The sequence below is a fragment of the Rhopilema esculentum genome, chromosome 5 (assembly GCF_057945365.1).
Source record: "Rhopilema esculentum isolate cy_ngs chromosome 5, ASM5794536v1, whole genome shotgun sequence".
NCBI classification, from domain to species: domain Eukaryota; kingdom Metazoa; phylum Cnidaria; class Scyphozoa; order Rhizostomeae; family Rhizostomatidae; genus Rhopilema; species Rhopilema esculentum.
Genome location: NC_142819.1, coordinates 6,600,699 through 6,743,920, shown reverse-complemented (window position 1 = coordinate 6,743,920; position 143,222 = coordinate 6,600,699). Strand labels below are relative to the sequence as shown.

The following is a 143,222-nucleotide window of genomic DNA, read 5'->3' as shown; positions in this document are numbered from 1 at the left end:
TTCAGTATGATATCTGCTTCCGCTTTTTCGTGCCATCTTCAAATTTTGTGGTGTGTCACCAGAAACTTATATGCCGCTGCCGTTGAACAATATTGTTTTTGTATTTTTTTCTGGCCCTCGGCTGCTATGCGATTGGGTTGTAGGTTCCATCGATTTTATTGAAAAAGATATGTCAAGCAGGTGGCCTAACCTTTATGTCACTGTCGCTGTGCTAGAAAAGCATTTTTCAAATTGTTCTATGTTGTTTTGAGCGATTTTTTCCAGATATATGAACTACTGAAACCTCCATTGTGTACATGTTAATTCATTTATAAAGTTGCTTAGAAAAAATTATCTTTTAAAAAAAAATTATTTTGATGATTTTCAACCACAAATTAATCTGTTGTTTAACATGGTTGCTGTACACCCTAAATATAAGAATTATTCGTCAACTTTTATGATTGGAGTATTTGTGATGTTGCAATTCGTGCTTATAAATGTGGCCTTTTGTCGAAGTCTCGGTTGTGATAAGGCTCTCGCGTTGCGTATGCGCCAAATAAACTGATTTAATCATAATCGATCTAGTGTGATTAACTATGATAAACCATATCAACTATGATTTAATCGAGGTGTGATTTTTTGCTAGGCCAGAACCTTAGTCAGGGGCAAACATCAGCATACCCGATTGCGCTTAATGGTGGCACCACGAGGGGACTGGGGGATTGGACACGCCCCCCGTTTCTCGTCAAGAGCGATGTTGCATTTCGTCTTGATTAGATAAGGATTGGCTAATTAAGGAAATTTTTGAGGAGGGTTAATATTTTGGGAAAGCATTTTCAGTGTCGTGGTTCTATAATTTTGAAACTTCCTTTACATAACCAAATTTTAACCTTTAGCATTCGCAGTTGGTAGAATTAGCGTACCCTATGGGTAAACGGGCGTTTTCTAAGAATGAGAAGAGCGTGGTCTAGATTTTTTGAATTTTGCCTCCATCCCGTAAAGCCTGTGCTTGTGGAAGAAGATGGGAATAACAGCTCGTTTCGAATGTGTACGTGACGTGTTTGTATAAAACACAGATCACTAATCTAGAAAAGAGACTTTTTTGAAACACAGATCAGTCTTTTTTCTAGATCAGTGTTTGAAATCGGGACCGCGCTGCCCCAGACCGCCTTTGGGAAACTGCGGTGGAGTTTTGTCACTAGCAGCAGCCATGGCAACAAGGACTCAAAATCACAGCCGCTCACACCGAAAAGAAGTGCGAGAAGGTAGTAAGAAGGAACAAGATGGAAGCAAGAAACGACCTCAATCGACTAGGATTGTTCAGCGAGCTTGGCTACATATCTATTGGTGACCCATATGTACCTCCTAATAGTAGTAAGTGTCTTGATTTTGGTTTGTTATAGCGGAACTGCTGTGTATGTACGTATTTCATCATTTGTTTACAAAGCAAGGGGCCTAAAAGTTAAACACACCAAAAGAAAAGGCCCCATATTGGAGATTTACAGCTCATTCCACGAAAGGAGTTTAAACACCATATGCAACTTTGAGACAAAAATAAATCAATAAACGGTTTCTTAGTCTCAGAAATAAACAAACTTTCATCAACATCATGTCAGACTCATTGAGCAGCTTGCAAACCTTGCTATTTTTCTAAGATTTAGCCTACAAAGCCAGAGATTCTCAATCAACACCGATGCAATAGGAATGATTCATTTTTCTAGTTCGTTGTTCTTATTAATATTTATTGCATTATATTATATGTTATGGCCCCAAGGGGCTGTTCTTGTTTATGAAAAGAATAAAAAAGAAAAACCATATTCTATAGATAATAAATATATGTAATTTGCAAGAATTTTATGTTACATGTGTACCTTTTTTCTGTAATAAATATCATTCATTTGGTTAATTGTGAAATTCTTCAATCTTCAGTAGGCTATACATAAAAGAAAATTGATATTTGGAAGTATGTCTTGTTGTTAATTAGATGTTATTTTATGACAGAGGCAACATTTTAGCATCTTGATGACAATTTATGTGTTATTTTACTATTTTTATAGAGCCATTCAATATCAATGCTTCAAAGGGAAAGCAAATTCTCCCAGGCGGAGCAAAATCTAAAAGTGCCCTCCAGAGTGGCTACTTTGATAAATCATTTGATAGAATCATGCAAGGAGAGGCATATACGGATCCTGTTAAAAGAAGAAGGCAAGAAAGAATAAGTCAGTCAAAAAAGAACTTAGGGAAACCTTTTGTGCCAAGTCATTCAGGGAAAAAACCGTAAGTTATCAGATATTACTGCATTTAGCTAAGTTTATATTGAAATCAATGGCATCATTTACAACAAAGAAATTTAGTCTTGATTTACAATTTAATGTCTAATCTAGTGCATCTGGAGCTGGTTTACAAAAGGGGCTTAAATTTTAGGTATTTATATATTATAATTAAAATAAGAGAAGAAGAATGTTTCTCATACAGAGGTTTTTCATGAGTTATTGAAGTTGTCTGTAATTTGGGATGAAATCAAAATTCACAAGTATGGTAATTGTTTCAAAAACTGGAAAATATAATTTTTATCATCATTTCGGGACCAAACATTGACATTTAGTTTCAGTCCAATACACTTAACTTTACCATGCTTTTCTGGTAAGAATCTTTGAAAGAATCAATTTCCCATGCTTTGAAGGGTTGTTTCTAATAGTTTGGTGCTATACCAGCTGTTTTGATACTCTTTAAAAACTTAAATACCAATCTTGCTTATGTACTATGCTTTGTTTTGATTTTGCATAAGAAACAAATATATTATAAGCTGTTTTTTCTAGTTCTGGAGCTAATAGTCACTATGGGACATTCTCTGGTCCAGTCAATGCTTTTAGTCCATTAGGAAAAGGAAAAAAGTCATATGCATCACCTGGAAGAAACTTCATCACAAACCCATTAAGAAAAGGGACTGGTTATGGTTATGTAAATGTTTTAATTGGTAAACCACAAACATACTCAACTGAACCATATGACAGAGGAAGAGAATTAGTAAAGGTAAGAACCTTTCACATTGAGTTTTTCTCTAATAGTTATGCAACAATGGTTGTGTTTATAAAGCCACATGTGGAGTGCAGGACATTTTTCAATGAATTTCTAATATCGCAGCGTATTGCCAATTTGCAAAGCTCTTTATATCTAAATTTTTGATATCTCATTTCAGAATGAAGAAAGTGTTTGAAATAGTTACTCAACTTCAGTTCAGTGTGTTGTTGCTTTTGCTGAAAATGTGGCCTAGCCATCTTTTATTTGCTGACAATGCACCTCTATTTGTCAAAAAACCCTAATTTCTACAAAACTCTCTTAGCCTGAATGTTGCTTACTTTGAAAAGAAAGAATTGGTCCAGGCTGATTCAACTTCTGTTGAGTCTTCTGAAATTTTTAATCAAGGCCGTTTTGAATATACTTATGCTTGATTCAAAGCCTGTCAAAGTGTCTATGCTGTAACATTACCTAAATGATTTATTGACACAACCCTTGCATAATTGTGTTATAATAGAAAGGTCAAGAAGACAGTAAAGGCAAAATGAAAGGAGGAGCATTCAAGCTAAATCTCTGTCCTAAGCAGTACTTTGATGTGAATCCCTACAAGGCTGACAGACGTGAGTTTTTACTGATATGTTTCCTTTGTGCAGTAGTTGAAAAACCCTAAAGGTGTAAAGCCCTAAAGCTATGAGTCATTAATAGCTATTAAGGATCAACATAATGTGACTTACAGTTAGTTGCCGCCCTTTATTGAGATTCTATCACATGATTTTTTCTTGAGCAAACATTTTGCTTTTAAATATGAAGTCATGTAGTTAAGAACTTTGTAACCAACCAGTGCTGATAACATTATTAATGAACTGGTACTTTTTTGAAAAGAAATGAAAGAAAATTCTTAACAGGTTTTACAGATTTTCAAGTGATCTTTGCATAGATTTAATGCATATATTTATAAGGAAATGTAAAATTTCGTGCCTGAAGACATGCATTGGATCATTGTATTGAGTGGCTTTCTACAAAGAAATGACAATCTAAAGGACACTCATGTGTTAAACAAGTAGAGTGAAAGATGAGAGAGACTATCTTGCAGATTTATGAAATACCTTATATACACAATGGAATGAGCTGTTTTTCCTAAGTTAAAAAAGATAGAAATTGGGACATTTATAATAGTCCTTCAATTTAAAAATGTCATTAATGGCTCTTTAGCTTTTGTTTTTTATGACAAAGAAAGAAATTTGATGATTTTATGACAAAAAACTGCCCTCAATAAAAACTCAAGTTTAGTTTAATCTCCTCTCCTAGCCTTCCATATTATATTTAGCGTTGGTAATTTAAATTAGTTGGTTTTAATTAGCTTGTATGCATAGCTAGAAATTGTACCAACTTTAAATAAAGAAAGAAAAGAAAAATGCTTCCAACATGTTTTTCAAGACTGCGTTATAGCAAAACAATGATGTAAATAAGCACAATTCATCAGATGGCTCCAATTACCTTCCCACTCCGCAGTAGCTGGCACCTCCACTGGCTATAGAAACTAGATAAAAATTCCATATCCTTCCATATTCTCTCATACTTCTTAACTTTCTACCCAATCTCCTTCTTATTATTTCTATGCTTTTTAGCATTGCCACCGCTAAGAGAACCAAAGACAGATACAAGAGAGGTGAAGCCTTTCAAACAGAGTTCTCCTGGCAAAGAGGTTAGATTTCTGAATTGAACATTAGCAAAGAAATTTAACATTATTTAACTCTACCATCTTGTGATATACTAATTTGTTTTGAGAAGCTAAGTTTGTGATTAGCACTCAGCTTTTTGTTTATTTCAATGCTACAAGTTTTTGAGTTTCTTTTTAGAAACATAATGACATGAAATAACATGAAATAAGACACCTAATTCGTTACAGCACAAGAACTGCTTTTTGCTCTTCACTGATTTCAATTTTATAAAAACTAGGTGCTTTATCATCATAAAGCATAATTTCTACCCTATCTTTAAAAGAAAGTTTTGCGAGAAATTTTTTTAAGGTTGCATGTGATCATTGAGTCATCTTCAATAATCTTTAATTTAACTGTTTGATCTCTTATATGATGAAAAGCAGAGTCATTTTGATCAAGAATGGCTTATATCCAGAGGCTTTGCATTCCTTGAAGGCTTGAAGTCTTTAAAAGGAATTGTTTTCAAGTTGGGTTTTCTTGGCCTCCATTTGGTTTCACGACAATCTGTAGCTTTGGCGGGGTTTATTATAACATGCACTGATAACTAATTTGTGCGGTGATGAATCGTAATTGTGCAGTAATAAACTTAAATTTTGTGCAGTGATAAAACTAAAATGAAGAGATTTGGTATTGAAAAAGTAAAATTGCACCAACTACTATTACAAATAGACACACAAGTTTATAAAATAGCATAAAAGTAATAAAAATGAAAACATAACAGTAACAATGATCATATTTTACGAAATCTCTCTAAAATTTGATCGAATTCAGTCTCTAGTTTGTTTCGTTCATCATCTTCTCCTTTGAGATCTTTATTCTCAAAATCATGTTTAAATCCAGACTGCTTCTCCTCGTCGAAATCTCTTGTAAAGCTTTGATGAGAGCTGGCGTGATTCGAAAGTTTTACTACATACAGTTAGTTTGATAGGTGTGGTCATGAAAATTTTTGAAAGGCAACAACCAAATCTTCAAAAATTGGAATATGTGCAGAGATAAAAAATCTTTAAAATACACCCTGAGCTTTGGTCTGTGCTCCGTGTCTCTCACGCACTTGACAAAGTTTACCTCTTCCATTTTGGAATCTTGCAGCTCAGTTCTTTCCTCTTTCTTATCAACTCATGATGGACTTGCTGTCATCTATTCCTACAGATTGGCGGCTCAAAAGCAGGCTGCTTCAATGGCTACCCATCTCATTCCAATGATCCTTACGTTGTGCATAAAAACTCATTTAGAAGTTTTAACGATGGTGGAGAAAAGAAGATATTTAGACCATCTCAGGGACCCAAGTCATGCCCTACAAAGTCTGTCATATCCCAAAATGTTCAAAGGTGAGTTTGAAGATTATTCGCTGCCTCATTGTACGTTTTTATTGCCTAACACTAACCAAGTTTAGAAGCTCGTATTTAACTCTCCTCGTTTTCCTTTGGTTGCGAATCATTGTTGGTTTGTGAAGTGTCACACGGAATTATATTATGTAAACTATCTGAACATAATTTTTTGAGAAAAGGTAAAGCTGAAGTGTTATCATCATTAACAAAGTGAAAAACTATTAAAACAAGGCTCCCACCCTACCAAAAAGGACGTAAGAAATCAGAGAAATTATCATTGATAAATCCAGTAGACGATTTTTGCTGATTGTTGATTGAGCTTGTTTCGTTCAATTTCATTTCACTGTCTACAAGATGCATTATGGCTCACTATTGAGAATTATCGTAATCTAATTTCGAGGCATTTTTCGTTGTAGGCGAATAAATCGTTTGACATATAAACAGCCAGTTACAGTATCAATTTGAGATGAATTATACACAAGAGTGCTAGAAAGAAATGGATGAAATCTTCTAGGAAAATTTGTGGAAGGAACAAGATTTTTGATCGAATGATTTTGTTAATAGACTACTGTAGTGTCCTAATGTATGTAGATATGTTTTTAAGGTTTTTATGGAAAAATTATCAAGAAGGCCAGGTCTCTTCAAATTTTGTTTCCTGGAGATCCTCAAATTTTGCTTTTTTCAATAGCTTTGCAAAATTACAGATAACGAAATTTCAGATGCTGTTAATGGGTTTGAGTACTGTCAATTGAGGTATTGCTGTCCTACAGTGACAATTTTGTTGACAAGGTATTCTATGTAGGTTTTTCCTTATATTGATTATAATTTCAAGACGCTGTTAAGACTCATTCTATTTTCTCATTGAGCAAGCAGTCTTCGTAAAGTCAATTATACAAACATTCCATCAGCATTTGATAGACCACGTTATATTCGCCCTCGAATTAGCTCGTTGCTTCAATTCTTGTATCAACTGACCCCTATACGTCAGGTGATATCTGTGTATTGCAGGCTAACAGAGAAGGCTGATAAATACATTAGGGAGAGATAAGTTGCAATTGTACCTATAATACCTCGTTTAATACCTATTTAATAACTTATTCTGCTATTAGACCTATATGGCAAAAAGGTTGGTTTGAAAGTTGCTGAATTTGTCAATACCAATCTCACATTAATTTCCTCTCTTGACGCAGACCCTTGAGTCTAGTAACAGACAGCAATTTTTCTCGCTGTCTCTCCTCATTCATTGAAGCATTTTTCGGCGCTCTTTCTTTCCAACATTCATCCTTCACTTATCTGGCTGCGTAAAACAGATCGTAGAAAAAGACGCTAGATTACTGCAGAACTCCAAAAAGCTGGCTACAATTTTCATCCAAACTATAAGCAACATACGATATGATACAGGAAATTCTATTCATTATCCTGCCTTTAAAAGTTGGGATATCTTTGTCCCTTGCATACTTTGCTGTTTGATTTTGCAAAGATAGAGGTTATCTTGCAAAGCTTAATTACCAAGAATAATAGAAGGAAAGGTTTTTCTCTAAAACTTAAAGCTACGCCAGAAAACGGCCGCCAAAGAGACCGATCTTGGGTAGAATTCTGGCTGTTTTGTTGCAGTTATTTTTATACAGATAAATTGCGAGTTCCGCATTTCTTGATTGTCCATTTAGAGCATAACTGTCAATTTAAGATACCAAGGAAACTTTTCAAACTGCAATCTGTTTCAAAAGCTAGTACCTTTGCTTCTACGTTATACTGCCGTTAAGCGGAACCTCCAAGGGACCTGAAAGATTGATTCTGCTTAACAAAAGACCCACTTATTCAGGGTGCCATTTGTCGAAAGTATACTGTACTTTGCAACCTACGGTCTAAACCAATGAACTATTCAGGGAAAATTTCTTGTATTCGAAACCCGAAGAATCCGTTGCGTTGTAGAGAGCTTGCCTATATGACTTCTATCGCAAAGCCTATATAACTTTGAACCTTAGGAAAAATCGACTTCGTTTTCTAAAGTTGCCCATTTTCGAAGGTGTTTGATTTTGTCATTTATTTAGGGTTTGTTGTGATTTACTTGTGTCCGTTTTGGGATTTCCTTGATTGGGAAGTGTCCGTTATTTGGGCGTGTCCTTGATTGGGAGTTCTCCGTCATAAGGAGGTGTTTATTGAGAATAAACTTCCACAGAAAAAAAAACAAGCTTTTTGAAATTACACGTCTATGCATTTTCAGGAGAACTTAAAGATTGCGATATTTATTTTGCGGTCAAGAAAAGGCAAAAATATTTGAAAATTTTGCAAGCGATATAGTTTCTGTTTGCCTTTTTTCTTAAAACGATTAGTTCTAAAAATTCTATCTAAAAAATATATACGTTTTAAAGTATTCAATTACTTGCTGTAACATCTAATTGCTTACAGTATGCCCCAAGGACCATAAGCCATAATGCTCCAAAAGGCTTCAATTCTCATGGGAGTTCTCCAACGACTTTCTGCATTTCGATTAACTGCCTTTGTACTGTTGTCTTTGTTTGGCCTGTAATCAATACCCATGCTGCAGATTACACTGCAAGGGACAGGTTTTCTGGACTTCTTGAAGCATTTGTTAAGCAACGTGTAATGCTGCAAAGGAAACTCGAATGGCCTAGCTTTTGCAAACTTGTCGAAAAGCAACTATAAGAAGAATTACTGACGAAAAGATGGTTTGAAGAGCCGTGAAGTATTGGTAAGCACTTTCTAATCCACTCTCGTCTTGTCGCTGGTGTACACTATTCAAGAAACCAAAGATAAATAGATTTGTCTTCAGAAGCTTGTCGCAAATTTGTCTGTTAATCTACAAACGCTTGTTAACATGTTTCAAGATATCGTGAAAAGATAACATTGAAGTAAATATGCAAATTTCATTACAATACAGACTGTTTGGAATGCTAAAAAAGTGAATGCTGGATCTGCTAGAGGAGCCTTGTTATTTATTGGTCGTGCTTTCGCAAATTAATGCTTTAATCAATTTCAGTGAAATTTCGCGTGAGAGCTGGGTTACTTAGGGTTTTACCTCTGAAAAAGATATAAAGCCATCCGACAGAATCATTGTAAAGGTTAACGTAAAACCGGAATGGTTTTGAAGAAGTATCCAGTTCACCTGGATATGATGAACATAAGTCAAGAAATATCTGTCCTAAATTTCTCAGATAAACACCCTAACTCCCTTTGTTTTCTTAAGGATTGCTACGCTTTTCGAGACATTCATTTATAGGAACGTTTAGAAAAAGGGCGCTATCTGCAAAGTTTTGTATCCTTACCATTTTCTTTTGTCAACCTGTTTTAACGGCTCTTATTTAATATCGATTTTATTCTCGTAAAAGTAGTTCAAAATAAACAAAACTATTATTTTCTATCATTTCCGTTACAAAAGGTAGTAATTTTCATAGTTTCATATAAAACAAACCCCCTGTATGTGCCGTAATGTGCCAAGAGCTGTAACACCTTCGTTCAAAACAGTATATCAATCTATAATGCCTGCCTAATGTTCTTATAATGCCATGAAGACAAAATGTTTTTTAAACTATTACAGTTTCTAATAGAAAACTTCAAGATATGGATGCTATTGACAAAAGAGTACCGAAGTGTGACGTCACCAAAAATCTATTTTTAGAATTTCTTGAGTTTAGCCACATAATCCTAAAGAACAGCATAAAATACCTCTCAATATGCAAAATTAGTTAGATATGTTCCAAATTGGGCGAGATATGACCGATGAAAGATTTCAAGCTTGCTAACGGATTACTGTTATTCTGGCCTGGTTCATAAAATTATGAACCAAGACCAAATTACAGAGGTTTGACGGGGCAAGAGCTTGTCCTTATGTGGCCATCTCTAAGCCAATTCGTAATGCCTTTAACTGAATTTGCAAATTTAGAGGTATTTCACTATACTCCTTAGGTTCTGGGATCAAAATTAAAAAATTCTAAAAGTATATTTTCATGACCTCATCACTTCGGTACTCTATTTACAATAATATCAGAGGTGTCTAGAGTAAAAACTTTGAAAGAGAAATGAATAAAGGTAGCATGCAGGAGTATTTATTTTTTGACCACACCCTTAAAGAGTGAGATACACCCTTTTTTGTCGGCAAAAATCGCCTCTTCGCCGCTCCAAAAATTTTCTTGGCTCTGCCCCTGAATAATAGACAAAAAACTTTGACGGGAGATGTAACTTTACATTACAATATAGTACTGGTACCCTTCACGGTCAACAAAATCTGATGGAAATTCCTTATGATGACCAGAATTTATTTCACACACCATTGTCCCTTCCAACATCTTCTTGCTTATGTTGAAAGATTCACAGTGGCAACCAGCTCTTTGTTCAATGCATAGGCGACATTGGTTGAAGCATTCTTCAACTGTTTTCACATGAATAACTTTATCTACATGACGCTTCAGTGCTTTATCAGCAAATAGAATGTTCGTGTGAAAGCTTGTAGGGTCGTCTTCAACTATCAGGCATTCTATAAATAAGAAAATCATAGCTTAGAAGAAAACCACAAGCTTTTTGTATGACAGTGATTGGGCAACCTCAACAGTCACGTGCTTGCAATTCTCATTGGTCTACTTTACTTTAATCCGCAACTAGTTTTATATATACATATATATTTATTTCTTAGCTTAGAGTTTCCGATATATGTTTTTAAGTTTTGTACTCTGAAGAGTGTCAGACAAAAAGTTTGAGCATAATTCAAAATGTTTGCTTTTTTCAAAGCCATTTTTAAATTTTGTACCACAATGCTTGTACCTACGATTTTGCTAATGCAATAATATTGAAAGTAATTTCAAGACCTTTTCTTTGGTTTTCAAGAGAACATCTTCATGCATTTATATATGCATCCGTACACTTTGAGCTAAGAAAATTACAAGGCTGCATTATTGTAAAATTATTGTAATAATCCCTCTTCTTGATAATAAATATGGCCGTTTTATAGCTTATATTTCTTTTTCATTTGCATAGATATTAAAAAAATCATCTCTTTCCAATACTAATATCAGAAGAAATGGATCAAACTTACTGTGTCAAGTAGATTCTACGAATTATATCGAGAATAAGATCACAAAGTGCAGGTAAGTAATACAATTCTATCGTTGCTGTTCGAATCATTTACGACAAATCTATTGTCATTTTTAGCAGGAAATGCTTCGACGATGGGGCTAGCCACTACCACAGGAACAGAGAAGAGTATTGACAAAAGAGTACCTAAGTGTTAGCGTCACCTCAGGCGACACCCTTTTCTGGACTCCAGTCAAATCTCAGTATTGCACGCTTTTTTGACAGAGGCTCTGTTGAATATCAACTTCCTTTTTCGTAAGTGCAAAGCAAGAAGAGAGAATTTTGGTACAGATAACTTCGCGTAGACCAAATTTACATAATTTACAGCCTATGTCAAAGTGAAATATATACCTACCCGTGTATATGACATATAGTGAACTCACTTGTGCGTATCAAACGACGCCTTATATGAAGACATAATGGCTGTTTCATAATGGCTGATTCATAATGGCTGATTCAATCTGTGTTCTATGTTCTATGTACTTAAATCCTTACCGTTGTTTGTATTTTTCTGGACAATATTACTGAAAACACCACTCCCTTTCCTCGTCCTTGCTGCTACTTTAAACTCATACAATGTGCCTTTTTTCAGCCTCTCCAATACGAAAAATCTGTTTTGAATACCATATATGATGTTAGATTTCCAGTCAGTTAGCCCTGAATCTTTAGCTCTATGTCGTAACTCGTACCCACGGCCAACACCATTCATCAAAGAGGAGTCAGCGATTGGGCTCCAGGTCAGCTTAATCGAGGTCGGAGACTCTGTGGTAGCAGTTACCTTCGCAGGGGCAGAGTCTGGAACTGAATTGTAAAATCTGATAAAATGTCAGAACTTCTTTTTACTGGTACCTGCATACTTTTTACTAAAAGTGGCGATTTACTATCTAGATAGTGTTTGAGGCTATGCAAAATGGCTTGCAATGTACCCCATTACTTTCCTATATGTAAATGAAAAGCGCTATGAAAAGTGTCCTACCGAAGGTTAGCTAGCTACTATTAACTTTTTTGAATCGGCTTGGTTTGATATCAAGAACCAAGCGTAACATGCGGGACGGCCTGCCCGGTAGCAGAATGATAATATTTGGAAAATATAAATGAACATATTCTCAGGTTTAGTTTATTTCAGGTTTAGCTATGTAGCACCATACTGTTTTTATCAACTGATCCAGAGCAGTTTATTTCGGCAGAATTTTTTCAAAACTCGTAACACCTAAATGCAACTGCTTATTTTTTGCTATCCCCTTTGTCTGCTTCCCGAACCCTCTCATGTTTATGGACTACAGGGTTTGTTTAAGGTCTGAGTTATGTAGAATTGGTAAAAACAATCATTGTTATTTTTCCAGTCTCAAATGTAAGCTCTTTTGCTTTCGGAAAGTATTTATACCTGGTAAATTCCGTTGTCGATCTGTAATCTCCTTACAGTATGAAATGTCTAGCACTTTATGCTCTAAAAAAGATACGAAAGTCAAAGAGCAGCTTACCATCTTCATCTGTTCTTTTGTATCTTATTCTTGACACAATATTTTGATCTTTCTCGTTGATTTTTCCAAAAAAATGAGCATAAAATCCGTAGATTGTATTCTTATGTAGTCCTGCTACCAGAACACGATGTCCCAAGGTTATATTAACTTTATGTTCTTCATTTCTGTAGTCATATTGGAAGTAGTGTATTTCATGTTTCGGCATAGAAGTCCAATTATCTTTCTTTGGTAGCCTTGGCTGTGAAGGCAGTTCTACAGCAACTGACGTGGAGCTTATGGTCCACATCAACAGATCTGGCATGTTCTTTTGTGATTCAGCTATGAGTCAAATTTTGAAGCATTAGGCCGAAAGAAAATGGGGTGACATGAGAGGAACCCGTTTTGAATTTTGGCATAAATACCTTTACAGAGGAATAATACAAATTTTCAGTAGAAGCGTGGACATATCAGGCCCGTCGGAACCAGGGGAGGGGGGCTTGGGGGCTGGAGCCCCCCCTAATAATTGTCAAACTGGAGTATATTTCCTTCATAACTGAGTGTAAAATGAGTGTAATGAGTGTAATTCCGAGCGAATTTCCGGGGCCTGCAGCAAACATATTTTGTTCCTTTGATTACGTCAAAACTGTAACTGCGATCGATGTTAGGGATTTTAATATAACTTGTTGGGACCCTCTCAGCTCAGGCCCTGGGCAATCTGCCCCCAGTTCTCCTCTCGGTGGGCCTGGTTTCTCAGTATGGAAAGGATTTGGTGTAAAAATTGCCGGGGGGGGGGAGACATCTCTTACCCATCTCTACTCAGTGCCAGCTTGAGCAACTATCTGGTTTTCTTCTTTGTATTCATGGCACCTGTTGCAATGTAAGGTGGAGTTGCAAATGCATGTGAATCCCTTTGTGTCAGATCAACTATTTTTAGAAAAATAAAAGTTTCAGGAGATATCAAGAGCTAAACTAATCTCATCACGCGATATTCTGTGACCATGCATTTTGTTGGTTAATGACACTCAATCGCAAGCTGTTTTTCTAAATTTCACATTCAAAAATCGGATTTGCATATCAGAAATCCATTAGCTGTCTTTTGTTACTATGAATTTTTTAATAACAATTTTCATCATTGCTTTAATGTTCAATGCTCATCAGTTAAAAGTAATTGTACCTTCTTTTAGGTTATAAAGCATTTTTTCCCACGAATTTGAGAACTCTTCAGTACTTTTACTGTTTTTGTGCAATATTTTCATCTCCCGCGACAGTTCCCCCGGCTGGTAAAATAACTTTATTGGGTACATTTTATTAGGCTGCAGCGTCCCAGCATTTACCACTGTCTCAGGTTGGCTCGTTGTGCTAAAAGATTAATTAAGGATTATATTCCAAGCTTTATTTTTGCACACAAGAAGATCAGTAATGTTTTGTTGACAGCTGAAAAGATGTAGAAACCTATTTGTGAAAATATATGAAGATACAGTGTTGCGTTTCCTGAACATATCTAAAATTCCAAAGTTAGTTAACCTAGTTTGAAGTAAATAAATACAAATACAATTAGAAATATAATTATGATATAAAGAAATAAGAGACGAAATGGGGAGATCTGAATTTATTTTCAATGTGTTTTCAGCATATCGTTTAAAGGATGCCAGCAAAAGAACTTGCTGCTATTTGAAGTTTGATAATAGTATTGTTTCAAGAAGGGATTACCAGAACTTTTTCTTGTTGAATGATTCTATATTGTCATGAGTTACTTCATAGTCAAATGAAAATAAATAGTTATTCAAAAGCCATCAACACTTACTGTAAACTTATTCCGATACGTTTTTCAATTTCGTCTTTTGTTATGAAGATTTCACACACTTTGTTGCACGTCATTTTAAACTGGTAGCTTGCACTTTCAGGCACTTTCAAATAGCCGACGAACTTCCAGTTGAGGTAACTCGAATTTTCAAAGTTTTCAATATACAGTCTATCGTTACATGAAAACGAGGACAGGCTGTTTTGGTTCTGTATGGTCTCTTCGACTTTCTCCGCTGTCACTTGAGTGCTGTCAGTTTTGGAAATTGATGGTTGGTATCTTTCGACAAGCAAGCCCGTTAATTTGTAGTATTCTGAAAGGTATTGTCGAGAATTTTGGCGTTAATATGTGTAAGAGAGGTACCAAAAATCCCTGGAAGAGCCCCCCCCCCCCTCCCTTCGAATGAGTGCCCCTCAATTGATGGATTCTGGATGGGTTAATGAAAGGCTGGAAGTTGAAACTTCTTTCTGAGTAGGGATTTTTAGATCCTGAAGCCTCAGTTTATGGTGACCACACTCTTTTTTATAAGAACAATTTTATAAGAACACGAGCCTCAAAACTGGTCAAAAGTTAAAAACAAATTAAGAACAATCTGAGGCTGAGCTTCTACAAAATGCAATTTTTAACAACGTTTTTTCTCAAAATCATGGATTTTTAGCGATGTGTGGGTGCTTTTTCGGTGAATATTCAAATTTTTCAGCAAATTAAGGCTGTCTCATTTACTTTGTTGGCAAATGAGGTCTGAACACCTCCTTAGAGCGAAAAAGCTAGCAATCTCACTGCTTACACCCTCTTAATTCAAGAACAAATTAAGAACAATCCAGCCTCAGATTTTCGAAAAAATTAAGAACAGTCAGCCTGAACTTAAATTTACTGGTTCTTATAAAAGAAAGAGTGTACACGATAAATGTATCTAATTTGAATTAACTCAATGAAACGAAAAGTCTTTTTTTGTTTACTGTAAATTATCATCATTTTTCTCATTAAAAATCTTCCAACCACCTTTTCGAAGAATTTGCAAAAAACTTTATCCATTTGATTGGTATTACTTTACTTTATTAAAAATTCATTAAAAGCTCCAAATTTGCTCCGGTTTCGCTGATCACCTATCACACTCACTGTTTAACATCTTTGAACCCGAAATCAAATTTCCAATGTGGCAACAAACAATACCGGTTTTCTCATAAAAGTGAGATGGGGTTTAATAGAAAATCAAAATTACCTTAGATCTTAGAGGGGATGCTTTAGAAAAGCTAAGCACAGTCATTTGATTTGCCAAGGAGCTTTGCTAGGAATTGAACGCTGACTGCACGTCATGTAAACCAATGACTTTTAAATAACCAGATGAAAACTGAATTTGGTCGTAAAAGTTTTTCTGTGGCTGCTGCGCATGTTTACAACAACATTCCTATTTCAGCAAGAAAATTAGACTCTAGGGTTTTATTCAGAACACAAGTACATGATTTTATTTAATTATATGAATTTTTAGCTAGCTTAATTTAATCCTTTTAGTTTGTACCTTACGCACAGGACCCTAATGATAACAGTATGCTTGTCATACTGATAGGTTATTCCTGTATAAACATTCGTGTTTTATTATTATTATTATTATTCTATAGGATGAAAAATCTAGCTGTACATAACAGTGTTTTACTTAATGGCTGAAGTTAATATCAGGGACCGTAGAAGCGGGGGAGACTTTCCCAATGATTTCCCAAATGCACTGAAAACCATACAAAAAATTGCCCTGTTGTTGATTTTTAACATGTTTAGCAATCCCCCCTTCCCAAAGACGTTTAAGCCCCTTAAATACGTATTATATTCTCCGCTTTCATTAGTTAAATTTTACGTACCCATTGACCGATGTAAAAAATTCTTTGCCTATTGGAATCAATTCTGTTGAATTTGGAAATTGCACGCCAAGCTGAAAGAAACCTGGGTGTGTCTCGTTTCCATAGTGATAGACTGTAATTTGGTATCGGAATCCCTGTAGCAGATCGACGAGTAATTTGGAGTGACTAAAATGGTAGCAGTTAAAGAAATTGAAAGAAATTTTGGGTATGAGGTTATATCTAATTATTTTGCATTGCACAATAAAATCGAAAGCAAAAACTTTGGTCTTACTTTTTTTAATATCATAAAATAAGTCGTATACTTGTATGTACGAGCTACTTTTCAATGCAAAGGTAGCCCTTTGTGAATTTCTAACCACCAAAATTGGCCAACCAATAATTGCGATACCTCTCACTCGTTTATTGATTGCACAATTTCGATTGACAGATTGCTGTAACAATCCAATTTCTAGAGATAAGTGCCTAGATGTTGGGGATGTTCAATTTGAGTAGGTTTTGCATATGTGCGTAGGTTGCGTCAATACGTAATGCAACCGAGTCTAGCCTAGTTCACTCAGAAAACAAATGCGATAGCAAAAGTGTTCATTTTCTGCTAATCAGTTTTTTGTAGCGGATGAGTTAGGGGATTATTAGCTGGACCACACAGCTGTGTTAATCGGGATGGCTTTTTTCTTGTTGCTGTATGAGATCCAAATGAAATGGTCTTTTGCCACCGGAAAATCCTGGTATTACAGTATTAGGAGTCCAAATGATATCTAGATCGAAATCTGGATAGAATTAAAATATCAAAGCCATAGCTTGCATTGTCATAGAAGAACTCCGTAAGTTTCTTAACTAACTTACCTAGTCAAAGCAGTCCTTGCCTTGCTAGTGATATCCAATATTTTCACTGGAGTTGGCAGGTTTGTGTCAATGAACACCCGACATTTCATTTTGCATGTAGCAAAAAACCTGTGCTTACCACTTTGTGTAGAGGCAAATATGGCTTGGTATAGCCCATATTGATGCCTTTTTACAATATTTTGTTGACTGTATTCAAAGTTGTTTATGTTTTCGATATTGTTTGGGCAGTTTGGAAATTTCCTAATACCTGTGAAGTTGCCGATATCGTAGTATTTGGCAGAGTTCCATGTCTTTACTATGACACCAGGTCCAGGTTGATAGAAAGCTAAAGAAATATGTTATTTTAATAAAATTGATATGCCATGTGGCTATATAATTAGAAATATTAATTAAAGACTCGATACTTGTTTGTAACCTAATTGCTATGTACACAGATGAAAATGAAATCACTTCTTCCAAAACCCAAAAGCTATAATCTTCGAAAAATTGATACCCTATCTGTTCCAAAGGTTAACACTACAAGTTATGTTATAAAATCTATTAGCTTTTTGTTCAAAGATTTGGAATTATCTTCCAAATGAAATGAAATCATCTAAAAATGCAAGTCAATTGAAAGTTCTTATAAAAGATTGGTATTTCGAAAACCAATGCGCCTCCAAACGCTTGCATTCAATGACTTCCATAATGCAATCTCTTAAACCGCTTCATGTTAGTGTTTATTAGTGTTGTGTTAGTGTATTATTGACACTATTGTCAAACAAATAGTGAAAAAGGTATTATTATTATTATTATTATTACTTAGAATGTTTTTTATTACCCCTAAGATATGGAAAGACACATCATTGTCATGTTTTATAATGGATGGTTGCAACAAGTTGCAGGGGCACAGAAGTAGAAATGCTATAATGCAGCACGCAGGAGAAACGACAAATAATACCCAATTAGGTGAGCCCCTGTTTTTAAGCTAACCTAATTTCTTAAGCCTATTATTTCGACAAATATCTTCTTTAGGTAGTCCTTCCAAAAAGGGGCTAGACAGGAAGTTTGTCTTACACCGGTTGATTATCGAATTGCACTTGCAGAATTTCGCTTACAGCAATTGCTAATTAGAGGGTTTTGATTGGACAGTTGGTAAATACAGGTCGCACGTACCTGAACGGTTTGAAATAGCGTTTAGAACAAAAACGAATACCGATCACGCCAATTATATTAAAGCTAGAAAATAACCAGGAGGATCCTTTCTGTCAATCACAAACATCTAGAATTCTAAATCATTCAATGCAATCAAATGTTACTGTAAGCAGTCTGAATGGATTTTGACCTCTTCCGTATGGGCAAAGCTAAAAATTAATGTGGGGGGGGGGGGTGACTGTCCTGTGACAGTATTCAAGGCCAGATCTGCCAAGTAAAAAGCAAACCAATGGCTCTTTGGATGTCGCACATTTCCCCACATTCTGTAGAGCCACCTATGAAAACCAGCTCAAAAATTATCAAACGGCTTCCCTTTATATATGCCAATGATAAATTTAGAAATATGAACATGACATCTTGTTAGATTTTCATCCAGTCGGAAAGCAACATCAGTTTTTATTGGTACAAGAAATTACGTGGAATTTTATTTGAAACACAGTTAGTCATGAGAAGACGAAGACTTAATCATACTGAAGAGTGGGAATAGAACTATGTGTAATTTGCAACGCAGTTTGTGGACGATGCTGGCTTTGACGAGACCTATTTTTATCAATCCTTTTTTACCCTAGAATCCCAAAAAATTTTGTGGGCCTTTCCCTCCAGGGGGTAATTGAAGTTTTTATATACAGGGGGCTCCATCTGATAAGAATATATAAGATATTTTCCTTGTGATCTGATACTATTGGGTACCTGATTTAAAAATTTACCTTTTTAATACTTATAGGTTCAACTATTATATAACAATATCAAAAACAGGAATAATGGAATTGATGTGTTTAAACTGATTATTTTAGTAAACAGTCTAAATTATTATGACTAGTGGCCTTTTATGTGCTCAAGAAGATGTGCAGAATATGTGCAATTTGTTTTTGATTCTGTAAGGTGAATTTTGATAACTGCGGATTGACTACCCCGTATGTAGAAAGTCTATGTAACACCCCTTAGAGGCCTTTCCATTAGTGATTGTAAATTGTGCTCTCACTGACATCTGATAGGATACCTTGTACATAGGCAAAACCAGAAATACTGGCTGAATAGCTTAACAAATTTAACATGCCCTTAAAAGCTTGGGCATTGACCCAGAAATAGTCTTGTAAAAGACTTTCCACTTACCTGAAGGTAACGTTTCATCGCTGGAAGCTTCAAGGGACGCAACATAGATAGCAGCATACCAGATGTAAAGTATTTTATGCATTTTGCATCAAAGGCTCTTCAAGTCTGACAGAAAAGTTGAAAATTTTTGAATGCTCGAATCTGTTATATACCTTGCTTAAAACTATGACGACACCTCAAGTTTCCTTAAACAATGGATTGACTTACTAAGTGTACCTTGCCAAGACTCATGGCTAGAAGCAATGAAACTTAGCATCGATTTCATGTTTCTATCCAAACGTACACGGCAACAGAAAACTTTCAATTTGCATATCTTAATGTGTAATGAGATGCAAAATGTATCTAGATGGTCCGATGACATATATGCAAATTTCTTCCTCAACAAAGCGCAAATCTTAAAATAACCAACTCCTGCAGATAAACTTTCAAATGTAGCGGGGAAGAATGACACATAACTGTAGTCTCATTAATTCCAAAGTTCAGGTTGAGTTATAACAATAATATGTAACTCCCCACAATTTTAGAGGCCTGGAGTATTTTACATACCCAATTAGTGCTTGTTCTGTTGTGATTGTGCTCAACTTCCAAAACCAAGTTTTGTATTGCAAATGTAGATCTTATCAAAGATGAAACAACTTTAATTCGACATAAATTCTAGCCGAGAGTTATATAAAAAAAGACGATACATTCGTAAGAAAATGACTTTTCTAAAAATGCATTGTTACCTCAAGAACGTCCTATTTCCTTCAAAGATCCATATGATTTATCTTTAAAAATTTCCAACATTTATACAAATGCTATATTTACATTTACTCCAAAATATTATGATTTGAAATCTTTACAAACAGTTCTTGTAGCTGAAGAAATTCACTGAAATTTCAGCTTCTCTCAGCAAGAATTAGCGTCATTGTTCACTTCAATCCAAAAAATTGGAATTGAAATAATTTTTCTTAATTACCTGTGAATTTCAAACTAGTTAGAATATTCATGTTTCAGATCTGATTGAATCTTTAGATCTCATGTTTCCACCTTTTTCCTACCTTAAATTGTCAGTATTTGTACAACAAAGCTTCAAAGTCTATGCTTTTTGAGCTTTTATTTTGTCTTTTGTTTCATAAACATATCTTTGCACACGTTGTTATGGTTTCTATATTCTACTGCTATGGTCTGATTCTGAATATAGTAGCGAAGTGTGACGGCACCAAAAATCTATTTTTAGAATTTCTAAAATTTGGCCGCATAATCTGAAAGATTGGCATAAAATACCTCTTATTGTGCAAAATCAGTTAGATATGTTCCAAATTTGGCGAGATATGGCCAATGGGAGGTTCAAAGTTTGCAAACAGATCACTGTTATTCTGGCCTGGTTCATAAAGTTATGAACCAAGACCAAATTACAGAGGTTTGATGGGGCAAGAGCCTGTCCTTATGTGGCCATATCTAAGCCAATTCGTAATGCCTTTAACTGAATTTGCAAATTTAGAGGTATTTCACTATACTCCTTAGGTTCTGGGATCAAAATTCAGAAATTCTAAAAGTAGATTTTAATGACGTCATCACTTTGGTATTCTATAGTCAAGATTAAGATTGATGTTTGTCGAGTAGAGGTTGTAGCCACCCATTTCCTAATAATTTACAAAGATTGAAACCTTTTCTATAATCTTTGTTTCTGGTGATATGAACATGATTTAATAAGGCGATTTCCTGATTATCTCAACGTATTGAAGTTGGGTGATTTGTTAAAAATTTTGAAAAAATTTAGGCTATCTGTCAAGCACCGTAGATTCACGTCGGTTTGGTCAGTTGAAACTTTTTATCCAGCTTCGTTTAAGTTAGGTAGCAAGAGAAATTAAAGAAGGAAAGTTTGGCAAAGTAAACACTACCCTGGGTACCAGAGCCGCGCAAAAATTTAACGGCAGCAATTTCCCTCTTCCCTCTCCTTCACCTCCGCAGCTCTCATTATTTTTTTGCTGCCGTTAATTTTTTTGCGCGGCTCTGGTACCCAGGATAAGGAAACACCGAGCTGCATCTGCTTGAAGGAGAAACAGCAGGCCTCTCTTAGTCAAGGACGTCTGCGCCAAGAGGGCAGCGAGACCAGTGGCTCCCCTTGCCTTCGCAAAATTAAGCATTTTCTTCGTTTTACAATTGTTTTGCCCTTTTTCTTGGTGCTTTGCCCCGTTATCCTCTTCGAAAACAAGCTTTCTTTATCTAAGTTTCCTTTCTGTTGTTAGAAAGAGGGGGGATGCTAGTAGGCTTGGCTCAGCCGGCCTTTAAAGCTAGAAGGTGCAAAATTTCCATTGTTGTGGGCATGGCAGCGCAAGATTGCCACGGTAAAGTTAGGGATAGCATAATTGATAACATGGACGCAGTGGATGTTAGAAGTTTAGGGAGGCCTAGTATGCATTTCGCCTCGATATCATTGCTTTATTGAGATGGAACTTTCCAAATTGAGCCTGAAATTTGAAACATTTTCCCTGATTAGGGAGGCTGCACCTCTTCCAGCCCCTTTGTCCCGCACGCCTATAATAGCAAAGAATTTTTAAACAATATAGAAAAGAATGAAGAATTTTCTTGCGTTCATTATGAGCATCTTTTACTAGTTTTTTAAATTTTAAAATCAATATTGAGTGCGAGAGTAAGATGGTTGCAATGTTTCATTGAAAAACAAGCATTGCTACTGCTAGAGAGGGTAACGTTTTACCAGGAGAGTTTCGTAAGATTATTTCAACCTTCGTCTGGGCGGAAAATGTCTGACAATGTTCTAGTTGCTGATGGGTTTTTCTACTGTCATGCTTATTGAACTTAAACCTTGTGGTAGTTATACAGCAACAAAGGTTGCACTGAAGGTACTGAACAAAACTTCGAAACCTTATTTGTTGAATTATTTTGACTAGGCCGTTCATGTTGCTTTTGTCTGCTATACTTGTGAAAAATATAGCTATGGAAATTTCCAAACGAGACCTGGTATCTTGGTGGATCCTAATTCACATGGATCCGCTTATGGCACAATAAATGCAGAAATCCATTTGCAGGAGACTCGGCGAGCCTCCTCGTGGCTTCGAGGTCGCTGTTCAGTGTGCTCTGCACAGCGAACCTCGAAGCGAAGAGGAGATGATGAAGAAGTAAACATTGGCTGCATTCATAACTATATCTGAACTGAAATCAACTGCGATAAAGTCAACCACACGGATCTTGTCTTAAGAATCCCTTAACTCCAATCACCAAATGTCGGCCAATTCATTAGAAATGTACTAATAAACTTTTTAAACGTTCCAAATACGACTTTAGCAGATTGTCTTGCCTCCAATATGTTCTTTTTTATGCTAAATCTCTAGTTAAATTTGATAAAACGATGTCTCAGTTTGTTTACCTTTTCTGGTTCTTTCTATTCAGCCTCTTATCCCAAATTTACAGATAAAGTAATTTGAATTTAAGAAAATTGTCACTCTCCTTTCCCCAACCATGTTATGCTCTTACTTGTTAAAATGCATGGATGCAACCTTTCAATCAATAAGATGGGAAGAAATTGAGAATGGTCTGTATTTCATAGGTAGCAATAAGTGGAAAAATATTTTGCTTGGTTAGCTTTAAAGACTGTTTTTTAACAACAGCTGTGATAATTCAAACAAATGCGAGAAGCAAAAGAAAATTTCTCAGAGGTCAATCTACCATATTCGATGTTATGTCTAATCAATGTTTACTTGTGAAAAAACAAATGGAAAAGGACCAAGTTTCCTGTTTTCTTCCTCCTACTCTTTTAGACAGTGTCATACTCTATCACCCCATTTTTTATTCAAATATTAACTGTAAGAATGTTTTGAGAACAAGATTACAAGAATTGATGCAAGGAGATGACCAAGGGCCTCAAGCTCTATTGCAGCGCCTAGTTAGCTACTGCATCAAATGCAGGGCCGTTTATGTCCTCATTCGTTCTCATAACAACATGTTATTCCCCTGTTCGGAGTTGTCAGCATTGGATCTGAGTTGTCAGTTCTACATACTCTTATATTCCCCTAGGGCGCCGCCAAAGTGGTATATAGAGATGCCCCAAACACTTCATCGGCATATGAACAATTTTTGCCGGGCAAATGTTATTCTCAACCTGTAATAGTAACAATTGTAACGTATTTAAATTTCTGCAGCAGTTAAACTTTCAAAGTATGATACTGAAGTATTAATTTTGAAATAGAAACGCACAACAGCAGCATACAAGTTATTCTAACATATAATCACACCCTTAAAGAATAAGACACGCCCTTTTTGTCGGCAGAAATCATTTCTGTACCTCTTCGAAAAAAGTTTTAGGTTTCGCCCCTTTTATTTCCTATATCACAAGCCCGCCATTTAGCAAGAACCCTTGTCTACTTTGTTCAAAATGGATGAAATTTCAGACAACTGACCCTATGTTCTGAATGTTATTTTCCATTGTAACAGTGACAATGATATTCCTTATAATAGTCTTATTTGCTAGGTTGATTTTGTTTTCGATCAAATTTACTTGTTTCCCCATATATCATTACCTTCACACGGATAATTCACTGTAGATATGAACGTGATAAGGGTGATACTAAAAACCACCTAGTGTCCATAATTCTACATGTCACGAGGCAATGGAGGATATTGCTCCTTCACAGCTGTCTATCATTGGGTACTTTAGGTATCTGTGCGCCGGACTTTTGTGTATTATCCACCCCTAATCTTTTGTCCTTTGCTGAGTAAGTCGTTGTTAAGAAAGGCAAATCCAAATCATAGGCTTCTTAGAATCCTTAACAGTATTGAATTAATTTGTTAATCTCGCTGAATGTACGCATCTCTAATAAACTTAGGTCATGAAAAATCTTCATTTCAACATCTGCTTCGAATAGTGTTATTTTCTCATTTTTATGTTTCACAGAACTCAAGGCATCTCGATAAGTAAGCCCTGTGCTTCAACGAGGTGTTTTTATGATTCGTCGGCAAGGCCTTGACAATTTTACTGACTCAGCGGAAAATCAACGCAACATTAGTTTGTTAGGCCAATTTGCAGCAGAGCGTTCGAGGTAAGGTATCTTTCTTTATCGATGCAAGTTTAACTTTTTTGCTATATAAAAATACCATTTCATGCCTGAGTGCTGCAATACGAAAATTGCTCGTAGAATCGCTCGTAGACTTTAACGAAGAGATTGCTTCAGCATATTTCACCCAGTCGCAATTAAACCAAAATCAAGTTTAGGGTAACATATTGTCGAAACTCCACCCTTAGGGGAAAGCATTAGTTTGATACCTAACAGCTAAACGTTTCTCAGATAGGATCACAAGCTTTTCTTTGTTGGATTTAAAGACATTTCTAAGTCTTTGTAAATTTGAGCAAACGGTAAAAGGGCAGAGTTTTTTAAACTAAAAACATTCAAAAATCATATGGTTGAACACCGTTTTTAACTTTTTACTTTTATCTTGAACAGGAAAATCTGTAGTTTGTCAAATGGCTGTTGTACCCCCATTTAAATCTTGCAGCAAAACAATTAGGGCTTGATATCTCGTTAGGTTTTATTTCACATATTATTCTTTGACGGATAAAAGAGAAAATTAAAAATTCCTTGTTTACAAGATTTTAGTCGTTCTTCCCTTTATTCAGTAATTCTGTTACAACACTATGTTACCTTTATTCATTAATGCTTTACTTATTCTGTCATTTATCTATTAATTTCCATTATTCAATATGATATTCTATAGTGATACATACACCAATTTCCCTTTCATTATGATTTGTCCATACATTTTTATATCGATTATCTTAACACTTATATAGTGAAAAGCAAGCAAAAAAGACTCACATCACAGTTGAAGCCACTGTTGAAATGAACTTTTCACGTTTTCCCTCCCCTGCTTTCTCCTATTTCTCTCTCTTATTCCTTTCTTAGTTGTTACTTGAACAAGCCTTGCAGTTGAAGTGGATTTCAATCCACTTTTAATCTCCTAAGATTTGTATAGTTACAAATTGTTCCTTTTACTTTTACAGATCCTTGTTGATTAAACTGTAGAGGTTAATCTCATCAAGATATTATTTGAGGTAAGAATACGACAACAATAAAAACTCTAAATGTTTTCTAGCTTATTTCATGTTCTGCTTAAATGACGCTAGCATCTGAACACATTTTTGGATAACTTTCAATAATTCTTTTATAGTTGACAATATAAGCTTTATTGGCCTTCTTTACATTCGTTACAGCAAAGGAGCATTGTAACTATACACAAAATGTTTGAGGCATCCAATCCTAACTTGCTATAATTGCTAAAAAACATCTTGAGAATAGTTTATAATCCTGATCTTGAAAGCATAAAAAACTAGAAGCTGTATCTTGCTTGCTTTAGAAACTATGAAAGCTTGAGCAGACGAAGGCAAATGCATTTGTGTAAATTAGACACATAAGTTCCGTAGAAACAACCATAATCGTCATGGTTTTACAATTAAGGAAGTTGCATCTTTTTATTGATTTGTATGTAGCCAGGACATGGTAATTAACCCAAGTTATTTCATTCAAAGACACGTTGTATGATTGTATTGAAATATCTGGCGATTCGTCCATCATTAGCTTTTATGAATCAACAATTTCTCCTGTTATGGTATTTTTTTCTTTTAGTTCTGTATTGGTTTTACAGTGATGGACTGCATTATGTAAAAAAGTAAGTATATTCTTATCACTAAAAGCAAGAAATTTAATTCTAAAAAGTATTATAGATTGAGACTTGATAATAAAATTTATAATAAGTACCAAGTGAAAAAAAGACATAATATGAACCCATTCGACAACTCCATATTACAATTTAATCGGATTTTGTATTGCAACAAGGAGTTGTCAAATGGATTCACATTATCTTTTTTTGTTGTGGTACTTATTATAGACAAGTATCATGTTAGAAACGGAATCTGGAAAAATCAGTTGGAGAAAGCTTGTCAAACGAGGTTTTCAAAAATGATGCCCTAAGTATTGATGGATAGAAAGGCACAAAAAAAGGCATAGATTATCGTTAGATGGACGCAAAAAGTTTTAGTGGACTAAATTGCCAAATGTTGAAAATAGAAGCTTATCGAAACTAAATCAAAGATAATAATAAAGAAGATTCATCTAAAAAAAGTACCATGTTTTACTGGACGAAAAATTGATGTTTCCATTAGGTTTTGTGATATAGTGAACATGTGATTTAATCACGTGTCTGGAAATACGTAGTAGAGAGACCTGGAACTGTGAGATTTGTAGAGCACGGGAACAATTATATGACAGCGATTATAGATTTCTATCGTTCTTTTTCTTTTCTGGTTATATATAAAATAGTTAGAAATAGCATAGCTTTGTGGACAATAATTTTAACTGCGATCAGAATCTCTTTATACGACGTTTCTTGAATATTCCCTTCATGGGCATGAAGAAGCCCTCCTGGCCTTGAAAAGCAGTACGTTGGATGAGGTGTAAGCTATCCAACTCTTTTTGCATCGCAAGTTTCCTTCTCAGCACTCTACCAACAGGAATAAACAAAAAGCAGCTACTTTCTCTAATTCTGATGGGTAACCAAATCTTAGTTTCGGCAGCGATTTCCTGTTATTCGTGCTTCATGCAGTTTAGCATAGTTAGGCTGCATTTAATCTTTGCTTGTGGAATATTTGTGGATCAGCCTTTGAATAATCTAAATGAATGACGCAGCTGATTCACCGCCCGAGGGAGACTTGAATTTGCTGCACGAGATATAGTAAGAATTCTTGCTTTTAAATTGCTTCAACATATTGAATCATCTTGGTGCTTAAAACAACTTTTATAAAGAACAATGTGATCGCAGATAGACACTGAGAAATCACACTGAAGCTAAGCCTTGTTGCGATAACAATTGCTTGATGGGAATATGTCGATCCTAACTCCTTGAATGCACACATTTTTCCTTTTCTCGCAGGTGACATAAAGCTTTACTCAAACCTTGCTTTGCATATGTTATCATCCATATATCTGATGCATTTTTAGTTCGCAATACTCATCGAACGATAAGAATGGCCTGAAAGATTTAATCTCTGACTGAATCTTATCGCAACTTCTTGACTTCATGTCATAATGTGTGAATGCAACACTTTTTTCCATCTTCGGAAGTGAGAAACAGCATCGAGTAAAACTTGTTTTGTTGTCATGCCTATTTTGTCGTCCATATGTATTATGTATTTTGAGTTCAAATTAATTCGAGCTTGTCTTTTTCAACTACAATGACAAATTGCCATTTCGCCAAATTGCTAAGTCGCCATTTCATTTCCTACTAACCTCTCCTTGTGAGTGGTTACTGTGTAATATATACCCGAAAGGTTATAAAAGGCGGGAAGTCGGGGGCTACAGTTACCCCATCCTCACAGCAAAGAAGTGCCAAGCAGTCTTTTTTCCATTTGTCGCACAAATATCAAATATCAATAACACAAAATTGAATCCCTGAGGTAGTACCTTAACGAAGCGTTACTAATCTCCTTGGTAATATGACAAAGGTCATTCCTTAAGATGCCTTTGTATCGACGGTGTGTATCAACGTCTTATTTACAATTTCGGAGTTTGTATTGACGTGTTATTGCATCTTGTCAAGAAGACATACTGTCCTTCTGTAGGCAGAGGACTTGGGTATTAACAGCATCTGAAAACGTGAATAAGTTCCTAATAATTTCGAAATAAAATTCAACGCAAATCTTTAGCAAGACCTAAATGCATGTAAATGGGAACTTCTTCCAATTGATTTCATTTTTGCAACTTTAAATCATATGTTATATCAAAACCATAATCATGATAGGCTACATAGAAGATGTCTAAGATTACATGGCATACCCTGATAATGTTGCACGCTAGCCAGATAAATGGTATTATTCGAAAGCAGTTTGAATACTAAATGTAACTAACGCCATGATGAAAATATCTTTCAAGATCCTTTTGTACAAAGTTTTGTGTGTCAAGTTGTAAGCTGTCGCCTTGCACATTGCCATCAATTTAAAATGGAGGCATAGGGGTGGATAAGCAAGCGATCTCAGACTGCTTTTAAGATGGGAAATCCTTCTCTGCATTTTTTGCTACCTGTTCCTCCTAATTCGCGGATTAATCTGGAATTATGGCAGAAATCCTGCTTCAAAGTCAGAGCAAATACAAAGCCGATGATCTGTCTTGTCTTGGCAAGCTACATGGTGGACCTTATATATCTGACAGTGATTAAATTCGTGATGTATGTCGACTCCAGAAACACTGAGCACGTTGCTAATCCATCGGTATACGATAATTCTGGATAGAAGGTTTGCAGTCATAGTTCTCGCACTACTCCGGGATGTAAGCTCTCTTACCTTAGATACAATGCTATTCAAATGTATGAAGTTTGTGACCGTGATTTGATGTCTCAGCATCGATCATGCTCTTCTTTCAATAATGCTACGAAGTGACATGACATGCCTTTTTGAGACAGTTTCACTTGTTGTATGCACAACATTTAGTATTGCTATGATTTTTCAAGAGAAAGGGATGTTTAGTTGATCATAGAAGGAAAAAAGATCAAGTAAACGTTTTTAAAAATCAAATTCATATTTTGTTTAGGTCAATTATTCGTTATCTCTCGAGTTTTTTTCTATCATGACAAATGCCTTTAAACTTGTCATAAAACATTTTTTCACCTATTGCAATTTTATTTAGAGTAACTCCATTAGAATATGAACCATTTCGCTGTAACAATAACGCTAGTTCTGAATTCTCCTTTGGTGCCAAGCAATTAAATTATTATTATCAGAGTTATTGAACGCAGTGAATTGTATGTGTAAGGTTCAAGACAACTTATGCAGTAATTTACCCCCGCCATTAATCTGGTTTGACTCCGGTTTATAATCCTGGACCTTTTGTCATGAATATATTTTTATCAAATGGCTATTCATCGCTCAAATTGACATATGATTTACGCGTTGTTTTAATTAATGCTTCAAAAGTATCATTTCTGAAAGAAAACTTTATTCTGAATAGTCTTGAACCCTCCGGGGGGGGGGGCATATGTCTGAAAAATGTGACCCATAATTCCTCAAACATGATGAAAACTATACCCATAATTCCGCAAAGCAAATAATACTTTTAAAATACAACAGAATCATCAAAAAAATTTGTATATCTTTTGCCCTAAAATCTCAATATATCACATATATTTCATACTTTCATTTCTAACAGGTCATTCATTTTGTTAATGCTTAACCTCCCACCTAATGATTTTGCAATATTTTCCCAAAATGGTACCCATAGCTCCGCACATATTTCAAAAAACTAATACCGATAATTCCGCACTTTTCAGAGAAATGTTCCCCCGAAATAATGGCACGTTCCCGTACCTTCAAACTTGTTAAGGTCCCCCCCCCCTCCCACGAACTATATCGCGAGCGCTTGATTCTGAAATGATTCTGTCAGGTTCCATTCCATTTATGGAGCAAATCAAGCAATTTCTTGAACTTAAAGAAACTGATAGAAGGTTTAGGTTTATGGCATATGTTCATTTTGCTTCTGTAAATATTAGCTTTGATTGAAGACTAACAAATTAGAGGTATTTTGCTAGCGTTACTGGGAACCTTGCCGCCCCTCTTCCCCCCGTCCCGCACACTTGATGACTTGATGTTAAAGTTTATTCCCCCGTCTCAATTTCCTGCTGATGTTACCTTTCCATAGTTTGAAATAATTGATGCATTTAATTTTAGTCACCTAGCTAACAATAGCTGGATGAAGTGACAAAGATTCTTTGCACCAAGAGAACAGTTTTCGCTGTTTCGGACAATGAGCAGCAAGCGAAACGGAGGTATCGAGTTGAAATCTGCTTTCACTATGGGGTTCGGACGTAAAAAGGAGGTGTCTTTTGCGAGATCGCGTTCAGCGACTGAAGAAGAACTAGAGGAAAAGATTCTGCGTCCTTCCAGTCCTCACATGCGTCGAAAATCGATGATTCCGCATAGTGTGCCCGGTTACGTCAAATACAGACAGAAGGGAAATCAGCGCGCTAGACGCTTGCGGGCGGATTTATTTCATTTTCTAGAAGGCTGCAGGACTTTCTATAGTGCACTTTATCATGTTTTTGTGTGAGTACCATTAATCTAACTTTTGACAAACTTATTTTTAACGAACTCGATAAAGTAGATAGTTTAGATTTATTTCAAGTTTGATGACCGACCCAGACTAGCTGTAGGAAGGAAAAACCGAATGATATTATAAATACTATTTTAAATTTTAGTAAAAATGCTATTATTATATTAAACATTACATTAAACATAATTGCTTCAAATTAGAGTTACATTTAATGTGGCAAATTAAATGTTACAGATTACTAATAACAAAAACATTTACAATTTGGATGTTAAAACAAAAACAAAGACAAACTACATTGTCAAAAACAAAATAAGAATAATGAAAGAAAAATTACATAGGAGAGAATTTCTTGCAATTTCATGGAGAGGGGAGATTTTTTGTAACAATGAAGTGTAACCGTGCCTCAAATTCTATTAAATAACCCCCAAAAGTATTTTGCCCCATTTTATTCTCTTTTAAATATTGCTCAAGATTACTGAAGGTAATTTATTCTTTCATATTGAATTGAATAGCCCCATGATAAAGAATGGCCATAGGTTTGACACAGTCTAAGAATCATAAATCTAGGCCTGTTAGTTCTGAAGATAGATCTTTTTTCAGGTTTCTTATTATACTGGCAAGCTTAGCGATGGCAATTATGTTATCAATGAATGAATTCAAAGACTCAGCAAAATATCAGTTCGTCATGTTGAAGATTGTAAGTATTTTGCTTATCCAGATTGTTTCAGATCATTCTTCTTTTTTTATTGTCGATATAGGGCCCACACTACGAATTTGAAAGTGGGGAGATCAAGGCTAGCAAAGAAAGGGGGCCAAGGCTTCTTTCTCCTTTCACTGCAGCTTTAAAACTATTTGCTTCGTAAAAAAATGGGGGGCGTGGCCAACCCACCGTCCCCCCTTCCCTGTGGCGTGGCCCTGAGATATCTCAATGAGAAACTATTCTAATATTTTTTCAAACAATGCCATGAATTTCTTGGCTGCTTGGTAAGAATAAAAATTCCTATTCTTATATTGCTTCTAATGTCATTATTTGACGCTCAATGATTTGTTTCAAAATGTTCAAGGATACAGAGAAACAATTAATCTGGGCTTTGTGATCTAATGTAAATGCCTTTGAATTTTTGAATTTGGTACAGCGCATAATTATTGTTTTATCTTGATGATTTAACCAACACGAATCTTTAATCTATTCGCATGTTTTTTATGTTCTTTTTGACAGGAATACGTTCTTCTTGGAATCTTCTTCGTTGAATATTTGCTACGACTGTGGTCTTCTAGTGCCCACGGACACTATAGCAATTTTTTAGGGAAAGTTAGATACATACTAACTCCACATATGATTCTAGGTAAGTCTGGCTTACCGTCCTTTGTTAGCTAGAGCCCAATTTCTGTTATAAATACTATCACAGTAACACTGACGTCAGTTTTGAAGGTCGAATTCAGCGATCCTCCTTCTCCCGTTTGAAAAAGCAAAATTTACCTTAAAGTGACTAACATGTTAAGAAATATGTTTTTCAGATGACTTGTGTATCTATGAAAGCATTGTTAATGTTCTAGGAGGAAGGAGAAAGGGACAAGAGGGGTGAATTTTCTGATCTCCTTGTACGACAGAGATTTCTTTTTCAAATTTTCAGTCAAAAAATCAATCGTGAGATAAATTCTTCCCCCAAATTATGACACTCTATCGTGAAGTTGAAGTAAAACCATATTTTTAGCTTGAAGTAAAACGAGTAGTGTCAAAATAGTTAAAGCGCAAAAGTTGTTTGTCTCTTTCCCTAGACCCATTAAAGCACCACTTTCGTGTATCGTGTTCCGAAATTTACCAAATGATATGAGAAGTTTATCTATTGCTTTCAGATCTATTAATCATGGTTTGCTCAGTCGGCTTGATTTATGGAAAACATTTGGATCTAGACCCCAAAACAGAGAAGTAGGTAGCTCGGCTGTTTTATGACTTTTGGGTTATATGTACCTAGAGTAACTTCATCGACATGTTTTTTCTTCTAATGTAGATAATAGCCTTTCTTTGCCTGTTGTTTCAATCTTTAATCATACTCCGTACATCTTGTATTTGTATTTACTACTACCTAGCTTCTAGGTGTAATTTTAAGACTCCGAGAAGCTGTACCTATCGAGCAGTGTCCTGGGTCCTTCCTACACCTGGAATGACAGAGACCTGGCGACTCTCCACACACTAAGTGAAAGTTTGGTCATTGCTGCAAATCACACCCATAATATTGCTTAGAAATTTTGCTGAGTTTCGGGACATCAATTTTTTTCTACTTTTCGGTATCTGTTTTTCATATTCTAGAGCTAACATTGTATTTATATCATATTTTAATAATTATCACGTTCTCGTTGCAAATTAAATCAGCCTTCTTACTTAATGGATATTAAAATCAGTTTTTTAAAATGAAATTAAACTGAATGATTTTATTTCATTTCTAGATTAATGCACATGCTGCTTTTATTGCGGATATTACGAGTCGATAGACAAAATAGATCATTTGCAATGTTCAAGAAAGTATTCCTGAAGCATAGAAAGGTACGATCATATAATTACGAGACGAATATATAGCACTTTTTAATTGAATAAGCAACCCCCGTCATTGCAGTCAAAACGTATGCACATTGAATTCAGCTACTTTTGGATGCCTCATTACCACCTCCTGCTGGTTTATAGAACATTATACAAACTCCCTGCTCTAATTAGGACCCCCGTCAATTCATCATTATCCATTTTATACTATCAGCTGAAATATATATGCAATAGAATTAGCGGAATAGCCAAACAGTTTCTTAAAGGCTCCTGCGCAACTGGCATGCTTTGCGAGTACATTTTCAAAACCAGCCTTCACACAATAAAATTCTCAAGATGCCGGTTGCGCAAAGCATGCCGGTTGCGCAAGAGCCGTTAAAAGCATTATTCCCCATCACTCAACCGTTCACAGTTAATAATAGACTTAGCAGCACTTTTATGATTGAGAAAACACATTGAAAATTAGCTCTACGCTGCCGATTGGACACGCAACTATAGGTCTATTGTGTAGCACAACCAATGGGAAATTCAAATGGCCAGCGAAATGCGCCAGGACATTGTGCCTTAAAAACAAATATTATTTCATGGGGGGCGACTATGGGTTAGCTTTGATATTCGACCCCCCCTGGGGTTTTTCGAGATGGAGTTCAGTCGCCCCTGGCAGATTTTAGATAAAGCCCAAAAGTGATGTATTTTCTGCTAGTAGAAGCGCAAAATAAAGATGAAGCTTCAAGTAGTCATTTTCTATCTAAATAACCTTGCGATCAAATTGCATAATTTACATTTTGGAGAAAATATCTTTTGATTAACAATTTTCACCATTAAAATCTTCAGCAACACCTGAGAAAATCAAAATTAGGTTTTGGTCATTTTACTGCCGACTGCAGCAAATTATCTGGCTTTCGATAGTTCGTTGATTTGCTAGACTAAATTTATCACAAAAAGTTGACTAGACACTCAAATGTACTGTAGCTCGTTCTCTTTGGCTGTGTAGACTGGGTTAGTTCATTGCGTTTAAGACTCACTTCGTCTCCCAGGACATTCGCCATGTTTTGTTGTGCTGTTTACAAACGACAACAACAACATTGTAATTGTAATTTCGATGTTTTCGGCTAATCATTTTAATTTGATGATTTAAATGTTAAGAGTTATTATTCTCGATATATTTTCAAGGATTACGGTACAATAGGATGAGACTATTGGATTTGTTAAAATTAATAGTATTAACGATGTGTAATTCTCTTTAATATAAGATAATTCGCATTACATAGTGCTGTGGCAAAGACTAGTCACACAAAAGAGACTTGAAATGAACTGGGTGCGTTCGTTCAAGGCATGCCATTCGAAACTTCGGCATCGTTTGGTGTGGCGGTCCTGTAATAGGGTGGGTTACAGGGATAAATGGCTTGCAGCACGTTCAAAGGGATATGGCGCCAGAAAAGATATTTAATGGAGACTCAGTCTCTCAAACAACGTGTGATCGGCTCACTGACTTACCCATTGCTGGTTCACGTGTCCCCTTCTACGCTTAGCCCCTCTTAACTGCAAAATAACTCTCCATCTAACTTCCATCTATTAACCTCCAAATTTCTATATAGGGGCTTTATTTGGGATCATTTAAAGATCTGGCTACAGCGTTGATGCAGTGTAGTTGCCAGTTCTCCTTTTAAAGTTACATAATAACACGCACAATTTCAAATTTACATGATAAATAGCACTGTTCTTTGTGCTTGTAACATTCTATTGATCTGACCTAGCACATTTACATCAACTGACATGGCATAGAAATGTGTGGCCATGTTGCTATTTCACCTTGTTATATGATTCCTAAAGAGCACCGTACTGAGAATGTATTTAAATGTTATACATATTCTGTGTACACTGTGAATGGCTCATACCATTCTCTCGACCCAGTCACGGAAAGGTTTTTACATTCATGTGCGCCGCTTAAAGTTATTTCAATCTTTATCGTTTTAAGCCATTCCTCTTATCTGATGTCAAACCTATTATTTACTTTATCTTTTCATATCATCATAAACTGTTTCAGCTATATCCCAATTTTATTATTCGGTCCATTGGTTCAAATTTTTCTAGTTGTGAAATCGATTCGTGTGAAATCAAAATCAAACAAATAATAAGAGTTTCCTCGTATTCTTAAGCCTATGTTAATTAGACCAGGCTGTGGCTAGACAAGTACCACGTTAGCCCGGAGAAATTGCGATAGGTTTTTTCAGTTGGCTATAAGACCTGGGTGTTTAGAATCGCGATGGTAGACGAGAATCTGCTGGTGATAGTGTTGGGAATGATGCTAATAGTAATAATAATGATAATTAAAACAAATTAGGAATCGCTCCCTATCGATATATTCTTATGTCATATAGTCCTCTCGTGCATATAGAGTACCGAAGTGTGACGTCATCAAAAATATATTTTTAGAATTTCTTAAATTTGGCCACATAATCTGAAAGAACGGCATAAAATACCTCTCAATATGCAAAATTAGTTAGATATGTTCCAAATTGGGCGAGATATGGCCAATGAAAGATTTCAAGTTTGCTAACGGATTATTGTTATTCTGGCCTGGTTCATAAAGTTATGAACCAAGACCAAATTACAGAGGTTTGATGGGGCAAGAGCCTGTCCTTATGTGGCCATATCTAAGCCAATTCGTAATGCCTTTAACTGAATTTGCATATTTACAGGTATTTCACGATGCTCTTTCAGGTTCTGGGATCAAAATTGATAAATTCTAAAAGTAGATTTTAATGACGTCATCACTTTTGTATTCTCTTTCTTGCGGTAAGAAGGGTGTTTTGCTCATAAATATTGTGCCCTAGCCCAAGTTTCTTAAGCCACAGCAGATTTTTAATTCTTCTAGCTATCGATTCATATTTTCTCTATATTCTTTTTCTTAAATTTAACTGCATCTATAAGGTACCAATATGTAAAAATAGATCCAGAATATAAATCATAAACATATAATTCGTCTTTGCTAAAGTAAACTCACCCTTTTTGTCTAATCGATACATATTTTGCAGGTACCTTGATACCGTGGCCTACATTCCTCTTTCCATTGATACATTCTGTTTTGATAGGAAGCAACCAAAATCAAGGTTACACTTTTTACTTTGCAGGAGTTGTTGACTTGTTGGTATATGAGTTTTATCATGATAATGTTTGTGGCAATTTTGGTTTACGCGCTGGAGACAGACCCGAAAGATGTCACTGTAAATAACCTTTTCAATGGATTTTACTGGGGAGTTGTAAGTATATTTAGATATCTCCTTTAGATTGTTACAGGGGAGAGCTTATGTTGTGCAAGTTGGAAACATAGAAAAGCTATTGAGAACTCTTATAACATCCTAGAGTAGATGAATTGATTTCGTTAGGGCCCAAAGAACTTATAAAGCTTGTAATGCATTACGGGATAATTTTTATCAATTATTGACCTAAAGCGTAAGTTTGATAAACACTAATGAAGCATTGTGCTTGAATTTGAAATGAAATAGAGGCTTTGTATCTTGTAGATTTCACTTGCCTCGATCGGATACGGAGACATAAGTCCAAACACAGCTATTGCAAAGATTCTAATATGCGTAATTGCTGTGTTCGGAACAGCTTTCTTTGCCATGCCTGCTGTAAGTTTTAATTTTGTCCTTTGATTTTTCTTTCTGCAATCTAGTAGAATTTCAGATTCTCAGTAATGATAAACAGAACATGGTTTTAAGAACTGGTAAAGGAAAGTGTGTTTGCTTAGCCAGTTATTGTGGGCCTTGTGTTAAAGGCAATCAATAGATACTAATGTAATCCAAGCCTTCAGGCCACCTGTCGTTCAAGAATTGGCAAATTGCCTTTATAGACATTCTTGTTACAATCAGTCTTCCAGTTGTGACTGGCCTGCTTTTGCATCGCTGTGATTCAAGGCTTTTCAAACATATTATCTAGGAGGGAAACGAAGTGCTCAGTTGCTTTTCTGCCCTTGTGACATTCCTTTGCTTTAGTCCTTAGACAATCATCTATGCATGTAAGTGAAAGACTTGGTAGCTTCACGATTTCTTACAGTGCAGAGCTGGCATTAGATATTACTTAAAGATTTAAAAACTGGTGAATTTAGAAATTTTTTATTTTTTAAAATTTTTATAGATTTTTTATATTGATCAATTTAGGAAGATTGATCAAGAAATCTATTTTAGGGTATAATTGGTTCTGGTTTCGCTTTGCAAGTTGCAGAGCATCAAAAAGAGAAGCATATCAACAGAAAAAGACGTCCTGCCGCAGTTCTGATTCAGGTGAAAAGCCTTCTGCATTTTACCGAATAGGAAAGGGACAGATATCTTGTCCAAAGGACTTTGCAAATATAAGGAGACTCTAGAGCATGCATTATGGTAGGCAAGGATATAGGATCTGTGAATACAGTGAAAGGGGAGAGATTGCCCTAGCTGCCTAAATACCGAAGTGATGACGTCATAATAATATATTTTTAGAATTTTTCAATTTTGACCATCTAACCTAAAAAGCAATATAAGATAACTTTGAATGCGCAAATTTAAGTTGAATGTGTTAGGGAATGGCTGAGATATGGCCACATCAGCACAGGCTTTTTCCCGTCAAATCAATGTAATTCGGTTTTGGTTGATAACAGTAATTCGTTTCCACCCTGAAATTTTATGCCGTTCGTTCAGATTTTGAGGGTAAAAATCAGTAACCCCAGCACCCTTTGCTACTCTGCCACCGTTCTTTGTCATATACTTTGTCAAACACTTTACCAACTGGATTTACATTAGGCCCTTGCTAAACTTCCCTCCACATAGAAAGTGGTGCATCTCTTGCACTTACCCCTTTTTTTCTCGAAGCCTAGTTTTCCTTTCACGACTCTTCCTTAATTATCTTGTATTTATACACGACTACTTTGTTCAAAGAAGCTTTTTTTGCTTAATTTTCTTCCTTCTTTTTTAAATGACATTGTATTTGTTTTGGTGACCTCTTCTTTAAAATTAACTCGCTCTCTTGATATAATAAACCTCCTGTGAAGGGAGTTTTGCTTCCCATTTACAGTATATAAGTTACTTTTTACATCGATTCTTTCTGTTATAATCTAATTCGCTTCGTAAAAATCCTTTTTTTTTAACAGGAACCTTTTTCCTTTTGCGTATAATTTTGTTCTCGTTTTACTACCAATGACCATTTGGAATCAACCTACTTTCTTTTGAATGATTTCAAAACATCTTAAAGATTGGTATGATATTAACTACATTTGCATATTTTCAATTTTTTTACAGAGTTTTTGGAGACGCTACGCAGGAGACCATGATCTTCATGCAACTTGGTTGAGACATATGGTCGATAGGGAGTCTCGAAGGATCACAAAGCAGCGTATAATCAAGTCACAAGATGTGCTACAAGGACATATCCCGTTATCAGCAGTAACAGGTAAGTTAAATTGCCTTATCATTATTTGTTTATACAAATTATGTTCTTCCATATCAAGTGTTGTTCCAGCCAATGTTCACGATGATCTACGGCCTGCTAGGAAGATTGGCTTGCATCTATTTGCTGACATAAAACGTAAAATACGCAAATAAGATGGCTTTGAGGCATTTTGAACTGTTGTTAGAAAAGCTCAAACGATATTTTTTAGCTATGGCTCTGGTAGGACAATGTCTAGTGAGGCAGGACAGCCTAGCAGGGGCGGATCCAGATATTCTCACCATTCTCTCTTGAGAACGTCATTTCTCTCGAAAGATGAAATTGCAAAAATAAAGGTTCAAATATTCAATTTTAGTCCCAAGACAACTATTCAAAAATTAAAAAGTTTGAAAAACTGAATTCTTAATTCTTAATTATGATTTCAGTGCAGAATTCTGTGAAAAATTAAAGAATTTTCAGTGCTGAAAAATTACAAAATTTCTTGTGTTAAAAAATGTAGTTGATATAAACCACTTTTTGAAAAGGATGTTTCTCAGACATTTGTAAGGGCGTGGTAATTTTTTTATAAACGGGCTACGCCCATGCCGCCCCTTCTTTCTTGGTGAGAACATTATTTTTCTTCTGGATCCGCCTCTGCCTAGAGATCTGAACATGGCTATGAAATAATTCTTCGATTTCGTTTATCCGTCAAACGTCAAACGAAAGTATCAAACTGGCTCTCGTTCAATGTAAGAACAATAGAAACAGATAAATTTGATTTTGAGACCCCATGTCACGATTTTAAGCGTTTTTCCTGGATATTTTGTGACTTGTAGAGATTGAACACGATTACTGTACTCAATCAGATATCCAGCTATTAAGCTATTACGTAGAACGAAGGCTATTTATAATCTTGCCAATGAAGAAGGGCGAATTTGTCGTGCAATTTGTCTTTAAGTTTATTTCAAGGATTCAACGGAACTTGTAGACACCTGCGATGATTCCAAAGTATCAAATTTTGCCCCGTTTAGCCCAATAACCTTCAATGGATTCAATCACTAAAGATCAGGCTGATAATTATTGTACTCTGGTCAACCTTTAATGCCATTCTGAAAATATTGCTCGTTAGTATTCTTGTAAGCCTGACGAGCAACAAAACTCCAGTTAGCTTTGTTTCCCTCGTAGTAGATTAGAATTTATTTTGAGTGATTTCTATCTCCTTACCACCGCCTTTTTGACCACATTTGTTGCAAATCCATTTTGAGCTTCGTTTTCAAGCTGAGATTCGTCTAATCTTGACAGATCCACGTAATGGATTGAGATTGCCAGAGCTTTTCTACGTTTTTGCAAATTAAATTATAAGCTTGCATCACGTGTGACTTTTGATGTTACCTGAGGTGACATTCATCCTTGAAATTAGAAGATCATCTTTGCTACAAAGCGTTTAGTTTTGATCAATTTATAGCCAGAACAACGTCAATAAAGAGAACAAACGTAAAAGCTGATCGCCTTTATTGTCAGCATATGACGAGAGGGTAGAATTCGCATGATAGCTTAGGCTACACACTCCCGGGTCACGTTTTTAAATTTTCTAGAGAAAAATGCCAAAAGCTATTTGTTGCTTGCAGTCAAAAAAAGTACCAACTGTGAATTTAGTTAATTACAGTCTCTTGTCCCTTTTTTTTTCTCCTCTGCGTATGCACCAATAGAATTATGGAGAAACGCAATTCTCGTTTGAAAAAAGATGTTATCTTGCTTAGAAGCAAGAGTAAAAATGGCAAGTCATGAAAATTGCTCTTCAGAGAACCTGCCCAGGGATGATATGATCCCTTTTTTCGTTTTGAAGTGTGCTCAGCGTTTATCATTAACCGTTTTAGGAAGCAACATGAGTGAGCTTCTGAGCGAGCTTCGAAATCCCTCTTTTCTCGGTTAGAAGTGCTCCTTATATCCTGACATCTTTTAAGCCACCTTTGCATCTAATCAAACATCTTAAAAGAGAGTTATTTTCTGTTTTCATTGTTTTTTGAAAGCTTCAAGCAAGCCCACATCTGTGAATGGCAGTCGATCTCAGCCAGTTCAGCTGCAAAAGTAAGTAAGGTAGCATTTTCTGAACATCCTCTTTATGTACGGTGGCAGCGTACTCTACACAGTACTAAAAAGCATGCAGCAAAGGATACCAACGCAGCTGGTGATAAAGGGCTGCATGATGCTAGCAGTCAGCCACTATCACGTGATTGGAAAAACTATCAGAGTATATATGTGTGGTGATAAAAGCCGTATTTTGTACTTTACCTGCACAGCCGGTGTGTTTGTGCAGCCCAATAGCACAATGTTCCTTGTTCTTTGTTCAAAGATAGATGCTTGTAAACATCCCAATAACCCACAACGAATCACAACCATAGCGTGCTATTTTCTACATTGAGGTGAAGTCAATCAGGGCTGTCGCTAGCTGTTGTGCTAAAGGGGAGGGGGTTACTTAGATCCAATTTTCCGACAAAGTGGATGAGCTGTCTTTAATTGTCCGACAAGTCTGAAAATTTGACGACAAAGCACCATTACATTGCAAAAAGCTCCTTGTTTTATACAATGAATTTTTTCCAATGGGAAGTCCCATCCCCCACGTCCCAACGTAGTGACGACCCTAGAATTACCCTCTTTACCTTCTTTTTTCTTCTCAGACTCTCAAATCCTGTCTTCTTTCAAAGCTAAAATCGACAGACTTGATTTACCCCCATATATTATTCTTAGCCCCTCGCTTTCTCCCCTAGTAAGGGCTTTGCTTTAGGCCTCCGGGCCCTACCTAACATTACTGACTAAATAGGATCTTCTGTTTATTTCATACCAATGAAGATGCAAAAGCTTTTAATTTTTTCTGTCATTGCTTTCATAGACTGACTCTGTCTGAGAAAAATGCCCTGCGATTCATTAGAAGATTAAAGATCAGAGCTGCATTGAAATTATTTCGGGTGAGTGTTTTATGAATATTGTGCATAAATGACAGTTCATCTTTCCAAAGAAAACAAAACTCTACGTTCATGATTATCCTAACTAGTTCCTTTTTACGCTGTCATATGTCTGGAATGCTTAAGTAAAATAGCAACTAAACTTAAGCTTGTTTTCAACAAAACTTTAATCTAAAAAATATCGAGATTAGCTGTAAATTATATTTTACACCCATAATCTGCATAGCATAAGCTGCAGTTGTGCTTATTTGCGTAAGATAATCTGCAGTTGCGTAAGATAATCTGAATGGTCTTTGAGAATTTTTAAAAAGTGTCTTGCATATGCAAATATTCTCTGAGTTTTAATTCTTTTGAAAAAGATGCCCCAGGTTAAGTGGTAAAAAGATAATATTGATAGAGAGAAGGCAGTCTATCTTACTGATAAAAAATACTGATAAAGAAGCTGGTAGTTTTAATAGATTTGGACCGGACTGTATCGAGCAGAATTCAACAGTTCTGAGCAAGGAACTCAGAGAATTCAACAGTTCATATTAGGGGTAAAGCTAACGGAACTCAACAAATTACAAAATTACTGAATGCCTGAGTATAGGGAGGTGATAACTGGCTTTTCTTGCAATTCCTTAAGTTAATTACAGGCATTTTGGGGGTTCACCTTAAATTTGATAGAACCGAAGTACCAATTGGTCCTGGTTTACAACTTTCATTGCTTATTCTTAAGTAATAGGTTTGTACTCTACCACGTTAGAAAACTCAGGGTCAAAAGAGCTTTCTGAAAATCTTTCGCTTGAGGCCTTTTTTTGCCCTTTGCCCCACCCTTGCTTTCCAACTTACGTCAGAGCCCTTGTTATATATTTTTCAAGTTTGATAAATGTTCATTTTGTTTTGTGCTGCATAACGACTGTTTTCTGTATTTTACACCACAACATTAATTTTAGCAAGCGCGGCGACCATACGATGAAAGGGATATTCTTGATCAATTTGCCGCTGGTCAGGTCGAGATGTTTGCAAAATTGAGGATGATGGGTTCAAGGTAATTCTATCAAAGAATTGATTTAGAAATAAAAAAACCAACATAAGTCTATTTGATTGCTATATTTAAAAGAAGTTTCATAAGCAATGTGTTCAAAAAGGAAATTGTAGTAAGCATGCTATCTATCTAGCATTTATAAGCCATGGGAGTTATTTCACTTGCAAAGTTGTATCTATCCACTCAATACGTCATTTCATGAAAATTTCTGCACTAGAATTCAGAACAAAATCTGAATCAACACTGTTGTCCGTGAACTCTTTTCAACAACAGAATTTAAAGCTGTACCAGGAAATGTTCTAGTAAGATATATTGAAAAATGTGTAGGAAGCATCTAATTAATTTTAGACAGGCTTTGGTCCATTGTCTTTGTTTGAGTTTTTCTTACACTTAATTAATGTGATATTTGACGCAAATGATCGAAGCCTTCCACACGACAATTCATTCCTTTTTAAACTTATCAAGTACAGAGTTTCGATGAAAAGCTTAGGCGTAGCGTAACACCAGAGTTTCAGTCACTTCTGGAATAACATTTCAAAATATTGTTACTAATTTTTGTAATTTCAATTATATCTTCAGGGTTGAGAGGATATCTTTGACAGTCGGTAAGTGAAAGGCGCTTTGCTTTAAAGTGAAAATATTTCTAATACATGGAAAGTATCATTGAGAACTAATATACTTATCATAAGTTAAAGAACTAAAGTTCTCTTACACTTAATTAATGTGATGTTTGACAAAAATAGTCGAAGCCTTCCACGCGACACTCCATTCCTTTTTAAATTTATCAAATACACAGTTTCGATGAAAAACTTAGGCGTAGCGTAACAACAAACAACGGTTTCAGACCGTGCTCACTCGATGGCAAAACCGATACTGCCTTCAGGAGACCGAAAATATAAAAAAGACAGTAGCTACCCGTACCCTTATATGATGAGCTATCCCTACCCTAGTATTCATAAATTTCTCGCACAATGTAAATAGATGACACATCTACTCTATTCCTGAACAAGGTCAATAAAATGAAGCTAATAAGCATAATGCCTCTTTTTGGCCTTATCCATGCCACTACTTTGTGCGAGGATGGCTCAGTTGTTAAAGGCACTGACTACGAAAAGTATTCAAGTATGCTATGTTTCTGCTATTTCGTACCATCTTCAAATTTTGAGATACCAAAAACTTACATGGAGTTTCTCCGTCTTAGTCTTGTTTGCCTTCACAAAAGAACAAAGTACTTTTTACGCCCGATGTCATTTCTCTTCACAAGATGCTGATATTTTCACTCATATTGATTTGAAAAAGGCTTTCCATAGGTTTTAGGAAAAGGATAAATAATAAAAGTCCCCATAGATAGCTTTGAATTGACATGGGCTATCCTATGATGAAGAATAGCTCCTATGTAGTGATGCAACCATTAAACGTGTGCAGTTTGAAGGATTTCTATTGTATAACATCCTCTCCTATCTTTGTATCCAAAGAGCAACATGAAACATGCTACATAGCACATCAAAAGCAATTTGTTTGACTTCAAACTGCCGCATCATCTGAACCCTCATGGCAAAAATTTGCTTAATGTATTCAATGTTTATTTATTAAACTGACGATTGCAGACAATCACATAACTAACAACAACAAAGAAAGATATTGAAAATAAAAGATTGTCAAGTACCACAGTGCTCCCTAGCTCCCTTCAAAGAAGGTATTGAAAGCGCTATTCTTTAGTCAGAGAAAAGACAACCGATTTTGTTGATTCTAGGCAACAGTCATAATTTTTATAAAAAATCATTATGACTTTTAAGATATTGATGTGATCGAATATTTGTTTGCATTCTCATTCGAATATTTTTTGCTCATTATTCGTTGCTTAACAGTTAAGTTTTTATCTAACTTATAAAAACATGGTGACTTTTCCCCTTTCTAGATCGACAAACAAAGATAGTCGGTGAATCCACTGGCAGAGTTAGTCAGCTAGAAGAGGAAGTGAGTTATATTTTTAACACACGTGACCATTCTTGAACATTTGGGTCGATGTAGAGACGGACTGTACTGTTCTATTGTGGAGGGGATGGCTGCTAGCAAGCGGCAGGGTGCTCGTTGAACCTACTTTCAATTATACTGTTTTGGCATTATCTTTTTCTGATATATTTATTAGTACTAGTACAAAAAATGAGCTACAGCTTCTGCTCAGACACTAGCAGTTTTCAGCCTTCCAAACTCCAAACCAAACCAAACGGAGTATCCCAAAATAATGGCAGGCGGATCCAACACCGTTTACCAAATGTCATTAGAGTGAAAACCTGCATGAAAGAACCTGTGATTTTCTGTACCAGGCTGAAGTGGCTCGTTTACTTTGCAAAGTGGTTTTATCTTTAAGATGCTTAGCTGGCAAAAACAACCGCGAAGCTCTTAGTCTTCAGTAACCTTTTTGGGGTTTTCTAGACACATCCATTATCACGTTTCTTCTTTCGTGTTTACACCAAGAATAACCTTTACGAAAATGCTCACAAGAACTTCAACAGATGCCTTAGATCTTAGAATGCCTAATGCTAGACAACTCGCACAGCACAAGTGTACTAATATAACTGTTACATAATGCTTTATACTCATTAATTCTAGCCTCATTCTTAGGTTGATTTTGTTGCTTTTGAATATCAATGCTTAAAGGCCCACATAGAAGAAATTCAGTATCAATTCTCTTTGTTGCAATCTGAGCGAAATAGGATAAAGCAACACTTTTACCTATTTAATTACCAAGAGCTTGCTGGCATAGGTATACTTTTAACAACAATTGTTCTAACTGTTCTCAATTTCAGGTGACAAATTTGCGGGACATTGTTGTAGATACGAAGGACCTGCTAGAAAAACTGTACACTGTTCTTGCCCCGCCGAATATTCAGAATCAAAATACCGTTCCGGAAAACTGTTTTTTACAGAAGAAAACTGGAAAGAATGAGCTAGCTGCTGAAGAGAAAAAGCTTCCTGTTTTGAAGAAATCGTTAACTGATGATGATTTATTGACTTCCACTGATGAAGAAATTTTCGTAGAAGAACCAGATGAAGAATCGTTGTCAGATGCGGAAATGATTGTTGATCTACCTGGGGGTGCTGTAAACCAGCCCCCAAAAAGGAGGTTTAGTGCTGATAAGTTGCGAATCATGGCAGATATGCACAATACACGGCTGCTGAGCATCGACTCTGCAAAGTCAACAATACCATCTGATTGTGAAAGCATCGATTCAGCCCTGTAAGAATGTTCCACAGTTCTTCACAGGGTTGTTTGAAGGTTATGATAAGGTGCCTTTTAGTCAAGGTTGTTGTCTACCCGGCTTGAAAGTATGAAAAAGAAAAGCTGTCCTTTGGCATACTTGTGTCAATTTGATGAAATCTCGAGAGCCGATTCAAAGAAACATCTTACGATAGAATACAGGGTATTTGAAACGGCACTTTCCCATCAGTGATCTGTGAAGTTTGGTCTCATACAGACAGAAATATAATATTCTAAGAGACTTATTGTCCCGCGTGATGTTTGAAGGAATCATAATGTTAGACAAACTGCAAGATGAGTGATGGGGAGAATTAATCTGATATATATATCAAGTAGTTTTGCTCTTAATACCTAGATCATTGCAGGTCTCTTCAGTTATGAAAACCTACGCAGGCTTGACCAATCACATCAGAGCAGTAGCAAAGACGTGACATGTTCCACATGTGTCTCTGGTGCTACATGAAGCGCATTCACCTCTTCCACAGAGAGCGGAATAGGTAGTGCCAAGCTAATGTCTCAAAGTTCAAGTTTCTTGGCTTAATAAATTATAGATGCGCTAATATTCCTGGTGTTATTTTGGGATAGAAATTCCAAAGGTATATCAAAATAGTTTTGTCTGCATTTCCAAGAAAGGAAAAGTGGTGTAATCTAAGCTTTGCTCGTCCTTTGCCGTCTGGATAAAATAGCATTGATGCTTTGAGATTCGGAACAGTTCGGTTATTTAGTGATACGTGACTTGAAACATTAGGAAATTGCCGTAAGAAATGTATAGGTCATTCACCTTTAATTTATGTCGGCCTGACATATCTCATAGTTTATCACGATGGATAGTCTAGTTATTCTCTATAAGCGCCACTAAGTAATTTAACTAGATATTGCACTTTACTGGATTAGGGTAGCTGAGAGCAGCAGATTTCTTCTATGGCATTTACATCTTCAAGAAAGGTATGTGACAGAAAATTTATCTTTTCTAGAATGTATTTTTTCTAGTCACGGTAAATTAGTTGTTTTTTACATATTTGAATCTTAAAATGATTGATGTATGCAAGACCTTTAAGGAACTGATACCAAACGTCTATTAACACATAACAAACCAACGGAAAACCTGAGAAATGCTATGTCTTCTTGAAGTTGAACCTGAGTAGTAGATTGATCGATAAACAGACCTAGGGTTTTCTTAATAAACTTCCTCCATCAATGAATCAAATAAACGAATGAAATAGCAACCTTTTTCGGTTGAACTGTAACGTGCAATCTTTTAGCTTTGATAATTTTTATTTAGCCACACGAATGCTGCAGGAGGAGTAAACAGCATCAATCTTTTCACAGTATATTGCATCCAAAAGAACAAACTTGATCCATTAATTTGAAAAGCTGCATTCGCCTGTGGCAGTTACACCAGAGTGGGAGGGAAATGGGTGTGACCTATGATACCACGCCCTCTTTGGTTCAATTTAGTGCCTTATATCAGGTTAAATTTTCCTTGGACAAATCTTGATTATTGTGATCTGCACCTACCCAGTACATTTTTATTAACTGTAGGAAGATTTATGCAGACCATGGATCGATAAAAGTAATTTTCCCCATACCACCCCTTGGGGCCGCCACTATGTCCTGTATCATTTTTAAAAGCATTAGTTCAGTGGCAAGACAAATCAAATTTTATGCCTTAAAAGATTCTACTGAATTTTAACAAATGTGACATCGAATGTGAACCAGACGTGCCGTAAACCTTTGCAGGACCCAGAATTTTCCTAGCCAATGCAGGATTCATTGTATGGATTTCTCAACTCTTAGATTTCTTGGTAAATCAAGTGTGAATTTGTAAATACGAGGTTTGTTTTTTCTTAATTGATGTTAAGACAAAATTTGTGATAATTATTTTAGCTATGATTCATTATTACTTTATATGTAAAAAGAAATAAGAGATCATCGTGATAACCTCAGCCATCATCAATATTATGAACGTCGTTCTTATTATGATCAGCATGGGATGCCTAAGAAATAAAAAATAATGTTAGATTTTAAGTTAGTAGAGGAAAGGGAACAAACTGTTTATAGAAAACCTTATGATTTTATGCGATTTCTTCTTCACATTCAATAGCCAAGATATCGGGTGGCTTTCGATTTCTAGGTGAAAACATTCGTCTGTTTTTAGAGCTGAAGTTATCAAACTGTATTTAAAGGTTTCTTGTTATTGTGTGCGGTATTCTAACCTCTTCTATTTGGTAGAAATGTGCTTATGTAATGATTCCGTTGTGGCCTGTAAAAACTCTTACTGACAACGTGCATAGCGAATGGTCAAACAAATCTTGATATGTCTTGATTTCCTTTCTTACTTTCTCGATACGTGGATTTCGTCAACAACAGCAGAAATAAGACCTTCAATGGTGTTTTATTATTGTTGATATGTTTACAATGAGATGACTAAAGTTTCAGAAATATAATCTGAAAAACGCAATCGCGAAACTCTTTGAAAAGATCTCCAGTTTTCTAATAACTCCTTGGGTGTCTGGGTTTCAAAATTCCAACCTCAGGTCTGCCTTTTATTGTGCATATGAAAAAAGACTCTGGTTTGAAGATACCAGCCTCGTTCTGATCTAAGGGGCGCATCCCAAATCATTGCGCATCCCGAATCCTCGCCACTGCATCAGTTTTTAACCTGCATCACTGTTATTTTAGAGGATCTGATACTCAGTGGATCTCAATAACAGATACACTCAGAAAAGGAAGCTTCTTTAGGTGGTTCCATTAACAATTTTGGAATATTTTTGCTGCTAGTCTACTGAAACACTTATTCTCAAAGAAACTATGAATTAGGAGTATCAGAAGTATTATCAAGGTAGGAAAGAAGTTTGGGAACAATTTCTCTTTTCAAATTGTTATTGCGAGTTTCCTAGCCATTGATTGTCTGTGACGCAGGCCAAGTTTCCAAGCATGGAAACTCTTTATGAAGAATACTTCTGATATTTCTGATGCATAATTTCTGAGCAAAATGTCTCATATAAACGAATGTAGTAAGAAAACGTTCCTAGGATTCGTAACCAAATTGCCGGGAGATTGTTTTTGACAGTTGTTATGAAATTTGTTTCGACACCATAAGCCAGGAACACCTCAGCAGAGGCGCAAATAGATGGCTGCTGCTCAAAAAGCGTCAAATGCTTTTAGTAATAAATATCTGGTGCAATTGGCGTTATAGCGACCATTTTGCTTAAGGCTTTTCCGTAGCAACAAAAGTTAAACTTATTTATTTTGACTCGAGGAAAAGCTCAATCTAGACTCCTTAATATTGCACGCCTACATCCTGGATGAGAGGAAAACAAACTTAACATCGGGAACAAAAAGCAAGTTCTTGGAGTTTAAATGTCTGGCTCCCATGGTTGCAGAACAAAGCAAAAGATATCAAGGGCGGTGCCAAGCAATTCAAAGTGGAGGGGGGCTCGAGATGAAAGCATAATTTGAATAAAACCAAATTTCGAAAAATTTGGTTTACGATATTTTATGGCTATGACTGTAAAGGGCAATCGTTATGCTAGCGGTACATTGAAAGAGGCCGGCGAAAGGTTGTAGGAGGCTCTAGGTATATCGAAAAGAAGAAGCTGCCCTGTGAGCGATGCAAGCAGAAATTTTTGCGATCACGTACTTTAGATAAGCTTAAAAATATTTCAGGAACGTTTGCTATTTTTAAGGCATGCTTTAAGTACGTTTGATTAATTCCAGGATTTGAATGGAAGTCATCACTTTATGAGGCCCCTAGATCTTGGCTTATTCCTTGGAAATTAAGCAATAAATAATTTGTAGCAACTTTCTTATTCTTTCTAGTCTTTTAAAAACATTTCTTTGTATTTTTTTGAAGCCTCCCAGCCCCCTCTGGCGCCGCCCATGGGCTCGCCCATGGGTATGTTGGTAAAAGAACCTTCAGCAAAGGAAGAGAAGCTTTGACTTTACTAGGCTGGGAATACAGAAGTTTTCAGAAATAGGAGGGGCTTGGCTACGGCTCCTGTCCCTTTATTCGTTTAGAAAGTACATGGAATAATAGAGCCAGTGGCGTAACCATGGCCCCCTGGAATTTTCCAGATCGGAGCCCCCCTACCCTCAGAGCCAATCAACAGAAATTCCATTGATTTAGATCGCTTAAACTCGTTGAATATGCTCCAAATACCAGCTTTAAAGAAAATTGCAAAGAAAATTTTTTGCTAGGTGCCCCTAAAGGTTGGGTCCTTTAGTCTGTTACACTTTTGAATAGTGCAACGCTCAAATGCTCTAAACATTACAGTGGAAAAAGTAGAACACAATTATGAGTGTTTAGTGTTCATCGGAACGTCGATCGATGATTGACTAAAAAACGTGCCGTTTCCAAATTTCATTAAGAGTTATACAAAGGAAAGGATGTGCTTGATGGCTAACAATAATGTAATGGAAATTAGGTTGAAAATGAAATGTAATTAGCATATAGAGTGAATAATATAGAATTAAATGGGTATGCAGAAAAAGCAATGCTGGATTGTAAAAAATGGCCTAAACTGACTCACTACAAGTGTCTAAGACAGGTTCAGCTGAAAAAGCACTAACTGTTGCAGGTTTTGAATGTAATATTTACAGTACATCAAGATAAGGTTGGCAATAATGTGGCTATGCTGAAATTAAGTTTTTACAACGCATCTCCGTATTCTTAGCAGCCATTGGTGTGCATATTGTAGGAAAAATTATAAATGACTTTGAACAGGTATATTCTATTCATTCGATTCAAAAATTGGCATAGCTTCTTGTTGCACAGAAGAAACAAAACAAGCTATAAACTGTGAACATATATATCACCGAAGGAAAAAGGAGCCGTTTATAGGGACTGCGGGTTCCTGTTAGAATTTTCTTAGGGCCCCGGCTGCCATAGGTGCGGGGCCAGGGGCCGTGCCCCCTTGACCCCCCCAGAACCGCAACTACTGAGTATGAACACAGAATAGAAAATATTGTTCAAATGCTGGCTGACCTGACAGGCAGTCTTTTTTAAATATGAATTCGAAAAAAGATGTCAAAGAAGACGGAAAAGATGAAGATTTTATTTCACTGAAATTTTACACTTAACTTGAGGCTTTCACCTTGCAATTTGCAAAGTTTCCGTTGAGTCCCTCACTATTTTGGCATTGAAGGGTTGACTCGGTAAGGGAAATAGTGTTTTAATTAAAATGGTACTCGTATTCGTGTACAATAAATTTTTAAAATCTATTTAAATTTGTCTGTTCTAGTTTGTTTGGAGATGATTCTTTGTGAAAAGTTAGGAAGCGACCCCCGTCGTAATCAGCCGAAGAAGGCGTTACTGAAGCATGAGATCGCCTATTGTTACCGTATTATATCCGTTTGACTTTGTTAAAAGGAATTAATTTGTCTTTAGTAAAAGAAAACAAACAAAATGGAGCCTGAAATCGAACACTTCTGTTAAGTTAACCAGATGCGAAATTTGCATCAATGTCTGTGTCAGTATTAGGCTGTTATTCTTAAATTGTAAATTATTCATTCAAACCTGGAAGTGATTCACATCCGTAGATCCAAAGGAGGATTCGTTCTCGGAAGGGGTGCCTCTCATGAGTCGGTCGCAACCTGACGGCCAGAACATGTGGTGAGAATTCTTCTGTTAAAAACATCAAGTTTTTGGCCCTGGTCGGTCACCCACAAACAGAGAAAGGTAATTGCTACTATGCCCTAAGTTACGTTTGATTCACGAAATAACCGAATTTTTGTTAATTAACCTTTACTCTTGTATCCACCGCATAATCAGTTCGTATCGACTGGGCGACTGGCCATGCCAAGTCATTCTTAATTACAATAGAAGCAAGTTTGAAATCAAATGCTTGCTTTCAAGACGATATTTCGTTGCTGCGTACACCAAAGAACGAAGCCAGTTGTTATTTTTCTCGGAGAGCCTTTTTATGCTTCTGTTTTTTTGACAACGAAATTCTTTTGCAGAATTAGGACCTTGAGGGTATGTGAAAAACGTAAATTTGGCCCTCGAGTTGCGCGGACTGCTTTCGGAAAAGAGATGTGTTGAAATCCTAACGCAAACTTTCATTCTTGAAAACTTCCATTGACGTTTTATTATTGACAAAACATGCTTTTGTACAGAGTTATCGACTGCCAGAGTAAATGTTCCAGCAACATCACAGTACAAACAATGATCAGGGACGACGGAAGCAGAGGGGGGAGGATAATACAAAAGGGGTACCGCTGAGAGGGCGTGTGTGGAATCCATATAGCTTACGCCGGATATATCCGGCGTAGACTTAACGGTTCCCATTGTATTTATTTTATTTAATTGGCGTATATCCGGCGTGAGCTTTACATGGATTCTGTCCTTTTGGGGACACGGTCCCTTGCTGCCTACATCATGCCCCTACTCAGGGGCGTCGCCAAAGAGGGGGGAACGGGGGTGCGGTGCCCCCAACAATTTCTCCGTCGGCACATTAAGGACTTTTTGCCGGGCAAAAGAAGCAATTTTTAACTCACCCTGGAAACTTTTTGCAACAATTATAAGGTATTAACTTTCCTGTCAGTATATAAGAGTATTTATCTTTTGACCACACCCTTAAAAGTGGGACACGCCCGTTTTTGTCGGCAAAAAGCACTTCTTTACCCCTCCCAATTTTTTTTTCTTCGCTCTTGCCCCTACTAACTTTTAAGAAGGCACCCCTTTCATACTATTACTATGTAAAACCATATTGATCATTTTGATTTTGGGTCACGTTTGTTTTTTTTGTTTGTAACCTTATTTTAATTCGATATTGCTTCTAGCTATACATGTATATATATAAATATATATATATATATATGGATGTATACACATACAACTAATCTAAATCGAATCTACTGTATAACAAATGGAAAGGAAATAACTAAGGAAATAAATACGTACATACATAAGCTAAATATTTGAAGCAACTTGGATATGAAAGGACAAAATTTACAGGATATCGATATCATTATATTTGCAAACGTTACATTTACAGCTAGGACCATCCCATCGTTTTATCATACATTTGAAGCTGTTAAAATTGTCAGCTGATTTTAGTTCATTTGGCAGACAGTTCCAGATCTGAGGTCCTATGGCTTTAAGGCTCTTGGAACCTAAAGTTACTTGGTTCGGTCGAAAATGTTTTAAGTTGTTAGGATTGCGAGAAATGCTATGCAAAAAAGGTGGATTCAACTTTCTAACTGTCTTGAATATTTCGATACATAGGATTCTCTGATGAGCAACTTGCTTTGTACACTTTTTTGACCTAGTAAGAAGATCATCATAGGAACTTTTATGATCATTGTACAAAAATCGTAGCGCGCGTTCCTGTATCCTATCAATTTTCTGAAGAGATTTTGAAGACGAAAAATACCAAACCAAAGGAGAATAGTTAAAATTAGAATACACGAAACTTTGAACCAAAACTTCTTTTTCAGCGAAACCAATAAATGGCTTGATTTGCTTGAGAACGTCCAGTTGTGCCGCAGCTTTTTTTGCAAAGGTTTGATTTATGTAGATCAAAGTTCAATTTGTAGTCTAGTATTACACCAAGGAGTTTAACAGTCTCTTCAGATTTGATAGAATGTCCTTGAAAGTTAAGATTTATGCCACAAGTATTTGTCTGGTCCTTTTTAACAAAAAGTGCATGGAATTTGTTCGGGTTCGCAATCATTTCATTTTGTTCGAGCCACGACAAAGCGCTGTCGGCTTCATTTTCCAAGACCTTGACAAGATCTGGAAAGGATTCGGAAAAGAAAGCAAGCGTGTTATCATCAGCATAATTATACATGGTTGCTTGCTTTATAAAAGAGAAAAGGTCATTAATGTAGAAATTGAAAAGAAAAGGACCTAAAACTGATCCCTGTGGTACTCCTGATACAATTTCTTGAAAGGAACAGTAAACGTTATTTATTTCGGACACTCTGCTTCCGTTTTTAAAATAGGAATGGACAAGAACCAGGGGGTGTTGTGCCCCCGAATCCATGATATGTCTAACAGCTCCTGCTGTGATCATAGGGAGTTCTAGGCAGGATCATTTTCGTATTTCGTGAAGAAATATTCGTTAAAATTCGATGTTCTTTTCGTGATGTAATTCGTTGATTTTTGAGACGGCCTTTACGTAACCAAAAGTTGTTAATGGGCGATACCTTCATGTAAATTGGCGTTTCTTGTTGGTAAAAACGCGGGTAAAAAGACGTTTTCTGGCGGTAAAATGAGCACAGCCTAATTTTTTTGTTTTGTCACCTCCCCCCTCCCCACGCCTATTTTGCTTGTTCTTCTAGCAAAATATTAAGAAAAGCATCCATAGGCTCTGAGGAAGGGGGCAGAACAATCTTTTTTGTACTGTGAACTTATAGGATTTTTTAGTAACTACTGTTGATATCATAGCCAAAGAAGTAATGCCGGGTTATCGGTCATGTGCAGGGTCCCTTTTCTCTTCTGATGTTTCTTCATTATGTTGAGGGCCTCCCCTAAGAATTTCCCTCTCCCTACAAGCTTGCGCTCTCCCTTGGAACTTGAGCTCTAGGTCACCGAAACCGTGTTGCAGCCAGGGGCGTAGCTACTGGGGGTGTGGGGGGAGTCACACTCCTGATATTTTCATACAGTGGTAAAATTCGGGCAAATACTCGGGAATATAACATTCCGGTATGAAAAAGTTCTCTTTATTTTTCAATATACAATACAAAAGAACGAATAACTTAAATATCTAGATAATTATATCATTTGAGTATATATTCATTGCCATTAAATATATTACATAAACTATTTTATGTTTTCATTGAAACCCTTATAAATCAAATTTCCGGAAAATTTATTAAAAACGGCAAAATTCGGGCAAAAACTTTTTGACATCTCCAAATAATTGTAGTTTCAATACTCTTCTGAATGCAGTTGTTGCTAGTTTCCGATTCCGGTTTCGATAATAAGACAGGTCACAATATCCTATTTGTGCACCAAGCAGTGATCTTTGCTTTTCTTTGTCCAGTAATTCACGTGCGATCTAAAATTATGCTGTTTGCATGGATTGCTCTTTTCAAATATAGGGATGCGGGAATTCTTGTTTCGCATCTTTAGGCCATCCATCTTTCTTGCTATAATCAGAGAGAGATAGAGGGGGTTTAGAAATGCTCTGATTTGCAAGCCGAGCCAGGTTTTAGGTAAGACATCTTTCAGAAAAAGGAAGTATTAAGTTTGACTGTTATATGAAAATTGAAGTCTGGCAGAAAAATTGCTGGCAATGATAGAACTTTGTTATAATGATAGAACCAACACATCTCTACAGCAAACAGAAACGCGTGATTCAAAGAACTACTGATTTGGCCTTAGTCACTTGATTTCTTGTTGGTTCTTAGAAAAAGTTGTTAAAAACAAGCCGTGGATGTAGTAATGTTCAAAGTCCAAAAAGGATTGAGTATCCTTGTCGGCCATTTTGAATGTCATTGGAGAGTACAGGGGTGGTTTTGGTTTCTTGGAAATAGTGGATTGTATTAAAAAATGAGCAGTAATTGTGTAGTGAATCAATTTAGGTTATTTTATACAATCCATCATTTCTTTTTCTGCATACCTACGTAATTCTATAATTCTTCATACTCTATGCTAATTACACTTCATTTTCAACCTAATCCATTACATAATTGTTAGCCATCAAGCACATGCTTTCCTTTGTATAACGCTTAATTAGATTTGCTAGTTTTCTATATCAATACCATAAAGATGATCAATACGCACTTTTGTAAATAGTAATTAGTCAGTAGAAATCACGTTACACACTGCACAAACAGTTTACATCTCTCTGGCTCCGTGTCCTCTGCTCCATTTTTAAAACTTCACACATCTTCATTAAAATAAGCGAACACTTCCACGACAGCGACCAAATATATCGATTATTTTATCGATATCTTTTTGTGAACATGATTTGCAACTTTTTCAGCAATTAACACACTTTTTTGCTTACCTGCCTATTCTTGTGATTATTGAACAGTTTATGTTCCATTTCAAGGATGCCAGAAACTCATAATCTATTTGTAGAAGGAGCAAACCTTTATGATGATTTCTGTCAAAGGGTTTGCATTCACGCTTGTGTAACACAGTTTAGAGCACCTTGATTCAGCGTTTTTCAATCTTTTCTATCCACGGCACATTATTTGCGGATAGTTATAATTTTTTCCAATTCTTTCAATTTTTTCAATGGACCAATTAAGTGAAATTATAGAATTCTCCACGGCACACTAGGTAATACCTCAAGGAAAATAACTAACAAGAAAATAATTGTCATTTTTATCTTTTTCTATTGTGTTTGACATGCTCTACACCATTTAATGTGATCTTGCTGTCCGTGAACAGAAGTCTCGTAGCAGTTTTTGATTAGGGCCCAGATGCTTTTATTACACCAAAGCACATACAAAGTAATATTCACTATCACTAAATCGTGCATAGATTTCTTCCAAAACTTTACCCATTACATTGTAGAAACAATTGAACAGAGCTATGCTTTCTAGATGGGTGTTGGGGTCTTTAGCCTTGCAAAGAAAATAGGTGTCCAGTCCACTGCCTTTACTGGCTCGCACTGGCAAGCCCAGTGTGTTGCACTTTGCCCCTTTTACCTATATGACGGTTCATGTTCAACGTTTCTCTTGAAATTACATGTCTTTTGGTGCTGGCCTCAATGAAATTGTAGAGACCTTGAGCAATACCAAGTCCATTTCTCATTGATATTCTGCGAGATTCAACTAATGGCCAAGACAGTGGACATAGATACTCAGCGGAGAACATTCCTCCATTCGCTTTGCCAAGCCCTCAGCTTTGCCGCCCATTTTAGACCGTCGAAGCATTTGCCAACAAGTTTCTACATACGCTTTTAAGCCCAATTTGTACAATTGCTGAAGAACGAGTTTTGTAAAATTTAGCAAAAACTTCCTTTCGGACACCATTCAGTGCAAAAATGACACAAACTAACATTTATTCGTGCTGACGAAAGTAAGATGTTTAATCAATTATGAGAGCATAATAGCCGCTTTCTTTTACTTCTTCGACAATCTTCTCAAGCTCTAATTGGGCTGTTGCTGTTCTTTTCGCTTTTTTGTGTTTTTTTACCATATTCCAATACTTCTGAAAGCGCTCACGATTACGACCACTTGATTTTTTCATCTCAGATATTTTTAGCCATGTTCAAAATGTAGTTTTTTTATACTTTTTGCTTTTGGAGAAGGCTCCTGCCCGAATTTTGCCCGAAAAAATCAGCTGCCCGAATCTAAGGTGGGCTTCAGCACCCACAGCCCCCCCCGTCCCGTACGCCTATGGCATTATGACGTAGCCCGGCATTGTGGCGTAGCAGTGTCACCAAATTTAATCGTTTTGTTTGGATTTTTTCGGTAAAGGGCAACAAGTCAGCGTTATAAATTGATAAATAATTGGATTTATGAAACGAATTTTATCGTGGGAACTTTTAAGTCAATAACGGTCGGTTGAATAATTTGGCTGGGAGTCCCTTTATCATAATTATCTAGTCTTTAGAATTGCAGCGAAATCCCTCTACGACGATCTTTGAAGGGACCAAAAGTGTGGCTCGTTATAATGGGAGTTCGTTTAACAATTGACTTGCTTTATCAGAGCAGTTTGTTAGGCAAAATTGTGGGACCAGAAGCTTTGATCGTTTAAAAGGGAGATTTCCGATCTCAAAGGATCTTTTAGTTTGATTTTTGTTGTTCACGAATGACTCCAATTTTTTTCAGTTTACTCGGTTCTGTTCAATACCATCCCATCCAATAACCATAATTAACGAAAAATATAGGCAATCGAAAAGAGCACTTGCGAAAAGATCTGAAAGAAAATTAAGAGAGACAAGACTGTCAACGAAGTCGCTTATAAATGTTAATAACGATCGTTATTACTGTTTGCTCGAGTGCTATTTCATTGATAACTAATTGATAACGAGGTAACGGCGTTTAAATTGCGTAGATTTGTTTATAATCCTAGAGATTCTTTAAAAGCCCAGTTTATTAATACAGATTTTGAGTCACCATAAACATTCTCACTCCCTCGCTATCGCTTAGAAAGCATTCGTCACGAAACATAACCACAAATAGAAGATGTTTTATAAACATGTTCAATTTTTAAGAAGATTTTGTAACTTGTTTTAAGATCACATACCACTGCCAGCGATGTGGAAAATTTGTTTGTTCAGAACGTTTTTGTGTAACATTGTTCAGTTCACATAATCTGTATCCAAAATGCGCTTAGTTTCAGGGGCCATGCTGGACCATACTTTAGCCGCGCAGGGTGGCTCCTATGTTTTGCGCTCTTAATAGAAGGATTAATAAAAAGGCGCTTATGTTTACCCGAATGACATCGTTAAGTATCGCTGAAGCTAAAATTCCGTTTCATTATCCAAAAGGGGCAACTTGCAGTAAGTTGTTCTGATAAACGCGCTCGTTAGTTTAACGTTTGAGGTTGTTTTGAGTAAGAAAGGACTTCAATCGAAGGTTCAGGTACAATACATCCGTTTTCTGAATCACAAGAAGTATTATTGTCTGCATTATCGTATTGGCGTTTTATGGTTGGCAATCATGGCTTCGGTGAGTTCTAGGATAATACAGCTATTTATGTGACGATAATCTGTTAAATCTGCTTCATTTCTTGGAAAACAGAGGAATATCAAACCATTTTTAGCAATAACGATGTCATGTCGTTGACATGATTGGTCCTAACGATATCATGTTGTTTGCTGCAAATACGATAAATCCAATAATTTTAACCAGAATGAACAATATTGACGGACAAAATTTAACATTCTCGAAGTCTTAAGCAGAACTACGATCATCACCTTTTCAACATTCGAGAAAAAGCCTACGATGGAGAGCTTTGCACCCCTATAAAAACTTTTGTATCAGATCGTCAAGCTTCAGTCTATATTGAGTCAGGGGTCTTCGTAATTTATATGATTACAATGCTTTAGGGATAGGCAGTGCCCATGGTGAAAATGTTTTGTTACGTTTTTTGTTAAGTAATGTTTTTTTATTCTATGTTTTGTTATTCTATGTTTTGCTATGTTATATCATGTTATGTTATTTTATGTTATTTTATGTTATGTTATGTTATGTTATGTTATGTTATGTTATGTTATGTTATGTTATGTTACGTTATGCTATGTTACGTTTTGTTAATGTTATGTTATGTTTGATATGTTTGTTATGCTATGTTATGTTATTTAATGTTATATTATGTTATGTTATGTTATGTTATGTTATGTTATGTTATGTTATGTTACGTTATGCTATGTTACGTTTTGTTAATGTTATGTTATGTTTGATATGTTTGTTATGCTATGTTATGTTATTTAATGTTATATTATGTTATGTTATGTTATGTTATGTTATGTTATGTTATGTTATGTTATGTTATGTTATGTTATGTTATGTTATGTTATGCTATGTTGTGTTATGTTATGTTATGTTATGTTATGTTATGTTATGTTATGTTAATGTTAGGTTATGTTGAAAACAGCTTGAACCTGACGATCTTGTGTAAACATTAACAAAGAACACAAAAAACTAACAAATGGGAAAAATATGGATATCAACCGTCATTTTTGTATTTTCTCACCATTTCGTTGTTTAGTTTAAGAAGTTTTGTCAATCTTAACAGCGCTTGTATTTTATTAGCTGCTTGACCAAAAGTGTTTCATAGTTTGTTCCCAACCTCAGCAAAGATCCCAAACTTCTGGGACGCACATAACCTCCAATGGAATGGATAAGGCCTGCTTTCAGAAATGATAATATTTCGACGAATATTAATTTGCATATTATATGGATAATATCAGTTTGCACAAATCATCATTTTCTCTTTTTTGCAAATGAAAATCTATAAACAAAAAGGCAATATCTTTTAAAGAACAACTTTTCTAGGTTCACAGCCTTTTCATATATTGTAGAGTTTAGTAAACTTGTATATTTTTTTGTAAAACTTGTAAAAATTTGAGAAACACCGCAACTGATCTTCAAGTCCCACTAATGAAAACAAGTAATGGTCAGCGAGCTTTCTCATATCGTGGTGCTGGAGTTTGGAACCTCTTGGGTTGTGAAGTCAAGCGGGCATCCTCATTGAAAGCATTTAAAGAAGCTTTAAAAAAATAGTTTATTTATTTATTTATTTATTCATTTGTTCATTATTGTAATTAAATTAGGGTTTTACTTCGTATTTATTTTTAACTTAATTTGTAACGTTTTATGCACGGCCCCCTGAAAAGCAATCTATCGATTGACGGGGTTACCGTGCTTAAAGAAATTAAAATGAATGAAAATGAATGAATATGAATTACAATCGGATATGAAATACTGAATTACTTCCGCTAGATTTGTTAAACGCCTTTAATGTATACGGTATCATTTCATTTCATTTTTGATTCTAGCATTTGACACCGTGGAAGATATTCCAAGGCCACATGAACGTAGGGATAGATGGGCACTCAGAAGCCACTGATAGCGAATAATAACAAAGTCTCATACACAGCAGTACTGCATCGTTACATTGACTCTAAAGAAATGCCATCGAGGTATGATAAGGACACAAACCAGCACCCCTTAGAGCACTTAAACCATGCCACACCTAGACTGCGTCCTGATGAAAAAGCTTCTGATGACAAATCGCAGAGGAACTCTTTTGACTTTAGGGCGCATCCAAACCTTCCTGGAATCCCCATTCCATATGAATATCATGTTGAAATGAAACCTGAAAGTATCTATGTGGAATCAAAAAAAAGAATTCTGCGGAGAGACATCTTTAACTTTTTGGAAGGACATAAAACTTTTTCGAGCAGAGTTTATCACCATTTTGTGTAAGTATGGACTCATTTTCTTCTACTTTCTTAAAACAGTTATCAATCTGGCTTTCAGAGCCCGGAAATCGTTACTGTCAAACGGTTACAAGAAGGCCAATGAAATTTACGGAGATGGAAGTGCCACGCCCGAACACCGCCTTATTTCCTTCTTTTGAGAAATGTTTCCAAAGCGTGAGTCGAATGGCCGGTAGAATAATGGACGCTTTTCTTGATTCTGCTTAATGCGAATCCCAGGCCCTGTCTACGTTTTAAAAGATTAAGAAACGGTTGTACGTCCCCTTTTAAAAAAATCTTCAACTAAATGGAAATGAAATTATTAGGACTCTTATTCAGGAAAATGCGTTTTCATCAAAATATGAATTAATCAAAAGCTTGTAAAAACGTTTTATGAGTTTGCTTTTTTACTTAAGCGAATCACAGTTTTTTCGTCTACAAGGACACGTATATTTTGTTTTTAAAACTAGTTTTGAAAACAGAATATGGCATCAAATGTAAATAACAATTTCTGATTCAATGCAACTTTAGCCATTTCTGTTGATTTGATGTTTATTGTGCTATTTTTCTTTCTTTTAGTATATTCATCATTCTTAGCAGTATTTTGTTCGCAGTTTGCTCCACTCTAAAGGACCAATCAGACACATTTTCTATTCGTATGCGTAATGTCACACTAGGATATGTAAGTTAGCCGTTTTCGGCATAGATTTTATCTTTTTTATACCGGGTATCTTTCTGTATCAAAATAGCGGTCTGCAAACAAAATTCTACCTTCCATCTGCTGAACCCATCCCAGTGGATTATTCCGATATCGACTTGTCATTTTTCTCATTTTCTTGATGTCAGAGCTCAGAGAAACCCCTCAACCATCCCATAGATAAAGACAATTTAATAGCCCTATCTGAAGTCCTCCTGTAATAAGATTTAATTTGATGAAATCACAAGACTTCAACCAAAAACGGACTTTGACCAAAAACTGTTGATCTCAGTTTTGCCTTGTCGATTTTTGATTAGTAACAGGTCGAAGTTAATCGGATTTCAATCTCTTCTGTTGGCTATGGTTAATGAACTTTTTTCCCAGTTAGCTTGTGTTGGCTTATATCATTACGTTTAACGAAAATAGACACTACTTTTTAAATGCGTTTTTGAGCAAATCAATTAAAAAAATTATATCCTTGTCTAAAGAAAATGCGCTTTTTGTATAACCTTTTTCTATGTTCTAGGAATTCTGTTTATTCTTTATTTTCTCCATCGAATATGGCCTACGAGTATGGTCCTGTACTGCTAATAGCAGCTACATTAGCTTCCAGGGAAGACTCCGGTTTATTCGCCGACCGATTATGATTCTTGGTAAGCTAGTTTTATTAATAAAGATCAGAAGTATGGGGTGAAGTGTAGGACCTTTTGAAACTACACATCTTCCGGTCTGTTTTTTAGTTTCAAAGTTATTTTTAACCACGATAAAGAGACTCCTTAAATGTAAACCATTCACATGGCTCGAAAAGAGTAACCTTCTAATGAGAATTCAAGCTGTAAAAAAGTGGATTGTCTAGGCAACTTAACTACTATGGTAAAAAAGTCGCATATTTTATGTATGTGTTCATTAAATTTATAATTGCGGACAATCATCAGGACAGCCACATATGAACATGGGAGACACAGTAAATTTGATCGGGATTGGGAAACTGAACGTGAGACAGTCAACAGAAAAACACGGGGAATCAAATTGTTCCTAGCGTAATATACTTATCCGTTAGTGATTTTGGAGCTATGCTAAACAGACACATACTCCAATGTCAGGTCTTACTATTTGCTAAGATCGACACATAAATTCTTTATGCCAAACAGACCAAACTTTTCATTTCATTGGCACTGTTTACAACATGCATGGGAAAAGTCTCCTTCCACTTTCCATTTTCTTCGACATAGGAAGTGTTTTGACATTAGCAATTTGAAAATTTGCCCCCCCCCCCTCTACCCAAATGTATTAGCATAATATGACACCAGTAAAATACCACTTTAGATGGCTATTGTTACACTCATTTATTATGTCCCCCTTCCCCCAAACAAAAAGTTGTTCCTCGGTCTTGCGTAGATACCAACTGCTGTGCAAATGTAGATCATTTGGAAATGTTGATGGTCAAGGAAATGGGTAACGCTTTTTTCCTTTTTCAGATGCAGTCACTATACTTGCTTCGGTGATATTGATTGTGACCTTGGCATTGAATTTCCAAACTGATGAATATCGGTGATTATGCGAATTTTTATTCGATCCTTCTTCTCGATGACTTATTCGATTGTTATTCGTGATTTGAGCTTAAATAAAAACGTTTTGTTCATTTAAATAAATTTGCTGAATTTATAGCCCACATTATTGGATTACTGAATTTGCATTTATATATTTTCATCAGCAAAGAAAGAGGTATTTGTATATGTAGATATGGGGTATTTGATGAGAGGGTGGGGGTGGGGTTGCTTTCAACCCCATTTTCTTTTGTATTAGCCCTTCAAAATTTTTCCTTGGTCTCACAATTATCTGACAGCAGGTAATATGGCAACAAAGTTGCCTTCATTTATGTCTTCACTGATATAAGGCACGACACTGGCTTGGATATTCGGTCATTCATTGTGTCAATGTTGGAGTAGGCAACAAATAGAAAAAAACATAAAATTATTTTCGAATTTCAATTTTTCCGCTTTTCAGTATTCTTACAAAATAGATTTTACCTTGTCCCATATGCAAAGGCAGAACCATCTTTTACTCTATAGTTTATTTCGCACGTAGGGTTCTTTAAAAAAATCGGTAAGCAAAATTGCAGGTTATCAGGAAAGAGGGTGTTTGGGGGCACATCTGTGGGTAATTGCGTTCTTCGTTGATATTCTAGTAGAATATTTTTTTGGCCTTTTTTATGTACCAATTATTGTGTTGTGTAGTATTTCATGGTACTCTCCAGGGGCCTTTGTTATGGTATTATTCACGTTTCTATTTATAAAGTTTTTACCTATCTCATATTTTGCTTTTATTTGAGATGGAGTGATAGGATAAGAAAAGATACTTTTCAGCCAGTTCTTTATTGAAAATTTTTGTCTAAATTTGGAAGTCATAGCATTTTTTTTCTGTCATTGTAGGTTCTTGTTCCTACTTCAGCTGTTTCGTGTTCTAAGAATCGACAGGCATCGAGGTGCATTTGCTACCTTTCAGTGTGTTGTCCGTAATCATTTCAAAGTAAGTCTTCCTTCAACTGATTTAATGTTCTGTTAGTTACTCTAAATTTATTGTTAGTTCAATAAATTCATCGTCCAGTTCTTCTTGCTCTTCAGACAGGCAGGATTTAGGGAATTTTCGTACATGTCTATTGTGTTTGTGGTTGAAATTATGTTATTCAAATAATTTTTTTTCTGATAAATTTATCAGTGACCATTGACACGCATATAACAGATAAGTACCTCTTTTGTAAACCCAATACCCAAATTCTAGCGATTTCATAAGAATAGAGAACGATGATTCATTCTGGAATGATCCAAACGTCATACTGTCGTCAAACCCGTGATTGAAACGTCGTTTAGAGCAGGAGGATCTTACTTCTAGCCAAACCTTTCATTTGTCTTTCAAGTATTCATGATTTGCAAAGAAATGTGTGGCACAACCACAAGAATCACTAGTGACTATCTATAATTCCATGTGTAACTAAGCACGGAAAAGGAAATTAAGACATTCTGTAGCTGTTGTCATTAGGCAACCAAAAATCTAAATTATAGGAATATCATCGATTGAACGTACAAGATTAATTCCTTTTCATCGATTGTCCTGGCCAGTCTTAAGTCTCAGCTGAAAGTCAACTGGTGTCATCATGGAGGCTGGGGGTGTCTGTGAAAGCTGCCTTGATACAAAGCGTATCTAATAGAACCATAACAATGAAGATACTAGATCAGTAAACACCTAGTAGCTATCTTGCTCAATGAGGAAATGTTGTGTAAACCATTGAAATAGAGAAATTGTCAAGAAGCCAACGAGGATGCCCCTTATTTTTCCTGTCTGCTTTTATGGCAGAAAGTCTTCTGAGTCTTTCGCAATATGGGGTAGTTTCATGATAAAGTCCGTAAATGTTTGCATAGGCTCTGCTGAAAATATCTGAGAATTAATGATTTATTTGATGAAGACCATATATTCCAACGTGGACTTGATTCATAACAAGCAGCAATTGATAACAAACAATTTTTCCTAACAAACAACAATTAACAGCTCGCTGTCTACCAGAATTTTGAAAGAGGCAACATTCTTTTCATCCCACATTGTTCGACCATTGACTGTTCTTCATCAATGGTCACGAGGTTAATGGCAAACACTTTTTGCCTTTTTATTTCTTATTAGTTTTATTTTGTTTAATGATACAGCTCCTAGATATATTTTTATTAAAACAGTTATTCAGGAGTAGCTTGAATGTTCGTTGTCGTGAAATTACGTTACCTTTACAGGAATGCTTGAATTAAAAGAAGTAAATTACGTCATAACATGAATTAACAATCACTTGCCTAGAGCATTTTCCAGGTCTATTTAGCTACGACTGTGACTTTTATCTCTTAGCAGTTTGATGAATTGTCCTTTAAAAACATGATATTCCCTACTAACAAGTAAATCAATAACCCTAAACTAATAAGCTTTTGGTTTGGCAGTTGTACTAGCAGACATTAAAAGGTTTTTCCTACTTTCGGATTCAGATAAGCTGTTCTTCCAGTCCTTCTTGTTTTTATCTAAATTCAGAGTGAAATGGTAGAATTCTGTCAGTGACGCAAGTGAATCTAGGCTCATTAATTGTCATTTTCTTTTAGGAACTCCTCACTTGCTGGTATATGGGATTTATCGTTATTATGTTTTTGAGCTATATAACATACGCCGATCCGAGTCATACGTCATCAAAGGGGACTGTTTCTGACTTGGCTAATGGATTGTATTGGGGTGTGGTGAGTTATGTTTGTCCCATTTATCTTGCTTTACAAAGCCAATGAATCTCTACTTTGCATATGTTATGGCAAATTATTTTAAGTAGATAAGATTACAGAAGGAAAGATTATTGGTCTTTTCTGATGTGTACAGCTCATGTGACTTACTTTTTGGCTTGTCCTGAGCTGCATAGCGATACGTAATGCCCGTTTTTCAGCATTCAGAGATCACGAGTTTTCCTTACAAATACGATTCCAGACTCTGACCCAGACTTGGGTTACTGCTCTTAATTTCTTCCTTCCTTCCTTCTTAATTTCTTTTAATTGCCTTGTTTTTTGGATAACTGTGGTAAGTCGTCAACCAGAAATAAAAAAAATTTGCGAAATCTCTTGAAATGGAATACGAAATATTCAGAAAAAGAATTTTTCAGGGCAAGAGTATTTTGGTACGGTCAAGCAAAGGGATTGGGAATAACCCCTCAAATTCTAATTTGATAAGCTCTGATTTGTAGGGAAGTTTTGATGTAGTTGCTATGCAGGTCATACACGCCATTTGTCAAACTCTTGCCTACCGTATTATGCCATAAACCAACCTTTGATGCCATAGAACACCAATGAGTACCACAACACGCCTTACCCACCTACCTACCATACCAGCATAGATTTCAATACGTAAGCTGCGATGTTGATTGTGTTTTACAAAGACCACTTTTCGACGTCGCTGTTATTATTGTCAGTCAGTACCCCGACTCTATAAACATTTCTCAATCATGGAATGCCAAGACTTTATACTATGAATAATATTTACGTATTTAGCCCTCGCAAAGACCGCCGGTTTTTAATTTTACTGGCGTTGGACGTCATAGTTCATGTGTGTTGGGTCTTTTAATTTCGCTGGGCTCAGTGTTTGAATAAAAAGACATGATAAACCTTTTTTTGTATGTTTAAACCCTGTATGTTCACACGAGAGTTGTTATGACAACAGTTGCGAAAGCTTGAAAACTGAAATGAAATTAAAGAATGGAAACGAATGTTTCTCGGTTAAAAATTCTTAGAACCTATTGAACACAATCATGTTCATTATTTTCTTTATTGAACCATAATCATGATTGAACACTACAATAAGAAAGAGGTATGTTCGTTTTGTGGGGGGGGGGGGGGGGGTTGGGGGGTTGATTTTGGCACAGAATAATAGACTGTTGAGGAAAAGACAATTGGGTTAAAATTTTCAATTTGATTTAAAACTGATTACAAAGCAATACTTCTTATCTTTTCAATTTGACTTCGTAACAACAGCAAAATAAAGCTTTTTCGGGTACAGAAAAGCCTAAGTCGAATCTGATCCTATATGTAAGCACTAAGAGGGAGTGTATCACATCAAAGTCGACCACGCAAATTCGGCTCCGATTGCCTGCCAACGTGGCCTAAAATCAACCAAGTTTACAGGTTGATGCTTATCATCCTAACCCGCTTTCAACAAGTTTGAAATTTTCCAAAATACTTTGTTAGTTGATTTCGTTTTCTGTGTTTCTAAATTTTGGTGTCATTCTTGCAGGTTTCAATGACAACCATTGGATATGGCGATGTCTCCCCTGTTACCGGATTGTCTAAAATAGTTCTCTGCATATTTGCACTTATGGGAGCAGGGTTTATAGCGATGCCTGCTGTGAGTATGTTTTACATTTCCTTAATCTTCTCCATCTGCAGTCGCATAATAATCTCGAATTGATCTCATTGTACTGAAATCTTATTTGTTTTGAAGCATCCAGCAGACAATTTAAGATGAAAAAGTGCGTATGATCTCTGCTGAATGCAAATCAAACAATTTAAAAATCCGAGGGGGGCTTCATTTGTCTCTAAGCAACATTTGTCAATTTTAAGCCATTGTATAGTTGCCAGCTTGATAGTTTATAAGACCTGACTATATATTGCGACAGATCATATAATGAGAGGATGGCTCAGTTGTTAGAGGCGCTGACTACAGACCCAAGGGTCCGTGGTTCGAGTCCCTGTCATGACCAAACTATCACCCAGAGTGGGTAGAGTCGCCACCAGTCAGGCGTGGTCACATCGAGAGAAAGGGCCCAGGACACTGCTCGATAAGCATAACTTCTCAGTGTCCTAAAAACAACCTATGGATGCTAGGTAGAAAAAAACAAATACAAAATACATGACCATTAGTATTTGCACAGAGCAGGGGCATGGCTGTGGAGGATTCTGTGATGTCGTCCACCGCCTTTTTAATTGCAGCAATGAATAAAGCAAAGCTTTAGGTAAGATTAATGGAGAATCCCTTGGAATCATATTTAAGAGCTTAGAAGCCAAAATTGAGCTTTCTTGATGCCCCTCCCATACATTTATCATTTGTTCTAGCAAGGTGTAAAATTTAAAGCATTTTTTAGAAACCTAGCAAACTTGTAGGAAAATGTTTCCACAAAATAAATGAGAACGTTATAGCATGTTTTCAGTCTGGTTCTTTGGTGGTAGTGAACGAATTGAAGATCTTCTAACCTTGGATTATCTTTGGTTATCTAACCTCTGTTGGACAAGATATTCTAACCAGGGGTTGCCTTACCTCAGTTTGTTGAGTGAAACCCTTTCTCCATCGTCACATTGCAGAGGCCAAATGTGAACTCCAATGCATGCATTTTTTAATAGCAGCTTACTTAACTAGCGATTAGTGATAATTTTTTTTAATTTTCGTGATAAAATTTTCTTAAGATTTCTTAATTCTTTCTTCTTCTTTATGTTCCAAATCTTTCGACGTTGGATGACACAGTAGCTCTCCATTTGTCTCGGTCCATTGCAGTTCTTGCTGCCCTCTCATACCGCATCCCAGTCCACTCCTTGATGTTGTCATACCAACTCATCCTTGGGCGACCTCTGCCTCTCTTTCCATCTATATATCCTTCTAACAGTGTTCTGTATATGTTATTTAGCCGTATCAAATGCCCAAAATATTTCAGTTTCCTGGCCTTTAAGGTATTGATCAGCTTTCTTTTTTCATTCATTCGTTGAAGCACTTCCTCATTTTTCACTTTCTCGTCCATGACAATTTCAGCATTTTTCTATATCTCAAATGCCTCAAGACGTTTCTCAAGTGTTGTTGTTACAGTCCATGTCTCTACTCCATAAAATTACTAAGTTTCTTAATTAATAAGTGTTAAAGAGCTCCTTTTTTTAGAAAAGCACAAAAATGCAATATAAGATAACATCTTTATATAAGCTATCTTTGCCAGTTGAACCTGAAATAGGTACCGAGTCATCGAAACGAATCATTTCCATTTTTAATTGTATCATTTTCAAACAGTTTCTTAAGATTGAGGGTGATCAGTACTTAAGTTTCTTTTAAATTTTTTGTCAATGGCTTTAAAAAAAGCAAAAATTTTATAACATATTGGCTACAAAGCTTTTTCGTCTGACACTCCACAGAGCATAAAACGTCAGAATAAGGGTCCGAAAGAACACGATGAAAAATATATACTCAGTTATGGATCGAAATAGGCCTACACAATTTTTTGTCACCTTAGAGACAAGGATTTATGGATGGTTTTTTTTATGAAAAAATACCATGTGTATGCACTATCACTACCTTGAAGTGGTATACTATTCCCGAAATTTCAGCACGCGTGATTCATGCTTGCTTTATTAAAAGGATATTTATTTCTGAAAATAGAAGAAGTGATACAACCCACATTCTAACCCCCCCTTCCCCCCAAAGTTTTGTGATATTTGGATAGTATAATTCTTTGTTGTGTTTGAGGCCTGAAAATAAGTAAAATAGGTACAGCGCTGTTTGCTCATTTCATTCCTCCCGGTCTGAATGGTCACAGTGAATACAGAGTGTTGTTTTTATGTTTCTTAGGGTTGTGCCACTACTTCTATATCGTTTTTTCTCTACCTTTATAGGGTATAATTGGTTCAGGGTTTGCACTGCAAGTAATCGAGCAAAGGAAATTGAAACAAAAGACTAGACGAAGAAGACCAGCTGCTGAACTCATACAGGTACGATCTTCTTGCAGAATCCCGAACTAGTGGCAGGAAGGTGGAAATAAACATTCGATCCACGTGCATACATACCTTTTATACTCCGCTTGCGGTCTCAAAATTGTCATGTCCATGCGAAAGACATTCGAATCGAGTAGGCATATCCGTTTCATCGGGATACACGAAGGGGTACCCTGCCCCCTCTTAGTATCTAGGGCGCTTCGTAGCATAAGTAGTGAAACGTACCAGCCAACGTTATGGCATCGAGTTAGAAATATCCTGGACCCTGCGTCGATACAATACGGCATATCCAGCGCAATTCAAGTTTTCAGTTGAGAGTGTGAATCGAAAAAGTTGCTTATTCGCAACAATTTGGTATTAAGAAATACCGGTATATGGAGAGGGCATTAACTTGAGCTTCATCTATGAACATCCAAAAGGGGCTCATACCCATCTACCTATTCACAGCAAACTGTTTTACTCCCCCATTGATTTTCTTTCCTATTGGACTTATGAACAGACAATATTGGTGTTTCTTTGCAGATTGCATGGAAAGTTTATGCATCTAACCCAGCGCGAGGCTTGACGAAGACTTGGCTGACACATATGAAACTACGGGTTTCTATGGTTAATAGTCACAGAAATTCTTTAGGTAATGTTATGTTTTCTTCATGTGTAACATTAGCTAACGTTTAATTTGTTTTACTAAAGATGTCGTTTTATATAAATAAAAAAAGAGTGACAATTTTTAGTGCTTGATTATGCAAAGCTTTTGGCATTTTGCTCCAAATATAATGTTGCTTTTTACCTGTTATAGCAGCCATTGGATTTTGGGATATAGTATAGAACTTTAAATTATTCCCTTTATTAGATTATCTGAATGCTTGTACTCAAAGGGTTGATTAAATTGTTTTGAGACCTTTCTAGCAAAGCATAGTTTTCCTGTCCGTAAAATGTTTGTTCTTGTGCGATTAGTTGTACTTTTAAACTGTTATTAATTTTGAAGCGTTTTGAATTTATCCCGGATGGTTGTTTCTAAGTGCTAGCTTTCATCACTGTCAAATTTTTTATCTTACAGATTTATCGGCATTGAATTCTAGCTACGAATCATTCGAAAACATCCACATTCGGTAATTCCTGATTTATTACCTATGGTTTCGAATTGTTTCTCTAACTAAGCAAGCCACAAAACCGTTTGTTTTATTACATTATGTAACATAACATGACTGAAAACTTTCCGTTTATTAATCTTTGTCTAGAAACCAATGAATATGCACTTATACCATTATTTGACTGCCTGCAGTTAAGATTATGCTCCATTAAAGAATCGTATAGGCGTAATTTTTTGAGCGTGTCTTCCTATGGTAATGGTAACCGCAAGCCAGTTTCTTTGTCTGAGCGATCAAAAGAAAATATCAGGGGGTAAGCACCCATAAATTTTTTTTTCAATTTGCAGGGAAATCCTGCCTTTGAATGTCTATTTGTACTCTATTTATCCTTGTATTGCGGTGTGTTTGAAGCTAGTCGCTAAAGGTTCCTTTTGCTTAGAAAAGTTCTTTATGGGCTTTTTGAAGCAATTTGTATGCAAATATGTCGTGTCGCAAAATACGCAGGCTGTTCTGAAGTGTACAACTACAATAAATCATTTTGTATATTATGATACAAATATCACGATGTTTTGTATTGGTATTTTATCACAATGTATTTTATTATGAGTTATAGAGTCCAGCGACATGTTAACTAAAGTTCGTTATTTGGAAAATTCGGCAAACAGTTTTATGAAGCACATCGGGCCGCCCTCGTAATGGGTTTAGGTTTAAATATTTATTTATATTTTGCATAAACACAAAAATTCTGCTGTTCAATTGGTTAACAGTTATTGGCTGCCTCTGCCGTTAATTTTTGTGGCCTAAGTAATGCAAAGGGCTTAAACAGGCATTTCGAAGGTGATACATTTTTCTTTCCACTTATGTTTGACAATTGGATATAAAGGTTATAGAAATTTAATGAATTTTCGACAAAATTTAGTTATCATCTTTTGTAGAAATTATTCAAAATTTAAACTTAAAATACAACTGGTTATTTTTCAAGATTGCATAGTTGCAGATATTTTCTTTCTTACTGAAATTTGTAAGGTTTTAATGATTTCCTTTGCAATCAATTTCTTCACTGCAATGAAATCTTGGACCAAGGCGAAAGAAACCCTTAGAAAATCAGGGAGAATTTATTGCAAATTAGAAACTTTCATGAGAGCATTGCCTTTGTTCCGGTTACCGTTAATTGCTAGATAAGGATAGCGTTTATTTTGAAGACTACCTATTTTTATAAAGGGCCATTTCCAGCATCTACATTTAATCCTGTTGTTTAATTTATACAGAAATCTCACAATTGGCGAGAAGCATGCTCTGGGATTCATAAGACGTCTTCAGATGAACGTTGCTCTGCGTAACTTCAAGGTACTAGGCCCATTCGTTATGCTGAAAGCTAACAAAATTATTCAACTATCTTCAGTTGCTTAAAATGGTCTTTTAGAATGTTTTTCTTTGCTGAAATCGATCGGTGCGAGGGTACATTTACAATTCATTATCATTTTCCTTGCAATATTTACCGACAGCTTTTGAAAGTTCTATTGTTTATGAACATTTAATGCAGTTTTGCGTAATGATGCAAACCAGTTTTGATGCAAATTTGGTTGTTGCGGAACGCTCAGACGTTGGTGTCGCGAGAGCTCTTGCTCTTTTTGACCGTGACAAATTTTTTATGCTTCTTGTTTTCAATTTTTTTGCATATGTTGAAGCGGCAGTCCTTGCGCATTCAATGGTATAGCAACTTAATGATAGCTTTTTCCCGTCATTGTGATAAAACATTGTTTCTAGACACTGCTCAGAAGTCAATTCTTTTTTTCTGTCGCTACCATCTTGAGGAAAAACCCTCACAAAGTTTGCTTACAGATCGATAAGATTATTTTTTCGACGAATAAATAGATGAAAGGCCAAAGAAACTTCAAGAAAAAATTCGAGGAAATTGATAAAAACATTTTCATGAAAACTGACTTTGAAATTTGTAAACAAATTTTCTCTAACAACAGATTCGCAACTGAATTCGAAACTGTCCGGATACTTTCGTGAGGGGAGTGTAGTCTAGTGAATGCCTGAGACACTGCATCTCTTGGTAAAAAGTCAGTTAAATATACGAGGCTTTTAAATGGTGCACGGTGAATTGTTTATGTCAGGGGCAAGAGAATATTGACGTAAAATACTTCTATAATTTTTTGCATTCCAAATTCTTGTATCTTATTGATATTTTACTGTCCGAGAGGCTTGTCAGTCTCAAGGGTCTGTGGGCGCTTGTGTTCAGGGGCGGAAGGCTTGGTGCAGGGCTTGTTCTTAGTAGAGAGGACTGCTCGCGCCAATTTGCCAGCCCAATTCCAATTAGGGAATGTTTTGCAAGATTGGGACGTTCCTGAAAACTAGACTCGCAATGCGGTCTCACATTCTTTTTTCAGCACTTTATACTTTAATTAATGCAAATTTTAACATCATCAAAACAGAATAGTATCTTTATGATGATGAGCATTTTGTTTAAGTGTATGTGGAGTTGTAGTTTTTAACATTCTAATTTGAAATACTATATGATTTTGTTGAAGTATATGAAATTTAAAAGCTGCTAGCACTTGTCAGTACATTTTAAAACAGACTTTTTTAAGCACTGTTGAATTTGAAGCGATTAAAAAGTCTATCTAGAATCGTGAACTGTGTCTTCCTAATGTTGCGTTTAAATTTTTATCGATGTAATTGTGTCATTATTTTAGCAATCCACAAGGCCGTATGATGTCAAAGACATTCTAGATAGATTTGCGGCAGCCCATGTTGAAATTTTTGAGAGAATCAAGGAGATCAGGAAAAAGTAAGCATGCTTTAAATGTTCCATTTTGTCATCTTTATTTCCTGTGATGGTATGATTTCGTCCCTAAGGTATTTTTACTTTGGATTAGGCCACCTAGATGGATTAGGCCACTGACTTTGAAATTTCGTTCGACTCCCTGACATGACCAAATTTTCATTAGTCGATAGTCGCCAGCTCACTGCAATTCCAGGCATAGGAATCCCGGGGTGTGGTCACGTGACTGAAAAGGACTGGGACACTGCGGATATAATATAATGGATTGGGTATACCCTAAGTGCAAAATCCGCTCAGTCATGATTTTTATGACTGCGATGCTATTGGTTGACCTGGAACTGGTCACATGAACTCACCTCGTACTGATTGACAAAACAATTTCCATCAATAGCAAGTTGTCAACAGCGGATGCAAATATCACATGAAATAGCAGCGATCACGCCGAAACCAAATGACCCCCTATAGAGAAGGCCTATTTACCATGACTCAATGCCTTTAAGTGTCCTAAAAACTACCTTCGGATGCTCAGTAGAAACAATAAAAATAAAAATAAAAATGTAAAAACAAAAAAAAATTTAAATACAAATGCAAATACGAACGATACTTAATTTCGAAAGGTCGAATTGTCAATTGTGTGAAAGACCTATTGGAAATGCACTGTTGCAAACGTTTCCATAAATTTTTTGCTATAAATTTAATTCTAAATAATTGCTTTCGGTGTTCTTAAAATAAAGTAGACAATGGACGAGGTTGGAAGGTTTAAATTTAATAACCCTACTGGAAGAATTTTGAAGTAGGATGAAATTTTTTATCAATACTTTATATGGCATCGAATAGAGTTCTTAAGTGATGACGTCACTAAAAATATTTTTAGAATATGCGAATTTGGATCCTATAACCTGAAAAAGCATCATAAATGTGCAAAAGCAGTCAATTGTGTTACGAATTGGCAGAGATATGACCACATGTGTACTGGCTCTTTCCCCATCAAACCTCTGTATTTTGGTCCCTGTTCGAAACTTTATGAACAGAGCCAAAATAACAGTGATTCGTTAGGAAACTTCAAATCTTTCGTTGGCCATATCTCAACCGATTTTGGACATATTTGGCCAAACTTACACATTTCCAAGTATTTCATGATGATCTTTTATGTTATGTGGTTAAAATTCAAAAATTCTAAAAATAGATTTTTGGTGACGTCACACTGTAGAACTCCATAGCGAGGCACTGTTTATACTCGTCCCAGGCTTTGTTCATGAAATATATTTCAAACTTATAAACTGAAATAACATCTTTTTTTAGGGTTGATGATTCAAGGGGAGTTCAAGGTAAATAGCTTTTGGACAATATTTTTACTCTTGACTTTGATGTTTTGGCTAGTTCTAATTTTAGAGCACTCTTTGTTACTGCTTTGGAAAGGCTCTTGTACATTTTTCAGTCACAGCAAAGTACCTCATTGTTGTTAATGGATCCTTAACTTTTTCCAATAAAACCTTTCATTTTCATGATGCAAGATCGTTCGTTTTTATAGATAAATGGTTTAACAAATAGCTTGCTATCAGACAACATAGCTTTTTAGGGTAATAAATTCCTTAAGGTTTCAAATTTTCATTTCAAATCAACCTATAGTCGAATTTATTAAACGGTTTTTAAAGAAATTAGCTCTTTGCCTGTGTGTGTTTAAAAAATACAAGTATTCAATATTAACAAGGTAGTACAGTGTGCTTATTTTAATTGGATGAAAATTTGTTTCTGTTTTTAGAGGAAATTCAAGCATCGAAGGTGGAAACCGAAATGAAACTTGAACGAATTGAATCCAAGGTTTGTTTGAGGAAATAACTCTGTACTTTCTCACCATGCTTGATAGCAAGGCCAGTCAGATGGACATTTGTATTTTTGAGAGAATATAGAGTACCGAAGTGTGACGTCACCAAAAATCTATTTATAGAATTTATTGATTTTGGCCTCATAATCCGAAAGAGCGGCATAAAATACCTCTCATTGTGCAAAATTAGTAAGATATGTTCAAAATTGGGCGAGATATGCCCGGTGAAAGATTTCAAGCTTGCTAACGGATTACTGTTATTCTGGCCTGGTTCGTAAAGTTATGAATCAAGACCAAATTACAAAGGTTTGATGGGGCAAGAGCCTGTGCTCAAGTGGCCAGATCTAAGCCAATTCGTGATGCTTTTAACTGATTTTGCATGTTTAAAGTTATTTCATGATGCTCTTTTAGGTTCTGGGATCAAAATTCAGAAATTCTAAAATAGATTTTTATGACGTCATTACTTCGGTACTCTATAGAAGAAAAAATAATAATTAGACAAATCTCCTTTTCACAATCGGAAAAAAGATAAAAATTACCTTTCTCGACTGAACCTCATTTAGCATTACGTGTTATTTTCGTATGAAATTCTTGAAATTACAAACGCAAACATTACAGTACTTTAAAAGCTTGCAAGTCCAGATTTTGAATTTAGGGAATCAAAAGGTACATTTCAAGTCTTTGAGGAAGGCTCTGTTGAAAGCCACGTTCTCAATTATGTACAATATTTTTTCATCAGAAATAATTTGCAGTCGCCCTTTCTTTGTTTTCTCTAACATAAATGTAAATACTGTACACTTACGTGACAAAAGTATTAGGACGATGAATAACAAGATGGCGGCTCCAAAACTAGCATTCAAACATTGATTGAACAAATCTTGCTGTTTTGGCGGGATTTTAGAAATGGCGTTAGCAAAAACGCAATTCATAACAAATTCAATTTCTATGATAGAAAGGTAGCAATATTTCAGGAAGAAATGGAAAATATCAATGTTTTTTGTTTCAATGCCGAAAACACAAAAACGACCAGAAAGAGAACGAGAAGCAATAAAATATTTGGGTCTAGCGAGTTATTTGTTTGCTGAAACTACAAGAAAATTTGGTTGCAGCACGTCTACAACACATGTTGTTTACAAAAACAATAAGTTAACAATGCTAACTGAAATTAAAAAAATGGTAAGCCAGGGCAGGCAGACTATTGTTTGGGCCTAATGGCATCTACAAACTGGCATTGTGTGCGAAGTCAATCAATGCTGAATATTATGTCCAATTATTTGTGGAAAGTCCCCAGGCAAGTACAGAAACAATTAATGATTCTTTGCAAAGACCATTTAACTTTTAAGCAAGACAATAAACCTAGCTATGTTGCAATTGTGACAAAAATTTCAAGGATATTAACATCATGTTCTTTCAATAACCCCGTCAAAGTCAAAGCCTTGATGTAATTAAAAACAACTAGTTTTCATAAAAAAATCCAGTAAATGAAATCTTCTAAGACCAAAAATGAACTCTTTTAGAATTTTCTTGAGATTTTCTACTGTATCCTAAGATATTTCGTTGCAAAATTAATTCAGTGAGTTTCAGTGCAAATGATGGCTGCCAGATACCTGGAGGTCTTTATTTTTACAATTGGGTAAAATTGCAATTGGAAACCCAACCGGCAATCTCGTTATGTTCCACCGATTTTCTATGTTGTTCTTTGAGCAAAGGGTTAGCCACATTTGCTTTGAGGCGATCGTCCTAATACTTTTGTCACGTGTCGTATATCAGCGACAACAAACCTAATTGAAAATATTATATTTACTTTACAATCCGCATCAAATCCTCTGAAGAAGAGAGAAATTTTATTTACTAGAGGAAATAATTCTTTGTATTTTTCAATAGCAATTTTAGTTTGTAACGTATTCATATTTTCATGAAAATACTAAAAATAAATTGTTTCTAGGTAAATACTTTAACCCATCAGATGTCAGATGTTACAGACTTGCTTCGTGAGCTTCTTGCTGAGAAATACATTCAGTCGGCACGTGAAGGATCAAATGTTTAGTTCCGTTTAGTCTAATCACATCGGCTCAAAATTTTCGGGAAGTAGCTGTGGGTTTTTATAATATTAGACGTGGATCGTCATACGCTGGAGCTGTTGAACTCACACGACACAAAGGGGGTAGTTTGATCACTATAAACAAGCACATTGAGGCATTGTAAGTTTATAAGATTTAAGGAAATATCATAAAATGTGGTTTCTAAGAGATAATTTTGTAATATCAATTTCACGGTAAATATTTTTCATTGATATCTAATATTTTTGTAAAGGGGTTTCTAATGTTGTTACAGTTGCTAAAGGGCCTAGCGGAATCATTTGCCAACAGCCCCAGGAAATGGTTATTAGTAAAAGCAACAACAATAGATATATTCCCACCTTGGTCAACGTCACTTTCAAGTTCCATACGATTACCACGCCATAATGTTCTCGTTTTTCCGAATGCTCATGCCAGGCAAATAGAGAGTTTTAATGAAAAGAGCCATGATTGTAGGTTCTCGAAATAAAGAAAATAAGAAAGCCTCTGGGTTTGAAGAAATGGACATTTTTCTTTTAAATTGTATCTTTGAGATCAAAGATGAAGCATCTGATAGCTTTCAACAGAAAACGTTATGCCAATGAGATGATTTCCCTAACAAAAATGACCTAACAAGCACAGCAATATTTATTTTGCTAACTATTCATTTTGAAGTTCTGTAAACTGTTGTCTTTGGCATTTAGACCAAGTATATGCATCGTTATCATACCTCCTTTATCGGTTGTATTATTTTACGGCTCCATTAGATTGAAAGAAGATTGCTTCCTGAAATCGTCATTACTTTCGAATGAGAGGTATCATTTAATGTAAAATAGACTTTTTAATGTCATTTATATCAGAAACCCGTTTAGGCGTAGCCTGGAAAGCATTTTTTACATGAAGCATATTTTGTAATAATCCTGCAGGTAGTTTCAGGTATTTAAAGCCATACATTTATTACCAGTACACTAATAATGAACATTTAACTGTAACATCTTTTGTAACTGTAACAACTATTCATATTTAGTTTTGAACTAAATGTTGCTTAGTTTGGTTAAAATAAGCGATCGTTTTTAAACTCATGTTCTTCATGGGCTGGACGTATATTCTGAAATGAATATTTTCTTCGCCTTAATTAGATGTAATATTATTTCAAAAGAATTATCTTTCTTTTCTAAAAATGTTCGCCTACAACAACGATCAGCCCCTAATTTGAAGTCAATTGGTGATTTTTTACTTAAAATCACCCCCAATTTTTACAACACTACTGTACTGTCAATCTATCCATTTTATTTTGCATAAATTATTGCCTTAATGATAGGGTCCTGTTTTACCTTTCTTGTGGTTTTTGTTGAATAAGTCGAGAAACAAAATTGTAACCAACAAGTATGGCTGACTGAAATTATTTTGGTTGTCTTCATTAGCTTTTCATCAGATCATCAAGATTAGCTTTGAAACACCGTATTTCTTTAGGAAATATTTTGAAAAAATCTAGGTTTTGCTTATTCGAAAGTTGAAAGGCCCAGGAAACATTAAGTGTCTTGATTCATTTTCATCAGCAATTTTCAGTGCTAAACTTTTTGGCAATTTCTTAAAAATTTCTTGTCAATGTTATCAAGGATTCGAAAAAAGACTTTTACTGAAAATGCTCATACCATCAATTTATCAGGCCCACTGAAGTTTCCCTTTCTTATTGATAATGAGGTAAGATGTGTAATGCGAGGCTCTGCTTCAAAATAACGTCTCTTTGTAGCTGGCAATTTGGAAGATGATTGGTCGTTTTATCTGGCTGCTACATTGAGACGGATTTTGAAAGCGGGAGACTTGTAAACTCGAAATTTCTTTTGTCATGCTGTGCCGCTCGTGGCCTATGGTAAGAAACATCAACACAAATGCCTCTTCGCCGTAAAGGAAAAAGTCCGCCTTTCCTTAGCCAGGAATTTTTCATACAGAATCATGGCGACATTGCTTCGTGTTTTTGCATGGTCTTTTTGATTGGTTTGATGCTTCAGGTAAGTTTTTGCATCGTTGAGCAAATTAGGCCATGAAGTTGTTGTTGCATTACATGACGTGTACTTAGAATACAAGACGACCCAATATTCCCAATGGCAATTTATCAAAATGATCTGCAAACGTTTCAATAGACGGTATAAAACAACATTAAATTGAAGCTATTAGAAATACACAATGAAATCCATGCATAGATCTTTATTTTTATTAAAGCTGTTATCCTTTTTGTATTCTGATGAGCCGTTTCAATTCCCTGTTTACAAAACTTTACCATCTGACCCTCGAAGTATAAAGCCATACAGTACTCAGCAGAAACCCAGTGAACGTTCGTCTATTAAGCAAATCTGTATTTAAAATTTACTGGAGTTGTGACTTTTATCTTTGTGAAGAAACTTGAATGAAGCTGCTCTTGTTTTGGACAGTAGATTAAAAATTCTTTGTTAAGTTCGAATTTAACAGCAAAATAAATCAGAATTCATCAAAATACTTCAAACTCCTAAATATAACAGGACGTGGAAGCGTTCCTAACAATGGAAGAAGACAGTAATGTGCCTTATTCGCATGACAAGTAATTTTGATCTCCTGTGCTGATGTGCTGTTCTTTTGTTTGTACAGCAGTCAGTTTTCTGAAAACTGGTAACCTAGTGTACTGGACAATTAAGTGAATCTTTGAAACTAAAGGTATTTAAGAAAAAGGTTTTCTTTTGGTGGATTTTGTTTGTGAGAAATAGTCAATAGTATCTACAACCTTTCATCTTCAGATTGAAGAAGAATGTTCAGAATATCATTGGAATTGCAAATTTTTTATGATCAAAGTCGATTCCATTTCTATCATAAATCACTCCTAAATCTAATTTACAAATGCTCAACACATGAAACATTATCAAACTATTAACTAAAGTACATTAGCAATAAGGAGAATATAAATTGAAATCTTATTTGCTTTTAAAAGATTGTATTAAAGGTTGATTAATCAAGGAGGAATTCTCTAGGCAGGCCTGACTTCTGATGCATGCTATTGCCTATGTGCACCTCAATTGACGTCTCCTGCTTGCCCTCTGCCCTCTTTAGATTCTCATTGGCATTTTAAGCTTAACAATATTTGTAACATCTTAAATGTCTACATAATTTGGATACTGGAACTTGTCAATGTCAGCCACAAAGACTTACTTACATCAAATATTTAAATATTACAAACAAATACAAAGCTGTACCACCAAGCATTTGTTTAATCTGGCCTTACTCCTAGTTTTTGGCAGGCACTCATTATCAAATATCAAATCCACTGCAAATGTGTAAGAATACTAATAGGCATTTAGTATTTGAACTACATTAGTCTTTGGAATATCATCTGGGCAGCTAAAGCGTCTTTAAAAAGGTTTGGAACAACAACATGACCTTTGTGATGTAGATACATAAAATTTATAAACGAAGCACATTTATGTTGAACACATTAGCATTTAATAATTTGCATTAGAGATTTACAATTTGTAAACAGGCAGCTTCTGCCCCTAAGTTTGATGTGCTGTCCCAAAAACAATAAAGGGCAGTTTTTATGAAAAGCAGCCAATGGGACTGCCTGTTTGCAATTTTTCTGAATCATCATCATTGCCCCATTAACACCTTTATTTCAACAGGAGATGTAGCGCCGAAAGAGGAATCCCCAGAAGGGGGCTACATTGTTTCAGTAGTGATTTGAATACACCCTCCCATTGACTGCTTCTCATAACTGCTGCCCTAAATTGTTTTTGAGACAGCAAAGGGCAGTAGCTGCCTGTCTGCAAAATGCAAATCCCAATGCAAATTATTTTGCTAATGTGATGTTGCCTATTTAATCTTTCTTGGAGTGCATTAAAGATTATTGTAACAATTCATTTTGATTTGATATTACTTTACACAAAAGTACTTCAATGCAAGATCATACAATTTTTTAAACATTACAGAGGCTTTCAGCATTTTTATAGTTATTATCATTTTTGAGCAACTGCTTGTGCAAGAGAGTTCAACCGAGTGCTTGAACACTCATGCTGGCTATGAAAAGGCCTATATGGTGGGACATATTGTAGCTTCGATATATCTTGCCTTGATCAGTAAATATATCTTGCCTTGATGTCTTATTATCTAGCTGGCAGACAGAACAAAGACATTTGTAACATTTAGTCGAGTCTGTGATTCCCTGTGTGAAATTTAAATCACACAGGGAATCAGAGACCCAACTAAATTCTACCTTGGTCTGCATTATTAGTGTTCAAAGAGGAATTTGTAAAGACCATGATGGAAGACGTTTTTAGAAAATTTTTCTAAGAAATATTTCCAAGTTTAAATTTTCAAATTTCATACTTATATTGACTTGGACTGTAAAAGGTGGCAATACTTCTATTCAGGCTAAAAGGCAAAATTATGCTTCTTTAAAAATGCTTTCAAATCACATGCCTGACTTAAACAAGCAGAGCTATTTACTGGAGTGAAATCAGTCAGTTTCTAGATCTGTCTATCAGCAACTTGCTAAAAAACTATATTTATATTTGCTAACTGGTCTGTACGTAAACCTTTGTCTTTTTGTAGTTTTAAGAGTACTTTAAGAGCAATAACTTTTTAGAAACCCAAATATAAGAAACTGGTGTTTGACCAGTACCCTTATATAGCCCTTAAATGTATGAAGAGTATCTTTGAGGTATTACTTGATTTGACTTTACAGTTTGCAGCATCAGTAGAAATAGCTTACATTAAAGCTTGTTGGCACAAGAGAAAAGATTTATTGTAGTAGGTATCTAGCTCTTTAAATGTGTGGTTTTGTTTACAGGCTACACGCAATGCAGCTTCCCTATTTATAGCTGTTCAACACAATGTTACCCAAAATGCTAATGGTGAGTTTGGTTCTTGTTGCATTGGCAGTTGCTTCATTTTTAATGCATAGAATCTACAAAGTTGCCTGAATATAGAATCTACAACTATTTACATGCTTGCGTTATTGTTTTTAACATTCAAAATTTAAATATTATTGATGATATCCATGATATAAAAGTTGAAAATGCAGAGTTTTAGCCATGTTTTAAGAAAGTGAAAACTTCAATATATTTATTAGAGTTGTTATAAACACACAAATTCAAACGGATGTGACAAAAGTATTATTTTCCTATAAATTGTACAGAAACTAGCCAACACTAAAAGCATCATCAACATTTCTTTTCCAGTGTTTCTAATTATCCTATTTATCCTTTCTATTCAAAACTCTTGGTCTTCCTTTTAAGACTCAACAGATGCTTCTGCAGCATTAAATGTCTTGTATAACAATGGCTGGAAGGACTTGTGTGGTATATTTTTTCAAATGTTATGTTGGATCGTTGTTCAAGCAGTTATCCAAGAATATGTGCTTGATGTAAGTAAATTTCCATTTTATTTGCACATTTTCAGCATGTTTTTTTGCGCATTAGTAATCAGCATGAGTATTTGGAGCAGAAACTATATGAATTTTTACCAGAAAGTTTATGTTATGTTAACCCTTTTGATTATAAAATATAGTTTACACCCTTGTCTTCCTTACTTCATTACTTTCATTTGTTCAGACATTCAGAATTTGATTTATTGACTTCATTTCATTGACGACTAAATAGTTTTTCTTTCCTTCATATCTGCAAATGTTTATACTTAAAATATCAATACTTGAGGGGATTTATACTTTACTGTGAATCATACAATTGTGGATCAATATTGTATCTATGGTGCAAAATGCATTATTCAAAATGCTTGATTTTGTAATGCTATGTATCTTTTGCTAATCAACAACCTCCACATGTAGTCAGAGATCTGGTGATTTTAGTAGCTGAAGCTACATGGACTAGTTTGAGGGTTTGAGTCAAATTAGTATATTGTAATTGGATTAGTTCAAATTGTTTATTAGTTAGTTCATTTTAAGTTTATTTGTAGTTCATCTTGTAATTAGTTTAGAGGCTTCTTTTGCCTACACTCCTTTTCATCAAAATTTTTTGCTGGTTTTATGATGTTGATGATTCATTCTATGCTAGACTTATTCTATCATGATTTATTCTATCATTTAGCTGCCAAATCAAAGGAAAACAATTTATCTTATAATGCAATTCTTGAGCAGAAATGTTTTAGAAGTGTTTGAAATTACAGCATTCTAGAGAGCATTCTAGTGTGTGCTTAGTTTTCACCATCACAAATATGATTTTCTGCAGAAAGTTAACAGAAAGCTGCACATGTCAAAGACAAAAACTAGCAAGTTCAATGACTCTGGCAACATGCTTCCAATATTCATAGCTTCTATTGGAGTGGGCATTGACTTGATAATGAAGGTAAAATATTTATACTGTATATATACCATGTAAAATTATGGAAGTTTGCTTCCTTATACTAGACTGTAATCAGAAAATGCTATTATTGAAACATTACAAGGGAATAAAGCCCATGATTTCAGCCATAGATTTGTGATGGCCAAGAAACTGTGTTCAGCTAAAACTAGCATGGAAACCTTGTTGATTAACTCATGAACATGTGTTTGAGTACAAAGATTTTCTTTGAAGTTACTAAGGTTGATCTTTGTTATATAGATCCAATTAAATTTTGTATTTGATTTAGGAAAATCTAATCCCAAAGATCCAATCACTATGGACTGGATATCCTCACACCGAGATGTCGTAAGTATTTATTAGCCACTAAGCATTGTAAGCTGCAATAAGTTCTTGGCTTGAGTGTATTAGCTTATGCTTTTCAAATCAATCTCTTTAAGACACGGGGAACAACCAAGATACTCTCAGTTGAAGCTGAGATACCTGCAAATTAGGGTCATGAGTAGAGACAAGCATGCAGCTTGACATATCACAATCAGAATAAACTTTTGTGACAAAGCAAGTTTTATCATACTGTATGTAGCAGAAACTTTTAAGTTAATGAAATGAATACACCTTTTTTACTTGGGAGGCCTTTTGAACCAGCCAAAGATGTTAAGTAGCGAAGACAATATTCTATGCTAACTGCTTTTGTTGTTATATTGATGATTGAAGAATAGTTGAATTTACCTTTGCCTTGTTATGTTTTATAACTGTTCTTTTCACTTCTCTTCTTTTTAGTTTCATGCTTAAGTTGTTCTTTATGCTTCAAGTTGCTTATTGGCTTCACATGTTCCCAGAGTTATACTTCATGAAAACTAGAAAGGTATTTTACACAAAAATCTTCTAAATCCTGAGGTTGATGTTGACTATATTGCTTAATTAATTTCATCAGTTGAAGGACAACACTTTAAGGAAGACAATCACAAAATTGGAATAGATTATTGGGATTTCATTAATTAGAAATTGAAAACAAACTTTCAGTATGGAATAGCCGTTTTTATATGTTTCACAATAAATTGTTTTTGCATTTGAAAATTTTTTGCCAATCTGTGAATTATCCTTTAGTTGCAAGTGATGAGGCAATAAGTTATTTGAAAAAAATTCAAGTTGTAGTACCATAACAGGGGCGGACCCAGTTCAAATTTTGAGTGCAGCAAAGTTAAGGAAAACTAAAGTATCCTTTAATAAATGAAAAAACTAGCAACTGAAAAACAAGGGCTATTGCTGAAGTTCAGTCATCAGGTCTCGATAAGTTGCAGGTTTTTTTGTAAAGCCCTGAGTTAGAGGCCCAATAGTTGACTGAATACATTGTATTAAATGATAGCTAAAATTTTGTAATTTATACCCCCTCTTACCCAGGTTCTATTTCATGCCAACCCTACCCCAGAACCTCCTAGCATATAACAGATTCCTGGGCTAAAGGTTTTTGGACAGGCTTATACCTATAACTAGATAACTTTTGATTCTTTTTAAGCTGCTTTTAAAGAAGTAAGCCTTAATAGCTACTTACTAGAGTATTTGGTAATTTACATCCATCTATCTCTTTTATAGGAAGAAATTCCCCAAAAAGTCACCCATTATTCCCTCTACATGGTATTCATTTCAGCTGCCTACGTAATGAAGTAAGTTTTTTTACAAAATTTTGTTCCAATACAGCATAATTTGCAATAAACTCTCAATTTCTCTTGTACAATTGCCTATCTTTCCAATTTGCTTTCCGAGTCATTAAAAATGTGTTTGAAATAACATCACTTTAGCCTTGGTAGGTCTTACTGTGTTTACAATTGGTTGATTTTATAGAGTACAATGTCTTCAATCATTTCAAAAAAGTTATAGATTTTAGAGTGGATCCTCGGCATTTTATTTGCACTTTTAATAAATGGATATTTATAACAATTAAGGAAACTTTTCTAACTTTTCCAAAGCTGGACTAAAAACATAAGGGTGTCCCTATGTGTAAGTTTTCCTATCTTTCATCAGATCTTTTTCCTCAATTTTGATGATCATTTACTGCACTGCATGTTGGATCATCATTTCCTTAAATAGTAAAAGACTATAATGAAGATCATCTATAAAACACAGCTTTATCGTGCCAAAAAGTTGGTTCTTAGAGTGTGGTTATTGTTTTCCCTCCTTGTTAAAGGTTCTTAGGAATTTTTAGTTTTAAAATGTATACCCAAACATTTTTTAAGTTGTAAAGATAATAAAATTGCACCCCTTTATCAGCTCCTCCCCTTCATTTTCCGCCCCATTATTTTGGGGCTGGTGCCCCCCCCCCCTGGTAGAAACGGTGTGTAAACGATGAAAAGTGACGCTACATTGTTGCTGTTCTTTGACTGCCCAAAGTTTGGATGATTGGGAAAATTCTGCACTATGGATCGAAAAATCATGATAAAAATCGCATAGTGCTAAGAAATAGATTTATCTATCAGATTTCAGAAAATTCCTCAACCCTCCTCCGGATGAAACTTTGCCCTCCACCTTCTTCAAATTTTTTTATATCTTTTGTGTAAAAGTTTCTAATAAATGGTATTGAAGTAAAATCACATATAGTTTTGTAGTAACGCATTGACCTTCCTCAAAACTACTGCATCGTTGAATAATTTTCCTCCGGTTTACAGCCATGGAACCGTTAATACTTTCTAGACTCTGTTATTTATCATTTATTTCATGGGAATGCCACGGTAACGCGTTAACGAAACGGTGGTTGCCGCTAAACGTTCGCAGCTGCATATAGATTTTAATCCTTGCTTTCCAATTTGTGCACAGCTTCACAAGAATTGCCTTGGTATTACTGGTCGTTCATTACATCCCGGAAGTTGTCTTCCATGCAAGTAGAATCTTGCACTGCCTAGGAATGTTCGAAATCGCTCAATATGGGTGAGTTCAGCTTTGAAATTAAATACTTACTGCTAACTTTTCATATGGTGATTGTTCTTCTGTCATAAGAGATCGTGCCTCAGATATATAGTAAAAAGAAGTCAAATATTGCAATGATAACTAAAATAATTACTTTGTTTTTAGTTTTTCATATTTTCTTTATTTTTTGTTTTTTATATTTTACATACTGTACAACTTGCATTAAAATATTGCCAACCAGATGGAGTAGTTGATTTTCGCAATTTCGTTGTCACTAGGAGAACATATATATCCAAGAATTCATCCTTGTGGTCAACCCACAGAATCTCGATTAATTTATCAAAAATGTTTGATACATAAAGTCCAGTATAATAGCCGTTCGTCTTGCAGTACAATTTTAGCTTCTACAAGGCGATCACTATTTTATGTTTAATAATCAGATGATAAACATTCAATGATTTAATGTCATGCTTTATATAGTACTGAGAATTCCAACCCAAATATTTTTCTTACGAACACATTGAGGCTGGCACTTGTTCGCGCTTCAAGATTTTCTTTGTCTTTTGTCGTAGTTTCACGGTGTGGTCGATTCTATTTGTTCCAGCTCGCCTTATCACAATTACCCTGTCGATCCTCACTTTCTGGTAAGTCAAATGTGTTTGTGATAAAGTAATGGTCTTAATTTATCAGTAAATTGTTGTTTCTTTTTTCCTGTTAATAAAATGTGACGCATAAGCGATATTCAGTTAAGCAGGGTTCAAAAGTCAATTAACAGATACAGCAAACTCATCCGCATAAGAACCTGATTAATTCAAGGCGTGCAGGGAATGTTTTAGGTCCCTGTGTCATAAGAAAAAAATTATCCTGTTAATTGAAATAGTCATTTTTTGCAGATCACTTAAAAATTAAAAATGAACCGTAATGCCCAGAAGCTTCTAAAATAAACAAGAAAACTCTAGCTTATTTTGTAGCGTGCGTTATTTCTTTTTAGTTTTACATTTTGATACCGTAAAATTTCTGAAGATGCTGTTCCAAGAGTCTCGAGCAATTTGGTATTTTCCTTCACATGTTCTTTCCTTTCACCAGGTTTGGTCTTGGCAAAGCGGACCAATCAGCATTTAGCATTGCTTCTGGTAACTTCAACAACCCAACCTTCAGGTTTGTTAATGCTCCTCGATTTTATCAACCCGAAAAGCCTTGCATTTAATATTAATTCCTTCAATTTTACATATCTGAATGGGGTTGTTCATCAACATTTTAGAATATCATTATTAGTAGTAATAGAACCTGTCTTTGTGCATCCTTGGACCAATTGGGTGATTTCGTTGTAAGCAGTAAGTATATCCTTCTTAGGCTTACTAAGATCTTATGGAGTCATAGATGTGGCTTCTAAGTTTACTAGGATCTTTGTTTACGCGTTGTGCCTAATAAGTAGGTAGTTCATTGTAAGCATAAGATCAGCCTGTTGTTGTACTTTTCAGTATCTTTTGTCATTGTTTTAACAGGCTAGCTTGCCTTCTGGCTGTTATCTTAGTCCAAGCGTGGATGGCATGGAATTTCATAACATTCCAAGTGAAGCGTTATAGGGAACGTTCAGCTGTCACCCAGAAAAAGTCCCGACAGGACCAGAAAAAGAAAGGCAAAAAGGAGAAGAAGTCAAAAGATGATGGTGATGCAGTACAAAACGGCTCTCCGAAACCCCGACTAAAGGAAGACTAAATGAAGACCTGGTTTGGCGAAAGATAACTCCGCTGCAATTTCTAGTTGCCCTTTCTAATAATGATAAACTCATACATTTTCACAAATTTCCCCTTGTTTTTCTTGTAGTTTTGATTTTGACTTGTTAGAAAAAATTGCTGTGGAGTTTTAAGATGGTTTCTTCATTTCTGTGTTTTACTCTTTTTTAAAATTCTGTTTATTACTAGCAGTTATGATTGTATAAATACATTTGTTGTAATGATATCTGAAAACCCAACAAAAACAGATAAGCAGGCCCAATTTGTTACTTGTTAATGTTTTCACCCTTATAAGTACAAGTTGTTTTGGATATGGCATTTAATTATTATTGGTTTTAATCTTCACTACACTTTCTAAAAAAGCCGCTGTTTTTATCAATATATTGTTTCCATTCATACATGACTACCCCAGAATTTTCTTGTGCCCCTCCCCGAATTTCCCAGGCTAGAATTGCCCCTGGAAAAATCGGATGTTTTGCAAGTTTTTAATGCAAAATAATTAGCAATGAATTTGACCATATTCTCAATTTAGAAAAACCTTTCGTGGTTTATGTGACATAGTTTATTGGAAAAAAGCGACAGCACGTTCACAAAAAAAGAAGCTGGAAAACTCCGTATAGAATGATTCTGGGAAATATTTCTTTACTTGGATGGTTGCACATTTTTAAGGTGCTCGTTTCTTATCGGTTCTCTAAACGAATTTCTGACACCATTGAAATATTTCAACCAAGCAAGTCAAAGTGCAGCTCGAAGGGTGAATTACACCTTTTTTCGTTTATAAGAAACTAGTACTAGGACGCCCTAAAATTTAAGAAACTTTAGTACTAGGCTCAAGATAAAGTAAAAAACTGTAAGATTTTAAGGAAATTGTCCAGAAGTTTTTATTTTCTTGATTCTTCTTTGGAAGCAGTAGCATAATTTGGATCTTGAACTGCTAGGGGTCTTTTCGCGACGATTTGCGTTTATATTCTTCCTGCTCAACTTCAAAACAATAAGGAAATTTAAGCTCCCGAAATAAGAAACAAACTAAGAAATTTTAGTACTAAAACGCCAAAACTTGGATGTCAAAGTCGGAAACTTTATTACTTAGTGCTGATCCAAGTTTCTTGTAAAATAAGCCAGGAATTTCTGACGAGGCATATTGACAAAAAAGGTATAGTTAACAACGCAAAGATAAACTTGTCCGCGTATTACTCGCTAAAGATTTCTTCTAACATACATTCGTTGGACTTTAACAATGCCGAAATGCCAAAACCACGGGAGGCGGGAGGCAGACATTAGAACGAGGCGTGACTTATGAGGCACTTCCCAGTTGCACCACCATTGCAGGACGCTCTTGCATGGTGCAACCTGGGTTTAAAGTAATTATTCTTCTGGGTTTGACTTCAGCATGGAAGGAAAGAAAGTTGTTACGTCTTTGGAGAATAAGCTCTTGTTAACCTCAAGGCTGCAAGGAAGCGGGTTGTTACAGTCAAAATTAGAGCTAGGCCATCATCAACAAAGCTACAAAACGGATGTTCCTGGTGTCTACAATAAACCTACTTATCGAGACCTCGGTGGCGACTCGAGAAATAAAACAAGGCCAGCAACAAGCTTGAATAATGATTTTTTGCAAAGCAGTGTTGCAAAGCAATTGACAAAAAACAAGCTCTTAGGGCAAACCAGTTACAGTCATATACATGTGTCTGAGAAAAAGAAGCCAGCGAAAGAGTCTAGTCTAGAGAAAGATGCCGATAAATTGCAGCATTCAAGTGAAACAAGAATCACCAAAGCCTTGCTTCAAAACAAAAGGCTTGAAAAGCCTGTCGCATCTAAAGGTTTGGCAGAGAAGAGTTTGACAACTAATTTCTTGCTGAGGTCATCAAATTCAATCAAAACAATGGGAATACAAAGACAAACAATCGATACAAACAGTAAAAATATAAACTTCCATTTGAAACCTAAAGCTTTATTGGCAACCAAAGAAAAGCATTCATATCAACCTGGTCCAACAGCTCTATTACAGAGCAAAGGTGATACTAGAGACAAGGATGCTGCTGTCGAACAGATCATATGCATAAAGGAAGTTCCTCTCGTAAAGCCAATATATAAACTTGCATTTGATGATGAAGATCTGTCTAGAGAGTTTTTAGGAAGAAAAAATGCCAGCAGCTTCAAAAAAACAAGTTTCAAAGATCCATCTGCAGAGAAGGAAAGACTGGCTGTTCAGAAATGCAAGGTATTTAAATTCTTATATGAAGGAACCTCAACTTTTAGTCAGCCTATGATTAGTGTTGTGGTTTTAACTCAACTTTCCATACCATAACTATATCTGACTTTAAGCCTAGATAATGACATCAGTATTAATATATACTTTAAATCCACTCTTTCTCGTATATTCAGGGCAATAGATTGATTTAACTATTTAACCATCCAATTCAGGGCTCCTTGTGTAGGCTAAAATCTAACGATTCTACAGTAAAATACGCTCAATGACCATCCACTTAAAGTCACATACTACAGGTTACAGGCACATGAAATTTACACCCAAATAGAAAAAAGATAGAATTATCTCTGTTAACAGTCACACTCTGCTTTCTTACACAAATTTTGAAATTTATAACTGAATCTATGGTACAACCTATGTAACAGAACTTTAGGTGAAAAATAACTATAGTTCCATTTATGTTGCAACTCACTTTTGTTTTAAGACTAATATAAGGACTAATTATGCCCTTATTGATTTATAACAATAACCAAATCATAAATTTTTCCTTTCAGACTGAGCTGCTAGATGTTGCTTCTTCTTCTATGATAAAGCAACCTGACTTCTATGCCAAAAATGATAACTTCAGGGTGGAATTGTTACAATCTGTTCAGCAGGTGAAAGATTTTGATCCAGAATTCATTTTAAAGGTATGTATGCCAAGACAGACAGCTTTTTAGTCAATTTTTTAGTCACATAAAACACAAGTGAGGAGGTTTTCAACAACAACTTATTGAAATCGCTCTGAGACACAAATGTATCTCAAGGTTGCCTCGAGAATTTTTGTATTGGAATCAAAAGACAACAGAACGTTTTCAAGTATATCTTTATTAGAAAGGTTTACCAATCCATGGGGTCGCAATATGGCATCCACACTGCTGAGAAGATCATACCTATCCATGTCATAAGCATGGCAGAGCAACAAAAGTGTTCTGTATTGTCAATACCATCATTTATTGGGCACAAAGGATCCAAAGTGTCACTGAAGTTATGTTTGAATTTATGATAATTCAGTTTGCTGAGTCCAACACAAAGCTGTGTTAAAATTGATAGGGTGGCGTGCTTGGGTATTCAAGGTATTCACGAACACCAATTTTTTCCAAACAACTTTTAATGCTTTTAATTTGTTCCAAAATCCAAATCCAAATATAATTTTCTTTTACCCATACAATGCCATTACAAAGCGGGTGAAGTTTCTTTAAAAAGAATCAATGACTTTAACAATCAATATTGTTTTGGCGGTGGGTATAGAGACTTCTTAATCCCTTTTGTTTTCCGATGAGGCCAGTGGCCAGCAGTCACAAGGTATTCAAAGGCCATCCTGAATACACCCGCATTGTTTTTTGACTGACCCTGACGTCAGTCACAGGAGATAACTGTGAGGCTAAACAAAGAATTTTGAAAGTGAATGTATTCAGAACTTGCCCGAATACCTTGAACGTACATGTCCCCTTCTAGCTTGTGTTTCCCGAACCGAATACTGCTTGGAATTTTGCAAGTTTCAAATTATGTTCAACATAAATAATAAGAATAAAATGCTGGCCTTATCTGGTTATTTCTTTCATTTTTAATGGCCTCATTCGGCCATTGCCTCAGTCCACAAAATGTCACAGCTTTGTGGCCACACTTTTCAGAATCCAAACTGAATACCTTTGAATATGGTGCAGCTTCATAGAAAGGCTTTTGGCCATGCTTTGGTCTTGGATACAGGCCTCAGTTTTCACTGCCCGATAACCTTTCCTACGTGTATATCAAGAGTGCAACGAAGCATTTGTTTTCAAGCGGAAGGTACATAATACAAACAAGATCTAGTTTTCTTCCAAGTTGATCCTGGACAACTGAGATATTTAGCAAATAAACCCTTTTGAGCAAAACATTTTAAATATGATCTAAAGCATACCACAAACTTTTTGGGTTTCTTGCTATTTTTAGTTGGAATGTGGACAAGGTGAAGTAATTTATCAAAACTATTCAGACATTTTGAAAATCCTTTTTGCAGGGCTATATAAAGGGGTGTGGCATTTGGGGGATTTTATTTTTTTGGTTGTGGCATTTTATCAAGTGGATTGTTAGTACCTTGAATACCAATCTAATATTGCTCCAAGCCGCCCCTGTAATCTGGGGTTTAATTATTGATGATCTTGTAGAGAAGAACAAGGCATCTACTCCATCGTTGTAGGTTCAGAGAATGCCAACTAAGTTTGTCGGAAATGTTCTGATGAGATGTGTCCTTCCAAGCGCCATCTACTGCTAGGGTGGTAGAGTATTGCACTGATTCAAGTTTTTCCATCAATTTAGTTAAAGTGAAATTGGTCAATTTGATCATTATTTTGTTTAAATTTGTTAAAATCAATTGATCTTGTTTATGATAAAATTTAGATTGTTTGCCATTATCCATCAAAGACTTTGTTGAATAAGTTACCCCGCATCATGTTTCATAAACGCCTTGTTAGCAATGTTTGAAGCTACTACTATAATGTTTTGACTTCATACCCCTTTTGCCAAAAAGCCAGTTCCAATTCATAAAGCTTAGAAAAACAGTTATATCATAAATTTTACCTGCATAACATTGCCTTTGTATTGATTTTGCAGATTGCTATCTATCTGAGAAAGGAACTTAATATCAGAACTGGTACAAATTTTGTTTTGGCCTTAGCTGCATTTCACATAGAGTGCAGACCATTTTTGAGACGATATTTTAGTTCAGCAATTGTGCTCCCATCAGATTGGATTGAAGTTGCTGAGTTATATCAAGTATGAATATCCTATTAAACAGCACTTCTTGAAATCATTATCTTCGTATTTTGAATTTTCCTGCACTTACTTGAATCGTCTAATCAGTGTGGACAAAGTGAATATCTTTAGATGTCAATAAGCAATAAGCCTGAGATTCAAATATTTTTCTCTGCTGCTGACCAATTTCAGTTTCCCCCAATTAATGTGGCGCGGCATGAAAAAATCCAATAATTTTTGGCCTTCTTATTTAGTAATAAGGATAGCAAAACATTCAATGGCTAGAAAACCTTGGGAATACATGCTAAGCCAAATTTTATTGTTTACCCCACCCTCAATTTTGAAAAGTTTCCTTTAGCGTTGTATATATATAGTTATATATATATACATATATAGTTTTATATCTGTTAATCATTCTATTCATTTGTAGACACTTCATGACAAGAACATAAACTTTGGGTCCTTGCCAACAGCTTTAAGGAAAGTAATGCTGGAAAAGTTCATTGCATTTGATCAATATCAGTTGGCCAAATATAACAAAGAAAGGTCAAGACTAAGGAAAGACAAAGCATCTAAGGTACATTTTGTGTAAGAATTGAAGTCAAAACATTCTTATTATCAATTTTTTTGCTTATTGTTCTATAAATTTCACCTCATTTTTTTGTCATATGTGACAAATTTCAGAACTGAAAATGTCTGATGTAGCACCAAAATAAATTTTTTTCTGAAGCATAATAGAAATAATTTGGTTTTTATAAAGATAAAAGCAACCCAATAAAAAGCGAATAACGAAAAACTTTTAGCAAAATAGGTAAAATTTGTTAAATGCATTCTGAACTTAACCAAAGTTTTTGAGACAGCAATTCTGTAAGTGCCTGAAATTTAAGATAAAGCTGTAAAGATATAAATGACAAACTTTTATATATGTTATTACTTTAAAGAAAATGTATAAAATTCTGTTTACAGAAGAAGATGAATCAACCAAAGAGGAAAACATCCCCTTCTGTAACAACTGAATCTACTTCATCTGATTCTGAGTCATCTGATTCCGAGTTGTCTGAATCTGAAATAATGGAAGATGAATCTGAGTCAGATGAGGAAATTCAAAGAAAGTCATTTACACTGAAACAGTTAATTCGAAAACTGCACATTTCAAACCCTGTCTATCCAGTGATGTGTCTTGTGGGGAAAAAGTATGTAGTCTGTACCACTTTTATTTAGAAATTACTGTTTACCAGTCAGTTTTATCATGATCAATGCCATATATAGGCAGAACTCTACATTCTGTAGAATAATATTGCTCTTGGTTGTAACTCAGAATTTTTAGTGCTATCTGTGATCAGCAGACAACTATAATTATTGTAGCCATTTCAAGTCTGTTTGGTTTTTGCAAAGATAGGGAAAATACCTTTCATGACTAACTGCACACTTGCTCATCCTCAACTTTTGAATTGTATCGCTCACTGCTAAAGGTAATCAAGCCAGCATCTATTTGGGGGGAGTTTGTGTATTATAACCATTTTAGAAAATTTGCACTACTCAGATTTAGACTGCAAAATTGTTGCTATTGTTTTATGCAGTAAGATGCTTTTTAGACTCAATTGATTGTGTCTAGTTAGGATTGTGATCAGATCTTAATAAAGCTGTCAGAATTTTGGAATATTAGGAAGCAATGGCATAACTTTCACATTTCATGGCTATATAAGTCTTGGAGACAGCATAACCTAGATGATGCCTTATTTATTAGGTATCCATCAACTGTTGACGAATTTCGACGTTCAGGACTGGAAGGGATATGGGAAGAGGTACTGGTTTTATTCAAATTTCGTTTCTATCAAAGCAGCATTGAATTTATGTTACAAATATATTCTATTGTAAGTCATCATAGATTTTAGTGTTTCTACACCCTCTATGCAAGTTTTAATTTATTTAGGAGAAAGCTGGTAAAAGAATGAAATTGCCAATACCAGAAACATGGGAAACGCAGGTTGCTCTCAAAGGAAATAAGGCATCCACATGGGAACAGTTGCTCGGTATCAGTTTTGTTTGTTTTAATTTGCAATTAACAAATATACTGGCTGTAGGTTATAGTTTATTCATCCCTATCGAGTTTGCCTTGTTTTACCCCATATATCCTTAGGGGAAATAGAAGTCTTACAAGAGAACCTGCTTCACAACTCTAAAGGCGATTAAGTTTATTTACTTTCTAATTCATGCGGCCTAGATTGTCATTCTCTTATGACTTAATAACAACTTTTATAATTTGTTACAAAAGTTCGGTTGTCCTGAAAGCGTTCTTTTAGTGTGTTTGTTTGAGAAGATAGCAGTATTTTAGAAACTAGTCTTGTAAGAAGACAACTATAAGTGAGATCAAATGTGAAAAATTGTAGATCAGATGGTTCACAGTAAATGCTTTGGTATGTTTAATAATTTTGAAAATCTGTTCAAAAGTTTTACTACTGTTTTTTGACAATAGATCACAACAAGCTTCCATTTATGGCAATGCTGCGTAATCTCAGAAACATGCTGCAAGCAGGAATCAGTACGAAACATCATAACATTATATTGAAACGACTGACAAACGAGGTACCCTGAGGAATATATTTTACAAATTTTAATTTTGATTAACATATAATGAAAATACTTTTAACTTGTCTGTTGCAGAAGACAGGGTCTTTGGTATATAGAAGAGGGTGGTTCACAGTTGCTTCTCAGAGTCACACGCTTTATACGAACATCAGGCGACCAGTCGGTGTGCCTTTTTAAAACCTTTCTATTCTACCTACAAAATTGTGATGTACAATGTGAATAGAAGAAGAATAAAATATAGAAGAAATGTTTTAATGTTTTTTTTTCTTCTAGGAAACTGTAATCCGAAGTAAACAGTTCCCATTTAGATTCTTTTCTGCATATGACGTCATAAACGATTTGGACGAAAAATATAAGATGTGGGAGCAAAAAGCAATAAATGGTAATTCATCTTTGGTTTAGCTATGCTAAAGGAAATTTCTTATTTTTATATGAATTTGCCATACCTACCTATAGAAACTTGAATAACTCTGATGTATATTAAGATTTCAAGCTATTTGTTTGTATAAGTTTTAGAAATAATTAGTATTAGATGAAAAAGTTGCAAATGCAAAAGATAGCTACATCTTGTCCAACTAATTTTTCCACTGGTTGCGTGAGAGGGGGGGGGGGGGTGGTGGTTGGGGATGCTAAGCTCGATATTGTTGGTTAAGATAATACCATAATTATTAGAGTTGTTGGTCTGGAAAATTGATACGTGACCCAACCTTGTGTTAAACGCTTGAACTAATTCCGTTTTTTATGTTTTAAGGCGACTTTAGGGAAATCGCAACACAGCCCTCTTTCCTATTTTTAGGACTGCATCTTGTTTTTATCATTTTATGCCATTCGATGTTCCTCTTTTGCGAAAATTTGATCAGCTCTTATGAAATTTGTCTCGTTCAGGTGAATTAACCGATCAGCCTCCGCCTGTTTACGCAAGAGGTCGTGCAAGAGGTCGCGGACGTGGTCGCGGAAGAGGCAGGGGTGGCCGTGGGCGTAGTCAGATGATATCTCAGTTAAGGTATATTCTTTCCCTGTATATTATGGGTTATTGTCTTACACCTTGCCATTCTGCAATTTCAGGCTGATTTTACAAGATGGCTAACGTGTTTTTCATCCTTTGATTAGAACAAAACGAAAAAGGCTCTGTCTTCCTCGATGTCTTCCTCTTCCTTTTCAATATTATCCTAACTGTTTCATTAAAAGCTTCATCAATGAGCTTATGAACGTCCTTCTATTGTTTTATCTGTCACGACCCTCGTGTAACCTACAATGCTTGCAAAAAGCACATGCAACAAGCAACACCCATCGGCTTGAATCGTTTTACGTCGTTCCCTGTCACCCCCCCCCCCCCCTTAGAACAGTGTTCATTGTTTAGGCAGGTATGATACAGGTCAAATGAATAGCGTACTTTTGAAACCAAATTGAAACCAATATTACGTTATCTACAACAGGCATCGTGTACAGTTGACTCTCTTAAAAAAGGACCTTCAAGGGAGGGGGGGGGGGTGGGTATGGAAACATTTTGACTAAGTCAATGTCCGACTTATCTGGGGTACAACTTGAATAAGGTAGGAAAATCCAATTGCAATTGAAAAATTGTCCGACTTTGTGAAAGTCCGAGATTCTCTCTACGCAGTGATTTTTTAAAACGTTCTATTTCCCAACCATAGTGATCTCAAATACGATTCGGATCTGATACAAAAGTACAGAAAGGCTCTTGACAAGGCAGTGAGAATATCATGTATACACAACATAACTCCTATGCCAGGATCTTCCATCATTATTTGTGACGTCGAAAGCAGCCTTGATGAACCATGCTCCTCCGCAAAGTCATTCGGCAAAACAAAAACGGTATCAATATTAAATGTTTGCTATGTTTAATGACATTGTAAGGAAGCATATGCGTTTTAGGGTAAATTTTTTACATTGTTGAACCATATAGATAAGGGGAGGGGGGTATTTTTAAAGGTAATCTCGATTATCTTGCCGACTTGCCATTTTATTTCAATAATTTCTTTCTCGTAAACATATTTTGCTTCAGTCACACACGGCTCCAAATTGCATTCATGTCAATTTATTTTCTCTGTCTCTGTCCCTTGTCCCAGAATATTGACTGATATATCTTTTATCTTGGCTTGAACACCTTTATGTTGGAATTGATTCAGGTTTTTGTAAATAATAAAGTCACGAGCATAGTTTAGTCGAATCAATTAGGTGAGGTGGATCAATGGACAATTCCCCTTCTCATGACGCGAATATCCCTATTTCACCACTGAATCCCCCTAATAGTTTATTAGACGTTCGTATATATCACAAATGTTATCAGTGAAATGATATCACATGTGTGCATGTTTCAATATAATAATGTATTTTTCCATTCAAATCACTATTAGATTCTTGAGGTTGGACTTCTTTTGGGATTGATGGCAAAGTACAGTTGTGAGGAATGCAAACTCTTATTTTTTCTCAACGGAAAGTTTGTCTTGCATGAAATCCAAAACCAAGACACCATGTTGACCAATTTACTCAACGCAATTGAAAAAGTAAAGGTAATGATAAACCGACGTCTGCTGTAGTTTTTGTTGAAGAATCCTAAAAGTGAGACAATCTTCTTCCTCATAATTTCAACTTAGATTTACTGAACGGACAGTCTGTTGTAATACATATCAGTTCATATTTGATGTCTTGAAAATATAAAATTCACGTTATAAAACCATTAGCAATAAAGCGTTCTTTATTGATGACGTCACAAGAGTCAATTTTCAGAATTTGTTATCTTTGGATCTCATAACTTGAAAGAGCATCATGGAAGGCCTGTAAATTTGAAAAATCAGCTAAAGGTATTACAAATTGGCTGAGATATGGCCACATGAGCACAGGCTCTTTCCCCAACGATCCTCTGCAATTTGTCTCTGTTCATATTTTGATGAGCAAAGCTGAATCAGCAAAGATATGTGGGCAAACTTCACATCTTTTGTTGACATACATCACCCGATTTGTGACATATTTGACTGACTTTCCATATTTAGAAGTATTTATGGCGTTCTTCTAATTTAGGTAGTCAAAATTCAACAGTTCTAAAATATATATTCATTAGAGTTCAGTCATACCTGAGAACTCGATAACGGAATTCCATCATTAATTCACCCTTCTTGAATTGCTCTTATCATACAATTTGCTTTCGAAGCTTATGCGCTCTGAGAATAATGGAGAAGACATCAAAGATTATTTCTGGAAACTGATTAGCGACCAAGTCAAGGTACGAAATAGCCTTTTCAGCTTATTGGTAGGGATTTAGTCATGCCCTATGATGTGTTTTTTTCTTCTCGTATATGTAAGTGGATCACAACTATTGGGTCTTAATCAAGGTTTGCTGCGGTTGATTCTCAAATAATGTCAGAGAGTAGACTCAAAACAATTGCCAAGTCTATATTACTATCAAGAATAGCCCAAAGTACAGTGGCGAGTACATATGTGTTTAACTCAAGGCCCGCGGGACACATCCGGGCCAGCGTGTAATTGTATCCCGCCCGCGAGATCATTTCATAGTATTGTTTTTATATAGTGTGTTCAATAAATGTTCATCTTTTTCGGCCTGTTACCTAAATATGTTTTGGATTTTGTGCAATTGAGTTTGACATCCCTGGGTTAGTACCTTGATTTGCAAGGAATTCCTTCAGTTCGGTTAGCGCTTTATTTCTAATGCCAAACCCAATGCCATGAAGATGACCTGATCTGCAATTTTAATCTAGGTGTCAATTATGCTTAATTTTTGTTTCAGGTTGACAATCTGATGATTTTAAGCAATTTCAACCATAGTTCAGTAAAAGAATTCTGGCAGTTCTTAGCAACTGTTTTTGTCGAGAAGTACCGTCTGTTTGTTAACTCAGAAATGTTGCTAGTTGATGTGAACATTGGAGCTGGGGGAAATTTCGGAGGTCCTTCTACAAGGTAGGCTGTTATTCGGTCTAATTTTTAAAATTCTCTGGTTCATCTGTTCTGAACGGGGACCTTATTCTCTTATGCACTAGGAATGGGTTACCAATCGTTGAATCACCCAACTCTGTTGAATAAAAATGTAAATAAAAGATCAGTTTTTGATGGGCTGCATGCTCTTCACCTTTTGGAACAGTATAGGAATGTTGTGCTAGAGAATTCTGTTGCCCCCAAAACGTCACGATAGTCAAAGAGATTGCTCTATTTGCAAATATTTTATTTATCTGTGCACTTTCAAAGCTAGAACAATTTAACACCAGTTTGAAATTTGAGTTTGCTTTACATGGCTGCCCCCTCAGAATGAAGTTATAAAAGCCTTTTGCAGATTCGTTATGAAATCTATCTACAGAATCCTTTTTTCTGTTTCTTCCTTTCATGTGAATATTGGGTCTTTTCCAGCTTCTTTGAAAGTTGCACCATTTTTTTACAGCTTGCAGCAAAGTGAAATTTCTCACCCCTGCTTTTCTTACAGTTTTGCAGCATATGCTTTGTTGCTTAATATGGCTGTTAAAATTGGATTCAAATGCACTATGCAATTTGCTTCTGTTTGGAATCAAAGATTTGAACTTAATTGGAAACAGAATCATCATAGAAGCAACAATTTCATTCATCGAAGCAACAAAGCGTTTTGATTGAATGCTTAGAAAGTAAACAGCAGCGCCCCCCCCCCCCTTATCACTGTTGGTTTTACCAGGGTAGCGTAGCACCAAATAATCAATTAAACCTTGACAGGAAACAAATTTTTGGTATAAAGCTACCTTAGATTCTATCTCTTTTGCTTAGATTCTAGTATGAAAATTGTGAATGTCATCCAAAGTAGGGACCAGATGAACTTGTGTCCTTTCCTGCTTTTGATGGCACAGTAGAATGTGTCAAATATGGCTGTTTGTAAAATGTCAGCTGTATCAAGTTATATATTTTCCTTTGCAGGCCATCCCCATCACCGAAGAATATTTCGATTGATTCATATAGCGATCAGATATTGAGGTAACAGACATAAATATAATGTTGTTATAAGCTACGTTTTTATTTTTATAGAAATTTAAGGCAAATATCTCTACAATTTTCAATAATTTTCTTTACTCGTATGCTGTTTTTTATCTATGTATTTGGGTTTGAACCTTTCTCAAGTCGTTTCAGGTAAAAAACCCCTTCCTGGATATTTCTATTGGTATTTTTCGGTTATACAGTGACATAAATAATGATAACTTACACTACAAGTCAACCTTAATAAGTCATCGATCTTTGAAACTGAAAGCAGCTGACGATTCGTTTAATCAGATGAAATATTACCATCTAGAGGAGGAACCTCACTCCATGTAGATTCTCTTTCCCGACGTTTAACGTACTATGATTTTCTTCAAAAAATTGATTTTATGATCAGCAAAAAGCCCATTTGGTTAAGAACCTTTTCTGAGAAAAAAGGAACTTGGCCCTGAAGAACAGCCTTTCCAGATTGGGACAAAGCCAGGGCTCCATTTTTTCCTTGATTGTCAGTACTTCATCGATTGTCAGTACTTCATCGATTGTCATTCCTCCCTCCCCCGACGAATGATGCCTACACTATTATTCTAATATTTTTATCTCTTTGGTAAAAAAATTTTTGTTCACCCGAGTGCTTGAAATTTTACCTTCGATTATTCAAATGTGCCTTTGATACCCTCAAAATTTGAAAGTAGTAGCGGAAGAGCGGAAGCACATCATATTAAAGTACCTTTCGTATGACACTCCACCGGGTATAAACGTCGGTAATGTCCAAAGCAGAGAATTTATGTCCAGAAGTGGATCTTAAGAAACGCGAGAGAAAGTTAAATGCAATTGATTGGTCCTTTGATAATTCCCATCCCCAGTTTTTCTTCATCCACATCCCTTGCTAATTACTGATGCAAGTAAAATCGGAGGTTGAAAAATTGGAAACCGAGGCTGGTTCTGTTTTGTATCGTAACCTCAGTATTGGGGCAAAGATATAGGCCAAGTCATCACTGACTTTAGATTTGCATTTAGATTAAATCTCATGAAAAGCATTTGGAGATGACTATAAATATAATGCTTCAAATAAATTTTGGTTTAAAGAAAGGAACTCAAAATAGAAGTATTTCCAGTTCATCATTTATTTGTTATTTTTCTTAGGTTTGTTACAGAGAAAGGCAACAACACGCTATTGAGTCATGTCGATAACATCGATCTCGCCTATAACCTACGGGACATCAAGGTAACATCAACTTTTCAAGTAAATTACAGTTAAAGTATCAATTCGTATATCCTGTGTTTACACTTCAAAAACACTTTGAGGCCCTTTCCTAAAGCACGTAAAATTTTGAATTGTGGCTGAAACTAATCAACAATGCCAATCTTAAACAGGACAACATTTTTCTGACCTTTATTCGTTCTGGCTCCCTTTCTTTTATTCCTCTTTTGGAAGAGGTACAATTCCTTCTTGATATAGGACTGTTTACACTTGCTAGTCAATAATTTTACTAGTTGTACAACCATGTATAATTTTTCGTGTTTCAGATATCGGGGAAAAGACCAATCAAGCTATCCACAAATGAAATTCAATTGTCACCAATAATCGAGAGAAGCTCCCCTTGGTGGAAAAGTGTTCGTGTTTTTATATCATCTACGTTTCGAGATATGCACGGAGAACGGGACCTGCTCACCAGATATGTTTTCCCTGAACTCCGAGCGCGTGCAATGCAGCATTTCATTAATATATACGAAATCGATTTGCGATGGGGAATCACGGAGGAGCAAGCAAGATCAGAGAAGTAATGCTGTGGCAATAATTTGAATTTCGATATCGTTTTTGAGATTATTCATAATGAGATTTTCATACAAGGTTTTGAAGCCAAGATTCAGTGAAAGAAACATGTAAAGGCCGATTTCCATTTGACATTTTTTGTGCGCGTGGGCGTAGCGCCTGAATCTGAGCATGCGTAGTTGAAATCAAGTGGTCTCGATTTGCGTCCGCTGTGAGCGCCAGAAAGTTGATAGGGTCTCAACGTTTTGTGCGCTCGGCCACTTGACAGCAGCACTTAACTACGCATGCTCAGATTTGGGCGCTACGCCCGCGCGCACAAAAAATGTCAAATGGAAATCGGCCTTTACATCAATCTTTGTCGGTCTGGGTTAAAGTTTTTGCGCGCTCGTTTTTTGGGGATGATAGTTGCACCGAAAGAGGGATTAATAATAATAATGATAATAATACAAATATTTACAGAGTAAGGCCTCAGTCACTCGAGGGTGCTTTCCATGAGAGTCCTCTAAAAGGCATTAGAAGTTTTATATGATATTTGACCGTTAGCCTGATTTATGAAAAATTTTGAAGTTCTGGCTTCCAAGTTACAATAAACGTAACTACTTTTGTTGTTATCCATAAAAACGAATCCCAGTAATTTGCATATACTTTGGCAGTTTCTAATTTCATATCATCGTATATACGGAAGAATTGACGAGTGTGAAAGCCATTACATTAAAACAATACAATTGGAAAGCATATATGCCTGTCAATTTAGTACCATGCAGAGATGATTAAATCAAGATTACATTTGTTAGAGAAAAAACGACTATTCCAATATTTTGTATTTTGATAAAACTAGACATAATCATTTCCATTCGCAGCCAAGTGGAGATTTGTCTCTCTGAAGTGCTGAGGTCAGATATCTTTATTGGAATTGTCGGTGGACGATATGGCTGGATCCCAAGCGACGTTGATTTGGACAGGATTCCAGGATGCGAGCGATTGCATGGACACTGCGAAGGCAGATCGATCACAGAGCTTGAAATGAACCTTTTTGCACTTACTAGAGTCAAAGATGTTGTCGGTCGGGCATTCTTCTACTTTAGAGATCGAAGCTTCATGAAGTATGAACTTAACAATTTTTACGAAATTATCTTTACGCCATTGAACTTAACGCCATAAATTCCATAGTTACTGTTTCTTGCTTGCACTCCTTGCAATCCACATATATCTCGTTGTAATGGAAACTACTGTTTACGGGTCTGTCATAACTTGCTTGATACAGTATAGACAGACCTGTACACGCTTTTGGGGTATACACTCATTTTTTTTATAAGAAACAAAGTTGTTGAATACTCCGGTTTCTTAATGTTCTGGAAATTTCAATACTCGTTGTTTCTTAAGAGTTTCTTAATTATGATGTCATGAATGATGTTATGAAATGTTTGTGACCTTTTTTATGACGTCAAGAGATTCGCTTCCGTTCCGATGCTGTATTTAGATGTGGGAAGTATATTTTGATCCCTTGTGTCTTGAGTTATAGGCCAACAGGGCAATCTTGTTCTTTGATTTTATAAAATTTCGTTGTTCTCAGTTTTATCATGATTTAATAGTTTCTTCATTTTTTTGCTTCGAGTACTGAAGTTTCTTAAGTTTTTCTGACTGTCCAGTACTCGTTTCGTATAGCCAGTTTCTTATAAAAAAATGAGTGTAGAATAGGAAGGTTATAAGTTGCTATTTCTTGCTTAATGCGATCATCAGGCAGGTGTGCATCTTTGTATCCTTATAGCAACATATGTTCATTTGGCTATCCCTATATCCGCTTTTCCTGAATCCTTTCAATCTGTCTCGTAAACACAGGTACTCAGAGCCCGCCTTCTTTGAAGAGTATCTTTTAGCAGTCTGGTTCTTGACTGGTTTCATTCGCATTTCGCTTATTCTCGCTTCCGGGTAACTTTGCTGGCCACAAGAAGCACTTTGCGAGAGCCATGCAAGACTAAATCAATCCTGTCAAATACTCCATTTCGAAAAGACGCTTTCTATATTCTTCTGCATTTTGAATTAACCTGAAGCGCTTGTATTCGTTTTACATATCCCGAAACATTTTCTTAGGTGATTTGATAGTAGGGAACTTTTTGCGGATGCAATAATTTCTGTTTACTTATTGTTTGCAAAATATTTTTCTTCTATAGTTATGATCTTTCAATCTAGAGATGTTCCAGCAGAGTATGTCACCGAATTTACCACTGACAATGTGGATTCGCTGCATAAGTGGAAGGCATTGAAAGAAAACATAAGGAAAAGTGGACTTGAACAGTCAAAGTATTTATTTCTGCAATATTTTCGTCTTTTCGCATTATGTTTTATCAACGAAGTATTTTTAAAATACTTATCGTTTTGGAGTGTCTTGACATATGGGTCTATGTGCCAGGAACTAAGCTCTTCAGATCATGATATGGTATTCTGCTTATAAATTAGTGTCAACTACCCTTTCTGGAACACCACCAGTGCTCTCAAGTGATTCTGTTCGCCTTTGGTAGATATTGCTAAAAAATTAACTTCCGATTTCCATTTATTAATGCTCTTCTAGGAGGTTCAAAAATTTTCTTCCCAATGTTTTGGCTGAAATCATCACGTTTTGGCTGAAATCATGCTAACGAGCGAACCGGTATGGCGCGTAGCCTAGTCTTAGGTTGCATTTAATCATGAAAACGCGAGAGAATACTCGAGACGACGATAAGTTGAATTGCACAGGGGCAAGCTGTTCGGCACTCCAAAAAAACGCGAAACAAAGTTACTATAGTCTATGACACCATGTTTTTATAACAAGATTATGGTTTTACAATCTATTGAATGATTAATATTATTTCTCAAGGTACTCTTGCTCTTGGGGTGGTGTTGTTGATGGAAAACCAATTGTGACAAATCTGGAGAAGTTTGGTAATCTTGTACTGAACAATGTGTGGACTGCGGTTAAGAATAATTATATGAATGAGGTAAGAAACCTCCCATTGCACACTTGACAGAGTATTATTGCTCATCTATTAGCAAGATGTGTGATTTTGCTTAATAATGCTTTGAAAACGTATTCATAAGTTGTGATACTCCTTTAAGCAATAAATTTAACGACAAAGGAAGCATGGATCAAGTGAGGTAATCTGGGCTTGAAGTCCAATCAGACTTTTCAAAAGGCCCATGGATCCTTATGGCATTTTTAAACCGTTTGGAATCTTGTTATGTCATGGAATTGCTATACAGTTTGGAAATGCTATACTGTTAAGAATGTTGCTGCTTTATGCAGGTTTAAGCCTAATCCCATTTGCCTTGTTTTACTTTTGAAGACCACTGATTTAGAAGATAGCGTCAACCCCCATGATGCATTTGCTGAAAAAGCCGCGGAACATTTCGTCGGTCGAAAATCTGCATTGAAACAGAGCCTCGAAATAATCGCAACATGCGCCAGAACCAAGTGTGGCGTTTTGATGATCACCGGGAAAAGCGGTTGTGGCAAAACCTCTTTTATGGTAAGTTTTTTGCAAAGCTAATTTGATTTTGTTTATAGTGAAACGTAACAGCAATAGATTGAATACATGCTGAAAAGCATGTTGGAAAAGTATTGTTAATATGTGACAATTGGTTCTGCATTATTTAAGCTTGTTTCATGAATTTTTGCCAGAAGTGGTCCTTTGGCCCTTTTCAGAAAGAAGGTCAAGATCCCCACTTTGACAAATCTCAATTCTACAGCTCGAGAGCTATGCTGTCCTTTTCCAAGGATACATACAGAGTTCTATTTATTTGGTCGTTATGGGGTCACATTTCTAATTCTTTGAAGCACTCTTAGGATTTTATCTTTCCAATTGTTGCCAGGCCTGTAACTCTTTTATTTGATTTGTTTAACTATTTTGCTGTTTAACTGTTTAACTTGATTTGTTTAACTGTTTAACTATTAGAGCTTTTTTGCACAATCATAATTTTACGGCTAATATTCTTTTTTTTTTGAAACGTAATTTGCCACAATTTTGTTAACGTTTCCGTGTGTTAAAGTATTTTTGTGGCTGTTTCAGGCAAAGCTATATAAGGATGTTTCTGGTGAAAAGAGTTCATGTCCTTGCTTTTTTGCGGATGCTGTTCCTGACAAGAGAAACATCCATGACTTAGTGAAACATCTTTTTGTTTCAATTTTGCCACATGTGGATAAACCAAGAGATATTCCAGAATCCTTCAAGTAAAACAGTTTATCTCCATTCATATAAACTATTACAAAGCATTTTTATCAGTTCTTTTTTATAAGTTTAGAAGTCTAAAACATTATGATAGTTAAATGTGTCCAAACATAATTGAAAAAAATCACATTTTCATGTTGATCATACGTAATGGCATCCTGAAAAAGGAATAAGTTTCTGCTATAAACTTAAAGCTCTATGTGATCACTGTTTCAATTCAATTCAATAATAATGATAATAACCATGACGAAAAACACGACCCAACTGAAGCAGGGCTTGTCTAGTTTCAGCTACAATGCAACAAAACTAGATTACTAACAAAACAAAAAAGCATTTAAGATACAAAGCATCCTAATTCTTATGCGTTACCATCATTTGATTTATACGTTACCGAAATTTGTAGTTTTGAAATGCTGTATGGTTCAGAATAGATTTCACAAACGTTTCAAGTTTATTCTACGTTTGTTATTTGACATTTTGCGTTTTCGTAGCTACGTCACTTTCTGTTGGATTTTACTGTTTTCACACTTAGTTTTTATGTCGTATTGTTATCAATGCTCATTGAATTGGCGATGAAGTAGTTTTGGAACTTTTTGGGAGCGTTGTTATGATCCACGTCATGTATTAATTTTTGAATTTTAAGCTTGCTAATGCAGCTAACTTTTTTTAAATAAGATGCATCTATTTTTAAAATTTTCACAGGGTTTCTTTTTGTATAGCATTTAATGCCCTGTCAGTATGACTTTATATAGTACTTCACTTTCTTCCTTATGTGTGAGGCTTTTCTTGTTTCTATAACCTGCAAAAGCTACTTCTATTTTTGTTAGATAAATGTCTTTTGATGTCCAACTATTGTGATTTCTTTGCTTCGTTTTAGAGACCTTCAGAGTGAGTTTTCTCTGTTGCTTGAAGATGCAAGCAGAATAGCTGAAACAGATGAATTGATGATTTTCATTGATGGCATCGATCTTGTTGAGACACCGGCAAAGGTATCGCTACTCGGCTGGTTGCCCGATCCCGTTCCAAAGGTATTTGTCTGGCAGCTCTAGAAGCTTTAACGCTGGATTCTATAAACATTGTTACAGCGCTGTCTGGCAGAATTAATGAGTTAAGCCAGTTAACTGTATTGAAACGAATTGAAATTTATCTAACACCCTTTTTCTTAAACGTTTCAGCTCCATCGACTACAAGCACTTCCTTAAGGCTTGGAACCCAATTACTTATTTAAAAAGATCGTTGTCGACACCCTGTTCCCCTCCATCCTTGAAAAAAGTATTGGTTTACTGAGAGAAAATGGTTTTTTAAACTGTTTTTATATTTACTGTAATTTTCATTATCTCTACACATGAAACAGAGAGGATTCATTTTTGAAAAGAAAATGCTAATGAATGTGATTCGGAAAAAAATACAAAAACAGGCACTGTATGTATAACAAAAAAATTTGGGTCCGTGAAGACGGATTTGCCCTTTTTAAACGTTGGTAAATAAATCATTTGAAAAACCTTAATCTCGTAATGGTACGTAACCATCAGGCACCTCGAAAAATGCTGAAAGCTGTGTGCGTTACCTACCATCTTTAGTTCCACCATTGGTTAGTTCGGTTGTCTAACGAAAGCAATTACGGTCACTATGTTGCTTTAACCTCGTCTCGACCCAGAGCTGGGTATCCAGTTTGCCATATTTGGTATAGTTTCTTACACTTTGAGAGGTGTTTGAGAGCGAATTTGCTTTCATTATCATCAGTATTTCGATAAAACTCTTGAGTTCCTTTCTTTTTTTCTTTTTTTTCCTTATGTTTGCAACACCGAATTTGTAATTTCAGGGTATTTGCTTTGTCATTTCCTGTCATCAAGACGGACTCTGTGCACAAACACTACAGTCAAGGAAGAAAGGTGTTGAAACTCTTCGAATCGGGGCGCTGGATATGATGGAAAGGGTTGAATTCGTGAGGCGACTTTTGAAGAAGCACAGGAAGGAGCTTGATGAATCAGCCTTTAATAATCAGGTAAGGGAGCTTTTTTGGATTCCATTTTGTGACCTCTCCATTCTTGGATGCGTTGTTTTCGATGCGTTGATCAGAAAATCGATTAGTAGACAATAGAAAGAGTACGGTACATTATTAGCAAGGCTTTAGGTAGAAGGGGCAAGGTACATTATTAGCAAGGGTATACCTTGATCTTTGTGCTATGAATGGCTAGAAGGGAATGGAAGTGCTGAAAAAAGAAAGGAAATGGGATGCAGTAATTTCTTGCTTTTTGTCGTTTGTCCTTAATATTTTCTTTGATATTTATCTTCACTGTTTAGAGTTATATCTAAACTTCAATCAATTTAATATTTTCCTGATTATTTATGAAATCTTTACTTTATAAAATCTGCAAGAATAAAGTTGTTTTATTCAGATGAAAATGTTGGTATCAAAGCGTGAAGCAAATCTGCCAATTTTTCTCAAACTTGCCTGCGAAGAACTTCGATTCTTTGGAGTTTATGAGATGGTAAGACTGATCTTTCATTTTTGTTTTTTTTTATTGTCTGTAGGACTGTACAGTTCTTACTTACCACCCCAAGCTTCTTGCTTGACGCTTTTATCTGCCTAACTGCCTAATAAGCTAACTGTCTAACTAAGTCAGCGTGTACTGCTCTGTCTGAATGACATGATGCACTCAGCAACAGACTAGAGAATTGTAATCTTATCAGTAGTCCTATATTTTGGTAGCTTCGTGTTTCTTTTCCTAGCAGCAATTGTCTGACACCTCATTTTTTCCATGGAATTAATTCTTATAATATAATCTTAATTGCTTTTAATCGGTGATTTTTGAGTTTTTGGTATGTAATATTCGCAAACAGCACACTCAAATAACCTAGACTTTTGCTACAAAAACCCAACTGAAGGAATGTGATAATTGTGCGGAGATACCTATTCAAATTCTCAAATAAGTCTTACTTGTAACTTCTTGCTTATTTCTGCAATGGTTGGTCTACATTTCTTTCAATTCTTTTATTGTATTTTAAGGTTTCCGACCATTTGCGGACATTGGCCCAAACAGTGCCTATGCTCCTCCAGAGTATCAGTAACAGGCTGGAAAGTGACCATGGGAAAGACCTAGTATCGTGGTCGCTGATGGTGTTATTCGTCAGCAGACAAAGTATTTATCATCTGCTTCTGTAATCTTAAAATTATATATTAAAGCCCAAAATGGTGGTGAAGGGAGTGGGTATGGTCCTTGTGTATGGATATGGGCCTGTCACAAAGATATTTTCAAGCAATGACTTTGGGGGCCAATTTGTTATCCGACTCATGCTTATAACGATATCAGGCAGAAAAGAAACTTATCCGTTTACGTCAAATTCACTTATCCTTTTTCATGTCACTGATATCCATCAATGTATCATAATTTTTGAGAAAGTTAGTTGTATAGAAAACAGGAGTTGAAATTTTATAGAAGAATTTCACCACTAAGCTTTTACCTGAATTTCGTTGAAAATGTTCCTGGGAACACCTACAACTTGATAATATTTTGCTCCGGTAATATTTCAAATATTGTTTTCGTCCTGATAGTACCCATATGTAATTTGATAATCCTGAGATTCTTGCATGTTACCTGAATCATATGGTTTTCTAGCTCTATCTGAAGACGAGCTGTTTGACATAATATGCTGTTTGGAGCACTGCAAAAAAGTATCCATTAAGGAGATGAATGCTTCTTCTCTTTTGAACACAAACATTTCGGCAACAGAAGGAATTTCGAGGATAGAATTCACGATGCTTGCCAGATCTCTTAAAGGCTTCATTCAGCAGTCAGACGAGCAAAGGTTGATATTTGTGTCTTTATTTTTGTTTGTGATTTATTCATACTTTTCTCTGCTATTATGTGCCCGTGCTTCAACCCAATCCCCTCCTCTATTTTCTTACTTCTTTAACTTAAAATTGTTTTGCTTGTAGCTATACTTCTTAGATATGCTTTATCTATTTCATTCTTATGACGATTTGAAACCAGTCACTCCAACGTTTTGCCATTTTAATAGATCATCCTACGTTCAATGAATTTGAAATAACCTTTATTCTTAAAAGAGTTCAAACCTAATTTTGCCTTTGTTAAAAAACGTTTTTCTGACAGTTTACAGCTGACGTTTTCCGATGTCCGCAATCTTGTTAAGCAGAAGTACATTCGCTCCTCCGCCTCCGACATGTCAGTTCGCATACATAGAGTACTTGCAGGTATGAATTCAAGTGCACGTATTGTTGTTAATCGTAAGATTTCCACCGTTCATTGCTTTTTTTACTGTATCATGACCATGTAAGCTCATGTGACATGGCCATATAAGCTCATTTTTGTGGACACAAACTCGTGACCCTGGCAAAAGTTACTTTGATACTTACTCTGGATAAAGCGAGGCTCAGGTGATGGAGCAAACCTTGTTGTTGGTAATTCTAAACGACCAGATGCGGTCGCAGAGAGCACTGTTTGATAGACCTTGCCAACTGTCCTAGGAATCTTCACTAAATTTTGCACATTGTCAAAGGCCTCCCCCTCCCCCTCTCCCCACCGGGGGTATATGTTAAATGCTGAACATTTAAGAAAATGCAAAGCTGACAACAAACATTTTGTGGAGCAAATTTAAAAAAAGGATTTCCCACAACTGCCAATCTCACAAGAGGGGCATTTTTCGAAGGGGACGCTAAATTGAAAAAAGGGGGAAATTAACAAGCACATAAGTTGTTAGTTTTTCTTAATAGTTACTCTAAATAACCCCTTTTATGTAGTGCGAGATTTAGAGTAACTCTGACATATTGTTGCCCTTTCCTCAGATCTCTATTGTTTTATTGCGAATTTTGATTGGCTTAAAACCTTTTCCCTTCTTTCTAATGTGGCTCTTTTTGTACCCTTTTATTCTTGTATATAATTAACCCTTATTTATTCTCAGCATCCTGTTTTGTTTATCTGTAAACGAATATTTCTCATTCTAGCTTATTACAAACGAAGGTCATTCGATAGCACTTGGAGGCAGGGTGATTCCAAGGCTTTGTCTGAAGTTATCCATCACATGGTAGGCTGCACTATCTCCATAATTAAATTTTTATGCATAAATATGTTCTTATTTTTACTATTTTTTTAAATAATTGTAGCATTTTGTTGTTTGCGTTTACATAACCTCTCTTTATTCTATGTAAGCCCGCATCAATTGCTCTCTAGATATTTCAGACACAAAATTGCTGTATCCGTGCGTTTTAAAATTTTGTTGGATCTGACACGGCACTGTGCACGCTTAAGTATAGAACAAGACGGTCCTAAGTTAAAACTCCGATAATCGTCCAGCAGCTATACTTCATGTCGTATTACCTGGAGTAAACCACCTTTTTGTTATTACCACTCCACTTCGGATGAACGGTTGATAATGTAAAAAATACCTACTTTTTATAAACAATGTATTTCGCTGGAACAACTAATCCAACCTTCCTTTCCTCAGTCATTCTTGAAAACAAAGTGTTTTTTCTAATTCCTTGAAATGGTGCTGGTATTGTTTAAAATGTTTTGTTTGTAAAAAGTGCCCCGCTTTACAGACCCTTATAAAAGCATGAAATTTCTAAAGAACGCCACGGGTCTTTTTGAAGTAATACGGTACGTGGTTGTTGAAAATGGCATTTCTTAGAGTTTGATTGAGTGATATAAAATTGTAACATCCTTTTTGTTTACTTCTGCAAATTCTACCTTAGGCTGCTGGAGGACTTTGGCAGGATCTGGAAGACACATTATGTTCATTGTCGTTTATCTATGCAAAGTTTCAAGCTGGGCTGGGGAACCAGCTTCTTGAGGACTTTTTGGCTAATGGTACGTCACTTTCTAACTCATTATGGAATTTTGACCATGAAACTCATACCCTGTTTTATCGACAATTTACAAGCCACATTTCCAATTAAAAACAGATTGAAAAAATCTAGTAGCAGCTCTATGTCATAGATTTGATTGTAGAATTCTGTTATTTTATTAGTTGATGATCTGTCACCTCAGCTAAACCGACAACGTCAGAGCTTCATTGAAAACCCCAGAGTAAAGGTTTGCTAATTACTGTTTATCATCTATTCTTTAAAAAGGTTCATCCTACAAAGAATTTTTATTATTAGCACTGCCAGAAGAAAGACATACATATAAACATGCATTCACAAAATATTTGCTTAAACAGTATTTGCGTTATTGTAAGTTGTTTAGTTACAATTTTTGTATTTGATACCAATAACGATGATGTTTGTCTATCTAAACCTTTTTTAGAATTATCAAGCATTTGTTGGTAGGAACATGCATATACTGAACCGGTAAGTAGACCGTACTTATTTTTTGAATACCTTTGTATCATATATGAATATGAATACGAATATGAATTATTTTTATGGCTGAATTTATAACCGTAAAGCCCAAAAATATTGTCCTCCAGTTTTAAAGTAAGTTTTGATTCACATTTGTGTGATCTGTTTCCATCTTATCTGTTGAATTTCCAATGCTCCATCTAGCTTTTGAGTTTAATTATTTTAGGTATCCAGTTCTTGTGGTTCAACAAGCGTTGAACGATTCTGCATCTGAGCAGCTAAACCAGGATGCTGTGCAGTACTCAAAGGAGCAAAATGTTTTCCAATGGCTGAACAAACCAGCCAAACCAACACCTTTGAAGCGAACAATGAATTTCAACGAGGTATGCACATAAGATCCTATTTTAGTTTCGTAGCATGGTAAGTAATAGGGATAAGTTTTATTGTGTCTCTCCGTGAGTATCCATGGTCATGGCAAATAAAATCAGTAACGATACATCAACAACAGAATACCCAACGATATATCAAGTTTTTCCTTTAGTACACAACCTCAGAATTAACGCGAACCTTACTAAATTCATCCGAAAACTAGACTTTGTTTGCTAAGAGCCCTGCTTTGTAGTTCAGCCGTTTTTTACGAGTTGTTAGAGCTTCCGTTGGAGCTTTGGCATCTTTGTTAAAATTTGTCACTTTCTTTTAGGCCGTCCTCTCAACGGATATATCACCGGATGGCAGCACACTTGTGTGTGGCACAACAGATGGGACAGTTCATATGTTTGACATCGCCACTGGAAATGTATTTTTGCTTATTATATACTATTATTTGTGCAATCTTAATATGAACAAATTTAGATATTGTGAACATATATACCTGTGAAAGGTCGGGTCCATTGGTTGAGGCTGTTACTTGCAGGAAAGAATTTTTGGACCAGATTATTACTTGGAGTCTTATCCTAAAAGGTTGCTTGTTTTGAAGAGATATCTACAATGATTTTTGGCGTTATGTAATGATCTGTGGCCAACCTAGCTAGCATTCTTAAACTGAAGTCGGCCAGTTATAATATAGTCTACTCACGTTTTTCTTTCAAGTTTGTGCAAAGTTGTGCTCCTTCCAGTATGATCAAATACTTTTAAAAGCTCTAGTCAGATACTACATCTGAAGTTGTGAAGGAAAAAACCTCCCATTAAAGCTTGCTTTCTTAACTTTCGAAACCACTGCAACACTTGTAACATCTGTTGAACTTCAGCCTGTTCTTGTTGTTGAATTTTTAGGACATTGGAAGATTCATAGGGCACGCAGACAGCATAACGTCATGCTGCTTCGTTGGACCGAAAAGGCTCGTGAGTGCGTCAATGGATTGCACGTTGTCTGTATGGAATGTATCAGGAGGACACAGGTGAGGTGCTCAAGTGACGTCACATGCATGGTATTGTTTATGTTTACATCCCAATGCCTAAGGTAAAATGGGTAACGATGCCCAATTTTTATGAGAGACCCGATAAGAGAGCATATTTACTGTTCGTTGTGGAGAGGTGTTACTTCAAGTCAGCTCGAAGGTTGCTTCGACAAGAGATATTCTCTAAGGATCTGGTTTTTGGGAGTGCTCTCCCTCTCTCTCTAATTAACTCATCAGGCCTGCTCATCTTGATTTACTTTCTGCCATCTTTTATTTCATATCCACCCCTAAACACAGAAAAGTTTTTCTCTGTGCAATATTTAACAGTATGACATTCGAGAGAGTCTAAAACTATTTTATGGTGTCAATATTCTTATTAAATGTTTGTCTTATTGTTTAGAGTTCAGCGCTTGTTGGGCCACAGACGACCAGTTACGTGCTGTGTACCTGTACCCACAAAACAGCAAATCATCTCTGTTTCATTTGACTGTCAAGCTATAGTCTGGAATATACAGGACGGAAAAAAGGTCCTGGATTTCAAATCTGGAACGTATGTAGATTTTCTCTTGTATTTTCTTTCGAAGCCATAGAGTCCAGGGCCGTTGCTACTATTGTTTATGAAATTCATTTAAGTCCTTCATTTCTAATGAACTATTCCTTGCATTCTTATTCTACTCAAGCAAAGGTGCCCCAATAATTCGGCCCTTATTACGGGACTGAAATCTAATACTTTCCTCCGCTGACCCCAAGAATCTCTCCCAAAATACAGTAGCTTTAATTATCTAACATAATGTAAGCTGATTTGTTTTATTTGTCAAAGCATCTAGAACGAATTCTCGCTGTGATTAAACTTATTCAGTAAGGGTCTCGTCATCTTTTACAGCCGACCGTACAACAGCGTTGCATGTGATCCAGCGGGTCGTCTTGTCGCTCTCGGTGGCTGGGATTGCGTCATAAAGCTCTGGGATTTGTTGACCAACAAACGACAAGGGGTATGAGAACCTTTGCAGCTTTGTTGGGTTTGTCAGATATCATATCATATCATATCATATCATATCATATCATATCATATCATATCATATCATATCATATCATATCATATCATATCATATCATATCATATCATATCATATCATAGCATATCATATCATATCATATCATAAATGTGACTTCTATTTCAAAAGAGTATTTTTAATCTTTAATAATAGAGTTTTGCCACTTTGTTCCCTGCAAGTTCATAGTAAGTTCTAGTAAGTTCACCTGTCCTAGTAAGTTCATATTGAAAGCATTTTACTGACTACAGCAAGGTGTAACCTAGTTCGTATCGTTGTTTAATTCTACAGCTGTTGAAAGGCCACGAGAGCTCTGTCCGTGCAGTTACGTTTTCTCCATCTGGAAAGCATCTAATTTCATCTGCTCTACTGGGAGAGGTTTTCCTTTGGGCAGTGACGTCTGGGACAAGGGTATGCAATCTTTTTTTTTTTTAAAGGAGGTGATACACAGTTCTTCTCTGTACTCACCTCAAAATTACTTTTAGTGGTTTTAAAGATAATTTATGAAATAGGTATGTTATTAACAGGCATTGTATACTATGATTAATATTCTCGGCAAGAATTTATTAAGGATTAATAATTGTTAACAAAATCTTACTGAAACTGAAATAGTTTACTCATAGATTAGACCAGTCAGATATAATTAAGAGCCAGTCCCATTGCAAACCTTGGCTCAGTAATCGAAATTTTACACGTTTTTGAAATAACACTCCTCCTGCGCGTCGGTGCGCATTACAAATTTCCATTCAACATATATGTTGATGCTGAAACGGTTAACTATGATTTGGTGTTATTGATTAATGAATTTACATATTTTTGGAACGTCAAAAACGAGCATCCAATCAAATATATCCGGCTTGCTCTCGCGCTACTTTCAATCCGCATCAGGATATAAATTTTTGCTCCCTTTAAGTTGTTATCCGATGTTTATACTCTGAAGAGTGGAAGACGAAATGTACTCAAGTATGTCGTGTTTCTGTTCCTCCATGCTGTCTTCGTGGCACCAATGGTTTATTTGCATAAACTGATCCGTTTTGAAGAAGTGAACGACTAATGTCTATTGAGGACGGTATCTCTTAACTGCAGAAGGTATATAAGTTTCTATAGGTTTTACCATAAAATATAGAATGAGAATCGGATTACAGCTCCGCGAAGGAAGGCAGCCCAGGCCTATTGAAAACTTTTTAATACATTGGTCGGTTTAACTACATATTCGGTTGACTTTTGCTTGTATCAAATAAATCTATATTGATTTACATTCAATTTGGTTTCAAGTAGACACATAATGTATTGATATTTTCATATTTAATGGCTCTTCTTTGATTGACGTTAGGTAGGGAAATTCTCCATCGGCTCATTGGCAATCAATAGCATTTGCTATACTGCAACTGGTTTACAGATGATTGGAGCTTGCGCGGACAGCTCAGTCAAGGTTTGTGTTAAAGAGCAGTTTTTTGCCTGGGCAATTTCTGTAAGTATGTTTTTCGATCAAAAACTAGCTTTGCATAGGTTTCATCCAACATAGTTAGGCTGGTACCAAATAGTAGTTGTATATGTAGTTGGACTACGCTGGCGATAGGTTATGATTGCAGTAGCTCCTTACGCAATGGTGGAACACGCTCATGCCCAGCCCAGCCTATACGGCGTGGGGTAGCATTCGATATACCGGTTAACTGTAATCGTCATTATATTAATTGCTCATTAAAGGACTGATTATTCTATTTAAATAGAAGTTTGATGAATGGAATATAATTCCCTTTTAGGTATGGTCTGGTTCATTAGGTCAACCATGTGGCACATATAGCGAAGCAGCTGGTGCCGAAGATGACTGGGCTTTGGCTGTTGTCATTGATGCCATTGGCATGTACATCCACGTTGGTTACAATTCTGGTAAACTCGCATCATTTCGATACAGCGATGGAAGCGTACTGAGGGAATACAATCTCCACAAGTCGTCGATTCGAAGTCTGTGTGTGTCTCAAAATAGTGAATACCTCGTTTCTGCATCTGATGATCGTACAGCGAAAGTGAGTAGCATTGCCTGCATATGTTTGGAGAATGTGATTTTCTGATTCATTTCAATCAACCGAAAATAACAGCATTTTTTAGTAGCTACTTACATTTACTTGTAAGAGTCTTTGATAATAGTAGTACTAGTTTATCAGCAGTTTGCGAATGAACGTGTACATGACAAACAAGTGAATAGATCAATTAAGATAAGATGGATATGTTACGAGGATTACGAAAGATATTTGCAAACCTAACACAAGATTGCTAATGTTATCAATTCTAGCTAAATCATGAGCTTGGCATCAAGTAGAATGAAAATTCGCCACTACAGTACAGCTACTCTAAAGTCTTAGGGGAGGAATGGGAAGGGATTTTTATCTGCAAACAAACTATCGATGTGTGACCTTAACATTTCAGTACAGACTGTTTATACTGACATAGCTTCACGTGCAAGAACAGCTTGAAATCACCATCACGCTTGCATACACAACTCTATTGTAATCTTCTTAAAGACTCTTTTTTTTCTTTCTCCTGGGATTAAATAAATTCAGTAAAAATCAAAATTAGTTGCGCATAAAGCAGAAGCAGAATGGGTAAAGTAAAAAAAGAATCTTCAGTTAACATCCGAATCAGGATTTGAATTTTTAACACTCCGAGTTAGAATAAGAATCGTTAATGTCCGAGTTAGGACTTAATCTTCCCACAGGTTATACCTAATCATATTTCCATTAAGGCGATACTCTTTACAAAAACCGGTCTCATATTTTGTTTCTGACTGGTTTCAAAAGTTCAGTTTCTCTCAATTGTAAATATGGAATGTGTGACTTATTCTAATAAACACAAAAGTTGATTCAGTGTATTTAAATCGGGTTTATTTTTATATCACCAGATTGTGAAACTCAAGGATTCCAGTATAACCACCTTGGAAGGCCACACGGAAGGAGTCCGTTGCGTGAGAATGACTGCTTCTCAGGTTGCCACAGGCTCAGAAGATTACACCATAATGCTCTGGGACATCCTATTTTTGGAAGAGAACTCAAAGTGTGTAGCTGCTTTTAAAGACTATTTTTAGATCCATGTGTTTTGTAAAAGTGCATTTCAAATTCAGGTCAAAAATTTCAAATACATAAAAGCCCTGATCGTGGTTATATTTTTTGTTATTGCAGTCCCAAACCGTCAGCAACCCTGCGTCATCATACTGGCTACGTCACGTGTTGTGACTTCTCACCTTGTGAAACGAAATTGGTTTCAGGCTCAACTGATAAGGTATTTTTTTTTATTTCAGCAGGCTTCTAAAGACATTTTAAGTACATTGGTATTTACAAAAATAGAATAACTTTTTCCATGCAAAGTTTTGCTGGTGTTACTTTCTAAAAATGCTTCTTTGGATGGGCTGTGTCCTCTAGTTAATTTGATGTCTCAACCACAGAATGTTTCAAGACTTATTCTGTTCTTTTTCTCATTACCAAAATTTTCAATAATCCTGAACTCTTCGAAAACTCTTGGAAGAGAAAGCGGTACATGTTTCGAGAAAACCATGCTCTACCTTCTTAGACATCTCTTCGAGAGGGTCAGCTCTTGAGAATGTAGGGAAAACTTGCAAAGTGGGTTTGGAAGGCAATTAGAGCACTCATTTGCAAACTATGGAATAGCCTTTCAGCTGAATCTAGGACGACATCCTCCTCTAGTTTTAATATCTGTTTGGGTTTCAGCTTTTAGTTCTATTGTAATTAATGTATAATTGTGGATAGGTTTCTTTATTATGTTCTTTTAAATCCAAGTTTTTTCATTTTAAACAGTAATTGAGTTTTTATTGGAGGCTAACCCTCCTTAAAAAACTGAAATATGAAGCAACATATATCAAATACGTAAAGCTATTTTGAAAGCCATTGATGGAGAAATTAGAGTCTCAGGGAACCCTGTGATAAGAGTTTATATGCCTTGTTATTGTGAGCGTAGAAACCTTTTGCTATTCAAAGTTTGTATTCTTTGATTTCCTGGCGGTTACGTCAATTTTTCCCCAGTCTATTGTCATATGGGATGTTGTGAACAAAGCACCACTTCATGTGCTGAACGAGTGTCATCGCGATTGGGTAAATGCATGTGCTTGGTCAGATGTTGGAGATTTCGTGGTAAGATTGTTTCTAATGACTCTTCCTCTACAACTTAGATTGCCTACCTTATTAGCTATCTTCCTTTTCCTCGTAATCCAAGTTTAAGGTTTTCCATTTGTTTGAATGCCCAATCGTGTTCTCACGTATAGTATCTAGTATCAACTAAACTTGCTAGGGTGGCGGATGAAGTTTAACCCCAAGGTTAGGAATCTTTAGCCATCTGTATCATCTCATTCAAAGGCTCTAGCGTTTCTTCTACGGGTTGAGAGTCCTTGCTCTGAGATTCAAATGTTGCAGCTGGCACAAGTGCTGCTGGAATATATAGGCCAGCAAGTACTAGAGATACTTGGCAACAGCCTGTTGTATTAGAGACATCATGCTGTTACTAAGGACATGTGACTTTCGTTCAACCTCGGATTGTATATGGAACTCCTTTGCTTCTTGATGTACGTTAAATTAATAACTCGCAATTGAATCTTGAAAGGCTGAAATACTTGTCCAAGTTAGGCCTTTTCTTTGTTTATAAGTCTTGAGATTTGAAGCAAGATTTCCCTTTGAATGAGCTTCAAGTAAGCTTAGAACATCAGTCCAATGTGATGGGGGACAGATTTTTAGTAATGCTAAATCATATATGCTAAATCATCTATTTGATGTTTTCTCAATAAATGTTCTTTGATATATATCATACCAGCTTGAATCAGTTATTCTCATGCTATTTGCAGGTAACAGGCTCAAATGACTTTACTTTGAAATTATGGGATGCCAAAACAGGAACACAAAAATATGAGTTTCTTGGGAACACAAGTGCTGTCAATGATGTTGCATATAAGGTATTTAAATTCTTTTGTTTTGCCCTTTCCTCGCGTAAATATATTGTTTTTGTTTCTGTACCATCTTCTTCTTCCTCTTTTGCGTACTTTTCTAAGCCTTTTTTGTCCGCTCTTTCTTGCTTGTATTGTTTCCATCGTTTTTTGTTCTTTGGCCCCTCTTTTTGTGGCCTCTTTCATTTAATCTTTTTCTCATTTTCCCCGTCGTATTGACTTGTTTACATTTTCACATTCGCCATAGCCTATTCTTATATCTTTCCCGCTTGCAATCCATCCACTTTTTGCTTTTCTATTTCATTTGTATCTCCATGTTTTCCTCATCCTTTTCTTACTCCCTTTCGTCTTTTTTTCTAAAAGTCAATATTTTTCACTCTCCGATCCAAAATACCTCATGGCTGCTATTCCTCTCAAAATTCCTTCTAACGCCCAACAAGAATTTTCGGTTGATCTTAAAAAATCTCCACATATTGGGAGGGGGGGGCCCTTAAAAAATTACGGACCCTCTCCTTCTCAACCAACAGATTTTTATAGTTCAGCTCAATATCATAAAACAAGGAAACTTCCTATACTTTAACATCCTTTGTAGTAATCCAGCATTGTTAAAAGGAGTAAAGTAGGATGATTGAATGCGTCCTTATAAGTTGACAAAAGTGCCCCAAGACTTTTGGCAGTGAGCGTATTTCATCCCGTCTTTCTCTCTTTTTTCCTTAAAGCGCCCGTGCTTTATGTCTAGCTTTGTTAGTGTCTGCATCAACGAAGAATCATGAAATCTGTCCATTTTCAATTATCGTCATTTTGAAGTGACGGAAATCTCTTGACAAGCTAAAAATTCCTCCAATCCCTTATGCTGCTTATCTAAGGTCCTTAGTAGAAGGGGATCTTGATAGTTGGGGGGGGGGGGGGTCAGAAATTTTTCAAAAAATAAATAAGCGGGGGGGGGGTCCTAGTAAGTGGGGGGGTTAGAAATGAGAAAAACCTGAAAAATCACATGATGATTCTTTTTTGGGGTTAAAGGAGATTTTCTTCTGAAGACAATCGATAGCAAAATGACAATTATCACCATGTAATAACGTATTTTTGTATTACTAAAATGAGCAGGCTAATTATCATTGTGTACATCAGTCAGGCCTATGTAAATCTTTTTAGGATGTCACTACTTTTCTATGTTAAAACTTTTGTACAATGCAACCTCTTCATTTAAGAGAAACTTTACAGAAATTTCACACCTGCAAGATCAAAGGACAAATGAAATAAGGGATATGAATGACTGCATATAAAAATTAATAAACGGAGGTCCAAAAATAAGCTCCGGGGGGGGGGGGGGGGTTTCAGAAAAAAATCAAAAAATTAATAAGCGTCCCCCCCTTCTATTAAGGACCTTAGAGTACTTTTGTCAGTTGCTTCAACATGTTTTTCATTGAGTATCTCAATTCTATGAACTGTAATTCCTACAGTTTGGTTGCGTGGTATCTACGTCTTTTGACGGCTCTTTGAAAGTTTGGACTCATAAGGGAGTGGAGATCACCACGCTACAAGCACATAGCGAACGGGCAAATGGGCTTTGCCTGTGGAAACAAGGGGTATGCAACAGTTTTTTCTGAATAGTGATTCATAATATTGTTTTCTTAACAATGACAGTAAATATCAAAACTATAGAAATCCATCGTAGAAACCTGAGCTGTTTCACATGCAGTATAGCTATGACTTCGTGTTGCAGTTGTTCAAAGTCATCACTCAAAGAATCAGATTCGATTTCTTATCTGTATCGAAATGAAATAGAATTTTATACCCGGAAAATTTGTATGTACAAAGAAGCTATATTTGTAAAATTTATCATAGCAAGAGTATTTTCTGAAAAAATATCTACGATCAACCCGCTAAAATCTTGTTATCATTGTTTTGCATTTAAAGTGTAGTGAAAGTTTTAAATCATATTTGATCTTTATGTAAACAGTCGAGGGTGAATTATACATTTGCTGCACCGGCACATTTTGATTTTCAGTTGATAATGATTTACGTTTGAGGTTTGAAAGATAGGCATCTAATGATACGTGGTACATTTTTGGAGTTGTCTCACTTTTTATCGTCCTGTTCAAGCTTTTTGTAGTTGATTGCTTAAACTGTGGCTCGCTCTGTTTCAGGATGAAAGTATTGACCACTGGGAGCTTGATGACACCAGTGAAATGTCGACAAACCAGCTGATCAAAAACAAGCAGCCAAAATTGGAACAGGTAGAAATCGTGACGACAAGTGACGATGGGACTGCAAAGAAATGGAAGCCGTTCGTGGTAAGTGATTCAAAAGAACGTTTACCCTTGTTGTTTAGTTTATTGATCTGTACCTGGGAGGTCCAGCTTTAGAGACCTGACTGTGGGCTGTTTTCATCTACAAGCATTGTTTAAAAACGCCTGTGAAAGACCATTTCGGAGCTACATCATCAAGATAAGACAAAGCAAATTTTAAGGAATAATTTGAAACAAAACAGTAGCTGCAATAAATATCACAAACCTCTTTTTGCCAAAATATTCTTTAAGAGAAGGGGCCTCTTTGGCAGCAAAAAAACTGTATCATCAGATTACGCCATGTTTGTTCGTAGACTTTCATCTTGTCTCGATTTCGTTACAGCCTCATTTCATTGAGAATCTGAATGGTCATACAGATGTAGTATCCAGTGTTGTTGTTAGCCCCAATGGGAATGATGTGTTCAGCGGTAGCTATGACAAGTCAATCAATTGCTGGGACCAGTCGATGGTAATTTTTTGTTAACGTTCAAAAAAGCCAATACACATTCTTCCATAGCTTGTTTTGATACTGATTTGAACAATTTAGATTTAACCTGCAAGAACATGCTTGTTCTTTGATCACAGATGGAAGTACCCAAATTCAAGATGAAATTTTGTTTGTCAACGAAGCTCGTATCTCAATTTGTTTTGTTAAAAAAAAGAAATCGCAGAAAGTTTTATGCAACTGAAATACTCTGATGTAACCATCCAACGTTTTGTAAATAGATGTAGTAAGCTGCCAAAACAGCTGTTTATTGTAACTTGTGGCTGTTTCTACAGACAACGCTCAAGTTTCATTTTCAGTCTGCAACACAGAAAACATGGCATAAAACAGAAATCAATTGCAATATTTTCCTAGGGCCTTCAACTATGTGCTTGAAATGTCTGTTGTCTCAAACTAGTAGATCTGGACAAGTTCCTGCAAGTCTCCTTTTGAATAATCATTTCTCTAGATGCTTCCATGAATTTTTTTTTGCCCTAAAAACCATTAAGATTTTTGTAAAGTATTGTTGATATCTTATCGTAATAACGCTCAAACCTGAATTAATCTATGGTCAGATTCACTGAGTTTTATAAATGCTGCGTTTGGATGTATTGTTTATTATAATTTCATTTTCTTATGATCTAAGAAGTGTAGTTTTTTTTAAATGTCATAATTTTTCCATAGTTCGAAGCTAGAGATCGTACTCACTCAACTGAAGTCAAATGCATTAGAATATCCGAAAGTGGAAAGTATGCTGCATCATGTGGAAGGTAAATCGTTCATATGCATTTAAAATAAAGAAACTGCTTTTGTGCTTAGTTGTATTTTTCATCAGGATTGTAAACGCAAAACTTTTAAAAATGGTATTGTATGGTATGGTATGGTATGGTATGGTATGGTATGGTATGGTATGGTATGGTATGGTATGGTATGATATGGTATGGTATGGTATGGTATGGTATGGTATGGTATGGTATGGTATGGTATGGTATGGTATGGTATGGTATGATGGTATGGTATGGTATGATATGATATGGTATGGTATGGTATGGTATGGTATGGTATGGTATGGTATGGTATGGTATGGTATGGTATGGTATGGTATGGTATGGTATGGTATGGTACGGTATGGTATGATATGGTATGGTATGATGGTATGGTATGGTATGATGGTATGGTATGGTATGGTATGGTATGGTATGATGGTATGGTATTGTATGGTATGGTATGGTATTGTATGGTATGGTATGGTATGATATGGTATGGTATGGTATTGTATGGTATGGTATGGTATGGTATGGTATGGTATGGTATGGTATGGTATGGTATGGTATGGATTGGTATGGTATGGTATGGTATGGTATGGTGTGGTATAGTATGGTATAGTATCGTGTGGTATGGTATGTTATTTTATGGTATGGTATGGTATGTTATTTTATGGTATGATATGGTATTGAATGTATTCTACCATGTGTGGTATATTGATGTATCGTTATTCAATCTGATTCTTTGAGTGATGACTTTGAACAACTTCAACCGAACGTAAGAAGCCGCAGGTCTTTTGAAGTAATTTAAAATTTCCTCATCCAACAGGGATGGCTTTGTCGGTGTTTGGAGCCTCTCTCCCCACAGTCAGCTGTCAACTTTTCAGGCATGTATCTGTTTGTTTCTGATCGCTGATAAATTTTTTGATCATTGAATCTTACAGTTTTGACTACTATCTCCCTATATATATCTGTTTATTCCTCTGGACATAGTGCTGAACGACAAGCACCTTACCACTTTCTTGTTTGTCATGAATTCTGCTATTTGTCATAGGCGAGTACAAAGAGTGTTAATGCTGCGTGTTTCATTAGCGATGAGCGATTTGTCACAGGGGATGACCTTGCTTGCCTCTGTTTTTGGACCCTGAGTGGCCAGTTGGTCGACACGTATGTATTATGAATTCTTAACAAATTAGTACTGATTTTCCAATTAATTGATTTACCTATATACCTAGAATGGTACTGCAGGCTTTGCAGCTGATGTCCCTTATGTGTGCTTTTAACCATTTTGCCAGGAATGTTTTCTATATATCCACGCAATTATCTATTTCATTGGTCCAAAAAAGTACTGTCTAATCCTGAACTTACATTAAGCCGCTTTTTACCATCTTTGGCAGTTGCAATGACTATTTTAAGATTAATGGAATAAAGGAATAGATTTGCGAATATTTCTTCAAGAGAATTTCTATCTAGTGGATTCTCATACAACAATTTTGGTCATGTGCTAGTAATTGAATTGCTGCCTTTTTATTATTTCGTGTAAAAAATTTTAAACACTACAATTAAAGCCTTTCGGTAGAATAGTTGAAAAACTTCGTTTTAAAGACATATTTCAGTGGCGAATGTTTAAAGTAATTGAAAGTTTAATAAAGAGATTTTCTGTCCTTAGGATGGACATTTCATCTGATGGCCACTCGTACCCAATCACTTGTATCAATCGCCAGGGGAATTTACTTGCCATTGCTGCTTACAGCCTTTTTGTAGTTTGTTGGATGGATGACGATGATGCCAGGAAATGGGCGCGTACTTCTATAATGACAGACAATTTGTGAGTTTATCATTCTATGAACTGATTCATTTTGAAAAAATTGATCATTCGCAAGCAAAAAATTAACTCGACCCAGCAGAAATAACTAAGTTTCTTTTTTTCTGCATGTCGGCGTATTTTAAAAAACCATATTTAACTTATTCAATTTAAAAAGAACTTTTCTTGTAGTTTACAGCGTTGGCCTTTCTTGAAATGTAAACGTTCAAATTCAGCTTTTATGTCCGGCCTAAAAATTTTTCAAGACTCATCTAACATTACGTCATTACAGAGTTCGTGTTTAGAATTTTTTACTTTTGGGCGCGTTACCTGAAAACACACCATGATTGTTCGGGAGATGAATCATGCTCGTCTTCCAGACCTGCACTAGCCCCCGTTTTAGAGTCATTGCACATGCTCATTATCATTTGAAGCCCTGACGGGAAGTTCAAGAGGTGTGTGGTCATAGACAGAACAGCTGTGCAAATACGGTTATCCATGCGCATGTGCTATGACCCTGCAACACTGATTGGTTTAAGACAGTATTGTTTCGAAACAAAGGCCTGAGGGTTTCGTCTCCAGAAAAAAATGAATAAAAACTATGACGTCGTCATTTTAATATGCAAAATCAATCAAGTTTGAGTTCAAAACGTTTAGAACCTAGACCAAGTTGTAAATTGAGAATTGGATTTGTATTGTTCATTTCGCCATATCTCAACAAATTTGTAACAAATTTAGCTGATATTTCCCACTTAGGTTATGTGGTCCAAAATAAAAAACTCTAAGAAAACGTTGATGTAACTCTTCCATTGTAAAGAATTGTCGATACATTGTCAGGCCACGTGTTCTTGTTTTTTGACTCTAATAGTGACCCCGTTTTCTTGCCCCAGTTTTTGCTTTGACGGCTTGTGTTTGTTAAACCTTTCATTCTTCCATACCTTTTTTGTCTTTATCATAAGCTTTGCTTTTAATGGTCCTCTGTTGCCTTTACCTATGCATCAGTTCTCTGAATTTTTCTTTAGCATTATTAATCTTCCTTTCTGAATCAGGGGCGGACACTTGGTCAAATATTGGGGAAAGCAAGACGTCACATTTCCCCATTATTTTAGAACAAACGCCCATTGTCTTCCAAAATATTGGGGGGTGTGATCACCCCCTCACCCCCCAAGTGTCTGTCACTGTTACGAATCTTTCTTTTCCAGTACCTTTCGACACTAATCAAGATATTTTGCCGCAGAGTTATTTATCTAGTATATTTTTCTGAAAGATTTCTTGAAATATCTCAGGATACTTTTCCCAATACGAAAATCTTTCCAAAGAAACTCTGTATCTGTGTAGATTCTGACTCTTTTAGAACTATTTCTTAAAAAATGGATTTTCCCATCTTATCTTGAACAACTTTAAGTGGTAATTTGCTAAAATTCTAGTTTTCTAATCTCCACATTGTTTTCTTTGAAGCATTTCCAATGCGCTGAATGAGCCTTGGATAATGGATTTAGAAGTTATGAAAGGTGGAAAGACAGTTTTGGCAGCCATCACAGATGACCATATCTGCAGTCTAAACATTTTCGAAAAGGTTTGTTAATTATTTAAAGCTATAATAATTGTCATCTGTCAATTAATTACCTATTTTTTTGTTTTCTTATCACCTGTGTTGACTATCTTTTCTTTCAGCTACAATCCCGGACAAAATTGGAGACAAAATGCAATTTTCGCAGTTTTCCAATTTACGTTGCTCTTGTATATTCGAAATCTCCTTTTCAGCCCGAATCAATGTTGTTTTTCTCTTTCTTCGTTGTTTTCTATAATTCTAATATTCTAATAATATGTAGAGAAACGTGATTGCTTCATAAGCTGTTGCTATATTTCTGGTAAATCATATATTTTGCATGATATTTCTAACGATTTATCATAACATCGTTTTGTATCAATCACATTTAAATTTGTTGGCTGTTGGATTGCGTTAATTGAAAGGCTTTGATTTAATCCGATAGCATGGACTGGGGTTTTTTTCCTCTAAGACAGGACACTCCATTTGATTTAATCCATAACTTCTTTAAATGATGATGAGCCTTCGTCTTAGTGGGACAGATTACAATTCATTAGAACCCCTATTCACAAATAAAATTTCTTATTTTCCAGAAAAGAAAAGATTCGGCTTGGAAATCTCTCATAGAGGTAGCCTAATTCTCTTAAAGATGCTTTTATGTATTTTAAACTACACAAAACGCTAAAGATTTTATTTATATTGTTTCGCCTATTCTGGACTTTTTCCATTAAATGCAGTATTTCTAATGGTAAAAACTGCTGGCTAGGAGAGTAAGGTCGATTGCCGTTGCTCAGATTTGCAGACGGTTTCAAAACTAAAACTTTTAATTCTATCCTTGCTCACTTTCTAATGTTTTGCTAACTTTAACGTTAGACTGTATTCAAAAGCAAATTTTCTAGGAAAGAAGCATTATCAGTGTAAAGTGGAATTGGGTATATTTGAACTTCAAAGAGGAAATGTATTTTGTGGCAGCCAATGTAACTCTAACTCATTTGTAACTAAGGATGATTATGAATAAAGGGGAGAATGAGACTAGCCAAAAAACATCAAAATTCGTTTGCACTTGCAGATAGCATCGACACTTATTATTTTAAGAACTATCATAGTTGCTTTCAACCCAAATAGCCCAAACAACATAGTATCTTTAGCTATCTATTCAAAGCTCTTTCATAATTACGTCATTTTGCTTCAGGTCTCGCTAGATTCAATCAACAGAGCAGAATCATCCATTCGCTATTCACCTGAAGGTGAACGTCTAGACCTGGAGAAAGATGACAAGATAACCATCTACGCAGCTAGACTGTTTGATTGTTCTGGCAAAGGATGCAAATTATTTGCAACTTCAGAAGGATGTATAGGATTTGTCATTAATCCCGATCTAGAGGAGCCAGTTCTAAAGGTATGGTTCTAAAGGAGCCAGGAGCCAAATCTTTTGCTCACCCATGTGACCTTTTTATAAATTTAAAACTATACACAGTTATGGCTACAATCAATGCGAATTTGGATGTTAGTGTATTTTCTTCATTCAGTACTTTCTTTAGATTTGTATGTCATTTTTTTCTAGGTTAGTAGTTTTATTCCTTTGAAGATTGCAAGGAAGATCGTTTAGAGAAAGTTAGGTTTTTGTCTATTGACATGTAAAGGAGAACATTATTTTTGGACTCAGGGCAAAAAATGTTCCCAAAAGCATGCAAAGCAACATAATTATTTTTTGTCATAAACCACTTGCCTATGAGAACTTAATAGTCCCAATCCATTAGACTGTCGGATGAAAATTCATAATTTCTTTCGCTTATTGGTTCATAACTGTTACTCTTAACTAGGCGTTCAATTTTTTCTGAGATGTCGATATAAAGAGGAAAATTGCGATTGACATTCCTGAAAATGATTAGGACTTCCTTTTCTAGGTACATGAGAGTGCAGTCACGGGTATAGCAATTGTTGACAAATTGTTAATAACTGCATCTTCGGATACCACTATCAAGATATGGGATTTGACTGCTTTGCACGAAATCATAGCCGCAAGTAGTGACGTCACAAGCCCGGCATTCAATCAAAGACTGGTGGAGTTTGTAGAGGCGGGCGGAGTAAAACAGGTACGTTTGACGAAATGTATCCGACCGGAGCCTGTGCTGTGACTATATGAAAAGCTGATTTATTAAGAAAAGCTCACAGTAAACGAGGTCTACGTTTGATAAATTGACGCGAATTCATGACTTTTTGCAAATCATTCGAAAGTCACCTGTTAATGTGACTTCAGCGACCATTTTGCAAACACGACCTTATGCTCAGTAGCCAAGCTTTGCGCATGCTCAGAAATAGGAGCATGACCAGAGCAAATCGATCGGAAAGCCACCGTTACGCTGATTTTTATTCGCTAAATCGTGTGTATTACAATAAAAAAATAATGCCTATTCACTGCCAAGTAATATACTGCAAACTTTGATTTTCGATTTTATTTTTCAGATTGGCTTGTTTTTCTGTCGAGGGCCCATCACGACTCTAGATGCAAAATCAGTTAACGGAGATTGCATCATATTTGCTGGAGACAAGACTGGGAATGTAGAAATGCTGAAATTTTTAAGATAACTACTTTGAAATGTTCATTCCAAAATTACTGATGACAGACTTGGAAACATTAGGAAATAATGTACATTTATGTCACTGCACGTCTTATTAATTTGAATCGTTTGCATAGATTAAACATAATTTATTAACATTGATTTAGGATATGGGCAATAGTATATTATATCGATACTCTAAATTTGCACATTGTTTTGGTCCTAGGGTTAGGATTCGATTGGACAGATTAAACTTGGCATTGTTTCCATAACATAACCAGTAAAGGGGCAATGTATACGACAAAACCCGTTATGTACCAAAGTCTGGTCTGCTCAGATTCTTGCAAAATGGGTTCCATTTGATGTGTAATATGAAGGCTCGTAACATAAAGGAATAAAGCAATTTCAAATTATGTGCTTTTCGTAAAACTAGGTTCATACGCTGGAAGTTTCTGTGATCCAAAATCAAGCAGTTTGTTTAGATTTTTTTTAAATATATCTATAACCCAATAGATTATAATCTATCTATAACCCTCCAGAGTAATAATTTGAAAATTCTATCGGCCTATATACCCTAGATAAACTTTTATAATAATTAGGTTTTATAATCAACAACAGAAATTTGAATTTAACCAGACATATAATGAATCCATTTTTTATTAAAAAATCTTTTGAATTACACTTTGGTTTTTATTTTTATTTTGTGTTTAATTGCACCTGTAGAGCCAAAGACGGAAGTATGAAGAACCTAAATTAGTTTCGATCTTTTGAAAAATCTTGTTTATTCCATTATCCGAGTCAAGAAAACTGGTTTTTGGTACTGGAAAATAGCAGTGGTGAGTTACTTATGTTACCTCTGCTCAAATCGAGTGGATTTCATGTAAGGAACCAATTGGTGGATTCTCATATTTTGCTTCCGTGTCTAAAATTTCAACAAAGTTCATGCTTATCTCACCATTAGAAAAACGAGAAATTTGTATCTTCTAATAATTTAATTGCTTTCTACAAGTAATAGAGACAATTCTTTTTAAGAATATATAAAATTTTATTGCAGCATTTGAACAAATTAAAATCCATACTAAAGTTTATTTACAAAATAACCCTATAAAACACTTCTGAAAATTATTTTGATAAACTCGAAGCTGCTACGCACACACTTCGGCATTGGGCTTATTATGACCTTCTTGCGTCGCGACGTCTGTTTTCTGGTTAACATACTGTATCGACGTTTCCTCAACATGATTGTAAATAGCTTGTGTTTCTTGGTTGTGCTGGCTAGGTGATGAGGTTTCCGTAGCTGCATCACGTTCACGGTATGCAGGCAGTCTGGGGATCTCATATGCAGGAAGTTTAGGCGAATTTTTGTCTTGGTAGGAATGTTGTAGTCTTTCATGCAGTACTCTGTCCATTGAAAGCACAAACAAGCATACAAATAGGACGAACACTGTGAGCAAAAGAACTAAAAGTGTACCTCTGATAAAACTAAAGGTATTGTCGTTTCCATGATTTGTCAAAGAGAAGCCTTCAACTTGCCCATCACTGCACTCAGCCTCATCAATTGCGTCTTCACAGTCTGCAATACCGTCACATTTCCATTCGCAATCAATAAAGTGTCCATTAGAGCACCTGAAGAATCGCCTTTCTCCGATGTAAATGCAATCTTCAGTCGATGTATCAAGATTAATTTGTGCCTGATAGACAGCTTGAAAAGATATCCCATTGGATCTGTAGTTGTCTCTAACAGTTCTGCGAACAATCCTTAGTCCGTTTGTCTCCGTTGCAAGTTCCATTGGCGGAAACATACCGTTGGCTGAAGACCATAGCAGACGAGTTTCGTTAATGTTGAGACCATCGTATATGGCCAATTCTTGCGATTGGCCTGGGATCGAAGGCCCGTTTGCATACTTGAGAAAACGCAATGATATTGAATGGATAGGAGGGACCTCGACTTCCCACTGGCAATTCTGGGTAGATGTTTGGAACGTGGCATAATGCAGAGGCACTGAGATGCTGCCAAACAGCCCGCTCATTTTGCTGCTGCATCGATCAACAAACTCGTAGTTCATTACAATTCTTGGAATCTGGGGCGTCAAATCCGAAGTGAAACTTGGTTGCTTCGTAAAATCGATTGTAATAGCATTTTGTGAGGACACTATGCTTCCAGCTGGCGGATTTTCGTCGCAGAAATCTCCCAGTATCTGCTGATCATCATTATCACCTTCCATGATAGCAAGGTTCTGGAAAATGCAAGAACCTGGAGGCAGAGAAAACTGGGAAAATGATAATTTAATAATTTTGCTAGATCCTGTATTCAGTTTCCAACTGCAGTTTTGGAAGGACGAAGAAAGGTGCAGAGACAAGGGAACCACGATTTGACCCTGCGGCTCTGTTAGCAGCCCGCCACAGTGCGTGTCTTCAAAGAAAGCATCAAATACGACATAATCTCTCTTTGCAGCGAATAACTCAACCTTTAATCTGTTGTACTGTGAAAATATAACACTTCCTGGTTTTAGTTCAAAAAATGTTATGTTGCTTAATTCAGCTGTGGAGTGTCCGTTTAGATATTCCGTTATTACAAGGCTGTCGTTTACATCCAGGCTTATTTCCTTCAAGACCACCGCAATCTTATGGCCAGGTGCCATTTCTATCGTCCATTTGCAGTGTATATAGTTCTCGATTGTCTTGTTGTGTTGCTGTGATGGCGGTAAAGTCATAACGCCGCTCCTTTCTTGTGTGAACTTGTAACCACAATTTTCATGTGCGAAAGCAAAATTCGAAGCATGTGCGAAAGCAAAAATCGCGAGAAGTGCCCGCAAAAGCATTATCGGCTTCGATGTTTTTGGTGACACACGGCTTCAATCGCGAATCGCTTCCTTAAATGTCAACTCCACATTTACTTTGTCCTAGCAATAGATTACAGGATTTCTCGCACAAGCCTTACCTTAATGCTGCGACTTAACATTACATCATGCAACGCAGCGAAGCGTGCAAAAATCACTCGAGTGAATGGCTGCGCAGTGGTCACGCATTACCATGCCATGTTTATTCAAGCCCGAGGCTAGATAAAGCTTTCTGCGGGCTAAAGCCAAAGACTGTAACATGTGTAGTATATAAACCAAACTATAGTATTTTTCCCATCTTGGTCCCCTCCTTACCTCGGACCTGTGCTTATTTTCCTTATGAGTAAATTTATAACGAGTTTATAGGAATAACATAATACCAGTAGCAAAATCGATAATTCAAAACAGATTTTTTACAGTTTCATCGCTTGATTTTGGTATCTCTTGTAGCTTTGTTAGACTCCAAATTGAGTTCAGTGATGACTGGAAACCGCGATCTGCCTTTTCTGCTGTTTGGACCCAAGTAAAATTATCCAAAGAGTAACAGTAATTTATGTCTATATTGGAGCTGGTCAAACTCAAAATGGCTAATATTAAGATTTCAAGTTGAAGGGTAAACCTTGCTAAAAGAGGACAAATTACTGAGGAAAGCTGAACATTTCTGGCATAATGTCATTTTTTATTGAAAATAGCAAACTAACAATAATTTCTGCCGGCTTTTGCGTTCTTTATCCCAAACCAAACGCCGAAACAAACAATGGTAAACTGAGCAGTCCGGCTCATTGGTTTACTGGTAGGTACCGGTAGCCACGGTGGACATTATGACGACCCGGAGATAAAGCTGCCCTTCGCAGAAGACGAAAAAAGATTTTCAAAAGCGCTTTTCCTGGGGAAAAAGGCGTCTTTTAAGCACACTGTTGCTGCATTCATATAACTTTTGCCCTTAAAGAACTCCCTATTAAGTTCGTCATTATATGGTTGGTCTTTGATGCAAATAATATGCTTGTTGAATAAGTCAGTCAGGCATGCGGAGCTCCAAGCCCCAGCATCCCCTTTGCAGGTGAATTACATTGTGAAATGGTGCTATAATTGTATGAAATATAGTATAATATATGTTTAAATGAACTTAAGTATAATGCAAGAAGACATCAACCTTTACTTGAATCACAATTTAACTCAGATTCATTTTTGCACGCTTGCCATCCAACAACTTTAGAATCGTTGGCCATCGCACAAAATAGTGTAACCTGATGAATTTAAATTTAACCGAGTAATTTGGGAGAATTTTCCAATGCGAGGATGGAATATGGGTAGAAAACCCAGGGTGGTTACTAGATTTTGTAATCAAGAGGGGGAGGGGGGAGGGGGGTTCCAAGTCTCATTTGCCGACAATGTTTGTTTACTGTTCTTAATTTGCCGACAGGCTCAAAAATTTGCCGACGAGACACCCCTAAGTGATAAAAAGCTCCTCGTTTTTTAAGGGAATTTTTACCAAGAGGCTCACCTGGGCGCAATAAAGTTTCCGGCGAAATGTTTAAGCGTTTAAGCAAAGGGGTTATTCATATTTATTTTAAACCGATATCGATGGTGCTAAACTGACTTGTTTATGATTAGTTTGATTAATTATTGTTTCATTGCCATTTTTCTTATCGCTTTCTGTTCTTCTGTTGCTATTTTTTATTTTTCAGTTTTTGCTGGTATTTTATTCCTTGAGTTTTGTTGAATCTCAGTCTGCCTTGTTTCCTATATTGTTTTTATTTTTTGGGGGACAAATCTCAGCCTAATGTTTCTTATATGACGACGTTGTTCTTATAAAAATAGCGTGTAAAACACCAAAGGAAATTTTTATTCTTATCATCAACATAATTTTGCAGTTTCTGTTTCTTTTTACTGTTTTCTACTACTATAGGCTTACCTTCAAAACATCGCGTTATTTTCAAAATAACTATAGGTTTGCAATACAGCTGTTAACAATGTTAAGTAACTTGAAGTTAATCAAAACCAATTGAGGTCTCTATACGCAAGCAATATTTTCCAAACTCTTCTATTTCAGTTGAATGGTCAAACCGCAAATACTGAAATATCTAAAAATAAAAATAATCTTTCAATTCTACACAGGTTAATTTGTTTAGTAAATTAAACTACTTGCATTAATCAAAGATCTGTATTTTACATGATAAAAGTGAGTATTTACAAGAGTATGATTTTTAAAATTCACAAAAATAAAAGTTAAAAAATGACAAGAACAAAATTTAAAAGATTCACAAGAATGAAAGTTAAAAATTAACAAGAAAAAAATACAAATGATCACAAGAATAAAAACGATAATTTATATACGGTTAAAAGTTCTGGTTTGTTTCCTTAAATATTTGGTGCCGTAAGATTTGAAGATTCGGTACCACGAAACTACGATATGTGTTATAGTTTACAAATTGGAAAACACTGAAGTACAAACTCTAATCTATTGTAAAAGGTCATTTTATTATTTATCAATTAACAAATTTTCCACATATAGAGTAAGAATAGTCCAAAGCCAAAACAAAGAAATCTCTCTTTAGGGCGACGCATATCAAAAACAGACTATAGTCACTCATAGACAACACCGTCAATCTGATTAAAATGGGCAATGTGAATAAAAAGTAAACCATACTTTCTCCAGTCAAAATATTATTCGCAACGTGTTCATATTGTGGATGTAAATATAACGATTTAAAAAATGCATAAAAAATAGACAGAGAAAAAACCAAGTTCATCGCACATTTTGCCAGTATTATCATCAATAAAAATCACCAGATTGAAGTTGCTTATCCACCCCTGTTTCCGTTTTGCCGATCCCATATTGAAGCTGTTGTCCTCAAACTTTCTGACCGAAGATAGAACCTTCCAAATGCCTATTGCGGTCAGTGGCGTCGCCAGCTCGAAAAAAACTGGAGTGGACAAAAACAAATTTTACTCGGCCACGCCCTTTAGACTCTTGGAAAATCCTTTTTTAGTGTTTCTTTATCTGGCTTTGAATAAATCCGCTTGCCTATTGATAATGTTACCAATGGAGTCCTAAGGTGAAAACGAACTCCTTTTGTCTACACAGTAGCGGTTTTTTCGTGCTTATGTAGATAGATTCCAAAACTGCTAGGTGGAACGACGATCGGGTTTTACCTGGTAATTTTTTTATCTATTTTGAAATATCTGGACAAGGAACTTTCTCAAGCAGCATTTTTCGTAACGGTGGCTTTTTTGCCAGTGCGAAAATCGAAATGAATCTGATCAACCCAACCCCATTCCCCCCCAAAGGTTTCTCAACGGGCTTCAAAAAAATCAGAGAATCGGCTTCTGAGATGGGGTTGACATGTTGACCCCAGTCCACCCCGTGGCAACACCACTGATTGTGGTCAGAAGCCTAGAATTCTAAAAATGTACATCGTAAATCCTCGAATTAGCCCCCTGGGGACTTATAAAATTATTGTAGTCATTAAGAAGACATTATTAAAAGACCTCGTTTATTTTAGGAGAAATTTCTTTATGAGCATTAATTCAATTGTTACCAATGTTATGGATTTTTCTGGTAATTCAATAAAACGCCAAAGGCAACCTCAGATGGCAAAAATCATCGAATTGAGGGGTCCAACTCGAGAACTTGCGGTAGCAGTTGGGGCTCATTCGAGGGGGATCTTTTTTAGGGCAGGAGGCAATTCGAGGATTATAGAAACTTGGATGTGAGGCCATTTCAAAAGAGGCTCTGCATAGAGTTTCATACCAAACACTACCAAACTGTCATGGCGGACAAGTATGTGCTTCTGGCATTCTTCGTGGCCTTACTAACGTGTAAAAGTTTTGCTGACAATGAGGAGGTTGCTGGAGCTAAGAATGAAATAAATGATGCTGCAAAAGACTTTGAAAAACGATTTTCAGGTTCGTTATTAACTCATTTTTTCCTTCTGCTGCTCACTTCCCGAATCAATTTCCATGTCTCTGTCTGTGTGTGGTGCCAAGATGTCCTTCTTTTAGTTCCAACTGTTCCTTCATTTCTCTTCATTTTAGCCAAAAATCGGTTATAGATTTGGAATCTTCATTTTTAAATTAGTCCGTTACCGAAATGGTGTTTGGACGGTCCAAGGCTGCGAATTAAATTACGCCGTTTCCAAAATTTAGCTTTACATCAACTGCTATCCACCGGACATCGCTGCTGCAATGGAAAAAATCACTTTTAAAATAGTTTAGTGGAAAGTTAGATGAAAATCGATGACGTACGTCCGAATCCAAAAGACTCCATGAATATATACAAAAGGGTTTCCGACTTATTCAATATCGTTGAAAGAAAATTTTTAGTGATTCTAGCATTGATTAATGTTAAATGATCGTGTAGACGAAAAGTCACGTGGGTCGTTAGATGTCGATCTTGAGCAGATTTGGTTATCACAAGAATAAGACATATGCAGCTTATAAGCATTAATATAATATTGCTTAAAACCCCCAAAAACAGAGCAGGGGTGAGAGCTACCCTATAAAGATCAAGAACTTAAGTGACCATTAATACTGAGCCAGATAGATTTTAAGCATGTAGGCGCTGATATGGCTCTAGAACCCAGGTGGCAAAGCCCCTAGCTTTACAAGGAATGGATTGAGCAGGGGGAATGCCATAAGAAATATTCAAAGGGTATGATTCCAGCTGCTTAATATATTATTCCTAACCACCAGGTACAAGTAGCCTCTTCTTCCAACTGTCCTTTACATGGTGAAAACTCTTTTTACTTGAATTGGGGACAAGATGTGTCTCAATTTCAGCAGGAAAATATAAATTTTTTTCTACTTCAGCTGCCCTTGGCTTCTAGTTGGCTTATTTTAACTAACAAATTGTTGAAAATTTTTATTACATGTCTGTGACTAATAAGATGATATTTTAGTTTTGGTGCAAAGTTGAATTTTTGTTTCCACATAATAAAAGCTTTGGATATTTATTCATTAATTGTAACAGTTTTAAATAGCAACTTAATTTGACAATTAAACCCATAACCATGATTATTGTCATATAATTTCTCAGTTCCGCAGTATGACTTATTCCTTATACATCACAAAGTCATTGCTCTTTTATTCTGTTAGATGAAATACAAAAGAAAAAGGAGCAGCTAGAATCATTCATAAATGAAACAAGTTTTCTTGATGGATTGAATCTGACACTAGGTCAAGAAGAAACGGATACACAGTTCAATGAAACTGAACAGACGGAGGAAGCAACTAAAGAAAAAGCACGGTGGAACTGTAATTTGATGTCCCTGTTTTCTTCTCAGGAGGAACAAAAAGTTGTTTTAGTAAAGAATGACACACAGCTATCAGATGTCATTGCAAAGTCAAATGAAAGTCAAAGTTGCTTTTTGTTGTATTTTTATGTTGGTTGGTGTGAGTTTTGTGCAGATTTTGCTGCAGAGATAAATACTGTTGGAAGAGTTTACTTTGGTTTACCTGTATTGGCAGTTGAATCATATTATTTGTCAAGGTATTTCTTTCTTCTATTATTTGTATATGTATGTTATGTTATTGTTCCTTAGTCTCAGCGATAATCTTAAAAGGATGAAAGGGTCTTAGCAAAAGCCTCAACAGACAGAAAATTACTAATTGGAAGATTATTTAAATTGACAGGAGAAAAAGTACAACATTTTAATCTAAGTCAGCTCTCAGCAATATGGACCTAAATGCAGAGCGTGGATGAAGCACTAAAATTTGGCTTGTTTATCTTGAACTTGTTATCTTTTATGGTTGCTGCAAAAATGAGCAAAGCTTACTATTCAAACCTGCACACTTCTTGATCATTCAGTTAGCCAGGCATTCAATACTTTACTTTTTCCACACCTCATATTTCCTTACCAAGGATTCTTCCTCTGTGTTTGTAAAAGCATTTCTATCCAGAAAATTTCTAAAAAAGTCTAGAATTAAGTCTACCCCATACCCTCTATAAATTGATGCATAGCCCCTTGGGAAAAATCATGGCTGCCATTTAAATCCTGCTTGTGGTGGACCTTAAGGGAAGAATCTCCATAGGTTTTACACAGGCCTTTCCTGGAGATGCCGGCTATAGCCCCCACTCGTGCAAAATAGATTTGCGGGGGCTTTTTTCTGCCCGTGCAGTTCTTCAAACCATTATTCTCATTTTATCTACACAGTTTAGCTCCCCAATGTTTGTTCTACTCACCGCTAAATATCAGGGTGTTAGTGAATAAAGAGAAAGAGGTCTTAAAGGCAATCTGCCTCGTTGTGGACTAATTAACAAGAACAATATCTGGAACAATAGCCTAAACACAATTCCAGTGCTCCGCCATATTTTTTACAATGTGATAAATTAAAGGGTGTTATGGTCTCTCCTTGCATAAAGACTTTTTGCGTTGAGCATGAATTGAATAGCGATTCATTGGAATTGTGTGCATTTTGAACCCCCTTTTGTTGTTTGGACAATAGAATTTAAGGTGAAAATCAAGGTAAATAGTATTTAAAGAATTATCATTGTAATGTATTTTTGCCTTTGTAAATACTCAAATATAAAAAAATTAACAACAGTTCTAAATAGCCCATGCAGCCAAACTTGCAAGGGCTTCTTATAGGTTGTGTTGTTTTTTTTTCTGGAGAGACCTGCACACAGTTTGGTAAAATGTGAGCTTACAAATATAGTTATTTTCAGATTTTGTTTTTATCTTGCAACAATGCAATTTTTGCTTTTTCTTTGTCAAGTCTGATACCTGGTTTGTAAAGCAATTACTGACAAAAACACAAGGCCACAAGTTACCTCAAACATTTTTTGAAGACCCACTCTGAACATATTTTTTTGAAAATCTGCAATAACCATAAAATGTTTGTTTTACAGTTATAAATTTAAAACTGAGAGATCCATTTAAGTTCTGGCTAAGTGGCTTTTGTGACTTTTTTTACATAATTTTTTTCTCAGTATTGCTGGCAAGTTTGGAGTAACTGGTGTTCCAACATTAATTCTTTTCTACAATGGTCGTCCAGTTGCTAAGTTCAACAGAACAAGATCGTTACAAGGATTAGAAGATTTCATCAGCCATACAACTGGTATGTCTTAGCAAAATTTCCCATTTATATTTCTCTACTGAACAAGCTACTTTTCATGTATTGAAAATGGTACGTTTATGTCAGACAATTTGCTTGTGTTTATGGCTTTATATGTGGGTGAATTCACTACCAGGAGAAAAGTAAGATTTACTCCCAATCTGATTGATGTACATCAAGCAGAGCTTTTTGGTTTCTGGTTTGGGAGGTCTGGTCTTAGTCCATAGAGCATTGGTTGATACTATGACAGAAAATGATTTTCAGATTTGTGAAAAGAAATAAAAATATTTTGCAAACAAGGCAATTTGGCTTTAAGCAGCCAAATGAAATCTAATAATAAATGTTTACGAATAGCATTATAACAATGATTCTAACAAACCTACCTCAGCCAACTAAAGTCCCAGTACAAGAGAAGTTGTACCTATGCCTGCGCAATTTTAATCATACAAACAATTTTTAGGGTTTTTTTAGAACATGCGCCTCAATGTACAGACTAGGCATCATGTTGACTTGTGCCAAGTCAAGTCTCATTATGGTATAAATGAGAGCTTTCGGGCATCACTGTAAACTTTTTAGTAATGAGTAAAAAGAAGCATTGGATGTGCATTCACTTTTTATCGTTCTGCCATTTAAATGTGTAACCTTGGAACATTCCCATAGAAACATCTGATCCACTGTCTATCTGTTTAGATCTCAGTGAAGTACATCGTGTATGCACTGTTTAGGATGCATGACCCAGCCCCTTTCAAAAGGCTGCATAATGTTCGTCAAAAAAGTTTTCCAAATCTCTTTCACATCAAAATTTCCATCTCATCAGGCTAAGAATTTTTCCAATTTCCTTTCACATCAAAATTTCCATCTCATCAGGCTAAGAATGTTTCCAATTTCCTTTCACATCAAAATTTCCATCTCATCAGGCTAAGAATGTTTCCAATTTCCTTTCACATCAAAATTTCCATCTCATCAGGCTAAGAATGTTTCCAAATTCCTTTCACATCAAAATTTCTATTTCATCAGGCTAAGAATGTTTCCAATTTCCTTTCACATCAAAATTTCCATTTCATCAGGCTAAGAATGTTTCCAATTTCCTTTCACATCGAAATTTCCATTTCATCAGGCTAAGAATGTTTCCAATTTCCTTTCACATCAAAATTTCCATCTCATCAGGCTAAGGATATTTCAAATTCCTTTCACATCAAAATTTCTATTTCATCAGGCTAAGAATGTTTCCAATTTCCTTTCACATCAAAATTTCCATTTCATCAGGCTAAGAATGTTTCCAATTTCCTTTCACATCAAAATTTTCATTTCATCAGGCTAAGAATGTTTCCAATTTCCTTTCACATCAAAATTTCCATCTCATCAGGCTAAGGATATTTCAAATTCCTTTTTCAAATTTTCATCTTTTCAGGCTAAGAATGTTTCTAATTTCTTTTCACATTGATATTTATTGTATATAGGAGCAAGTAAAAATATTAGTATTTGGGTAAATAATTATTGCTGCAAGCATTTTAAGTATTCTCATTATTTTCATTTCTAGGTTTATCTTCAAATATATCCATGCGTACTGATGACAAAGACTTTGAAGGGCCTCTTCCCACTAAATTAGATGAGCAAGGTGACATTTATCTTACCTTGTCATTCATTTCAATTGTTGTAATTGCTATTACCAGTTGGTGTTTAACTGAACAAGCCCAGTCCATAATCAAAATGCTTTGTAATAGGTTCAAGTGTTGGGCTTTACATGAGAAAACTGACTAATTTAATCCTGTAATGCTAATAGTAGATGCAGTTATTTATTAAGAAATTGAAAAGTGTATAAATATACCTTTAAAACATGGCTGTTCATAAAATTTCATGGTTATGTTGTAAGTTTAGTGATGGTAACAAAGGTTCACCAAGATTTGTTACATAATTATATGCCTGATGTGCATTTAGATACATTTTCAATCACTTTTTCACTTATCAAACAATATACAATGATACATTTGATAATTTTTTTTAAAAAAGTGAAAGTCATGAGCCACCGTGGCTTCTTTTTCTTTTCTGTCCAATGTTTCAGTTTTTACCCTCATTGCATTCTCCAATATAATTTTTTGCGTTAGACATCTTATTTAGAAAATTTTGATCATTATACCAATCAAAAATTTGATTTATTGAGACTGATGAAAATTTATAACTGGTAAACAATAATGCCATGAAAGATAACGATTCCTTTTGTTCAGTCAAGCATGATTTAAGAAACCATAATCCTTTCTACCCTTTTTGTTCTTTGTTAACAGCCCTAGCTCTAACAAGTTTTTAAGACCATACTAAGTAACTTGGCATTGGGTTATGCTCAAGAGCATTGAATCCAAGTGCTAGTTTTCAAAGCCATGTAATTGTATGGTTTGCTTAAATGTAAAATTTTAATTGTGACATGTAAATTTTTATATTATAAATATCTCCACTTTAAATCTTATTGCTATAATTTCTAAGTTTCGTGTATATGTTTAAATTCATTTTCTCGTTATTATGTAAGAACCAGCCACCTTCACCAGTTTTATTTGAACTTTTGTTTTGGCTACTTGTACCTGGTGGTTAGGCATAATATATAAAGCAGCTGGAATCATACCCTTCGAATATTTTTTATGGCATCCCCCCCTGTTCAATCCATTTCTTGTAAAGCTAGGGGCTTTGCCACCTGGGTTCTAGAGCCATATCAGCGTCTACATGCTTAGAATCAATCTGGCTCAGTATTAATGGTCACTTAAGTTCTTGATCTTTATAGGGTAGCTCTCTCCACTGCTCTGTTTCTTTGGGGTTTTAAGCAATATTATATTAATGCTTAAAGACGCATATGTCTTCTTCTTGTGATAACCGAATCTGCTCAAGATCGACTTTTCGTCTACGTGATTAACATTAATCATGCTAGGATCACTAAAAAATTTCTTTCAACGATATTGAATAAGTAGGAGATCATTTTATAGATATTCTTAGAGTCATCTTTATTAATCAAATTCCTCGAATTAAGTGTACTATGCATTCCACACACTATGCTAGAAAGAATAGCTTTACTAACCAGAGGCACTGTAAAGACTCACTAGAGTGTTAAAAATATATGTGTAAGGTTTACAATATATGTATATAAGGGACACTGTGACCTTCTTGTAGCCTTTGGGTACAGAGCTGCTGTTTGTTACTGGGGAGGAGGTGTCAGTTGACTTAAGGTCTCATCTATAGAGCTTTAGTCCGGTGAAAATATTCATTGGTATCATTTCGCTGTTAGGAAGTGTCTGTTGATTATAGTTTCAGATGAAGAGGTACTAGGTGAATACTTTCAAAGGGTTTAACTCGCCTAGTCTGCTTTGACATCATGCTGCATTTGAATGGCTTTATTGTTTTTGTTTTTCGCAATTGTTTGGTGTATAATGGCGTAGCCTTGTAGAAGCTGGTTCCGCAAAGATAAACGAGCCTTCGTTAAAGAGTTTCAAGGTGGAAGACTGATT

The 143,222-nt window shown here is 35.8% G+C and overlaps 8 protein-coding genes across 9 annotated transcripts; 6 read left to right on the top strand and 2 right to left on the bottom strand.

The window, feature by feature from the left end:
• Nucleotides 1–751: 751 nt before the first annotated feature.
• Nucleotides 752–6,677, top strand: LOC135689699 (cilia-and flagella-associated protein 96). The gene is made up of 7 exons (XM_065207016.2): nt 752–1,353; nt 2,037–2,256; nt 2,799–3,012; nt 3,515–3,617; nt 4,626–4,702; nt 5,868–6,046; nt 6,463–6,677. Exons 1-7 carry the CDS (start codon nt 1,263–1,265, stop codon nt 6,509–6,511), a joined length of 933 nt encoding a protein of 310 aa, XP_065063088.1. The 5' UTR covers nt 752–1,262; the 3' UTR covers nt 6,512–6,677.
• A 2,119-nt stretch (nt 6,678–8,796) lies between these two features.
• Nucleotides 8,797–14,789, bottom strand: LOC135689698 (neogenin). Its single transcript, XM_065207015.2, has 5 exons — nt 14,399–14,789; nt 13,769–13,953; nt 12,616–12,933; nt 11,630–11,935; nt 8,797–10,541 (listed from the first exon to the last, which is right to left on the bottom strand). The coding sequence occupies exons 1-5, from the start codon at nt 14,470–14,472 to the stop codon at nt 10,249–10,251; spliced, it is 1,176 nt and encodes a 391-aa protein (XP_065063087.1). The 5' UTR covers nt 14,473–14,789; the 3' UTR covers nt 8,797–10,248.
• A 9,366-nt stretch (nt 14,790–24,155) lies between these two features.
• LOC148960239 (potassium voltage-gated channel subfamily KQT member 5-like) lies at nt 24,156–47,992 on the top strand. The gene is made up of 18 exons (XM_089108530.1): nt 24,156–24,434; nt 25,394–25,444; nt 26,016–26,058; nt 30,104–30,478; nt 31,086–31,182; nt 31,705–31,831; nt 32,343–32,415; nt 32,934–33,030; nt 36,159–36,287; nt 36,552–36,662; nt 37,218–37,313; nt 38,304–38,454; nt 40,461–40,518; nt 41,321–41,396; nt 42,329–42,423; nt 43,000–43,025; nt 44,339–44,397; nt 45,231–47,992. Exons 4-18 carry the CDS (start codon nt 30,180–30,182, stop codon nt 45,663–45,665), a joined length of 1,929 nt encoding a protein of 642 aa, XP_088964656.1. The 5' UTR covers nt 24,156–24,434; nt 25,394–25,444; nt 26,016–26,058; nt 30,104–30,179; the 3' UTR covers nt 45,666–47,992.
• A 3,063-nt stretch (nt 47,993–51,055) lies between these two features.
• On the top strand, nt 51,056–78,353 carry LOC148960238 (potassium voltage-gated channel subfamily KQT member 1-like). 2 transcript variants are annotated; one of them, XM_089108532.1, is made up of 16 exons: nt 51,056–51,362; nt 60,094–60,519; nt 61,096–61,198; nt 61,740–61,866; nt 62,692–62,764; nt 63,646–63,742; nt 65,347–65,478; nt 67,013–67,123; nt 69,367–69,462; nt 69,988–70,096; nt 70,523–70,574; nt 71,822–71,900; nt 73,256–73,350; nt 74,647–74,672; nt 75,107–75,165; nt 77,115–78,352. In XM_089108532.1, the coding sequence occupies exons 2-16, from the start codon at nt 60,143–60,145 to the stop codon at nt 77,214–77,216; spliced, it is 1,638 nt and encodes a 545-aa protein (XP_088964658.1). In that variant the 5' UTR covers nt 51,056–51,362; nt 60,094–60,142; the 3' UTR covers nt 77,217–78,352. The 2 variants fall into 2 exon arrangements, with proteins under 2 accessions (XP_088964658.1, XP_088964659.1); XM_089108533.1 differs by lacking the exon at nt 51,056–51,362 and adding an exon at nt 57,745–58,261 and having other exon boundaries at nt 77,115–78,353.
• A 700-nt stretch (nt 78,354–79,053) lies between these two features.
• On the top strand, nt 79,054–88,317 carry LOC135689712 (translocating chain-associated membrane protein 1). Its single transcript, XM_065207033.2, has 11 exons — nt 79,054–79,238; nt 82,040–82,103; nt 82,488–82,615; nt 83,436–83,552; nt 83,836–83,894; nt 84,327–84,411; nt 85,140–85,210; nt 86,358–86,468; nt 87,020–87,091; nt 87,534–87,605; nt 87,953–88,317. The coding sequence occupies exons 1-11, from the start codon at nt 79,119–79,121 to the stop codon at nt 88,164–88,166; spliced, it is 1,113 nt and encodes a 370-aa protein (XP_065063105.1). The 5' UTR covers nt 79,054–79,118; the 3' UTR covers nt 88,167–88,317.
• Nucleotides 88,318–89,473: 1,156 nt separating this feature from the next.
• On the top strand, nt 89,474–130,591 carry LOC135689889 (telomerase protein component 1). The gene is made up of 56 exons (XM_089108528.1): nt 89,474–90,401; nt 90,944–91,078; nt 93,021–93,182; nt 93,592–93,738; nt 94,128–94,354; nt 94,909–94,966; nt 95,095–95,194; nt 95,638–95,747; nt 96,024–96,132; nt 96,636–96,753; nt 97,406–97,586; nt 98,129–98,284; nt 98,923–98,994; nt 99,517–99,686; nt 100,662–100,718; nt 101,862–101,943; nt 102,246–102,499; nt 103,353–103,595; nt 104,683–104,793; nt 105,347–105,467; nt 105,813–105,995; nt 106,536–106,696; nt 107,572–107,722; nt 108,517–108,699; nt 109,094–109,186; nt 109,705–109,837; nt 110,315–110,504; nt 110,810–110,910; nt 111,661–111,740; nt 112,408–112,522; nt 112,683–112,747; nt 112,961–113,004; nt 113,222–113,378; nt 113,696–113,791; nt 114,268–114,392; nt 114,793–114,942; nt 115,276–115,384; nt 115,735–115,854; nt 116,777–116,875; nt 117,207–117,470; nt 118,343–118,494; nt 118,620–118,719; nt 119,478–119,585; nt 120,290–120,397; nt 121,849–121,974; nt 122,536–122,682; nt 123,020–123,145; nt 123,845–123,930; nt 124,754–124,811; nt 124,979–125,091; nt 125,594–125,752; nt 127,187–127,304; nt 127,871–127,906; nt 128,470–128,676; nt 129,185–129,373; nt 129,744–130,591. Exons 1-56 carry the CDS (start codon nt 89,574–89,576, stop codon nt 129,864–129,866), a joined length of 8,016 nt encoding a protein of 2,671 aa, XP_088964654.1. The 5' UTR covers nt 89,474–89,573; the 3' UTR covers nt 129,867–130,591.
• Nucleotides 130,353–133,514, bottom strand: LOC135689710 (protein tolkin). The gene has a single exon (XM_065207030.2). It carries the CDS (start codon nt 132,658–132,660, stop codon nt 130,984–130,986), a length of 1,677 nt encoding a protein of 558 aa, XP_065063102.1. The 5' UTR covers nt 132,661–133,514; the 3' UTR covers nt 130,353–130,983.
• Nucleotides 133,515–136,354: 2,840 nt separating this feature from the next.
• Nucleotides 136,355–142,347, top strand: LOC135689714 (uncharacterized). The gene is made up of 4 exons (XM_065207035.2): nt 136,355–136,587; nt 137,776–138,169; nt 139,610–139,737; nt 141,275–142,347. Exons 1-4 carry the CDS (start codon nt 136,452–136,454, stop codon nt 141,493–141,495), a joined length of 879 nt encoding a protein of 292 aa, XP_065063107.2. The 5' UTR covers nt 136,355–136,451; the 3' UTR covers nt 141,496–142,347.
• Nucleotides 142,348–143,222: the final 875 nt, after the last annotated feature.

What these genes read in the sequence shown, in the direction of transcription:
- LOC135689889 (XM_089108528.1), top strand. Translation starts at nt 89,574, where the DNA reads ATGGAAGGAAAGAAAGTTGTTACGTCTTTGGAGAATAAGCTCTTGTTA. An exon ending in AACATGCATATACTGAACCG is followed by an intron (nt 113,005 to 113,221) that starts GTAAGTAGACCG and finishes TAATTATTTTAG; the next exon opens with GTATCCAGTTCTTGTGGTTC. An exon ending in AATGTATCAGGAGGACACAG is followed by an intron (nt 114,393 to 114,792) that starts GTGAGGTGCTCA and finishes CTTATTGTTTAG; the next exon opens with AGTTCAGCGCTTGTTGGGCC.
- LOC135689710 (XM_065207030.2), bottom strand. Translation starts at nt 132,660, where the DNA reads ATGCTTTTGCGGGCACTTCTCGCGATTTTTGCTTTCGCACATGCTTCG.
- LOC135689712 (XM_065207033.2), top strand. Translation starts at nt 79,119, where the DNA reads ATGCCTCTTCGCCGTAAAGGAAAAAGTCCGCCTTTCCTTAGCCAGGAA. An exon ending in GCATTGACTTGATAATGAAG is followed by an intron (nt 83,553 to 83,835) that starts GTAAAATATTTA and finishes TATTTGATTTAG; the next exon opens with GAAAATCTAATCCCAAAGAT. An exon ending in ACTTCATGAAAACTAGAAAG is followed by an intron (nt 84,412 to 85,139) that starts GTATTTTACACA and finishes TCTCTTTTATAG; the next exon opens with GAAGAAATTCCCCAAAAAGT.
- LOC135689699 (XM_065207016.2), top strand. Translation starts at nt 1,263, where the DNA reads ATGGAAGCAAGAAACGACCTCAATCGACTAGGATTGTTCAGCGAGCTT. An exon ending in AGTCATTCAGGGAAAAAACC is followed by an intron (nt 2,257 to 2,798) that starts GTAAGTTATCAG and finishes TGTTTTTTCTAG; the next exon opens with TTCTGGAGCTAATAGTCACT. An exon ending in AGAGTTCTCCTGGCAAAGAG is followed by an intron (nt 4,703 to 5,867) that starts GTTAGATTTCTG and finishes CTATTCCTACAG; the next exon opens with ATTGGCGGCTCAAAAGCAGG.
- LOC135689698 (XM_065207015.2), bottom strand. Translation starts at nt 14,472, where the DNA reads ATGACGTGCAACAAAGTGTGTGAAATCTTCATAACAAAAGACGAAATT. An exon ending in GCTTTATAACCTAAAAGAAG is followed by an intron (nt 12,934 to 13,768) that starts GTACAATTACTT and finishes TTTGACTCATAG; the next exon opens with CTGAATCACAAAAGAACATG. An exon ending in CAAAAGAACAGATGAAGATG is followed by an intron (nt 11,936 to 12,615) that starts GTAAGCTGCTCT and finishes TTTACAATTCAG; the next exon opens with TTCCAGACTCTGCCCCTGCG.
- LOC148960238 (XM_089108533.1), top strand. Translation starts at nt 60,143, where the DNA reads ATGGGCACTCAGAAGCCACTGATAGCGAATAATAACAAAGTCTCATAC. An exon ending in AGAGTTTATCACCATTTTGT is followed by an intron (nt 60,520 to 61,095) that starts GTAAGTATGGAC and finishes TCTTTCTTTTAG; the next exon opens with TATATTCATCATTCTTAGCA. An exon ending in TGATTCAAGGGGAGTTCAAG is followed by an intron (nt 74,673 to 75,106) that starts GTAAATAGCTTT and finishes TTCTGTTTTTAG; the next exon opens with AGGAAATTCAAGCATCGAAG.
- LOC135689714 (XM_065207035.2), top strand. Translation starts at nt 136,452, where the DNA reads ATGGCGGACAAGTATGTGCTTCTGGCATTCTTCGTGGCCTTACTAACG. An exon ending in CTTTGAAAAACGATTTTCAG is followed by an intron (nt 136,588 to 137,775) that starts GTTCGTTATTAA and finishes TTATTCTGTTAG; the next exon opens with ATGAAATACAAAAGAAAAAG. An exon ending in GAATCATATTATTTGTCAAG is followed by an intron (nt 138,170 to 139,609) that starts GTATTTCTTTCT and finishes TTTTTTTCTCAG; the next exon opens with TATTGCTGGCAAGTTTGGAG.
- LOC148960239 (XM_089108530.1), top strand. Translation starts at nt 30,180, where the DNA reads ATGAGCAGCAAGCGAAACGGAGGTATCGAGTTGAAATCTGCTTTCACT. An exon ending in AACTCCACATATGATTCTAG is followed by an intron (nt 31,832 to 32,342) that starts GTAAGTCTGGCT and finishes TATTGCTTTCAG; the next exon opens with ATCTATTAATCATGGTTTGC. An exon ending in CTAGACCCCAAAACAGAGAA is followed by an intron (nt 32,416 to 32,933) that starts GTAGGTAGCTCG and finishes TTTCATTTCTAG; the next exon opens with ATTAATGCACATGCTGCTTT.